Source organism: Martes martes, assembly GCF_963455335.1.
Source record: "Martes martes genome assembly, chromosome: 18".
NCBI lineage: Eukaryota > Metazoa > Chordata > Mammalia > Carnivora > Mustelidae > Martes > Martes martes.
Genome location: NC_137906.1, coordinates 8,878,413 through 8,996,094, shown reverse-complemented (window position 1 = coordinate 8,996,094; position 117,682 = coordinate 8,878,413). Strand labels below are relative to the sequence as shown.

The window sequence follows — 117,682 nt, the reverse complement described above, 5'->3', positions numbered from 1 at the left end:
TTTTAGGCATTCTGACTGGTGTGAGGTGGTATCTCATTGTGGTTTTGATTTTTATTCCCGATGCCAAGGGATGTTGAGCACTTTTTCTTGTATCTTTTGGCCATCTGGATGTCTTAATTCTACAGGTTTTAGAGCACAGGATTTTTTTTTTTTAAATAACACTTGAGTGAGGCACATAGTATTACATGATTAGTTTTTTTTAATTTTTTATTTTTTTAATTTCTTTTCAGTGTACCAGAATTTATTGTTTATACACCACGTCCAGTGCTCCATGCAATATGTGCCCTCCATAATACCCACCACCAGGTTCACCCAACCTTCCACCCCCAGCCCCTTCAAAACCCTCAGATTGTTTTTCAGAATCCTCAGTCTCTCATGGTTCGTCTCCCCCTCCAGTTTCCCTCAATTCCCTTCTCCTCTCCATCACCCCACGTCCTCCGTGTTATTTCTTATGCTCCACAAATAAGTGAAACCATATGATAATTGACTCTCTTTGCTTGACTTATTTCACTCAGTATAATCTCTTCCAGTCCCGTCCATGTTGATACAAAATTAGGGTTTGATTTAATGTTTTCATCTCATCTGCCCTGATGTTCTCGTAGGCAGGGAACATGCTTTCTCTTTGTGTTTCAGCCTCAGCTCCAACTGTCCTGAAAGAATGAACATCAGATCAGAGATGGCTGATTGGCCAGTTCATTGGACAGAACGACTAAAAGCATTTGTCCATTTCAGCTGGTATCAGAAGCTGCATAGGATTCTTCCTATTTCTCTCCTCCCCTCCAGCCCCTTCTACGTCCTCTCCTTGCCTCTTCCTTTGCCTTTTCTTCCCGGATAATTCAGTCCTAGAGCCAGTCGGTGGGGCACAGCCAGGTGGGAAGCCCGACATTGGGGATCAGGAGCTGAGAAGGGAGTCACAGTGACTCTAAGTTGGAGACTGAGTAGGGTGGGGAAGGTGTCCACATGGAGAAGCAGCCTTGGGTGTGGGAACCCAAGCTAGGTGAGAAGGGTGCCCACACAGAGGGTTGGTCTGGTGACAGCCCCCAGAGCCTAACAACAGTATCAACCAAGTATCATGGTGGGGGCATACATGAGTGTTAAGGGATGGAGTGAGGGTTAGTTACATAAAGGGGGATTGATCAAATAGGTAAATCTATTACCACTAAATGGTGTCAGGAGTTTCTCACTGTTGGAGAAGGGAGTCACTGATTTGAAAAGGGAAAAAGCCAAATGAAGCCTGTGTATTCAGAGACTGGAAGTTTGTCAATGTAAAGTCGTGCTTTTCTACAGATAGATGATGAATTGATAGAGAGCAACTGAAATGTGTGTGTTTGTCTCTCTGTGTGTAAAACAAAACAACAACAACAACAACAAAAAACCCCAAAACATTTTCATTACCTCTCTCTACAGACAGTTCTTAGAAACAGTGACATTGTAAGAGCAATGAGAATAACTTGTGACCAGATCTTGGCTTATAAGGGTCATTTCCCTCTCAAAGGAACTATATGAACAGACACTTCTCCAATGAAGACATACAAATGGCTATCAGACACATGAAAAAATGTTCATCATCACTAGCCATTAGGGAGATTCAAATTAAAACCACATTGATAGCCATTTGTATGTCTTCATTGGAGAAGTGTCTGTTCATATCTTCTGCCCATTTTTTAATATGATTGTCTGTTTTGTGTGTGTTGAGTTTGAGGAGTTCTTTAGAGATCCTGGATATCAACCTTTTGTCTGTACTGTCATTTGTAAATATCTTCTCCCATTCCGTGGGTTGCCTCTTTGTTTTGATGACTGTTTCCTTTGCTGTGCAGAAGGTTTTGATCTTGATGAAGTCCCAAAAGTTCATTTTCGCCTTTGTTTCCATCGCCTTTGGAGACATACTGGGTATTTACCCCAAAGATACAGATGTAGTGAAAAGAAGGGCCATCTGTACCCCAATGTTTATAGCAGCAATGGCCATGGTCGCCAAACTGTGGAAAGAACCAAGATGCCCTTCAACAAATGGATAAGGAAGATGTGGTCCATATACACTATGGAGTATTATGCCTCCATCAGAAAGGATGAATACCCAACTTTTGTAGCAAAAAGGAACTAAGGCTTTTCAGAGAAATGGCTGATTCCAGGCTGGGAGAGCACACAATGAGCCTGGAGGTTCTTGTGCTCCACAGTGATGGGGACACATCCACGAGACTCAGAGCCAGCCTGTGGGGCTTCACTGACCCATCAGGCACAATTTCATAACTGACAATATGAAGGAATATGACTCATTGAATGAAATAGGCATACACAAGTATACACAGGTGTAGATAAATACAGGGATATATTCCAATCAATGAGGATACTCACACAGTTTCATAGCACTACCACTCAAACACCCATGAGTTACTGAGGAAAGAGCAGCTCACAGAGCAGAGACTTGGCAAAGGAGTGAAGTCAATCAGGAACAGGAAAAAGTGATGGCCCATCACCCAATGAGACAGGGTAAGAAGAACTCAACATCACCTACCTCTGGCATATTCTTGCCAGGGAGGCAAACCTGCAAGAAATCCTCAAAAAAGTCAGGCAAAACCAAATAAAGGAATATCTACTCTTAATCTGTAACTGGTGTGTTATCTTCAATAAAGTCAAGGTCTTGAAAGTGATAAGAAAAGAAAAAACAAGCCCAGATTGGAGCCACTTGCCCCCCAACCTCACCTCACAGCAAACCAAGACTAATGAGTTTCAACCTATCCCAGGAAAGTGAATTTCTAACAGTCCATCTGAAATTTCCTGATGGGCACTAGTGAGTCATCTTCAGGATAGAAACCCTGCAAGTCCATCCCCCAGAAGGAAGGTGTCTTGACCAGAAACAATCCTTTCTTTTCCCTCTGTGCACTTCTTGCCCCACCCTCCTTCCTAGAAAACCCTGCATTTTGTACACCTCCTGGAAGCTTCTGTCTACTTGCTAGTTGGGATGGTGCTGATTCATGAATCACTTAATAAAGTCAGTTAGATCTTCAACTTGACTTTCTAGAATTCTATTTTTTAATAAAAGCCAGAGACAAACTAAGGAAGCATTCCAGACTGAAGTAAAGTTACTAAAGAGGGGTGACATGTAAAATAAGTGTCCGAGCGGAGTCCTTCTGCTATAAAGGACATTCTGGGGACGATAGAGAAACCAGCTCTGATGATTACATGGCAGCAATGTGTCAGTGGAGATGGAGAATGCCTTTGTAGGAATTACAGGGGATTATGAAATATCAGGTTAGCAATTTACTCTGAGATGGGTCAGGAACATAGTTTTTGAAAGAGACTCTTCTGGAAGCTTGTGATTATTTCTGGGAGAAGTGGGTTACAAAAACACCTTGGGCCTACACAGCTCTCCCCATCCCTTGTCTTAGTCTAACTTGCATAATTTAATACAATGATGCAGCACCATATAGTGATTGAGAAATGGGGAGCTCTGAAGCTGGAGATACTGGGGTTTGAATGCCAGCTCAGTCCAGGGCTGAGTCTAAACCAGTCAGTGGCTTTGGATAAATGAGGAAAAGGTGCTCCCTTTGCATAACTGGGCCCACAGGACTTGGGCCACCCTCCACACAGACATGCGACCTTGAACAAGTTACCTAATACTCAGGACTTGGTGCCTAAGACAGTTAAAATATAGGGATAATGCCAGTGCCTATCCTACCTGATGACAGAACCAGCTAATGTGTGTGAGGCATTTAGGACACAAAACACGGAACATGCAGCGAGCTCATAATGTCAGCTATTACTTTCATAGCATTGTTATCCTCAGTCCTCAGGAGGCCAAGTTGGTTTGGACATTTGAGCTCCAGCCTAGGCAAGTCCAGCTTCAATCTGACATTTGAGAAAGTAATTGCAGACATCTTTCATGGAGGTTTAACTATGAAGGTATTGATGTCTCGGCTGATTTCTTCAGGAATTTCCAAAGAACAATATAAACATCCCTCTTCTAGAAGTGCCTTTGTCAAGAGAGAATAATGTGAAGCTCACTGGGTTGGAGGGGTACCTCCATGCCCCACCACACAGACCCAACAGGAAGAGATGGACTTGGCCTCACAGGGACTTGGACCTTGCTCTGCCTTACTGTCCCAACTGGAGGAAGAAGGGCTCTCCTTGTCACCACAACCCACCACCCCTTCTGCCTCACAAGAGCTCGGGCAATGAGAAGCCTCCACACTTCTAAATCCTGGATTACTCCAATGGACTCCTGTTCGTAACAGCCTTCCCAGCTTCCCCTTTACTCCTGATAGAAGCAAAACTGTAGAGGCCACTTTTTGGCAGACAGGTTTGCGGGATGGAATGTTGAAAGGGCCCACCATGTCCCCCTGGCTGAATACAGACAGGCCCATCGGGAACCCACCTCAAAATATCCACATGCCCTAATTTACTGATGGCCCACTTAGCAAAAAAGGTAAAATGCCAATATGTGGCCTTACTTCCCCACCTTTCCCCTTTAAAAACAACCTCTAGGGGAGCCTGGGTGGCTCAGTGGGTTGGGCCTCTGCCTCCGGCTCAGGTCATGATCTCAGGGTCCTGGGATCGACCCCGCATTGGGCTCTCTGCTCAGCGGGGGACCTGCTTCCCCCTCTCTCTCTGCCTACTTGTGATCTCTCTCTCTCTCTGTGTCAAATAAATAAATTTTTAAAAATCTTAAAAAAAACAAAAACAAAAAACCTCCAGGCACTGCCTCCTTGCAGACAGTCTCTGCTTTGCTATCCCGCCCTCTGCTCTCTTGCAGTGTATCCAATAAAGTTCTTGTTTATTGACTCCTTCCTTCTGCCTCAGGTGCATTCTCTCGCACCTGTGCGCAGGCTTCCACCAGATCGTCGCCCCACATTTGGGGGCCCCCATGATTGGGACAGACACCGCATTCAGTCATCACATTTAGTGGCCCCTGGCGAGGGGAATCCCCACACAAGATCCCTTTATCAGTCCCATGATTCCCCCCGGATTCTGCAGGAATTTATGGGGACTTTCCCTCGGTGGGCCCACTCCAGTACTCCTCAGGGAACTGACCACCTCCGCTGAGGGGACTCCTTGCTGAGGGTCCCCAGCCCCAAGGGGAAACAGCCCAAACGTCCCTGCCCCGAAGGGTGAGGGATTTCCCCGTCGGCCCTTCGGGGAGGTCCTTCCCTCCCCGCGAACCCCGCCTCTTTGCGGCCCTTCCACAGTCTAACCCTAGGACTTCTCAGACAACTGAAGGTCTCCGGCTGGGGCGGCTCTCCCGTGTGGTCTGAAGGTCCGAGGGCGACCTGCTCGGACTGCTTGGGAGGGCGAAGGACCCCTTCCCTCCGCTTCCTCCCCCAGCCCTGGGAGGTGTGTTTCCAGCTTCCTGCGCAATTGGCTGGCCCTGGGCGAATCCGCACTCGGGAGGTTCGGGGCGTGGCTGGGGGGCGGGGCTTGGTGGGGGGCGGGGCGGGGTGTTTCCCGACGCTGGCAACTCGCCGCCGCCCAGTTTCTTCAGCCTCGGCTCCTTTTCCTCTCTCCCCGCGCGTCCCGGCCGCGGTGTGGATCTGCGGGCAACGCCATTCCCGCTGCTGTGAGCGGTGAGTCCTCCCGCTCCTTTTCCCCAGCGGGTCTGGCCAAACTGGCGTGCGGCTCTCCCTGTTGGCAGGGGACGTCCCCACAGGAAGTGCCAGGCCGGTGGCTGTGACCCGCGCCGTGGTGGGACGCCACCCGAACAGTCTGCCGCCTCCTGTGGGTCCTCTCCTTCGGGTCAGCGGGTCGCCCCGGGTGAAATCCCGACCCCCCAGCCGGAGCTCCCGTCCCTCTGGCCGGATGCCTTGGGATACGTAGCGGGTCTTTCTCACTGTGGGATTCCCCTTGGGCTCTATTTATAAAAAGCTGGAAGAAATTTGGGACACCCGGGTGACTCAGTCCTTTGAGCATGCAACTCTTGGTTTCTGTCCGGGTCAAGATCTCAGGGTGTGAGAGGGAGCCTTAGCTCTGTCTCCAGCCTCACCACGAAGATGGCCTGAGATCTCTCCCTCTTCTCCTTTCTCTCTCTCTCTCTGTTCCTCTTTGCATAAATAAATCAGACTTAAAAAAAAAAAAAAAAAAAGCTATAAGGAATCTGATCCCCAAGTCCTAAGGAAAAATGTCTCATCTTTTTATGCTTCCCGGCCTTGGTGCAGACTCCCAGATCAAGACACATGGCCCTTCCACATGATGGGGTTTTGGAATATAGGTGAGGTTCTGAGCGGAAGGCAGAGGCTTAACCCGCTGAGCCACTCAGGCACCCAAAGGTTGACGTTTAAGTGGACCAAGTGGAATGAACTTCGTATTTAAACGGGTTGCCACTTTTATTCTACCAAGGTTTTCTCAAAGTCAAATTGATGAGGGAGCAGAAGGCTAGCTGAGAACAGGCAGAAGCTGACACCCCACCACCCTCTCCTCCCCCTGGGGGTATATGTGACATTCCTCAGGCACTCCTGGGCGCCCCAAAGGAAAAACAAATGCTTAATTTATAAAGATTCCATTCCTGCAAGACAGGAGTCCCCCCCAGTTTAGGAAAGTCTCGGCAATTTACAAGAACAAAGCATTTGTGTCAATGGCCTAGCTTCCAGAAGGGATTGTAGATAGAATTAAATGTCCTTATAATCTGCAGCCCACTGACAGACACTTGAAGTGGGCAAAGTGTAATGTTCCTCCAGGAAGCTCCCAACTATCTCACTGTTAAGGCCTCCTAGAAGGAAAAATAACCTTAACTTGACAATGGCAAGGCCTCTGGTATCCTGGTATCTGGTTTGTTAAAGTCTTCTGTAACATGCAAAAAAAAAAAAAATCCTTTTGAGGTCTCCCCTTTTCTTACCTCCCCCAACTCCCAAGTATATCATTAGCCTCCTCTCAGAAATCCAAGGCAGCAGCTCTTTCGCCCATGGGTCCTGTCCCCGTGTTTTAATAAAACCATCATTTTGCACCAAAGACTCTCAAGAATTCTTTCTGGGTCTGGGTTGTGGGCTCTGGACCTCACCCCACAGAACCTCACCTATTTCCAAAACCACAAAATAACCTCGTGTTATCTCCGTTGTAATTTGTAAAAAGATGACTTAAAATGATGATTAATTTTGTCTGCTTAACGTTTTCAAGGGTCATTGGTACCATAGCTTTCAAGGTCATTGGTGAACTGAAACTTTGAAGTTTTGCTTGCTCAACCAAACTGGATTGAATTCATTGGACCCCTAAGTCTTTTCCAAATGAGATAAAATTCTAAAACACTGATTACCAAACATAGGTTTGTGGTTTTCTTATTGCAGACAAACTAAGGGTCTTTGAATCTGTTGGTAAACATGCTTTGTGTTTAATTGATTGATAAATTTGCCATCTAAAGAATTTTGGTGTAACGATTCATGATTGGTTACTACTGAGTTTTCCTGGAGACTTAAGGTTTCTAAGAGTTAAAATTCTGCTAAATACAGCTAAGCCTGATGGAAGTAAGGGAGGCAACTCTATGTAGGAATAAAGTCAAAGATCTGTAAGAAAGATATAAGGAGTGGAAATACATTTTTGTTGAAGGAGAAAGAATGTAATCTTGCCCAAAAATGAGACTGGTTGTTTGAAAAGAAATGGCTTGGTACAAAATCTGAATACATAAGAAAGTTGTAGAAGGTTTGTGAAGGGAGTCTTTGGAAAGGTAATTTTACATGTGGTCAGGACAGGCGAAGATTAAATGAATGGATTTTTTTTCAATTTCTTTTATTTTAATAAACATATAATGTATTTTTATCCCCAGGGGTACAGGTCTGTGAATCGCCAGGTTTACACATTTCTAAGTGAATGGATTTTAAATTACATTGTATAAGTTTGAAATTCTCTTTCTGTTAAAGTTTTCTTAGATTGTTGGTCTGCTCTTGATAAGAAAATGTAAACATAGCTGTTTTCTCTGTCTGCCTGAAAAACCAGTTTCTGTTTTTTCTGGTCTTTGATTATCTGTAATCCTATTGGGCATACGCTTTAAAATTTTCTAAGGTTTTTAACAAATCCCCCCTAGATTTGAAATTGTAAATGAAGTCTTTTTGACTAATTAGGCTTGTTGATTTGGTATGTTGTGTTCTGGTATAAAGTCATCACTCTGTACTATTATTATTAAAGTGTTATGTGATATGTGTCACAGAAATAACTGAATTTCCTTATCAGCTACATTATAATGAACTCTCTTTTCAGATCATTAACAGTGTTCATTTCAGAGTTTTTTGGTCACTTATGGTTCTGATACTCTTGCAAAACATGTTTCATCTTCAAGGAATTTCATAATGGGCTTTTGACAGATACAGGTATTTGATACCTTTAAGATTAGAAAACTGAAATGGGTAAGAATTTCCAGAACTGACTAAAAATTTCCATTCAAATGGAGTAAGAATTAATAGCATGAAACTAAATGAACTGAAGAAGATGATTATAGTTTCGTGACTCTTGTTTGAAACATTGCTGGTTCTCTAATGTTTGCTCTTGAAGATTAAGGAAACTTTCTCTTAAGATGTCTGTGCCTTACAGTAATGTGATAAAGTATTCATATCTGAACAAGTGGAAGCATTTAGCTTTTCTCTCTATTCACAACTTTTCAGCGAGTACTCCTCCTTTCATGACAATCGTAGTTGTTTGCATAAGTTGACTAAGAATCTGTTCTCCTTGTAATGGGACATCATTGGTTATTTTGCAGAGCTTTGACTGGAAGGTCATAGTTGAGAGACATGCCTAGACTCGGATATAACCAGACAGCTTTAAGGAACTAAGACGGACTTTATGGAGTCAACAAAACCCCTTGGAAGTGTTCCTCTGAAACCTTGCTTCCAGAGTTCCCAGCAGCCTTGCCAGGTGAGTAAAGAATGTTAGTTCCTGGCAGGTGCAGGGAACTCAGGATATTTGGGACCTCCAGAAGAGGAATTTGCATAAATCTACAGGTATTGTAGGCATGTCTGATGGCATCTGTTGGCTTGGATTCTGGCCTGGGGAGGCTACTGAAAGTTCAATTGAGATTCCTTATGAATAGTTCTAGCAGAGCAGATTTTAGATCTAGGGGTCAATCACTATTCTAGCTGAGCTTATGTAAATTATTAGGTCAAGTTTGTTAAAATTGGCCTTGTTTGCAAATGAATTAGTCTTGATTTGGTTATCTCTGGAAATAAGGGTGAATTTAGGGAAGAATAATGTTTCAGTAACACACCTTTGCAGATGTTAAATTCTAGTTCTGATTGTCTTTGAATATTTGTTGTTTGCCTAAGCTAGACAGCTTGAGGTAAAGTTCTGAAACATTGCTGTAGTAGCACATGTATAGATACTCTTCATGTTTGTTATCCTGTGGGGATAATAATAAGACCCCTGGACATATGATCATTTGAACAGCTGGAAAATGGAATGGGCTCTCCAACATCTGTATAAGTCAACAAGCACCTTGACCAGTTCTCTGTGGCTAGAATGGCAAAATTGTTCCTTAAAAGCCACTGTGAACCCCATTCCATGGGGTTAACTGTGGACTTGTGGTGATAATGGATGGCCCCACTTTCCTTATGATTGGATGGATGATACACTTGGGGATGCCCATGTTCCCAAACAAATCTTCTCCCACTTGCCAGTGATTCCTCATAATAAGCATATTGTTGTGATTCTTATGGCTAGCTTCAAACAAAGAAGACTGCTTGATAGTTTTATTCCTTAGCCATATTTTCCCCAGAGGTCACTTCTATTGATAAAAAAGTGCAAGTAGAGGCTTGAACCAAGCACACAGTGACCACCTTTAACTAAACTCAATATGCAGTCACCCACAAATTCAAAAGATGGCCCTCCCAAACTGAATGACCCTTGATGTCCTGATGGGAGCTCAAGGAGGAACCTATGATTTATTAAAACAGAGTGTTATATATATACTTCAGAGTACCACAAAAATAGTCTGGGTTTCTAACTGACATGGGTGCTGGGGGCCAGTGAGAAGGGCCCAGGTCAGCAGGGGCAACTCCCAGTCCTTATAGAGCCATGGACACAGACTACAGACCATCAGGGACCCTCTGTAGAACCAGGGCAGGGAGCAGGTGTCACTCCTAAAACCCAGGGCAGAGAGAGGGTCTGAGGTACGATATCACAGCCTGAAGTCATAGCCCCAAACATCCTGAGCTCTTTCTGGGAGGAGCAGGGAAAGTATAATGGGGCATTAGAGGGAGATATGATCAGAAAGACTGAATTCAGAAAAGCTCCTTACCCAAGTCAGACCAAGAAATAAGTTGTTTTAGGGTTCAATGAAATTCTCCCTGCCCAATCTCACCCCAGGAAGGGTCTCAAGGAGAAGATGATGTCAAAGATGAAAATTTTAAAAGCTACATTTTCTTTGAGCATCTGTGTGTTTTCAAAAGCAGTGTCTATCATTCCTGCATTTGGAACCATAACACGGTTGACTGATGAACAAGGATGAAATGGAAGAATCAGAGAGCTGGAAAGGTCTCAATGTTCAGGTCAAAGGCTTTAATTTTATAGGTTTCTCATTTCGTCCTAACAGGCCTTGGAAGAAACTGAGGCATAGAGCGGTTAACGACTTGCTCAAGGTGAGAGTAGGAACAGTGGAGCCCTCTGACCTATGGCCTCACTCATATGGTAAGCTGCTTCCAGAAAAACTCATTAGTCCCACTGTTGAGATGGACCCCCAGGCCCCCAAAGGATAGGGATACCTTTGAGGCCAATTTTGGCCCCACTGGTGTCTTCTCAGTGCCTAATACACTGCTGAGCACACAGTAGACCTTCATTAAAAACATCCAGATGCTGTTTATGAAACACTATTTGAAATTAGTGTTTCTGCCCTACCAGTACCACTCATGGTTTTGTCCTCTGGGGTTTTCCCAGCACCTGTTATGAGGAGGTTCATCTGAACCTCAAACATGCCTGGAGGGTCAGCAGGAAGGCTCTTGCTCTGGTTTTTGTTTAGATCCACGAACATTTCCTGGGCACCACTCTGGATCAGATCCAAATGTGCCCCATTGGTGGGGAAAAGTCAGACCCATGGATCCATGGATAGACAGATTCAATATGGTAGAAGATCAGCTTGGCTTCTTTACACAGAGAAGGGGTAGGGAGGAGCTTATACGTGGTCTGAGATTTCTTTTTTTTTTTTTAAGATTTTATTTATTTATTTGACGGACAGAGATCACAAGTAGGCAGAGAGGCCGGCAGAGAGAAAGGAGGAAGCAGGCTCTCTGCTGAGCAGATAGCCCAATGTGGGGCTCGATCCCAGGGCCCTGGGATCATGACCTGAGCCGAAGGCAGAAGCTTTTAACCCACTGAGCCACCCAGGCGCCCCTGGTCTGAGTTTTCTAAAAATTTATTTTATTTTAAAAATCAAAAGTATAAATGTGTATACTTTATAAAGTTGAACAGTACTTTAGTGGCTATAAGAAAACTAGCGACACTTTGCTCCACCTGATCTCCATTCCCATTTTCCTCTGAGAGTCCACTTTCAACCAGATCACTAATTTCTTCTCCTGTTTACTGGTGTGTCATGAAATGACATGCTCCTACCGTTATTTCTTGATTACTGGGAAGCTGAGAGTTTAGGTGCTAATATCCTCTTGCCTCATACCCACTTCTCACCCTCCCAAAGCAGGGGTGGGAATTTGATTCCTATTTGGTGAATGACTTAATGACTCGTTATTCACCTTGAACCGTGTACATTTCTATGCTTCCATTTCTGGACAAGTTTTCATATTCCCTGGAATCAAGAGTCCCTTTTTATAATTTTAGAGTTTACTATTTCCTGTCATTTTGGGTTTTTTTAATGTTATTTTATGTTATTTTATTTTATTTTATTTTATTTTATTTTATTTTATACCAGAAGCTAATTCCTCTCTCCATGTGGTCAAGCCCTCCTGAGGCTCTCTCCTTGCTTTGACCTAGTCTCTTTGTCCCTGTTGCTTATGCAGGGCTGTTATACTGGTCACCTCTCTGCTGCACTGAATTACCTGTCTGCAAATACAGAGATATTGACTTTCTCAGTTTTCTCCGACATTTTGGCAGAGGCCACCTCCTTGTAGCTTTCAGAAGAATGATGCAGAGGAGTAAATTTTTTTTAAGAATGTGCATGTCTGGGACGCCTGGGTGGCTCAGTTGGTTGGGCGGCTGCCTTCGGCTCGGGTCGTGATCCCAGCGTCCAGGGATCAAGTCCCACATCGGGCTCCTTGCTCGGCGGGGAGCCTGCTTCTCCCTCAGCCTCTGCCTGCCACTCCGTCTGCCTGTGCTCCGCGCTCGCTCTCTCTCTCTCTCTCTCTGACAAATACATAAAATCTTAAAAAAAATTAAAAAAAAAAAAAAAGAATGTGCATGTCTGAAGACATCTCTGTTCTACCCTCATACTTGTTGGGTGGTTAGTCTGAGCCTAGAATTCTAGGTGGGCTAGAATTTTCTCTGTGAACTGGATGACACAGAGACTTTCTCTAGTATCACTATTGAGAAGGTTAGTGCCCTTTTGTTTTCTGATTCCTTGTATGTGATCTGTGTTTTGCTTTCCTCACTCTTTCTATAAGCATTTGGGATCTTCTTGTTGTCCCTGGTGTTCTGAAAATTCATGATGGTGTACTTCGTGGACCTCTGTCGTCTGTTATTCTGGGCAGAGCTGTCCAACAGTCCTTTCTGCCCTGATGCAAATGTTCTCTGTGTTGTCCAATGTGGTCGCCTCCAGCTACCTGAGCTCTTGTGCACTTGAAATGTGGCCCTTGTGGCTGAGGTACTGCATTTCTGAATCTAACTATTTATTACCAGTAACTGTAACTCACTACATGTGTCCAGGGGCTGTGTATGGACAGCGCTGTGTATTGGGCCTTTCACTCTGGAGACTATTGCTTTTCAGTCCTGTGAAATTTTCTTGGATTATTTCTTTCATTTGTTCTCTTATCTGTTTAGAAACTGCTGTTGGTCAGAGGATGGAATTCCTGGAATTATCCTTTAGTTTTCTTATTTTTTCCTTCTCATTTTTGGAGTGAATTACTTACGTAAATTTATTTAGGTAAGTTAAAATGTCTTCATTTAAAATTTTAATGTTTTACCCCTTATTGATTTCTTTGCATTAATACTGATTTTTAACATAATATGTTCAAATAACATTTGTAGCTTATGTAATTCCTATGATTTTATTTTTTTTTAAAGATTTTATTTATTTATTTGACACAGAGAGAGAGATCACAAGTGACAGAGCAGCAGGTGGGGTGGGGGAGGGGGGGCGGGGCAGGCTCCCTGCTGAGCTGAGAGCCCGATGTGGGACTCGATCCCAGGACCCTGAGATCATGACCTGAGCCGAAGGCAGAGGCTTAACCCACTGAGCCACCCAGGCACCCCAGTTACTGTGATTTTTAAAAAGTTTTTATATAAACTCCAGTTAACATATAGTGTAATCTTGGTTTTGGCTGTGCAATATAGTGATTCAACACTTCCATACAAAAACTGGGACTCATCACATGTGTACTCCTTATATCACCTTTTTAACCTGTCCCACTCACCCCCCATATCCTCTGGTAGCCATCAGTTTGTTCTCTTTAGTAAAGTGTCTCTTTCTTGGTTTAACTCCCTCTTTTTTTCCCCCTTGGCTTGTTTTATTTCTTAAATTCAACATGTGAATGAAATCATATGATATGTGTCTTTCTCTGACTGACTTATTTCAGTTAGCATTATATCCTTTTTCTCCCATTCCGTAAGTTGCCTTTTGGTTCTGTTGTTTGTTTCTTTTGCTGTGTAAAACTTTTTTATTTTGAGAAAGTCCCAGTAGTCTATTTTTGGTTTTGTTTCCCTTGCCTCAGGAGACATATGTAGAACGAAGTCGCTACCACTGATGTCAAAGAGGTTACTTCCTGTGTTCTCCAGTAGGATTTTTATGGTTTCAGGTCTCACATTTAGGTCTTTAATCCATTTTGAATTTATTTTTGTATATGGTATAAGAAAGTGGTCCAGTTTCATACTTTTGCATGTTGCTATCCCATTTGACCAAGCAGCATTTGTGGAAGAAACTGTCTTTTTCCCATTCAATATTCTTTCCTACTTTGTTGAAGATTCATTGACCATATAGTTAATGAGTTCCTTTCCGGGTTTTGTAATCTCTTCCATTCATCTATGTGTCTGTTTTGTGCCAGTACCATACGGTTTTGTTAACTACAACTTTCTAATATGTTTTGATATCTGGAATTGTGATATGCCTCCAGCTTTGCTTTTCTTTTTCGAGGTTGCTTTGGCTGTTCAGGTTCTTTTGGGATTTTAGGATTATCTATTCTACCTCTGTGAAAAATGCTGTTGTTGTTTTGATAGGGTTTGCATTAAATGTATAGGTTGCTTTGGGCAGTACAGACATTTTTAACAATATTCATTCTACCAATCCATGAGCATGGAAGGTCTTTCCATTTCTTTGTGTCCTCTTCAATTTCTTTCATCTCTGTTTTATAATTTTCAGAGTACAGGTCTTTCACCTCTTTCTTTTTTTTATTTCTTTTCAGCGTAACAGTATTCATTGTTTTTTCACCACATCCAGTGCTCCATGCAATCCGTGCCCTCCCTTTCACCTCTTTGATTAGATGTGTTCTTAGAAATCTTATAATTTGGGGTGTGATTATAAATGGGATCGATTTCTTAATTTCTCTCTCTGCTGCTTCATTATTGGTGTGTAGAACTGCATCAGATTTCTAGATGTTGATTTTGTGTCCTATGGCTTTGCTGAATTCATTGATCAGTTCTAGCCATTCTTTGGTGGAGTCTTTTGGATTGTCTGTGTAGAGTTTCATATCTTCTGAAATAGTGAGAGTTTGATTTCTTCCTTGCTGAGTTGGATGCCTTTTATTTCATTGTGTTGTCTGATTTCTGTGGCTAGGACTTCCAGTACCATGTTAAATAACATTGGTGAGAGTGGACATCCCTGTCTTATTCCTGACTGCAGAGGTAAAGTGCTCAGTGCTCAGTCTTTTCCCATGGAGGATAGTAGTTGTGGGCTTTATTATGTTGAGATATGTTCCCTATAAACCTACTTTGTTGAGGGTGTTTATCACGAATGGATGTTATACTTTTTTTTCCATATTTTTATTTTTTTTTATTTATTTTCAGCATAACAGTATTCATTGTTTTTTCACCACACCCAGTGCTCCATGCAATCTGTGCCCTCCCTAGTACACACCACCTGGTTCCCCCAACCTCCCACCCCCCCGTCCCTTCAAAACCTTCAGGTTGTTTTTCAGAGTCTGTAGTCTCTCATGGTTCACCTCCCCCTCCAATTTCCCTCAACTCTCTTCTCCTCTCCATCTCCCCTTGTCCTCTATATTATTTGTTATGCTCCACAAATAAGTGAAACCATATGATACTTGACTCTCTCTGCTTGACTTATTTCACTCAGCATAATCTCTTCCAGTCCTGTCCATGTTGCTACAAAAGTTGGGTATTCATCCTTTCTGATGGAGGCATAATACTCCGTAGTGTATATGGACCACATCTTCCTTATGCATTCATCCGTTGAAGGGCATCTTGGTTCTTTCCACAGTTTGGCGACCGTGGCCATTGCTGCTATAAACATTGGGGTACAGATGGCCCTTCTTTTCACTACATCTTTATCTTTCGGGTCAATACCCAGTAGTGCAATTGCAGGGTCATAGGGAAGCTCTATTTTTAGTTTCCTGGGGAATCTCCACACTGTTCTCCAAAGTGGCTGCACCAGTTTGCATTCCCACCAACAGTGTAAGAGGGTTCCCCTTTCTCCACATCCTCTCCAACACACGTTGTTTCCTGTCTTGCTAATTTTGGCCATTCTAACTGGTGTAAGGTGATATCTCAATGTGGTTTGGATTTGAATCTCCCTGATGGCTAGTGATGATGAACATTTTTTCATGTGTCTGGTAGCCATTTGTATGTCTTCATTGAAGAAGTGTCTGTTCATATCTTCTGCCCATTTTTTAATATGATTGTCTGTTTTGTGTGTGTTGAGTTTGAGGAGTTCTTTATAGATCCTGGATATCAACCTTTTGTCTGTACTGTCATTTGCAAATATCTTCTCCCATTCCGTGGGTTGCCTCATTGTTTTGTTGACTGTTTCCTTTGCTGTGCAGAAGCTTTTGATCTTGATGAAGTCCCAAAAGTTCATTTTCGCTTTTGTTTCCTTCGCCTTTGGAGACATATCTTGAAAGAAGTTGCTGTGGCTGATATCAAAGAGGTTACTGCCTATGTTCTCCTCGAGGATTCTGATGGATTCCTGTCTCACGTTGAGGTCTTTTATCCATTTCGAGTTTATCTTTGTGTACGGTGTAAGAGAATGGTCGAGTTTCATTCTTCTACATATGGCTGTCCAGTTTTCCCAGCACCATTTATTGAAGAGACTGTCTTTTTTCCACTGGATATTTTTTCCTGTTTTGTCAAAGATGATTTGACCATAGAGTTGAGGGTCCATATCTGGGCTCTCTACTCTGTTCCACTGGTCCATGTGTCTGTTTTTATGCCAGTACCATGCTGTCTTGGTGATCACAGCTTTGTAGTAAAGCTTGAAATCAGGTAACGTGATGCCGCCAGTTTTATTTTTGTTTTTCAACATTTCCTTAGCAATTCGGGGTCTCTTCTGATTCCATACAAATTTTAGGATTATTTGCTCCAGCTCTTTGAAAAATACTGGTGGAATTTTGATCGGAATGGCATTAAAAGTATAGATTGCTCTGGGCAGTATAGACATTTTAATGATGTTTATTCTTCCGATCCAAGAGCATGGAATGGTCTTCCATCTTTTTGTGTCTTCTTCAATTTCTTTTAGGAGTGTTCTGTAGTTCCTCGAGTACAGATCTTTAACCTCTTTGGTTAGGTTTATTCCGAGGTATCTTATGGTTCTTGGTGCTATACTAAATGGAATCGATTCTCTAATTTGCCTTTCTGTATTTTCATTATTAGTGTATAAGAAAGCCACTGATTTCTGGACATTGACTTTGTATCCTGCCACATTACTGAATTGCTGTATGAGTTCTAGTAGTTTGGGGGTGGAGTCTTTCGGGTTTTCCATATAAAGAATCATGTCATCTGCGAAGAGAGAGAGTTTGACTTCTTCCTTGCTAATTTGGATACCAGCGCGCCCGAGAACAAGTGGAGTCTGGCTCCCGTGAGGGGCTGGGGGCCACACCAGATGGCAGAAAGTGCACCTTGCCTGAGATACAGGCGTGCGCGTGCGCGCCTCACCCTCCCCTGTGGTTTTGCATAGAAGCAGGAGATCCTGCCTCCCCAGGGACCGAGACTCAGAACGTGCTCTGCCAGCCGCCCAGCGGCTGCAACACCTGCAGGGGAGTGGACTGAGGCTTCTCTCTGAGAGGGAGGTCGGGGTGCAGTTTGTTTTCCTCTAAACCTCCAAAAACCATCAAAAGCTGTCAAGACGGGGGAAAAGAAGTGAACAAACATAAAAACCTCCAGAGAACAAAAGCCTGAAAAAACTGTTTTCCTCAGAGCCCACCCCCTTGAGGGGGGCTGGAGGACTTAACTCAGGGAACATCACTGACTGAAAACCCACGTGGCAGTCCCCTCCCCCAGAAAACAAATCAGGAAAGAAAAAAAAAGAAAGACTACAAGAGAACAACCACCACTACTTCATAGATACAACTCTTATTTTTAATTCTTTCCCACTATTCTGGTTCATTTTTTTTTCTTTTTTTTATATAGATAATTTTTTTTACCTATTTACCATCACAGTGAGATGTCCAGTACATCAAATTCCGTAACAAACTTCTAACCTGAATTTTTTGATAACATACACGTGTTTTTCTTTTGCTTTTTTATTTTTTTAATTTTTTTAAAAAAATTTTAGTTTAGTTTAGTCCAGTTTATTCCTTTTTTATTTTTATTTTCTAATATTCATATAGAGTTAAACTTCAAGGTAACCCCCTTTCTCCAATCAATGCTACCCCTATAGGTAAACCAATTTTTAATCCCCCTTTTATCTTAGGAAAGTTGAGTCCTTTAACAAAGATATCAAGATAACATACAGGAAGAATCAAAATAACCTTCCTCGCCCACACTGAGAATCTATAACCATGCTCCCATCTTTTTCTTCTGCCAGTGTCTATGTGTATTTATGTTTGTCCTGATAGTATATAAATATTATACTTGGGGTTCTTTTTGATGAGGTTCTTACTTTTTTTGCCTATATATATATATTTTTTTCTCTCATCATATACTTTTATCAGTCTTTTTGTTTGTCTGTTTTTGTTTGTATACGTCATAAATCTTACCCTGGGGCCCATTTGGGCTGAACCTTCTCTTTTATCTTCCCTTTTTTTCCTGTCTCTCTCTCTCCCTCTTTTTTCTTTTTCTTTTCTTTTCTTTTTTCTCTCATTTGGGTGGGGAATCCTGAGTGCTCAGAAGCGTTCCAGGGTGCACCTTGACTGCACCACGGTCGATACATCCAGCTACATCTGTCCAGTCATCTCTCACCAAAATGACTAGGAGGAGGAATCCCCAACAGAAGAAAAATACAGAGGATGGGCCTTCCGCAACAGAGCTAACGGCTATCAACATAGACAATATGTTGGAAAGAGAATTCAGGCTAACAATTATCCAGGCAATGGCTAGGCTGGAGAAAGCCATGGATGACCAAACGGAATTGATTAAGGCAGAATTGAAAGCGACCAGGGATGATGTTATACTTTTTTTTAAAGATGTTATTTATTTATTTGTCAGAGAGAGAGCACAAGCAGGGGATGCAGCAGGCAGAGGGGAAGCAGGCTCCTTGCTGAACAAGGAGCCCGATGTGGAACTCAATCCCAGGACCCTGGGATCAGGACCTGAGCCGAAGGCAGACACTTAACTGACTGAGCCACGCAGGTGTCCTAGATGTTATACTTTTCAAATGCTTGCCTCCATCTATAGAAATGATGATATAGTTCTTATCCTTCCTTTTACTGATGTGATGTATCACATTGCAACCCAGGAATAAATCCCACTTGATCGTGGTGAGTGATTTTTTTTTTAATGTGTTGCTGGATTTGGTTTGCTAGTATTTTAGTGAGAATTTTTGCACCCACATTCATTAGAGATATTGGCCTGTATCTCTGTTTTTTAGTAGAGTCTTTATCTGGTGCTGGTATCAGGGAATGCTGACCTCACAGAATGAGTTTGGAAGTTTTTCTTCTTTTTCTATTCTTTGGAAGAGTTTGAGAAGAATAGGCATTAACTCTTCTTTAAATTTTGGTAGAATTTGCCTGTGAAACCATCGGCCCTGGATTTTCATTTGTTGGGAGTTTGTTGATTACTTATTCAATTTCTTTGCTGGTTATGGGTCTGTTCAAGTTTTCTATTTATTCCTCTTTCAGTTTCAGTAGTTTAGATGCTGCTTGGAATTTATCCATTTCTTCCAGGTTGTCCAATTTGTTGGCATGTAGGTTTTCATAATATTCTCCTGCTTAAAATTTGAATTCAGGGGCACCTGGGTGGCACAGTCATTAAGTGTCTGCCTTTGGCCCAGGTCATGATCCCAGGGTCCTAGGATTGAGCCCTGCCTGCATTGGGCTCCCTGCCCAGCGGGAAGCCTGCTTCTCCCTCTCCCACTTACTTCCCCAGCTTGTGTTCCCTCTCTCTCTGTGTCTCCCTCTGTCAAATAAATAAATAAAATCTTTAAAAAATATTAAATTCAATTAATTAACATATAGCATATTGTTAGTTTCAGAGGTAGAGTTTAGTGATTCATCAGTTGCATATAACACCCAATGCTCATTACATCAAATGCCCTCCTTAATGCCCATCACCTGCCTACACCATTCTCCCAACCACCTCCCCTCCAGAAACCCTCGTTTGCTTCCTATAGTTAAGAGTCTCTTATGGTTTATCTCCCTCTCTGATTTTGTCTTACTTTATTTTTCCGTCCCTTCCCCTATGATCCTCTGTTTTGTTTCTTAAATTCCACATATGAATGAAATCATATAATTGTCTTTCTCTGGTTGACTTACTCCGCTTAGCATAATACCCTCTAGTTCCATCTATGTCATTGCAAATGGTGAGATTTCATTTTCTGATGGCTGAGTAGTATCCCATTGTATATATATACCACATCTTCTTTATCCATTCATCTGTTGATGGACATCAGGAACAGGATGGAGGTTCCTCAAAAAGTAGAGCTACCCTATGACTCAGCAATGGCACTACTAGGTATTTACCCAAAGAATACAAACATAGTGACCCAAAGAGACACCTGTGCCCCAAAGTTTATAGCAGCAATGTCCACAATAGCCAAATATGGAAAGAGCCCAGATGTTCATAATATTCTCTTATAATTGCTTGTGTTGCTGTGGTATTCGTTGTTATTTCCTCTCTCTCATTTGTGATTTTATTTATTTGGTCCTTCCTTTTTTCTTTTTGATATATCTGTCTGTCTAGAGGTTTATCAATATTATTAATTTTTTCAAAGAACCAGCTCCTGGTTTCACTGTACTATTGGCTTTTATAATTTCTATATCATGTATTCCTGCTCTAATCTTTATTGTTTCCTTCCTTCTGCTGGCTTTAAGCTTCATTTGTCATTCTTTTTCTAGCTCCTTTCAGTATGAGTTTAGGTTGTTTATTTGAGATTTTTTCTTGATTCTTGAACTAGGTCTATATGTCTATATACTTCCCTCTTAGGACTGCTATTGCTGCATGCCCAATTACTGAGATTTTTGGCAATTTTGTGGTCAAGTGGAACTTCTCACTCTTCTCTTGTCCCAGCCCTATCTAGAAGTCTCAACTGAATTCTATAGAGTCACTGTGTTGATAAGGAGAGAATGAACCATCCTTACTCCTGTATTTTGGTTTTTTTAGGGTATGACATTTCTTGGCCTACAAGGCACTTTACTTAGTAAATTGTTCAGAGATAAATTCTGCACACTAGGAGAAGGTGAACAAGGGTTGTAGCAACCTAGTGGGGCTTTAGATCCTACAGGGGTAGGGAAAAGTGAGGTGTGGTTGTCCTGCTGCCCACCCTGTGTTTACACAGCTGGACAGACCCTGCAGGCTCCAGTTAGAATCCAGGAAATGAAGTTTCTAAATGTTTACGAGCTCAAGGACTCCTCACAGACCAGGAGATAAAAAGAGCCAGTTAAATACACTCAAGAAGAAGGAAAAAGTAAACAATCCATACCCAGCAAACTCCCCGTCTTTTAATTATGTTTCTTTCTTTTTCAAATTCTTATTTAAATTCCAGTTAGTTAACATACACTATAATATTAGTTTCAGGAGGAGAATTTAGTGATTCATCACTTACATGTAACCCCCAGTGCTCATCACAAGTACCCTCCCTTTAATACCCATCACCCATTTATTTAACCCATCCCTGCCCACCTCCCCTCCAGCAACTGTCAATTTGTTCTCTATAGTTAAGAGTCTAGTTTGTGGTTTGCCTCTGTCTTTCCCCCCATGTTCATCTATTTTGTTTCTTAAATTCCACGTATGAGTAAAATCATAATGGTATTTGTCTTTCTCTCATTGACTTATTTCAGTTAGCATAATAAGTTCTTTATAGATTTTGGATACTAACCCTTTATCAGACATGTGATTTGCAAATATCTTCTCCCATTCTGAAGGGTACCTTCATCAAAATGGATGAAAGACCTAAATATGAGACAGGAAATCATCAAAATCCTAGATGAGAACACAGGCAGCAACCTCTTTGACATAGGCCATAGCAACTTCTTACTAGACATGTCTCTGGAGGCAAGGGAAACAAAAACAAAAATGAACTATTGGAATTTCATCAAGATGAAAACCTTCTGCACATCAAAGCAAATAGTCAAAAAAAACTAAAAGAAGACCTTCAGAATTATGTTTCTTTTTTTTAAGATCTTATTTATTTATTTGACAGAGAGAGAGATCACAAGTAGGCAGAGAGGCAGGCAGAGAAGGGGGGGAAGCAGGCTCCCTACTGAACAAAGAGCCTGATGCGGGACTGGATCCCAGGACCCTGAGATCATGACCTGAGCTGAAGGTAGAGGCCTAACCCACTGAGCCATCCAGACACCCCAGAATTATGTCTCAGTTAATCTTGAACTCATGTCTCCTCTTCCTGCTAAAGAAAATACATTGCATAATTTGGGGTTACTCTTTAACTCTTATCCTCTCTTAGACACAAATTGAACTGTTTACATATTGAGTGAACATTTCTAAAGGGCCTGCCAAGAGTCAGCTATCTGGGTGAGCAAAGTCACCAGATATACCAATACCATTATTTTATAGCAGGTATTTTGATTTATAGCTCAATATTTCAGTGGTTGTTTAGTGTCTCTCCCCTTTAGAGTGTTGGGTTCATAAAGGAAGGATTTTTACTATTTATATATATATATATATATGTGTGTGTGTGTGTGTGTGTGTGTGTGTGTGTGTATTTTTTTAAGATTATTTATTTGACAGAGATCACAAGTAGGCAGAGAGGCAGGCAGAGAGGGAGGAAGGGAAGCAGGCTCCCTGCTGAGCAGGGAACCCGATGCGGGGCTCGATCCCAGGACCCTGGAACCATGACCTGAGTCGAAGGCAGAGGCTTTAACCCACTGAGCCACCCAGGCGCCCCTACTATTTTATATTTAATGCTTAATCAGTGCACGGACTGAAAACAGCAGGTGTAGAGCCCAACCAACATTGAATGACAATGGGAGAAGCGCCCATCTCCTCCAATGCCAAGAATGTCCATGGACCCTTCACTTTCTTCACCACTCCCACACCAACCATAGGGTCCACCCACCAAAACGTAGATACCACCTAGAAATTGGCAACATCAACTGTGGTCTTACTGAGAAGAATGGGGACCTGAGACAGGAAAAACAGACACTTAACTTTTCTTTCATTTTTGCACACTCGAGATAGTGACCTGTGAAATTTGGATGTAATGTACAAATCATTCCAGAGAAATACTGGTTCTGTTACTGTGAGCAGTTCTCTTGGCCAGTAGAAATCGGGCGCAACTTCTGAAAGAGGTGTCACGTTCCTGATGGAAAGGGACAGGAATATTAAATTTTTTTTAATTTATTTATTTGTTAGAGAGAGAGCGAGTGAGCACAGGCAGACAGAGTGGTAGGCAGAGGCAGAGGGAGAAGCAGGCTCCCCGCGGAGCAAGGAGCCCGATGTGGGACTCGATCCCAGGACGCTGGGATCATGACCTGAGCCGAAGGCAGAGGCTTAACCAACTGAGCCACCCAGGCGTCCCTAGGGGGATGGGAATATTAACCAGAGCTCCTGTATCATCGGTTTCTCCCAACCTGTCCACCTACACTGATACCTGAGCCTAAGGCTTCCCTGAATGGTATTTGAGATTCCGTTTTGGCCAATATCTAGGGAGAACTGAGAGAACAGATAAATCCTTCACTGTTGAGGAGGATGGACGCATAGGTACTTTCACTTGGCTCTACAATAATTATCTGTTGGTTTCTCTATCTTCAACCTGAATGATGTCTGTATCTTAGATAAGTTTTTACCCCATGAATTTAGAGCAGAGTTTGGAGACTTCATGATGAGCGTAGTACAGGAAGGAGTAGATGAGAGCCACGGGGTGTGTGGGGTGTTCTTCTGACACACATGTCTTCCTTCACACCTTCTGTACAACTCTGAGGATGTGAGTCTCTTCATGTCAGGTGTTCCCTTCTGGGGAAGGATGGGGCACAAAGCTCACACTTCTATAGTGTCCTTTTGCAGACAGGTCATCTGCATTGGCTGCATTTTGGTCCTCAGGAGCAACTAGCCTGTCTCTAGATTGCAACCAGCTGGAGCAGGCCCTGAGGTGACTAGAGCTACAGATGCTCATATTAGGCTTACTTATGAAATCATCATAGATAGCTTTGCCTTTTGGAGAAGGATGAAAGCATATGAGTTGCCACAGAGACTTAGTTTCCAGTAAAATAAGAAAGGCTTTGTGTTTAGGTGACAGAATTGTCTATCATGAGACTGCCTGGGTGGCTCAGTGGGTTGAGCAACTGACTTTTGGTCTTGGCTCAGGTCTAGCCACACATTGGGCTCTGAAGTCAGCAGGGAGTCTGCTTCAAGAATCTGTCCCTCTGCCTCTCCCCCAACTCATGCTCATTCTCTCTCTCTCTCTCTCTCTCTCTCTCTCAAAAAAAAAAAAAAAAGCAAAGAAAAAATTATCAGATGACACACATCTTTCCTTGTTTGCATATATTCTCTGTAGCTCTCTTCTGGGGAACGTAGGGAGGGAGATCCTACGTGACAATATCCTTAGTATCATCTTGATCAACATATGTCTTCCCTGCTAAGATGAGGTGGACCTTTGATGCAGAAGACCCATGATAAGGCTGCTGTGTAGGTTGCCACGTAGATAGGAACAGAATTTTAACCAGTTTGCTGTGAAACCTGGGGCTCACTATTTCCCATAGCGACCCTTCTCAGGGAAGGGCAAACATTGAATATCAGTATTGCAGAATGCAGAAGACTTTTCAATCTCACTTCCTGTTTGCTTATTCACAACCTGTTCTTGTTGTGATCAATGGCAGTTGGAAAGCCCAGTGCAGTCACTGAGTCTCAGTCTCCACTTCTGTAAACAGGGATGATAGCACGACCCTATTGAACGGTGCCCTGGGAAATAGTTCAGAATTCCTGGGACTCTCTCTTCTCCTTTACCTGGGGATCATCTTCCAGCTTCTTAATGTCTTTCCACTGGTGGTATGCAAGCATAGAGCTACTTCTCTCTTAATACCTCCATAGTCCCAGAGATTCCAGAGGTCTGCTGGATAAACCACAGATCCTCAGGCCACGCAGACACAGATCATGGGTCAGAGTGATGATATTGAACAGGCGTAATTTCCAGATCCTCTGTCCCTGGATCTTTCTTAGCAGGTATGTGGCATGGTCCAAAAAATTCCATGGAAAGGACACACAAGAAGCCCAACAATTTCACTTCAAAAATTCAAATCCAGTAACCTTTCTGGGTGCCCACTGAGTATACAGAGCATTGCTAGGGACTAGGGACATAATGTTGACGATACTAAGACTCACCCTTGAGAAGCTCTCTATCTAAGACCAAGAGGTGTGGAGACCAATAATGGGGCTAGAGGGTGGAGAGGACAATAACAGAACTGGGGCTGGGGTAAGGCACGGGGTGGGGGGGGTGGAGGGAGGAGGAGCAGAAATTTCCCAGAGGAGGAAGTGGTTGGTTTATGTATTAAAGGAGGCATGTGAGGAAAGACCCTAACACAGGGGATCCTGTCAGAGCTGGGTTTGAAGGATAAGTAGTTCCTTGTAAGGGCCATGGTGGCATTTCCAAGCAGAGGAACCTTCATGGGTAAAGACGTCCAGACCAAGCTTGTTTGAATGATTTCATGTATTTAAAGGTAGAGGCAGCCATGTGACAAGGGCAAGTTAGAGATTTAAGGACAGTGACTACCTGAGTTTCTGTAACCTTTGAAATTACCAACAACACTGAGTTGTTTACTGATTTTGGACGGAATATGAACTCAAAGGTCAATCTGGGAGTGTCCACAACGCTTTGCCAACACTCATGGCTTGGGGGGGGGCGGTCAGGGGGGAGCGTGCTAGGGACTGCAGTCCAGCCCCACCCCCTTTTCATTATATATAGTCCAGCCTCACTGAATCACCGCTGGTGGGAAGGGAAGCTCCGCACACACAGGCCGGCAAGGACTAGCACACACTGCTGAACGGAAGCAGAGAGAATTCACAGAGGAAAAGTGGCCATGGACCTGATCCCAAGCTTTTCCATGGAAACCTGGCTTCTCCTGGCTACCAGCCTGGTCCTCCTCTATCTGTGAGTAACTGTCCAGGCTCATTGCCTCCGGAACCTTTGAGCTGGGTTGCTAATCAGCATCCGCCCCCTTTTCCTTGTCTGTTTGGAGGATCAAGAGTTAACAGAGGGGAAGTTGCATAAGTGTTGGGTGCTTCAGAAATGCTAGGAACACATAGGGGTTATTATTGACCTCCCCCAAACCGGCTGAAGGAGTAACTCCATCCTCCAATCGTTTTTCTGTAGCTAGCAGGATTGAGTGACATTATTTGCTCCTAGGGATGATTTTCTCATTGGCCGCCAGTGCGGACCTAGACCAATCCAGCAGAATTCAGCAGACGTAGACTAAAATCGACAGGCCCGAGTGCTCTGGAGTCCTCACCCACTTCCCAAGCTGTAGGGATTATGGAGGCAGACGTGACTTGGGTCTTTGTCGCACTATCTTCACCTTCTGATCTGTGTCTGCTACAGGAGACATGTAGAAAGACTGGGCCTGTGTCACTCGGGTGGTCCTGATCCCCTCCCTCCACCACCAGGCCCCATGTACTCAAGGCACCTGTGCACCCAGACTTCCAAGGGGACTGGAGATGCCTCATCTCCCTCTTCTGTCTGGGTTCTTCCCTCTTTTCTGTGTCCCTCTCCTAGCCATCCCCCTACCCTATAATATGCAGAACTCCTTACCCCTAAGTGAGCATCTTTAGAGCTGAGGAGACTTGGAAGAAATCTTCGAATTTTATTCATTTCACCTTTTCCTTCCAGTCTCTGGGAGGGTTAGCACCGGTATAGAAATTTCTTCCCCCATCCCCCAATATGAAGTCTGCTAGCAGCCTGCAAAGGCAGGCCCTGAAAGCCAGTGTGGATTTTAGGTATTATTTTTCCCTTTAGTTATAGTACAGGAGGAGGAATTAAAACATCTAGCAGAGGAATTCCTTTCAGTGGTGGGATTCCTGGCATCATGGAGCAGGGTGGGAAAGGATATAGTTTCACAGCAAGGGTAGGGACGGACCCCCCATCACATTTGACCTCTGTCTCAATTTCACTTTCTTAAGAGTAGGAAGTCATGAGGACACGAACATAGAATATGGAAGCCTCATTTTCATTTTTTTCCCCATATCTGGCATTTCCCCAATCTAATGTTGTTTATTTGGATTTAACAATACCCATTTTAAGATTTAGCACCCACCACAACTTTCTCTCCTCTTTCTCTTCTCCTATCATATTAATTAAATTAAATTAATTAAATTAATTAAAGAGGCTTTAAAAAAACACTAACTTATTCTCTTACAGTTCAGAAGGTCAGAAGTCGGAATGCCAGGTATTGTGGCAACATATTTTTTTGTGTGATGACATTTAAGATTAATTGATGTGGTTTAATTTCATTGTATTTAATAATGGATTTTTCTGCTGAGATAAGACTATTTCCAGCATGTTCTTCTGAAGGATAAAAGAGGGCTGGTGGTTCAGCCTTTCTGACAATAAAGATACATAGATAACCTCAGCCTTCTAGAATAATGTTGAGAATATGAATTTAGTGGACCCATATATACTTCTATTATATAAGCTGTGTATATTTTTAAATACATGTGTCCAGCAAGTTATTTTAACCTCTCTGCACAGGTGAGTAGTGAGACTGTGAGCCAGTACTTACGTGAGAAGCATCCAGGTGGTACTCAGTAGGGAGCGGGAGAATATTCTCCCTCAGAGCAGACCTCTGAGAGATACTCCTTGATCCTGGTCCTACAGAAGGTTGTCACGGGACCACAGGGTTAGCATGTCATCTCTTTGAAGCCAGGGGACAGGACCACCATGTAAGCTACACTGTGTGTTATCTGTATGGCAATGGGGTGGTCACTGGATCCTGTCACCACCAGGCAATCATGCTGCGTGCGGGCTTAGAATTCTGACGCTGGGGTAGCCAGGAGTCAGTAGCTGTAGACAGCGCCCTCTGCAGGCAATGCTATGTAATGGCAATAAAAAGGAATGGCTTCATTGTTAGCCCCTTCATTTGTGCCAGCAGCAACGTGACTCTACCAAGAAGAGGGAAGCTGGAAAGAATCAGAAAAATTCACCCAGCCCACCCTCTGACTTCTTACGGATCCATGTGAGTTTAGACTCTAAACCAAATCTTTCCTTGGAACCGGTATTTCTGACACATTCACTCATTTGCTTGGCCTCACTTGGGAGTTCATGGAGCAGGTTGAATGTTCAGAAGCAGAAATCCATGTGTTGGGTCATGATGGCAAGAAGAAATGGAAGTGGGACTAACCGAGGTCACCCTACTTCTGGCATTTGGTGCTCATGCATCTGTGAACTGCTCTGGAGGAAGTACTAAACATCCAGCTGAGCCCAGCTGTGGTCCCTCTCTGCTGGTCCCTCAAGCACATGTCCTTTTAGGCAATTTTGTGGGTTTATTTGGTTATACAATATAAGATTTGCTGGGTTTCTACAGAATATTTGGAACTGTACTGTCTTAAAGGCTACACTCCAGAGATGAAGAGACAAGGTCTTCATTCTACTCTATGGAACATTTTATCATTACTCATTTTATGTTTTGTAACACATAATCTGCCATAAATTGGAGGTATCTGAACTTTGGAAGGTCCCTTATATGTTAGCGAAAAGCACCTACAGGGCTTGTTGAACCATTTCTACCTAGCATTCTTTCCCACCATACTTTCCTAATTTGCCACTATGGGATTAGCCATTTAGGCCTGGCAAGTTCATGGTTGAAATTGTTTTGGGCAGCATTTCCCCTCAGCCTCTCCTCTTCCTCCACTCTGTCATCTCTCACCAACACCTAAGAAGAAGGCTTGCAAAGACCCAGAACACCGAGTTATGAAATTCCTCATCAGTCTAATGAAAGATGAATTATAAGCAGTTGTGTCATAGGGGGCACCATCTGTAATGGGTTTCTGAGATAGGTGATGCACAGAGTCAATAAACTGACAGCTTTGTGAGTGACCACCTTGAAAAAAGTGAGTGTGTCTGGCAGTGTGCTGAACACATGAGTATTACAGGTTGGAAGACCAGACGTCCCACAGGGAAGAATGGTCCGAACATGGATTGTTTAGTCACTGATTCCTTAATACTGTATCATTAAGAGGACATATGGGTCAGTCCCCCTTCTCTGCAGCTCAAGAGAACCAGAGTGCCTGAAAACAGACGGACAGAGCTGAAAGCATCTCACTTTTTTTTTATGAGCCAGTGGAGCCTTGGACACAGTTTTCGTTGTATAGAATAAGAATACTGTGGCTGCTCAGAGCCTCTCTATGATGATAGATTTAAGACGGACCAGATCCCAAAGAGCGGCAGGGCCTACAAGGAAGGAAAGCCTCTGAGGAAACTATAAGAACATTTTCATGGTAGGCTTTCAGTAACCCTCAGCTCTTGAGTGGATACAATTAAGCAAAATCTCATCATTGAGGAGAGAAACAATTTTTCCCTTTTCCACCTGGAAGGAGAATCTCCAAAATTAGGGAAGAGTCATTTACTAAATAGGCCTGAGTGAATTTCCTGAAAGAAATTGGCTCTTTCCACAGTTTGGCGACCGTGGCCATTGCTGCTATAAACATTGGGGTACAGATGGCCCTTCTTTTCACTACATCTGTATCTTTGGGGTAAATACCCAGCAGTGCAATTGCAGGGTCATAGGGAAGCTCTATTTTTAATTTCCTGAGGAATCTCCACACTGTTCTCCAAAGTGGCTGCATCAGTTTGCATTCCCACCAACAGTGGAAGAGGGTTCCCCTTTCTCCACATCCTCTCCAACACACGTTGTTTCCTGTCTTGCTAATTTTGGCCATTCTAACTGGTGTAAGGTGGTATCTCAATGTGGTTTTGATTTGAATCTCCCTGATGGCTAGTGATGATGAAAGGACGAATACCCAACTTTTGTAGCAACATGGACAGGACTGGAAGAGATTATGCTTAGTGAAATAAGTCAAACAGAGAGAGTCAAGTATCATATGGTTTCACTTATTTGTGGAGCATAACAAATAATATAGAGGACAAGGGTGGATGGAGAGGAGAAGGGAGTTGAGGGAAATTTGAAGGGGAGGTGAACCATGAGAGACTATGGACTCTGAAAAACAACCTGAGGGCTTTGAAGGGGTGGGGGGTGGGAGGGTGGGGGAACCAGGTGGTGGGTATTGGGGAGGGCACAGATTGCATGGAGCACTGGGTGTGGTGAAAAAACAATGAATACTGTTACGCTGAAAATAAATAAAAAATTAAAAAAAAAAAGAAATTGGCATGAAACTTTCAGGAGCTCTCAAGGGTGGACACATTGCTCAAGTATTCATTCTAGGATTGAGACCATGTGGTATTTTGCTGCTCTTAGCTAATCATCCTTATTTTTTGTGCATCTCACTGTGGAGGTGGGGAAGGAGATGATGAGTGAATGTAATTTTTGCCGTTGGAATTGCTGTTATTATTTATTGCCTACATGTTACCTCCCTCCCTCACCTGTTCCAGTTCTGCATCAGTGACTGGCCAGACCCAGCACCTATTACATCATCCGTGTGACCTGGCTTTCTCTTTCACTTTATAGATATGGGACATCCACACATGGACTTTTTAAGAAGCTAGGAATTCCTGGACCAAAACCTTTGCCTTTTGTGGGAAATATTCTGGACTACAATGAGGTGCGTGTTGTTTGAGCTCCCTCTTTGCATCTTGTATTTGCAAATCCCAGCTTAATTCCACAGTGAATACTCTCCTCCTTGGGAGGAAGTGCTTAGGTTTCAGAATTTGGAGAAATGGTGTCTTAGGCCCTATCCAGCACATGACCAGGTCTACCCCAGGGCTCTGTTATCTGCTGCTTGGAGCCTCAGGGCTTCCCTCAGTAGGCTGCCCAGCTCTCTGACTGATTCAGCACAGGACTTGATATTCTAGCTTGTGAGCCTCATGAAGAGGTTGTTTCTGGCAGGTACAGATTCCCAGGAAGGCATTATTATATTTGGAATTAGGAGAAGAGCATCAAGGGGGTCCACACTAGTGGTCCATTAAGCTGCGTACCCTAGAGTCAGACTTAAGTTTATAGTACGATCTCTGGATAGCCTTTTCATTTTCCTGGGTAGCTCTGGAACTTCAGGTTATTGGGAATCCTAGGATTCATTTTTGGGGAATTTTCACATACTTGGATTCCCTCAAGAACTGCCAACCCCTGCAGTTATTTCCATGGCTCTAATTCTCCCTTTGTCACCCGTGATATCTCTTGGGATTTGTGAAGTTGAACCAGAGCTGTCTGCTTTATTTCTCTATCTTCAAAGGAGGCACCTTCTGGGTGAGTTGAGGGGGGGAGAGTATAACTGAGAGTAGATGGTGCTTGTCCATTGACTGCAGATTTTAACTTTTGAACAAGTTTCCATGTGGATTATTCTGCACACAATGGTAGAACCACTCATATAAAATCATTAGAAAAGAGACACTTTGGGCGCCTGGGTGGCTCAGTGGGTTAAAGCCTCTGCCTTCGGCTCAGGTCATGATCCCAGGGTCCTGGGATCGAGCCCCGCATCGGGCTCTCTGCTCAGCAGGGAGCCTGCTTCCTCCTCTCTCTCTGCCTGCCTCTCTGCCTACTTGTGATCTCTGTCTGTCAAATAAATAAATAAAATCTTAAAAAAAAAAAAAGAAAAAGAAAAGAGACACTTTGAGAAAATTATTAAGAAATTAATGTAACTCAATGGAATGTGCTATCTGACATACACACTGAATGTTGGTGGAGCCACTGTGGCTAATCTAGGTCTGAATGCCTCACCTGAGGGTGGGCCTCTGGCCAGAAGTTTAGGAGCTCATGTCCAAGGCCAACAGGTAGTCTCACGTGCAGGTTGCTGTCTGCTATAGAGTTCCTGTCCCACAGACCTGAGGCTTGTTTCTCAAATCCCACTCCTCCCCTCTGAGGCTCACAGTGTCCAAAACTGCCTAAGAACTCCTGGACTTTTCCTCTCCAAAACAGTAATTTCCTTTCCACTTTTCCCAGATCAACTACTTAGTAGATACACCGAAGACCCACATTTCTGAGACCTTCCTTTGTGTAGTTAAAACATCAAATATCACAACAAAACTTAGCAACAGGAAGTATTGTTTTTCTTTTCAGGGACAAAAGTGAAAACACATAGCAAGTGTCTTATTTTTTAATTAATCTTTTTAATTTTTTTTATTATGTTCAGTTAGTCAACATATAGTACATCATTAGTTTTTGATGTAGTGTTCAACAATTCCTTAGTTGCATATAATACCCAGTGCTCGTCATGACACGTGCCCTCCTCAGTACCCATCACCTGGTTACCCCATCCTCCCCCCCGCCTCCCTTCTGTAACCTTCAGTTTGTTTCCTCCAGGCCAGGGACTCTCATGGTTTGTCTCCTTCTCTGATTTCTTCACATTCAATTTTCCCTCCCTTCCCCTCCACCTCCACCCTATTCCTTAAGTTCCACATATGAGTGAAACCATGTGATAATCGTCTTTCTCTCCTTGACTTATTTCACTTAGCATAATCCCCTCCAGTTCCATCCATGCCAATGCAGATGGTAGGTATTCATCCTTTCTGATGGCTGAGTAATATTCCATTGTATATATGAACCACATCTTCTTCATCCATTAATCTGTTGATAGACATCTTGGCTCCTTCCACAGTTTCACTACTGTGGACACAAGCAAGTGTTTTAACATGCTCTATCCTTTGTGAAGTAGTGGGACTATCCCCTCTTCCCCCTGTTGAGGTAGATGACTGGAAGGTGAGTCCACCTTTCATTCATTCATTCATCACTCACTTTCTCACTCAACATACGTGTCTCAGACTTCTGTAAATCTGCTAGACTGAAAGAGATCTCTGGTGTCTTAATTTTCTAAATCCCTTGGAATTCTAGTAGGGCTCATGAGATCAGTGAACAGAGTGGTAACTGGGGATTTAGAGGATGCAGGCCCCTTTCCCTCAGTTCCAGTTTTCCCACATGGCCCTGGAGATGATAATTCAGAGGGTTCTGAGTTTTAGAGAAAACTCATGCACAAGCCAAACATGTCAGAAAGATAGGGGTTACACAGTCCTCACAGGCAGGGTACGATGTTCAGTATTTACAATACTTAGAGAGGATTTAAGAGGGACTTGAAATTCTCTGTTTCAATATCTCCTCGACTTTCTCTCCTTTCTGGTAAGATGCCTGTGAGCAAGAACTTCTCTCTAACTGCCGGTGAGATGTAGCAAGCCTTACATTTCATGAGATCTGAGTTATTTTTGTCCCCATTAGAGGTAGGGCTCAGAACATTTAGGTTAGTAATATGTTTTGTTTCTTCTTGCAGGGCTTTTGGAATGTGGACAAGAAATGTTTTAAGAAATATGGAAGATTCTGGGGGTGAGTATTCTGGAAACTTCCATTGGGTAGGCTTGTTATGATGAGGCTCCCAGCCACATAGACAGTCTCAGTTGAGAGCCTCTTGGGATGAAGCCTGCTGTAGCTGTAGTAAAGCTTCTGGAGTCTTTCCTTCCTGGGATCCCATGTATCACCAGAGTACAGATCTAAATGTGATTGGACCTGGAGAGCTGCAGGTCATCACTGATCTCCGGACATTGCTGCCCAGGGACTCCTAACATCGCTCTCTACTCTGTCTTGTGATTACCCTCTTCCCCATTTTCCCTCCTTATGTCCCCTTTAATCGCAAAAATGCATTATTTCAAACCTTTCTAATATGTGCCCATCAGTGCCTCTCAGTACCTCTTTCCCACATGATTCACTTTTCATTAAGAGCCAAAGGTCCCATACCTAAATTTTGTATTAAATATGTCCTTTTGAAAGGTGGCTGTGGGAGTGTCGGTGGACAGAATGAGAAGCCATTTCTTTTTTTTTTTTAAGATGTTATTTATTTATTTGACCGAGAGAGAGATCACAGGTAGGCAGAGCAGCAGATATAGAGATAGCAGAGATAGAGGGAGAAGTAGGCTCCCCGCCCGATGTGGAGCTCGATCCCAGGACCCTGAGATCATGACCTGAGCTGAAGGCAGAGGCTTAACCCACTGAGCCACCCAGGCGCCCCAATGGGAAGCCATTTCTGCTCAGTTTTCTCTTTCTCTGCAACTGTGGAGTTTGTTTGTTTTGTTTTGTTTTGTTTTGTTTTGTTTTGTTTTTAATGGGGCCAAGTCTTTTCTTTCAGTGCAGATATATATATGTTTCTCTTGATTCTACAGACTTGAAGAGATGTAGAATATTTCTAAACCAGTGTCCTTGGTGCACTGATGGACTTGTGATTATGTAGAGTGTTCTCTGCTGCTTGCAGTGGCTGCTACCTTTCAAAGCGGCTGGAGGTTTGGTGAAGGGAGAGGTACCCTGTGGTGCTGGGATGCTCACAGCCAGCATTGTACCTTCTCGCACCTCTTTATCTTCTCTCATCAAGTCCTCAGACACCGTAGGGTCCTGCTGAGTTGGTGTGGCCCATAAGCAACATGGTAGACTAGAAAGAATACAGATCGCTGGGTCACTGCTAGTTGCATTCCTCTGCCACTTCCCATAATCGATACTGGTCAGCTCTGGATGGAGTCAGTCTTACGTCATTGGCCCCAGTTCTGTCCTTAGTACGTGGTTCTTGTGCTTAGCGATAGAAAAGAACCACCTGGGAGATCTGGCTAAAAATGGATATTCTTGGGGCGCCTGAGTGGCTCAGTGGGTTAAAGCCTCTGCCTTCAGCTCAGGTCATGATCCCACGGTCCTGGGATCGAGCCCCGCATCGGGCTCTCTGCTGAGCAGGGAGCCTGCTTCCCCCTCTCTCTCTGCCTGCCTCTCTGCCTACTTGTGATGTCTGTCAAATAAATAAATAAAATCTTAAAACCCTTTTAAATAAATTAATTAATTAAATAAAAATAAAAATGGATATTCTTGGTTTCCATCCCTCAGCAACACCAAATCTAGAGGATGTGGGGTGGGACCCGAGAAGCTGAATTTAACTGGCAGTGGAAGCAATATTGGGGCTGGGTGAGACCATGAAGGTAAAGGGTTACACCAAACCACTGTCCCTTGTCCATCCAGGTGTTTTTGAACAAACAGGATGGGATGAGGGGAATCATTCAAGAAATATGACCAGGCTGATGGGAGAGTGAACTTAAGTGCCACTTCAGTAATTTCTATCACTGCTTCAATACTAAATATACTCGACTCCCACTACAGCCTTCTGCGTTTTACTTTTTAGACGTGGGTAACACTTCGTACAGTGGTTCTCAGCCATTTTTAGATGTGATCACAAAACCATTTGAAATTCCTCTGTGACATCAAAGAAAGAGTAGGGGACTTGTGGAAAATCTTCCATTTTGTTCTGGCAAATGATTTATAATGGAAACTAAAATGCCAGAGGGCGGTGTAATTAAGATTAAAGAATTAAGATTAAAATAAACCTCAAGGGGCCAGTTGCCCCTTGCCTTTTACAGACAGTTAGGAGGTCAGGCTGAGTGGGGATGGATCACATACAGAGTCAGCTTTGTGTGTGAGACATGTGCCCAAAGGAGGTATGCCCTGCTGCTCCGGGATGTCACCTACTTGGAGCCAAAGGAACTCACACTTGGGACCCACATACAAGAATAAACACAAGTAATAAAAAGCAAATACTTTGAAAATGAATTATGCATGTTTCTCTTTATTTCTTCATTTTCTTTGTCCTTTTCAAATTTTTCTGACTTTGATCTTACCAAGGACATCTCTTTAATGGTTAAAAAAATATTTTCTTTAATATGTTATAAACTGGGGCACCTGGGTGGGTCAGTCATTAGGCATCTGCTTTGGCTCAGATCATGATCCCAGAGTCCTAGGTTCAAGCCCCGCATTGGGCTCCCTGCTCCATGCCAAGCCCATTTTGCCCTCTCCCCCTCGCCCTGCTTGTGTTCCCTCTCTTGCTGTGTCTCTCTCTGTCAAATAAATTAATTAAATCTTTAAAAAGAAAAGTTATAAACTAGGAAGGAAATTTTAGAAAATAGGGCAAAGAAATCATTCATAATCCTACCATCACTTTTTGAGCATTCTAAGATTTTGTCATTTGCAGATATATCTTTACATGTGTGTGATCAGTGTATCTACAATTTTCATCCAATATTCTAACATATGTCTTCCATGTGTTTGATATTTCTTTAAAATTATAATTTTTCTTTTCCGGTGGGTAGACTCCCTTGTTATTTTTTTCTTCCTAGATAATTCACTTGCCTTCAGTTACTTACTAATCCAACTTTCTTTTTGATAATATAGATAAATTATTTGAAGTGTTTGAAATACTTCTAAGATATTTGAAATATTCTAAACATGCAAAAAATTATGGAGAATGGCCCAGGAAATATCCATGTACACATCACCTAGAGTTAACAAATATTTTAATGTTATTTCTTTTTTTTTAAGATTTTATTTATTTATTTGAGATAGAATGAGAGCAAGTGAGAGAGAGAGGGAGCACAAGCAGGGGGGGCAGCAGAGGTAGAGGGAGAAGCAGAATCGCCGCTGAACAGGGAGCCTGACTCGGGGCTCCATCCCAGAACCCTGGGATCATGACCTGAGCCAAAGACAGACGCTTAACCAACTGAGCCACCCAGGCGCCCCTCTAATGTTATTTCTAATCAGATGTCAGAGTTTGGATTATGTAATGTCAAGATAAGGCCTGGACTTCCAGGCATGGCTACAGCTACAGAAACCGCTATGTTAAGTGTCATCAGCTCTGTTTTCCCGACACAGGTTTTATGATGGACGACAGCCTGTGTTGGCTATCACGGATCTGGACATGATCAAAACAATACTAGTGAAAGAATGTTATTCTGCCTTCACAAACCGGCGGGTAGGCATCAGTTTAGTTTTAATTCGCTGATTGATTGATTAATTTATAAAGCTCTTATTTGGAAATAATTATAGATTCATAGGAAGTTGTCTCAGGAGATCCCATGTCCCGTGGCCTTCAGATTATGTCCCCTTAGGTAATAAAACTAAAAAAAAACAAAACAAAACTAATGATGTGTTTTATGTTGGCTAATTGAACTTAATAAAAAAAATTAATGTCAAAAAAAAACACAAAACTATAATTTGTATGGAAATGGAAATTGACATTGGTTCTAGCCACAGAGTTAGATTAAGATTTCAAGTTTTATGTGCACTCATTTGTGTGTGTGTGTGTGTGTGTGTGTGTGCGTGCCTTTCTGAATATTTATCTTACATGTAGATTTGTGTATCCACCACCCCAGTCACGTTAGAGAGGTTTTCCATCTCCAAAAATCTCCCTCTTACTATTCTTTTATAGGCACGGTGTGTAGCTTGTCTCTTCATTGTCTCAAGGTCTTCTGCAAAGCAAACTTTTTTTTTTTTTTTAATTAGGCCAGTTTATCCTTTTTTCCTTTTATGGGTTGTGAGTTTGGCATCAAGTTTGAAAACTCTTTACCTAGCCCTAGGTCCCCAGACTTTCTCCAAGTATTTAGTTTCATGTTTTATATTTAATATATTATCTTATGTATTCTATGTTTTACATTTATAATGTAAATCTTATATAGTGTTATGTTTTACATGGAAGTCCGTGATATATTTTGTGTTATAATTTTTTTAAGTTGTATTTGTATTTAAATATTCAATGAAGTATTCAGTTAATTAACAGATTGTTATTAATGGAGTGCTTTATTAGTTTGAGAGGTAGAATTTAGTGATTCATGAGTGGCATGTAACATGCAGTGCTCATTACATCAGGTGCCCCCCTTAATGCTCATCACCCACTTACCCCATCCCCCTCCCCCACCTCACCTCCAGCAACCCTCAGTTTGTTTCCTATAGTTAAGAGTCCTGTTATATGTGAGGTGTGAAGTTTAGGTCAACGATCTTTGTTTTTGGCCAATGGATGTCTAATTGCTCCAGCACCATTTGTGAGAAGACTATACTTCCTCCACTGAATTGCTTTTGTACCAGGATCAAAATTGAGTTGGGCCTATGGGCGTGTATCTGTTTCTCATTCTGTGTTCTATTCATTGATCTCTGTATCTCTCCCTCCGCCAATACCAAGCTCTCTTGATTACTGCAGCCATATAGTAAGTCTCAGCATTGTGAACAGTGATCCTCCCTTTTTTTTTCTGTTTGAATTGTGTTAATTATTTTAGCTCCTTTGCCTTTCCATACAAATTTAGAATCAGCTTATCTTTGTTTACAAACAATTTGCCGAGATTTTGATAAGAATTGATTTAAACCCATAGATCAGTTTGGGGGAAATCTATGTCTTTACTAAGTTCTATCTTTCTAGGCATGAACACCATATGCTCATTCATTTATTTAGGTTTTCTTTGATTCTTTTCACCAACATTTAGTTCTTCATGTAGAGACCTCACACGTATTTTGTTTAAATGAGCACCTAAAGTATTTCAACGTCTTTGGGTTGTAGGGGCTTACTTGAGCAGAGGGACCCATGTTGTTGCAGTGAACTTAGATTGACCCTGCCCCTCCCAAAGGAACTTCCTTGCAAAGCCTAGATACAAGGGCGGGTCAGGCCAGGTGAAGACATCCAATCAGAGGGGCATGCGTATATCCACTAGGGTAAATTGAAATTCAATTGGCTGCCCGTGTGTAACCTAGCAGTTTTTTTTTTTATGTGTGGCAGATCTAGCATGACTGTGCAGTTTTCTCTGTGTATTGCAATCTCATTGGCTACCTGTGTATAGCCCAGCTAAAAGTGCCTCTATAAAAGCTGGCTTGTGAGGCTAGTAGTGGCAGTCTCGCCGGAGCAGTTAAGAGCTGTCAGCAGGAAGAATCGTCGGAGAGCGGCCACGTCCAGAGCAGCCTCATCCAGAGCGGCGTCCTCAGGGGAGTGGCCTTGCCAGAGCAGCCTCCCTCTGGGGAATAAGAGCTGTCCCCTGCAGGAGTAGGAGCTGTGAGCCTCGTCGGGAGCAGTCTCACTGGAGAAGCAAGAGCTGTGAGAGCTGTCAGCTGTAGGAGTCATCGAGAGCAGTAAGAGCTGTCCGTAAGAGCTGTAAGAGTCGATGGGAGTGGCCTTGCCAGAGCAGCCTCCCTCTCGGGGGAGTGGCCTTGCCAGAGCAGCCTCCCTCCGGGGAGTGGCCTCGTCTGGGAAGCAGCCTCGTCTGGAGCAGTCTCCTCCAGAGCGGCCTCGCAGGGAGCAGCGTCATGGGGAGCAGAGTCTGCATCATCGGGGCTGTCGTCCTCATAGTCATCATTGCCTCTTCATCGTCGGGAGCAGCCTTGTCCAGGGAGCGGCCTCGTCCGGAGTGGCCTCGTCTGGAGAGCGGCCTCGTCCAGAGTGGCCTCGTCTGGGGAGCGGCCTCATCGGGGAAGCGGTCTCGTCAGGGAGCAGCCTCGTCCAGAGCGGCTTTGTCCGGAGCGGCCCTGTCGAGGTCATCGTCGGTCATCGTCGTCATCTCTTCGTAAGAGACACCCCTTACCAGTCGGTTCGATTTTCGATGCTTGGCGCGAAATAAAGCCTTGCTTGACTTTCGCTTTGCATCAGTCTCGTTCCTTTGATCACGGACCCTAACAGGGTGATTATAATTGTTCCTGTTTTTTTAATGTGTTTTGACATATTTGTTAGGGTCCGTAATCAAAGGAACAAGACTGATACAAAGCGAAGGTCAAGCAAAGCTTTATTTTGCACCAAGCATCGAGAATCAAACCGACCGGTCGGGGCCATCTCTTACAAAGAGGCGACCTCTCCCAGCCTCACAGACTAACTTTTATAGAGGTGGTTGAGCCTGGCTACACACAGGTGGCCAATGAAATTACAATACACAGAGAAAACTGCACAGTGATGCTAGGTCACACACGGGCGGCCAATTGAATTACAATTTACCCTAGTAGATACTTGAACTAGCCTATCACCTTGGTCAGAACTGGAAAAGGCAGGGCCCACTCTCCTTGGTAGCTAGGGAGACAGTATGCTGCCCCACTGATTGGATGTCTCCACCTGGCCTGACCCGCCCTTGTATCTGGGCTTTGCAAGTAAGTTCCTCTGGGAGGGGCAGGGTCAATCTAAGTTTACTGCATAAACAACAAAATGGCTCCCTCTGCCTCCCTTACAATATTCATTGTTGTTATATAGAAATGTGGTTGATTTTTTTTCCTTTTTTTTATTAACATATAATGTATTATTTGTTTCAGGGGTACAAGTCTGTGAATCATGTCTTACACAATTCACAGTGCTCACCATAGTGATGAAGTTCTAGAACCTAGGTCAGGTTCGGTGGAGTGAGGTTCGGAGCCGACGGCTAAGAAAGAATTCTTAAGACGTCTCTGGTGCAAAAAGGTGGTTTATTAAAGCACGGGGACAGGACCCGTGGGCAGGCAGAGATGCAGCTGCCCCGGGGATGTGAGGAGTGGTTGGTTATATACACAGGAGTTAGGTAGGTGAGGACAAAGGGGGTGTTCAGAAGGGCTCTCAGGGTAAAGAAGACTGTCAGGATATTGAAGTCCTTGTTACTATCCAGTCAAGGCCGCTTTCCCTCTAATGAGGCACTGACATAAAGACAATTGGGAGTCTCCTGGTGGAATGTTGCATTCCTGCTATCAAGCGTCCTTGTTAGTGAGATTTAGGTTTAGAAGCAATTTAACTTTATTTACTTATCCTTCTATCTCAGCCTCCTTCAGTTTTTATGGAGGGGAGGGTGATGTTAGGGCTTGAGGAACTGAGTTATGTGCTTCTGGAAATTGGGCTATTGATAAGGTAACTTCTTTGTTGTAAATCTCAAGGACATTTGTAAACCAAGGGAGACTCCTGCCTTGCAGGATTGTGATCTCTGCAAGTTAACTATTTGTTTCTCATTTATGGCAGTCAGGGGTGCCTGAGGAATGTCACCTATAGTACCGAGGGGAGGGGAGCGGGTGGAGAGGGGGTGCAAGGTGCCAGCTTTTGCTTTGTCCTCAGCCAGCCTCCTGCTCCCTCATCATTCCCCCCTGAACAATTTTGACCCTTAAATCTTTAAGGTGGTTGAAGGTGGAAGGTCTCATCTTCTGTAACTTCTTCCTGCTGAATAGGGGCGTAGAGCTGTCCCTACCTACTCGGGTCAATATTGATCTGTGGAGGAACGTATAAGGGAGTTACGAAAGGTGGAGGCAGCTGAATCCAGCGCTGACAGTGAAGAGGTGTCTTTATGCGTGGTAAGGATCATCTGTCGTGGTGAAGTCATTGCAGCAATGGAGTCTCGGCACCAAGTAGAGAAACATTGAACAAAGCAACACATTAAGATTAATAAGGCGATAAGGATGAGAAGCCCAAAAAGGAGATTTTTAATTGTTGGCCATAGTCCTCCTTCAAACCAGGAACTTAACCAATCACTGAAAGAGAGAGAAGGATCTTGTAGAGCCTTATGCCATCCTCAGTATAGCGATAAGGAGGGTTTTATAACTTAGGCCCATATTTGACTGGGGAGTTATGGCTTGACAGTAATCCCCTTTCCTTCCAAATAGCTCCATGGGCATGTAGTACCAGGAAGGCATATTTGGAGTCAGTGTTAATGTTTATTTTTAAGGCTTTGGCAATTGCAAAGTGCTAGTGAGCCCTGTGGCATACCTAGCTTTTCTTATTCTTTCTATGAAAAGTATTGTCATCAGTAAACCAACTGTCATTTGTTTTTTATAACAGGGGCATCTTAAATCTTGCCAAAGAGAGTAAGCAAGATCAATAACCACTGAACAGTTTCTGCTCTATAGAGAAAGAAGTACAGTGGTCAGGTTCAGGCATATGGGCAACTAGGTTTAAAGTTTGACAAGTTTTAAGTATTATTTTGGGCATATCTGTTAGTGTAGCCCAGTATTTAATAAGTTGACCTCCATTATCCATTGGCTTCTAAGACATATCTGGACCTGATGTGAAGTCATTACAGTCAGGGACTCTCCTTTTTATGAGGAGGGCTGTTCTATGCTTAGCTAAAGCATTTGTTTGCAATTGCACCTCAACAGAGGTGGCTTCTAGGATAAATATGACTAAGGGCTGAAACCATTAAGAAGCCCTTTGAGTAGGCCAGCCTTAACAATATCCTGAATACAGAGGATCACTGGCAAGTGGGAGAAAACTTGTCAAGAGATAAGGGGAGTCCCCCATGCATAATCCAATTTAATCATAGAGAAAGTGGGTTCATCCATTGTCTCCATAAGTCCATAGTTAATCCTATGGAGTGCGGTATGCTGGCTTTTAGGCAATTTCATTATTCCAGCCACACACAAGGTGATAGTTAAGTTATACAATTGTTAGGGAATCAATCCCATTATCTAGTTGTTTAATCATGTGCCATGGGGTCTTGTTATTATCCCCACAGAATAAAAAAACAAGAAGATCATCTAAATGAGCTATTGTGCAACTTTTCTGAAGTTTACCTCAAATTGTCTAGCTTAGGTAAACAAACATTTAAAAACAATCAACTTTAGGATTTAACACCCATAAAGGTGGGTTATTAAAACATAATTTTTCTCTCTAAAATAACCCTCATCTCCAGGGATAGCCAAATCAGGACTAAGTCATTTGAAAAACAAGTCCAGTTTTAACAAACTTGGCCTAATTATTTACATAAGCTCAGCAAGAACAGTGAGTGTGATCATAAAGATCTTTTAGAATCTGCTTTGCTGGAACTCTTATAAGGAATCTCTAGGTTGAACTTTTCGTAGACTCTCCAGGCCAGAAGCCAAGCCACATACTTGTCATCAGACATGCCTGTAATACCTGTTGATTTAGGCGAATGCCTCTTCCTGAGGTTCTGCACCTACCAAGGAGTGACATTCTTTACTCACCTGGTGAGGCTGCTGGGAACTCTGTAAGCAAGGTATCAGGCCAACAGTTCCAAGGGGCTTTACGGCTCCAGGTTTCACAAAGTCAACCTTAGTTCCTTTAAGCTCTCTGGTCATATCTGAGTCTTTTCAAATATGACATTCCAGTCAAAGCCTTGGTAAAATAACCAGTGTTTCCAATTGTGTCCTGTTATAAGGAGAACAGATTCTTACTGAACTTATGCAAATGACTGATTGCCATGGAAGAAAGAATATTTACTGAGACCTTTTGGTTTCAGAGGGTTCAGATAGAGAGAAAAGTTGAATGCCTTGATTCCTTTACAAATGAGTACATTTACATCTCTGTAAGTTACAGATAACTTAAGAAAAAGTTTCCTTAGTCTGGAAAAGCAAACATTAGAGAACCAGCAATGTCTAAAATAAGACAAAACATTAAGAGACACAACACTATAATCTTTTAGTTCATTTAGTCCTGTTATGCCCCAATAATGGGTCCGTGATTAAAGGAGCGAGACTGATATAAAGCGAAGGTCAAGCAAAGCTTTATTTCACGCCAAGCATCAAGAATCTAACCGGGGCCGCACCTCTTACAAGAGAGGGCGACCCTTCTGTTTCACAGTCTAGCTTTTAAGGGCAAAGGCCATGCGGTCGGGCCTGGCTACGCACAGGTGACCAATGAGATTGTAACACACAGGAAACTCCACTGTGATGCTAGGTGACCAATTGAATTATAATTTACCCTAGTAGACATTTGAATCAGCCTATTACACCTTGATTAGGATTGGCGCCAGAAGGGTTCCCAAATGTAACCCAAGGTTTATCATTGGTTTAGCAGTACTTCATGAGTAACTTAGCATACCAAGGAAAAGCCTGAGTTAAAGAGATTTACAACTTAAATCTTGTCAACAATTGCTAAAACCTTAGAAGGTTTTAAAACACATGCCTAAATATAATTAGGGATGTTAAACACCTGATAAAACAAAACATAGAAACTGGGTTTTCTGGACAGGCAAAGAGAAAACCATTTACATTTTCTTAACAGCAGATCAATTAATCTAAGAAAACTTTGTCCTTTTGAACAGAGAGAATTTCAGTCTTACACCAATGTACCTTTAAAACCCATTCATTTCAATCTTAGTCCGTCCTGACCATAGTTAAAATTCCTTTTCTGAAGACTTCCCTTCACAAACCTTTTACAACTTTCCTTTTCATTCAGGTTTTGTCCCAAGTCATTTCCTTCCAAACAACCATCTCATTTAGGACAAAATTACCCTTCTTTTTTTTTTTTTTTTAACCTTCAAAAAAATGCATTTCCATTCCTTAAATCTTTCTTACATACTCTCTACTTTTCCACAGAGTCGTTTTCTTTATCAGTCTTACAGTCAGCAGAATTTTGTACTTTTAGAAATATCTTAACCTCTACTGAAGACTAAGTATTAACCAATTGTGAACTGTTACAACAGAATTCTTCAGATGGCAAATTTATCAATCAGTTAAGCACAAAACATGTTTACCAACAGATTTAAATATTCTTAGTTTCTTTGCAGTAAGAAGTCAAAAGCACAAACCTATGTTCAGTAATCAATGACTTAGCATTTTATCCTGAGTGGTTAAGAACTAGATGTCCATAATTTAATTCCATTTGTCATCCAACCAAAACTTTAAAACTTTCAGGTTACCAAAGACTTTGAAAGCTATCTCAGCAATTACCCATTGAAACTTTGAGACAAACAATTAACCATCAGTTTAGTCATTTCTTTGCTAACAAATTTAAACAAATAACACAAGCTCATTTGATCTTCAGTAAACTTCGAAGTTTCACATTTACTGCTGATAACTTAAAAGACATCTATCTTAATTAAACCAACAAACTTAACTTAGTTCCAATACTGATTTACGTTCCATCTGGGCCCACTCCACTTTGAATGTTTACCTGAGACACGAGTGGGGAGATCTGGAGTGGGGGGTGTTAGGTCCAGGGGATGATCTTCTTGCTCCTTGACAGTGAGGAGAGAAGGAGCCGTGGTGCATGATCTAGAGGCTAGTCATGCAGTCTGCACGCACATTGGTGCAGAAACAGGAGAGAGGCAGAGAAAGGATTCCCGGTTTTAGAGCTCATCAGCCCCAACAGAGGAGCAGACACCATGTTTTCCCACCAGCAGGGGGGAGGGGTTAAGCAGTCCAAGTCAGGCCAGAGAAAACAGGGAATTTCCCCGAAACAAAGGGAGTTTCGGCAGCTGCTTGGGAATATTCCTTAAGGTCTCTGTCTTGAGTTAAGACTAACCCCAGTTGGCTCCAGTTATAGCCATTAACACGGGAAATGAGTGAGGGAGAAGCCCCCACATCTATTAGGAGAAACAGAGAGAGAGAAAGTCAGAGTCCCCTTTGCTAGGGATGACCCAGCAACCTGGGTTTACTAGAAGGAGGCTTATTAACAGAATTATCATCCAATATGTCAGGAGAAGTTTACTAGCTGACTCATTTGGGCAAGCACATTCAGCAAAAGCCCCTTAGTTAGGGGTCCTGGTGCAGAGCAATGAAGGCCTAGGTATGAGCAATGAAGGTGTCCTAGGTCCATTTGCCCTGTTCCCATTGAGGCCATGCAGTGTTACAGGAGCTCAGTCCTTTTCTAAGTTTTGCAATCCAAATTATTTCCAGTGGGTTAAAAGGCACCCCAAGGGAGAGTCCTTGGGCACAGAAGAGGAGGATCCCAGAAAAGTAAAGAAGGTCCATTACCAAATCCCCCCTGACTCCTGGGTGGCGTCCCACACAGAGTATGTCAGAGGTTCCCGTGTGTCAAAAGCGACCAGAGGCGTCCCTCAAGATATCGCTATTGATCACCATCCTGCCTTCCCCGGGAAGGCATTCCTGCCGTTAAAGGCCCTGGAGGGTTGCCGGCGTCCCTCCTCTTCCCCATCGCATCCTAGGCTACAGATGGGTGCCTGGTGAATGAACCAAAATACTGTGCCATGCCATGCCATTGTCTGTACTGAAAACTGCATACTGTTTTGCCATTTTAACCCATGGAATTACTAGAGAAGTTTGGCAAAGGGGAAATTACCCAATTCCGTAGCTTTAAGTAGTTAGCAGAAGACACTGACAAGAAACAGTAAAGACTGAAATCCATCATGGTCTATGCGACATTCCAACACATGTGGTCCTTGCAGCCAACTTCCCAAGGAAACGGTCCCCGGTTGCATTTTAATTCAATCGGGTACTGGTTTCGGCCGGCTCCCAGTGGAGGTCCCGCGGCCAGAAGTGGCTAGACCAGGGATGTGGAGGGGATCACATTAGATCAATCAGGAGGAAACCTCACACGGGAGTCTTAAGATTGGCAGCCGTCCTGGTGACTTAGGTGGCTGTCCCGTGCCCAAGAGAGACAACTTTATATAAGAACAGGAATAAAGAGAGGGCATTAAGTTTCTGGATCTTATTACCATTCCGGCCAAGGTACTAACTTACAGCCAAAAGGCAGACGCTTTCCTCCCCGTAGAGCAGCCACGGGCTAGAGGATTACAGCCTGAGCAATTGACATGCAAGTGTTCCAATAAGACCATACTCCTTGAAAAGCCCCTGAAATGAGAGTAAAGGGAGAAAAGAGAAAGTACTCACCAATTTTGCACCGAAGCTCAGAGTCCAAATGTAAAGACTCACAGTCCCTTCGTGGTCGCCAATATGATGAAGTTCTAGAACCTAGGTCAGGTTCAGTGGAGTGAGGTTCGGAGCCGACGGCTAAGAAAGAATTCTTAAGACGTCTCTGGTGCAAAAAGGTGGTTTATTAAAGCACGGGGACAGGACCCGTGGGCAGACGGAGATGCAGCTGCCCCGGGGATGTGAGGAGTGGCTGGTTATATACACAGGAGTTAGGTAGGTGAGGACAAAGGGGGTGTTCAGAAGGGCTATCAGGGTAAAGAAGACTGTCAGGATATTGAAGTCCTTGTTACTATCCAGTCAAGGCCGCTTTCCCTCTAATGAGGCACTGACATAAAGACAATTGGGAGTCTCCTGGTGGAATGTTGCATTCCTGCTATCAAGCGTCCTTGTTAGTGAGATTTAGGTTTAGAAGCAATTTAACTTTATTTACTTATCCTTCTATCTCAGCCTCCTTCAGTTTTTATGGAGGGGAGGGTGATGTTAGGGCTTGAGGAACTGAGTTATGTGCTTCTGGAAATTGGGCTATTGATAAGGTAACTTCTTTGTTGTAAATCTCAAGGACATTTGTAAACCAAGGGAGACTCCTGCCTTGCAGGATTGTGATCTCTGCAAGTTAACTATTTGTTTCTCATTTATGGCAGTCAGGGGTGCCTGAGGAATGTCACCTATAGTACCGAGGGGAGGGGAGCGGGTGGAGAGGGGGTGCAAGGTGCCAGCTTTTGCTTTGTCCTCAGCCAGCCTCCTGCTCCCTCATCAATAGCACATACCCTCCCCAGTGCCCATCCCCAGACACCCCATCCCTCCCACCCCCACACACCCCCCCCCCAGCAACCGTGAGTTTGTTTCCAGAGATTAAGAGTCTCTTATGGTTTGTTTCCCTCTCTGGTTTCATCTAGTTTCCTTTTTCTCTCCCTTCCCCTATGATCCTGTGTCTTATTTCTCAAATTCCTCTTATCAGTGAGATCATATGATACTTGTCTTTCTCTGATTGACTTATTTCACTTAGCATAATACCCTCTAGTTCCATTCAGGTCGTTGCAAATGGCAAGATATCAGGGGGTTTTGATGGCTGCATAATATTCTGTTGTATATATAGAGAAAGAGAAATGTGGTTGATTTTTGTGTGTTGATCTTATTTTCTACAACTAGCTTAGCTCATTTATTAGATGCAGAAGTGTTCTCTTTTATATTCCTTAAGATTTTCTGCATTGACAATTATGTCACCTAAAATAGGATCACTACGATTTTTATCTTTCCAATCTGTATACCTTTTTTTCTTTGTTTCCCCTCTTGCGCTAGCTAGAATTTCCAATGAGATTTTAAATAAGAGCAGCGAGAATGGACATTTCGTCTTGTTCCTGATCTTAAGGGGAAGCATTCGGTCTTTCAGCAATTAAAAATTTTTTGTTTATTTATTACAACTAAAAGTATATATTTTAAAGGTGCACAGTGGGCTGTTGTAATGTATGTATTTACATTTTGAAATGATAAACACAAATGAATTAACATAACCGTTACCACCCAGAGTTACCTTTATGTAAGATGTAATATATAAGATCTATGTAAGATCTACTTTTTTTTTAGCAAATTCAAGTTTACACTTCAGTGTTTACTATGGTCACCATGCAGTACATTTAGTCTTCAGATATTTTTCTTCTTATAACCAAAAGTTTGTACCATTTGATTAACAACTGCCCTTCACCCCCCTCTCTAGGTTCTCATAACTATCATTCTACCCTCTGTTACTGAGCTTGGTTTTATTTTTAGATTTCACTTATAAGTGAGATCATACAGTATCTATCTGTCCTCTGTGTCTGATTCAGTTGTACTTATTAGCATGTTGTCCTCCAGGTTTATCCATGTTTTTTGGAGAGCACAGGATTTCTTTCTTTTTAAGACAAAGATATTCCATTTTCTTTTCTTTTTTTAATTTAATTTTATTTTTTCAGTGTTCCAAGATTCATTGTTTATGCATCACACCCAGTGCTCCATACAAATTCCATGTTCTCTATGCATTCATCTGTCCGCTTACATTAAGGTATATATTAATGGGTAAGGATTTACTATTGCATTTCATTAGTCCAAGTTTTTCATAGATCACTTGTTCCTTCTTCCTGTCTTCCTTTGTGATTTCATGGGTGTTTTTTATGGGGGAATGCTTTCATTCCTTTATTTTTGCCTTTTCCATATCTGCTCTAGGTTTTTGCTTTGCAGTTACCAAGAGGCTTACATGAAACTTTTTATAGTCTTATAGATATAGCACCCTGTTTTAAGCTCATAAGAACTTAACTTTGGGGACGCCTGGGTGGCTCAGTGGGTTGGGCTACTGCCTTCAGCTCAGGTCATGATCCCGGGGTCCTGGGATCGAGTCCTGTGTCGGGCTCCTTGCTTGGCGGGGAGCCTGCTTCTCTCTCTGCCTCTGCCTGCCACTCTGCCTGCTTGTGCGCACTTGCTCGCTCTCTCTGACAAATAAATAAATAAAATCTTTAAAAAAAAAACTTAAGTTTGTTCTCATTCAAAACCTCAGGGCTTTTACTCCCCCTCTATTTTATGTATTTGAAGTCACAATTTACATATATTTATACTGTGTATCCATAAACAAATTCTTATAGTTATTGGTATTTTTAATTGTTTTATCTTTTATACTTGAGTTATAAGTGATTTGTATGTCACCATTACAATATGACTGTATTCTGAATTTGAGTATATATTTACATTTACCAGTGAGTTTTGTACTTTCATATGATTTCATGTTACTAGTAAGTGTCCTTTCTTTTCACCTCGAAGAACTCCCTTTAGTGTTTCTTGTAAGGCAGCTTTAGTGGTGATGAAATTTTCCACTTGTGTTTGTCTGGAAGGGACTTTCTCTCTCCTTCATTACCTGCTTTTCCAGGTAAATTATTTGTGGTTGCTAATGTTTGATTTTTGGTTTTTTGTTTGCTTGTTTGTTTCTTTTACGACTTTGAATATTTTATTTCACTCTCTTTTGGCTTTCAAGATTTCTGCTGCTAGATCCACTGAGTAGACTTGTAGGTGTTCCCTTGTCTGTGGTGAGCTCCTTTTTTTTTTTTGCTGCTTTCCGGGTTCTCTGTCTTTGATTTTTGACAGTTTTTTATAACATGTCTTGGTGAAGTCTTTTTGGGATTCAATCTGATTGGGGACATTTATTTTTTTTTATTAAGTTATGTTAGTCACCGTACAGTACATCATTAGTTTTTGATGTAGTGTTCCATGATTCATTGTTTGCGTATAAAACCCAGTGTTCCATGCAATACGTGCCCTCCTTAATACCCATCACTGGGCGAACCCATTCCCCCACATCCTCTCCCGTAAAACCCTCAGTTTGTTTCCCGGAGTCCATAGTCTCTCATGGTTCGTCTCCCCCTCTGATTTCCACCCCCCTTCATTTTCCCTTCCTTTTCCTAATGTCCTCCATGCTATTCCCTAAGTTAATTATGCTGAGTGAAATAAGTCAAGCAGAGAAGGACAATTATCATATGGTTTCACTTATATGTGGAACGTAAAGAATAGTGTGGAGGACGTTTGTTGACTGGGGACCTTTAACCTTCATAGTCCAGATTTCTATATATTTCCCTAGATTTGGGAAGTTTCCAGCCATCGTTCCTTTAAGTAAGCATTCTGCCCACTAAATTTTGTCCTAGTAGGACTCCCCTAATGTATTGTTTCACTTGATGGTGTCCTGTAAATCCTGCAGACTTTCTTCCCCCAGTTATTTTCATGTTTTTCCCTGGCTCTGACTGTGTAACTTCAAACGCAGAGAAGTGCGATTGGCTCAGGCAGTTGGGGTCCACAACATCAGCAAGTGCACGGTCCATAGGAGCAAGAGCTGTGGGGGCCCATCGTGGCTATGTTGCTATTTGCCTGTTCAGTAGCACCTCCAGATACAGCGTCAGTGGACTGGGGCAGGCAGAATGGTGGCCAAGGTTGGTGCTGCACACACATTTACCTGTGGGCACTGAATGGAGGCACATGCCCCAGATGCGGGCTAGGCCCAGCAGCAGGGGCCAAGGACAGATGCAGGCACATAGGTAGCACTGAGTGCTGTCTGTCTGCACTCATGTGACTTCAGGGGCTAGCAACTGTTGCATGCATGGCGCTGGGGCTTGTGACCGAAGTTCAGGCTGGCAAAGTACAGGGTTTAGCTGTGGACTCATGTGGCAGTGCGGTCCAGTGACAGGAGTCAGGTCTGGCCTTAGGCACCTGAGAAGCTGCTGGGGCCTGGGCTGGTGTTGTACCTATGTCCAGTCACAGAGGCCAGGGTGGCTTCTGGTGCAATTTCCAGGGCTCAGGGTGCTGATGGTGGTGCTGGCTGAGGCAAGTCCAGTAGGGGCAGAGGGAGCAGAGCTGGAGTCTGTGAATATGAAAACCTGTGAGACCATCAGCAGCAAAATCTTAGAGGCTGCACGGTGCTGTACCTGCTGTTGGTTCCTTAGCAGCTCAGGCTGCTAGGGTCTTCTGCAGAACAGGACACAGAGAAACATGGTCGCTCGTGCCAGGCGGCTAATGCTGGTAGTCCTGTCCCTCTTTGTTCCTAGCTGTGTCTAGATGTGTCAGCCATGCCAGTCTCTGGGTGGGGTGAAACCAAAGTGCATCATTTGTACCATGCCCTGAAGGGGTGGGGCCAATGGCCACTCGCCCTTCTGCCCATTTACCAGGAAAGGGAACTATCTCAGGTCAGAGGTTGTCCTCTTGGTGCTGAGCAGTGCCGGCCTGGGTCATGGGGTGGTGCAGGCAAAATGAAGCTAATGAGTCTAATCTCCCTACTTTTCTTGTAAAGTTCTTCTCAAGAGTTTTGCCCCACTGTGTTGTTGAAACTCCTTCAATGGACCCCTAAGCTCTTAAGCCTGTTTTTGTGGATAGCTGTCTGATTTTTGTCCTTTGTGGGGTGACAGAGGCTGGAGTGTCCTGTTCCATCATCTTCGTGATATCACGTCAGTCTTTCCTCATGGAGGTGATGTTGGATGTAGGGTTTTAGATGCTCTTTATTAAGCAGAGAAAGTTCCTTCTGTTCTTTGTGAGTTTTTATCATGAGCGCATAGAGTTTGGGAAGATGGGGGAAAGATTGGAGATAGTTAGCTTGGTAGGCCAGTCCCAAGCTGAGAAATAGAATTATCTCTTTTTCCTTCTGTCCCTTTGGAGAAATACAGGGGGAAAAGATCTCCATGTAACTGTACCATTTCTTCACAATAACATATAGATTCCTAATGGTTTTAATCTTCAGTGCTATTTTTTTAAAGAATCACCATATCAAGACATCTGTTTTTCCAGACGCACATGCTGTACGTATATGTAAAGACTGAACTGCTCTGAGGCAACATGCATTGCCAGTCTATTTGGTTGCCTTCCATCTTTGCAATTCTACTCTGCATAGCTTAAGAGAATGTACTAGGTGTTAATTGTGTGTGTTCCCCTAGAGATATAGTTTCCCTACCAAATTATTCCATACCATATTTATATTGGAAAGGAAAGTGGGACATAAAAGCTGGGAAGAATATCAGGTGGCTGGATGCCTCCTTCAGCCTTGCAGGAAGCTAGGCATTTCGGATAAATATCTATTAAGCATCTAGCATATGGCCTACTATTAAGTAGGCAGTCACTAGATATTTGGTGAGTAATTCATACCTATTTAACATATTTTCTACAAACTTGGAGATCTTCAAAACTTATGTGGGGTAAAATGTGTTTTTCTTTGACTAGTTTCTTGGTCCAGTGGGATTTATGAAAAATTCTGTCTCTATGTCTGACGATGAAGAATGGAAGAGAATACGAACATTGCTGTCTCCAACCTTCACCAGTGGAAAGATCAAAGAGGTAAGAAAGAAGAGGATTTCAATTAAAAAGTTAAGGAATACATCTGGGGACAGGTAGGAAATAAGAACATATTCCATTTCTAGGGAGTAGTCTGCTATATTTGGGCTTCCTAAAAATGGTCTTTTCTCTTTCTGTCCTAGAAAACACATGATAAGATTTGTCATTAAATGTCTCTTACTCTGGCTGACTTATTTTGCTTAGCATAATACACTCTAGTTCCATCTACATTATTGCAAATGGCAAGATTTCATTCTTTGTGAAGGCTGAATAATATTCCATTATGTATATATACCACATTTTTTTTTAAGGATCTCACTTATATGTGGAATTTAAGAAAGAAAAAAGATAAACATATGGGAATGGGAAAAAAGAAAAAAGGAGAGAGGGAAGCAAGCCATAAGTGACTCTTAAGGAGAGAATAAACTGAGGGTTGATGGAGGGAGGTGGGTGGGCTAGGGGCTAGATGGGTGATAGTTACTAAAGAGGGTACTTGTTGTGATGAGTACTGGGTGTTGTATGAAAGCGATGAGTCATTGAATTCTACTCCAGAAATCAATATTGCACTATATGTTGAGTAACACGATTTAAATTAATTAAACAATTAATTATATTATATTTTATATATTTTATATACTTATATATAATTTTTATATATAACTACTTAAAAATAAAAATAAAACAATTTTTAAAAATTGAGTAAACACGAATTAATTTTTTTAAAAGTCCCTTACTGCTCCATGTTTGTGAAAGCCAGATCATTCTGGGACTAGATTTTCCAATTTAACTTCAGGTGGTAGTATATTTTGTGTGTAGATGTTCCCCATCATTGGCCAGTATGGAGATATGTTGGTGAGAAACCTGAGGAAGGAGGCCGAGAAAGGCAAACCTATCAACTTAAAGAGTAAGTAGGAGTCCAGCTGCTGGGATTCCAACTCTGTCACGACACTTTCCAGCTGCTGCCGTAAAGCCCAGTTCTCACTGTTGAGTTACTCCAGCAAACAAGCTGAAGTAGGCGTGTGGTGTTAAACTCCGATGGGCGAGCCACGAAGAGGTAGCTCACTTAGAAAGGCAGAAGAGAGGGGCGCCTGGGTGGCTCAGTGGGTTAAAGCCTCTGCCTTCAGCTCAGGTCATGATCTCAGGGTCCTGGGATCAAGCCCCACATCGGGCTCTCTGCTCAGCCGGGGGCCTGCTTCCCTTCCTCTCTCTCTGCCTGCCTCACTGCCTACTTGTGATCTCTCTCTGTGTCAAATACATGAATAAAAATCTTTTTTAAAAAAAGGCAGAAGAGAAAGCATTGGCTCCTGCTTTTGAGAGCAAGGATTAAATTATCTACTTAATTGTCACTTTGGTTATTCTGGAAGACCAAAACACATTCTTGAAATGAAGAAACAGAATTGTACCAAAGTTTTGAAAGTAGAATGTGTGCAGTGGTGGGAGGGGAAGGTACATGTTGGCAGGCAGTGGGTGGGGTGGAAAGTTACAAGGGGAATGGGAACAACTTTAAAAAGTTTCATGATTTTTTTTGTGGATATTTGCAAAATGCTAAATATTAACTTTTATTACCACTTTTCCTTCCTTCAACCTCAAAAGAGCTAAAGTCTTATACACAGGGTATGGGTAGTCATTTATCATCTAAATTTGGATATTTTTTAATCATGCAGGAATAACTGGCATACACTGGGTTGTCCTGTGAAAACTAGGAACATAGGATCACTTAGTTATGGGCTTCCATGAACCAGTTTTGGAGTGATCTACTATTTTTCTGGGAACATTCAGAGTTCTTACATTTTCCAGAAGTGAGTGCGTCCTCAGGGCAATCTCAGATCGGTGGAGATGAGACAGAGTGGGTCTTTCAGGAGCCTTAGCAGGGGTGTAGAGAAGAAGGGATGGTGTTCCTGGCAGCACAGAACAGGGTGTTGGTGTTCAATAATGTGCTGAAGAGGAATCCGCTCTGAGCATAGATACTGTGGTGAGAGAAGATCCAGATCAGTTTCACAGTTCAAGACTCCATGAGGAAGAATTTATTATCCCACCATTTGTCCTGCTCAGACATAGTACTTATCCACCTTCTGCTGCCCATACTCAAAACACACTACTGTAATTTGTCTGACTTTGGGTCTCTATCCCTCCATGACTGAGCTCCTTGAACTCAGAGGTGTGTCTAACATGTCACAGTGTCCCCATCACCGCTAGCACAAGGCAGCTGCATCACTGGCACCTCACGAGCACCTCATGAGTGAGTGTGATGGCATCTAGGCTCTTCAGATGATGCAGCAGCTGGTTCTGAATGTGTGGTTTTTGCCTTGTCTGGACATCGGAATCTACGTGCACTTTTTGCTGCATGTGTTGGATTAAGATAGTAAAGAGGTGGTGATTTTAATCACACACGTTTTTTCTTTCTCTCACAGCATCTTTGGGGCCTACAGCATGGATGTGATTACCAGCACATCGTTTGGAGTGAACATTGATTCCCTCAACAACCCAAAGGATCCCTTCGTGGAAAATGCCAAGAAGCTCTTCAGATTTGAGTTCTTTGACCCACTTTTGTTCTTAATATGTATGTGCACTCCTGTTTTTTCTTCTGTCTTTCTCTTCCCTTCCTTTTCTTCCTTGCTTCCTCCCTCTCTTCCTTCACTTTTTCCTTTCTTTCTACAATAGCTTTATTGAGATATAATTCACTTACTATATATGTTACCCATTTAGCATGTAAAATTCATGGTTTTTATGGCCTCAGTATCTATCAATGAATGAATGTAGAAAATGTGTACACACACACACACACGTATATACATACATACACAATGAAATCTATTTAGCCATAACAGGAAGGGGATCCTGTATTTGTGACAACATGGATGGAACTTAAATAAGTTAGAGGAAGACAGGGACACCTGGGTGGCTCAGTTGGTTAAGCTGCTGCCTTCGGCTCGGGTTGTGATCCCAGGGTCCTGGGATCGAGTCCCACATCAGCTCCTTGCTCAGCGGGGACCCTGCTTCCCCCTTCCCCTCTGCCTGCTTCTCTGCCTACTTGTGATCTCTCTCTCTCTCTCTCTGTCAAATAAATAAATAAAATCTAAAATAATAATAATAAGTTAGAGGAAGGCAAATTCTGTATGAGCTTACTTCTGTACGGAATCAAACACCCTCCCAACACCGAAACCAACTTCATAGAAAAACAAGGTGAGATTTGTGGTTATTAGAGGCAGGAGTTCCGGGGGGTGGGAATTGAATGAAGGTGATGAGAAGGTACAAAGTTTCAGTTATAAGATAAAAAAGTACTGGCTTGTAATATACAACAGGATAAGTATAGTTAACACAGCTGTATGAAGTGTTTGAAAGTTGCTACCAGAGTAGATCCCAGAAGTTCTCATCACAAGGATTAAAAAATTTTATTTTGCCTATACCCCTGGGGATAAAAATACATTATATGTTTATTAAAATAAAAAAAAAATAAAAAAAAATTATTTTGTAAATACATGAGATGATGGACATGTTATTGTGGTAATCATCTCTTGATATGTGTATGTCAAAGCCTTATTCAGTATACCTTAACTTGTATAATACTGTATATCTGTAAACTCAAACTGAAAAAAAAAATGGTTTTGGTGCATTCAAAAATATGAGCAACTATTACTATAGTCAATTGTTAGACCATTGTTGTCAACTCAGAAATCTGTATTTTTTACTATCACTACCTACATTCCTTAGTCCTACGCAGCCAGTAATCTACTTTCTGTCTTAATAGATTTGCCTCTCCTGGACTCTTCCCAGAGACGGAACCATAGAACATCTGATGTTTGTGGCTGCCTTCTTTCATTAGTGTAATGTGTTCAAGGTTTATCCATGTGGCACCATGCATCAGTACCTTCTTTCTTTTTATGGCCAAAAATATTCCATTTTGAGGACATACTGCATTTTATTTATCCTTTCATCATTTGATGGACATTTGGGTTGTTTCCAGCTCTTGGCTATTGTGGATAATGGTGCTATCCACATTCACGCACAGGTTTTTGCTTGATTACCTGTTTTCAGGTCTCTTCAGAATGTACTCAGGGGTGGAATTGCTAAGGTATGTAGTTAATTCTGTGTTTAAGTTAATAAGGAACTGCCAAACTATTTTCCATAATAGCTACACCATTGTACATTCCCAGTAGTAAAGTGTGAAGTTTCTGATTTCTCTGTCCTTTCCAACACTTGGCCAACACTTTTCTGTCTTTTTAAATGATGTCTCCTTAATGATCCACCTTAGTGGGTGTGCTCTTGTTTTGCATTTTCTTTTTTTTTTAAGATTTTATTTATTTCAAAAAAAGATTTTATTTATTTATTTGACAGATAGCGATCACAAGTAAGCAGAGAGGCAGGCAGAGTGAGAGCCCAACATGGGGCTTGATCCCAGGACCCTGAGATCATGACCTGAGCCGAAGGCAGAGGCTTAACCCACTGAGCCACTCAGGTGCCCCTGTTTTGCATTTTCTAATGGCTAGTGAGGTTGAACCACTTTTTATATGCTTGTTGGCCAAGTTTTTAAAATTTCTTTTCAGTGTTCCAGAATTCATTGTTTATGCACCACACCCAGTGCTCCATGCAATACGTGCCCTCCATAATACCCACCGCCTTGGTGTCATATCTAAGAATTCATTGCAAAATCTGAGGTCATGAACACGCCTGAGTTTTCTTCTAAGAATTTTGTAGTTTTAGCTCTCATGTTTGGGTCTTTGATTCCTTTTGGGTTCATTTTTGTATAAGGTAAGAATTCAACTTCATTCTTTTGCATGTGACTATCCTCTTGTCTCAGCACCATTTTTTGTAAAGACTGTCTTTCTCCATTGAATGGTCTCAGAAACCTTCTCAAAATTCCACTGACCAAAAACACATAGGTAAATTTTTGGAGTCTAAATTCAGGTCCACTGATCTGTATTCCTATCTCTGTGCCAGTACCACATTACCGTGATTATCATAGCTTTGTGGTAAGTTCTGAAATGAGAACCTGGAGTTCTACAACATTATTCTTCTCATTTTTCAAGGCTGTTTTTGGCTATTCTGGGTCACTTACAATTCCCTATGAATTTTAAATTTAGAATGCCGATTTCTACAAAGTACCCTGCTAGGATTCTGACAACAGAATGCATTAATCTGTAGATCAATTCAGGAAATCTTGCCATCTCGACAATGTTACGGTTTCGGATCCGTGAACATGTGATGTTTCTCCATTTACATATCTTCTGTAATTTTTCTCAACAATTTTTGTAGTTTCCAGAACATAAGTTTTGCACTTCTTTTGTGAAAGTTATCCTTAAGTATTTTATTGTTCTCGATGTTACTCTAAATGGAGTTTTATTCTTAATTTCACTTTTGGATTGTTCATTGCAGCATATAGACATACAATTGATTTTGTATGCGGATCTTGTATCCTGAAACCCTGCTAAACTTTATCAGTTCTAAAGATTTTTAGTTCATTCCTCCAGATTTTCTGTATACAACATCATGTTATCTGATAATACAGATGGTTTTAGTTCTTATTTCTTTTTTTTTTTAAGATTTTATTTATTTATTTATTTGACAGACAGAGATCACAAGCAGGCAGAGAGGCAGGCAGAGAGAGAGGGAAGCAGGCTCCCCACTGAGCAGAGAGCCCGATGCGGGGCTCGATCCCAGGACCCTGAGATCATGACCTGAGCTGAAGGCAGAGGCTTAACCCACTGAGCCACCCAGGTGCCCCTACTTCTTTATTTCCTATACAAATGTCTTTTATTCTTTTTCTTGCCTACTTCCCCAGCTAGCACCTTTAGTACAGTGTTGAATAGAAGTAGCAATAGGCACTAAAACAAGGCAAATCCTTGTTTTGTTTTTAATCTTAGGGGGAAATGCCCAGTCTTTCACTGTTAAGTATGGTGTTAGCTATGAGCTTTTCATGGATGCCCTTTAATAGACTGAGAATATTCCTTTCTATTCCTAGTTTGATGAGTGTAATTATTGCAAAAGGGTATTGCGTTTCTGTCAAATACTTTTCCACACTTATAGAGATGATTATGTTGTTTTTGTGTTTTATTCTGTTTATTCTGTTGATATAGTGTATTACACAAACTGACATTGCTGGGATAAACCCCTCTTGGTTATGGTATATCCTTCCTTTGTTTGGTGTGTTGCTGGGTTCAGTTTGCTAGCGTTTTGCTGAGGGTTTGTGCATCCGTGTCATAAGATACATTGGTCCATAGTTCTCTTTTGCCATGATACCTTTGTCTGTTTTTAGTATCAGGGTAATGCCTCTCTCATAGAGTATGTCTGGAAATACTATGTCCTCCTCTCTTTGGGGAAGGATTTGTTCAGAATTGGTGTTGATTCTACTTTCAATATTTGGTAGTAGAGTTTCTTCACTACTAACTCAATGTTTTACTTGTCTTTAAGATTGTCTACTTTTTTATGTCTGTTTCCTGTGTGTATCTCCCTGGGAATTTTTTTGTTTCATCTAAGCTACCTAATCTATTAGCATGCTCTTGTTCGTAGTAGTACAAGATACCACCATATGATTGTGAGATACCACCTCACACCAGTCGGAATGGCTAAAATTAACAAATCAGGAAACAACAGATGTTGGCGAGGCTGTGGAGAAAGGGGAATCCTCTTACAATGCTGATGGGAATGCAAAATGGTGCAGACACTCTAGAAAACAGTATGGAGGTTCCTCAAAAAGTTGAAAATAGAGCTACCCTATGACCCAACAATTGTACTACTAGGTACTTACCCAAAGGATACAAAAAGGGGCACCTGCACCCCAATGTTCATAGCAGCAATGTCCACAATAACCAAACTGTGGAGAGAGCCAAGATGTCCATCGATAAGTGAATGGATAAAGAAGGTGTGGTATATATATACAATGGAATATTACTCAGTCATCAGAAAGGATGAATAATTACCACTTACATCGACATGGGTGGACCTGGAGGGTATTATGCTGAACAAAATAAGTCAATCACAGAAAGACAATTATCATATGGTTTCACTGATATGTGGAATATAATATGGATCATAGGGGATCCTATGGATTCTATGGATCAAAGAGGATCATAGGGGAAGGGAGGGAACACTGAATGGGAAATCATCAGAGAGGGAGGAGAAAAACCATGAGAGACTTTTATCTACAGGAAACAAACTGAGGGTTGCTGGAGGGGAAGTAGGTGGTGGGATGGGGTAATTGGGTAAAGGGCATTAAGGGGAAGGCATGTGATGTGATAAGCACTGGGTATTACATGCAATTGATGAATCATTGATCTCTGCTTCTGAAACTAATAATATACTATATGTTAGTTAATTGAATTTAAATAAAATAAAAAATTTTTAATGAAAAATAAAACCTTTTTGGACGCCTGGGTGGCTCAGTTGGTTAAGCGGCTGCCTTCGGCTCAGGTCATGATCCCAGCGTCCTGGGATCGAGTCCCACATCGGGCTCCTTGCTCGGCAGGGAGCCTGCTTCTCCCTCTGCCTCTGCCTACCACTCTGTCTGCCTGTGCTCGCTCTCTCTCTCTCTCTAACAAATAAATAAATTAAAAAAAAAAATTTTAAAAAAAAAAAAAAGAAAAATAAAACCTTTTTAATGTTAGTACAAATCTCCCCTTTCATTTCAGATGATAGAATTTGAATCTTTTCTCCTTTTCTCTTGATCATCTAGCTAAAGGTCTTTTGATAGAAATCAGCCTTGGTTTCCTTGATTTTTTTTTCCTATTGTTTTTTATTCTTCATTTCATGAGTTTCTCCTCTTGTCTCTATTATTTGCTTCCATCTTCTTGCTTAATATGCAGTTTGGTCTTATTATTTCAGCATGTTTAAGATGGAAAGTTAGGTTGTTGATTTTATATCTTTGTTCATTTTGAATGTAGACATATAGCAATTTTTCTCTCTGGTAACTGCTTTTGCTACATCCCTTGAGTTTTGGTATATCATACACATTTTATCAGTATCCAAGGAATTCCTAAGTGCCCTTTTGATTTCTTCTTTGAAGCATTGTTATATAGGAGTGTCTTGTTTAATTTCCACATACTTGTGAATTTCCTAATGTTCTTTCCATTCTTGATTTCTAATTTTATTCTATTGTGGTTGAAGGGCATACTCTGCATTATTTGCATTCTTACAACAATTTCTTAAATGGTACAATTAATTGAAGTAGCATATCATGGTCTGGTTTATCCCAAGAGGCTCTAGTCCAAAAGATAAAAGGCTAAGAGATCCAGGAATGTTCTCCTGTTCCTTTAGTCATTCCAGAGATATCCAAGAGGCTGCTGATCTCACTACTGTAGTGGTGGCCCTTACGTATGATTTGCACCGGTTTAGTCCTTGGCTTGAAAGTTGGAGGAAAGGTCATAGAGGGAATGACTCCTAGTTTCAGTAACTCATTGTGTCTTTTGCTTTTCTAATTGATAGACCAAATTATAATTGCTCTGGGTAAATTTTCCATTTTCATTGTGCTTTCCGTTGTTCTTTTTCCTTACAGTACTCTTTCCATTCCTTACCCCGGTTTTTGAAATATTCAATATCTCTGTGTTTCCGAAGAGTGTTACTGATTTTTTTACAAAATCTGTAAAAAGGATGAAAGAAACTCGTGTCAAAGATGAACAAAAGGTAAATCTGTTGATCGTTAACATGCAGTATTTTACTTTTTGATAATTGAGCTGTGTGCATCTGATGTGTGCTCTTCTATGTGTTTTTTAAGGTGGATAGAGAACTGCAGTATTCAGATCAGAAGAGTTCTATCATTTTGGGCAGAATGAAGAAGGTGGAGGTTGAGGGAAGGAAATAAGCAAATGAGCCAAAGAGACAACAATTAAAATTAGTAATAAGCATGGCAATTAGTATGTCACTGCATAAAATTTGTTGAGAGAAAAACTACCACTTCCCCTCAATAAATTGTCAAAGGATAAAAATCACCATGTAAAAATCATTTTCTGGGTAGTATAATTTTGCCATATCTTATATTGGCAGAAATCCCTTCAATTTCAAGCCTTTACTTCAGACATTCTCCAGTGAAGTTCCTATCAGACACTTGGTGTCTGTGTTAAATTTGAACCTGTGATAGTCTGGAAGGGGCAGGAGACTGCAAGATGGCTGAGCCCGCTTTGCCTTCCTGAGACCTGACAGCCAGAACAAGGATGTATGTAGGACAGGGGTACAGGGCTGGGTGCCTCAGGATGTCACTGAAGATTCTAGAGTTCTGGAAGTGTGGGGCACTGGAAGATGCTGACACAGAGGCTGCTGGTGGACTGAGCAGAGGTCAGGGGATTGATCTATGTGGCCATTCATTAAGAATTGAAGCTGGAGAAAAAAAGAACTGAAGTCAGGGACTTTCTCCTGAGGAACCAGGCATGACAGGAGAGGGAGCAGACAACTCTTTGGCCAGAAAGCTGTGTTCAAAAACCAGACGAGCTGAAGATCAGAGAGGGCAAGGACCAAAAATCAGTTGGACGTGATGGCTGGATTCCTATCAGAGAAACATTCTGCTCTGCAAGTTTCATAACTGGATTTTTTTTTCACTGATGATTCAGACAACACTATTCAGACTTCTGGCCATAAAGGGGCAATATTCTCAGGAAAGAAGTTAGATACCGCACCCCTGATTTATTTCTGACTTCATAAGTGACATTTTATCATTGAAACTTCTCTTTCTACTTCCAGCACCGAGTGGATTTTCTCCAACTGATGATTGACTCCCAGAATTCTAAAGAAACAGACACCCATAAAGGTGAGCAAGGAGAGCTTCCGAGGGCCAGCAATGGGGAGGTTCAGAGGCAAGGGGTGGTTCTGAGATGTGGAGGAAGATTTTAGCAGATGGAATTTCTGCAAATTGAAGAAAGACAAATGTTCAGATACAAATGGTAGCCAGAACCACTTTCCAGAAGCATGCAGCCGCAACTCTGTTCGGTACTTGAAGGGCAGCCATAAACACGGCAAACAGTGGTCTGGTCTACATCAGAGCTTTTGGGGAGCTTCCTTCCAATGTCAATTATCTGGTCAAATCAGACCCTCTGAATAGGAACCTCTACCTGGAAATTTGCATCAAGTCTTTTATCACATCAGGAGGCACTTGGGCCCAGTGTTGGTGACCTTCACCTGGAACACTTGGTTGAACTTGTGTTCACTACCTTAATGTACTATAAAGTTTTATTTTTCATTTTGTAATTAAGAAGTGACTGGTGCAAGATGCCTTTGAGACTGTGTAAATACTGTGTTTTTCTTCAAACATTCATCTACTACTTTTATCATCCATGGATGGTATTTAACTGAAACCATTATTCCTATAATGGCTTCAAAATGGTGACTTTCTAATTCCATCATTTCTTCTACATTTATGGGTGATAGTCCATTATAAGGGAGTTTCACGTTCGCTCTCATTAATTTATTTATGTCAGTATGATCTCATATATTGCTAACTTAGTTTCTTAAATCATTCTTTATTAGGATCCTCAAATTCGCTCAGGTTTGTCCATTGGAAGCCCTTGCAAGTGAGATCCTGTGTGCTTTCTTCTCTTTTTTCATTTCTTTTTTCTCTTTTTCTTTTCTTTTCTTTCTTTTTTGGGGTTTTTGTTTTGTTTTGTTTTGTTTTGAGTAGATTTTTAATAACAGTTTTAGATTCAAGCAATATTGAGTGAAAGGCACAGAGATTTCCAATATTTTCCACCTGCACACAGCCACCCCCACTTTCAAAATCTCTCCGCATGTGGTAATTTTGTCACAATCAGTATACGTACAATGACACATTATTACCATTTAAGTCCATAGTTTAAATTAGGATTTATTGTTGATGTGGTATTTCTGTGAGTTTTGACAAATTTGTAATGGTGCATATCTACCATTATAGTACATAGAGTCCCCTGTGTCCTTTTCACAGATTACTTTATGAGCACTTCTTGCTTCTGACATAAGACATTCCAGGTCTCCCTTTTACTTCCCCTGATGAGCCTTGAAATCAGCCATTACTTCAAGGAGCTCTGTTTCCTTTTAGTGAGAATGGTATTTAGAAAACAAACTCTGGGATGCATGGGTGGCACAGTCAGTTGAGCATCTGACTCTTGGTTTAAACTCAGGTCACGATCTCATGGATCATAGGATCAAGCTCCGCATCTGGCTTTGGCTCGTCGGGGAATCTGCTTGGAGATTCTCTCCCTCTGTCCCTAGCACACATGTGTGTGCTTTCTCTTTCTGTAAAATAAATGAATGAATTTTAACGTTAAAAAAAAAAAAGAAGAAACCAAAACCTGGGATCTAGCCGCGCTCATTGCTGTTAGGGTTGCTTTTTTTTTCTAGATCCTCTCAGTGAACCAGGCTAATCACATCAAATATATATTAGACAGGAATGATAAACCTAAATATTTCTTTATATCTCCATAACCAGTGATTGTAGACATGCTCTCTGTCTCCCAAATAAAAGCCTTGATTTATCATTTCTTTCAATGACAGAAACATTCCCATCATAGTTAACTTCAAGCTATCAAGGTTTCACAACCGTCTCACAAAATTCCTATATATTTAACAATTGATTCTGGAGAAAAAGGACAGCCTTACTCTATCACATCACTAAAATATATCTATACCTATGTATACATCTACCTCTATCTATCTATGTGTTTGGTTCAAGAAATTTTTGTGATGAAGGAAATACTCTATATCTGCCCTGTTCAGTACAGTGACCGTGGCACACATGTGGCTACTGAGCACTTGACCTGTAGTTAGTGCCTCTGAAGAGCTGAATCTTATATTGTGTTTAATGTAATCAATTAAAATTTATATTTAGATAGCCACATCTGGCAAATGGCCACCACATTGAGCAGTATAGATCTAAACTTTGAATGTCACTGGGTCCATGCTAAAGGAGGAAAGGTTGAGGAGGTTAGGATAGTTGAATTTATCCACAGTGACATCACAGAAAGTATCACTGAAAATCTGAAATCTGTAGATCTTTCTTACAATTCTGCTGTGTTGTTTCTAGTTGTGAATTTCATGTTTGTTGCAGGTGCTTTGTTCATTTCACTGCTCTAAGTATCTAAAGGTCCTAATCCAGTTCCAATCAAATAGGTTAGAGCCTGGGCAGTTTAGTTTCTACCAGGAGAAAATTAGATAGGCCAACTTACATATAGGGTGGAGCCATTCACTAAGGAAGGTGACATTCAGGCCTGACTGAATGAGCATTGCTCTATCTACTCACTGAATTCTGTTTCTCTGTATTTCATGCTGGCCAGTACCCTTCTATTGACTCATTCTTTCTTATGCTTTTTTTTCTAATTAACATAGAGTGTATTATTTGCCCCAGGGTACAGGTCTGTGAATCATCAGTCTTACAATGTACAGGACTCACCATAGCTCATACCCTCCCCAATGTCCATAACCCAGCCACCCTGTCCCCCCACCCAAAACCCCCCAGCAACCCCCAGGTTCTTTCCTGAGGTTAAGAGTCTCTTATGGTTTGTCTCCCTCCCTGGTCCCTTCTTATGCTCTTTTAATGGCATTAGTTACCCGGCATCAGTCTCCCCTCTTCTAGCTTCTAGTCTGTGTTACAGTTTCTGTACATAATCTGAGATCATCCACTTGAAGAGTAGTGGGCCCCAGGTCTTCTATTACCAGATTCCTCCCGAAGATATAATCCATGCATCTCATCACATTTTGTGAAAGCTCGGATTTTGGTTCCATTGTGCTAGGATGAGGTTTGAAATTCTGCATTTCCAATAAGCTCCCGGATGCTGTTGATGCTGCTGGTCCATGGAGCACACATTGGACAAAAGTTTTTCTGTAGCCCAATATTGTTCTAAGTTCCTGCCAAAATGTTTAGATAAAAGTTCATTGAATTTTCCTGACAATTAGGCCTTAGCATTGCATACTCTCTCAAAATAATAATAATAATAATAATAATAATAATAATAACAAGCTGTAGAAGAATGTAAATTTTTCCCAGGGAAGAATACTAGCCTGTGTTATGGCTAAGGTACTTTTAGGACTCTTCAGAGATAGATGGATAACACTACGTATGTGAGACAGAAATGCCATCTCCTGAAATTAGCCACCTGTGTTGGTGGAGAAGGTGGCATAAGCAGGAGCAGATGGCCAAAAATAGTTATAATCCTGGGGAATAAGCAGATCAAAACAACTTTTGCCTCTTTCTGGCTCTGTAGCATAGATATCAGAGTGCAAACCACTCCTAGTCTGATTCCGAATTGCTTTTACATATTTTCCCCCAAGGGATCTGGGAGTTTCATTTGGGTTTCTTGTCATCTGAACTGTGATGTTTTTCATTCACCAGCTTTAGCTAAAATGTCTTTCTTCTCCTCTTAGCTCTGTCTGATCTGGAGCTCGTGGCCCAGTCTATGACCTTTCTTTTTGCTGGCTACGACACCACTAGCACTGCTCTTTCCTTCTTGGCATATGAATTGGCCACTCACCCTGATGTCCAGCAGAAACTACAGGAGGAGATTGATGCGACTTTCCCCAGTAAGGTGAGCAGGTCATACCTGAGGAGGGAGGTCAGGATGAGCTCTGTGATGCCTTAGTAACAGAAGAACCCTCAAATCTTGTGGGTTTACATAGCAAAAGTTTACTTTTGACTCATATTCCCATGTTCACGATCGTATTAGTTGAGGATGGGAGTATTCAGTGATACAGGGTAAAGAGGCTCTGCTTTCTTATACCAGCATTATCTAGAACATGAAGACTTTATGTTGGCCGGAGAACAAAAAACTAGAGTTTTGCTCACTTGCTTTTCCAGTATTTGGCCCCAAACTGACATACAGATCCTCAGATCACAGCCCATTTGCAAAGTGGTTTCCCCTAAGGTCAGGTGGGCTGGGAACTATGGGGGCCTACATGGATCTTGGGTGAGCAGTAAGTGTCTATGCCCCGCACCCTCTGAAGGGTGAACTCTAATTAGCTCAACGTAACAAGTCAGAAACTGAGCTACAGAGACATAACATAACTTTCTTTCACATCACATACCTAGTGGTGAAAAACCCAAGCTCTACAAACCAGGTTGCCTGTATCCTGATGGAACTCATAACTCCTACAGTATTGGCTCTTAAATATAACACCAAGCAATAGACACAATTGCCCACAGTTTTCAGACCTCTGCGCAAACTGAAATTCTCTGCTTATGAAGACACCTGGCCTCTGGGACTGGAGCGGCTTACTTGGTTATTGTCAACCTTGACGCAACAACTATGAGACTCTTCCAGCAACAGAGGGTGGGGCTGAGGGTAGGGTTCTTGTTCCTTTACATCTTTCCCTAGAACTGAAATTGTGTACCGTGGTACCGTCTAATCTTATTCTTCTTTTCTCATATTTGTGTTAGAGAAGAACTCATTACTCCCCAGATTATGTATAGACCTTTTACATAATATAGTGCTTCTCTCCAAACTTTATATAGATAATCAAAAACTAGGAAGCAGGATATTTCAACTAGAAGACTTTATGTGGAATAGGGGATTTTTTCTGTTGTCCGTTCTCTTTCCTTGGTACAGATGTGTGGGCCCTCTTTTAAAAGCAAACAGTGACTTCAGCATATTCCAAGTAAGAGTAAGGGTTATAGGCTTTTAATCACTTTTGTTTACATGAGGAAGAATAACTACTACATGGTGGTGAGAGGGACTTTAGGCCCTGTTTGGGGGGTTGTCCCAGCGGTCTCCCCTTGTGACTTGTGTCCCTACTCTACACATGTCAGTGAGCCACTGAACAGGTCAAAGAACATGGTAGATATGAAAATGTCCATAAATTCCCTTTACCAAAATTCATGATTCTTAGGTGTCCCTAACACTTCAGTAGTGTATAGAGTGAGTTGAATGTTGATTCCAAATCTCAGTGTATCAAAATCTGTTTGTTTCCTTCCAGGCACCACCCACTTACGATGGCCTCGTACAGATGGAGTATCTGGACATGGTGTTGAATGAAACTCTGAGATTACATCCAATTGGTGGTAGACTTGAGAGGGTCTGTGAGAAAGATGTGGAGATCAGTGGTGTGTTCATTCCCAAAGGGACAGTGGTGATGGTGCCAGTCTTTACTCTTCACCGAGACGAGGATCTCTGGCCAGAGCCTGAGGAGTTCCGTCCTGAAAGGTACAGGGAACCCTGGAATGGGGATCCCACCCTCACACTGGAGAATATTCTGATATTTCCTTCATATAGATGACAAGCATGTGGTTGTACAATTATTCATTTGGACATCTTTGTGCTCCTCGAAGTTTTTTTCTTATTACAAAATGATCATTCTTTGCTGTCAATATTTTATAAGCTATAGACTTAGAAACTATAGAAACGATAGAAACGAAGAAAATTGTAGTCATCTACAGACCGAGTATATTAAAATTATCAATAATATCATGTATCTCCTTATGGACATTTTTCTGTGTACTATAGATTACTAAAAATTAGGATGATATTATAATTTTTGGTTTTGAACTGCTTAATGTAACATTAGACTACAAACAACATGCTATATTTCTGTGTGTGATTATATGTATATGACTTATTTTTTTTAACCACTATCATCTTTCAGGAAATAGGCCTTTTTTCCCTTTAAGTTTTTCTGTCCTCTCTAGCTCTCTGAATTCACCCTCCAGCCCCCACATTCCATGTTTATTAACCTTGGCCCCTGTTCCTACTGGCCTTAGTGGGAGAGCAGATGCTGTGGATCTGAGTCCTCAACCCTGACAGGAGGAGCAGCCTCATGGCTGCTCATCTCTGATTCTTTTTGAACTCTTTTATTTCTGTTTAGGATATCACTGATGTCTTCTCTTCTTTTCTCAAGCCCAGTGAGTGTTCTTATGATTGTTGCTTTAAATTCTCCATTAGGTCTATTACTTGTATCTGTTTTACATAAATCTCTGGCTGTGGTCCAGGGTTCTACAGAGCCTCAGTTCTAGTGGAGTCGGTGTCAGGTCTCATTTCACAAGCAGATCAGAGCACACCTATTTAAAACTCACCACTTTCAGGCCAGGGACCAAACATTGCCCACAGCAAGCAAAGAGAGCCTCTACAGATAGCCGGCCTGAAGGATAGAGCTGCCAAAACACAACAGCAGAGCACAGGCACCACGCACCAGTGACACTCTGTGAAGCTCCAGGCCCTGAGTGCTACATGACCTCTTATTCATAAGGCCATTACTTTCAGGAGCGCACACAGGTCCCATGCTATGTGTGGCTGCAGTCCTGTGCTAGCTCTTGGTATCTGGGCTTCATTAAAAGCAAACTCATCTGTTCTCCATCTGTCTGAGACATCTTCCTTAGAGGGGTCTTGAGCTTTCTCTTCTGGGAATTCAAAGCAGAGTCTGGTTTTGGGCAAAGCTTGAATCTTTAAAAGAGTTGGTGCCCTCCTGTTCATTGTTATCGGTGAACAAAATTTGGAGTGAACTTTTTAGAGATCTAGACTTTAAGCCCCTGACTCTAAGCCCTTATGGCAGAGGCCTTATCTTGTTGTGGGGTGTCCCTACTGCTAGCATCACGTTTACACACGGTACTTGCTGAAAGAAGTCAGAATTGACCAAGTTGTCTGTTCTTTAGACCAGGAACCCTGGTGGTTCCCACAAGATCAGCAGTCCCCACTCCTGTCGCTTTTCAAACAGAAACCAGAGAGCACTCCAGGTACTTCTCTGTAATTCATTCAACCATGAAAAGAAGTGCTTACCTATGTGTTTCAGGGACTGGGCCAGAGAGTAAGAAATCCACATATTAAAAAAGGCTACTACGGAGCATTTTTGACACATACACAGGCATATCCTAGAGACACACGTCTATGAAATACTTTTAATGCATCATGTGTGCCTGTCACCTGCCCAACAACCACTAACCCATCCACATGCCGTTGTAATCCTTCATCTGATTCCCATATGACATGTACATCATCTGCGATCATTCTAGAATGCTCTACATAACATAAGGACTTTAAAAAATAACCTCACCACAATGCCATTATCACTTTTCCAAAATCCACATTTTCCCTTAATATAATCAAATATTCAGGAATCAGTTTTAAATAAAATATAGGATTAACCTTCAAGGAATTTATACTCTCATGAAACCGATAGACAGGGATTATACTGATTATACCTGTCGGAGAGTTTGACGACCCTAGAGTAGCATCATATGCCCGTGTGAATCTTCTGACTTGTTTTTGAAAGTGAGAGGAGGTGCAAGTGGAGACGATAGGGATGAAAAGAGAAAAATAGAACTTTAAATCATGGGGGGTGGGGTGCCTGGGTGGCTCAGTTGGTTAAGTGTCAGGTCATGGTCCTAGGGTCTGTGGGGAGCCTGCTTCTCCCTCACCCTCTGCCTGCCACTACCCCCTGCTTGTATGCTCTCCCTCTCTCTGTCAAATCAATCAGTCAGTCAATCAATCAGTCATGGGAGGCATTTTCTCTACTTTCTTTTTCCATGAGCATGTGACCAATGTAAGTGGGAGTGGAGGCAGGAAGCTGCCTTTCCTTCAGTCAGGCTCATTTCCTGCTTGCCTTTCAGGGTGTGAACATCTCACCATCCCAAATGTAATTCTAGTGTTTAAGACAAATCTTTTCAACAGCATTCATCTCATCTCAGCGAGACTAAATGGTCCCGTAGGGTATGGGAAATGCATAGGATCTATAGTTTACTATTGTCACCACAGAATCAGCACAGCAAGATTTGCGTCACCAACCCCCAAAAGTGTGTCCCGTATAGTCCTGGTAAGAATCCCAAATCCCAAACGTATAGCTCTTATGGTTTCTGTGTTTCACTAATGTGTTCCCTACTTGTATTGTGGAACCAGGTTCAGTAAGAAGAACAAGGACAGCATAAATCCTTATACATACCTGCCTTTTGGAGCTGGACCCCGAAACTGCATTGGGATGAGGTTTGCGACCACGAGCATGAAACTGGCCCTTGTCAAAGTCCTGCAGAACTTCTCCTTCAAACCTTGTAAAGAAACACAGGTCAGAGAGATTACTTTCTACATAAATAGTATTTTTTTTCAAAGTAAGAGATAAGTAATGGATATGTGTGTGTCAGGGGGGAGGGGTCATTTATCCTTAATAATTTTTTCTATCAGCCAAGAGAATCTATTTGGAGTCATGTGTGACCGTTATTCAGCTCATGAGTGCCATGTCTGTGGTTTGTGACCACTCAACCATAAGGGTCATCTAGTGAGTTACATAGCTTGACATGCTTATGCACAGACCTTTGAACTTGAGCAATGTTTTAAATTTCTCTCAAGTCCACTGAAAGGAAGAAAACATGTTGTGCATAGTCTTGACATGCAGTGATTATCATGACATGACTTTTTTGTTGTTGTTTTGGTTCTTTTTAAGATTTTGTTTATTTATTGACAGATAGAGAGCACAGGTAGGCAGAGAGGCAGAGAGAGAGGAGGAAGCAGGCTCCCCGCTGAGCAAAGAGCCTGATGTGGGGCTCAATCCCAGGACCCTGGGATCACGACCAAAGGCAGAGGCTTCAACCCACTGAGCCACCCAGGCGCCCCCATGACATGACTTTTGAAGGATGATCTTCTCCACCACAACTTACAGACACTCTCATGACTGTGGTTCTCAACCCTTGTTTGTACATTGGAATCAGTGACACTCTAGATCAGAGGGACTTAATAGATATATTGAGAGCATTCCATCCCAAAGCAGCAGAATACACATTTTATTCAAGTGCACATGGAACATTCTCCAGAATAGATCACATATTAGGTCACAAAACAAGCCTCAAGAAATACAATAAGAATGAAATCATACCATGCACCTTTGCTGACCACAACACTATGAAGAGACATCAAACACAATAACAAATTTGGACAGACCACAAATACATGGAGACTAAACAATGTTACTAACAATGATGGGTCAGCCAGGAAATCAAAGAAGACCTTAAAAAAATACATGGATACAAATGAAAATGAAAACACAATGACCCCAAACCTTAGGGATACAGCAAAAGCGGTCCTAAGAGGGAAGTATATAGCATACAGGTGTATCTCAAGAACAAGAAAAATCTCATATAAACAACTTAACCTTAAGGAGCTAGAACCTAAACGAGCTAGAAAAAGAACAGCAAATGAAGCCTAAAACCAGCAGGAGGAAGGAAATAATAAAGATTAGAACAGGAATAAATGATATAGAAACTATAAAAACAATAGAACAGATCAATGAAACCAGGAGCTGGTTCTTTGAAAAAAAAAAAAAATTGGTGAAATTGACAAACCTCCAGCCAGGCTTATCAAAAAGAAAAGAGAAAGGACCCCATAAATAAAATCACAAACAAGAGATGGGAAATAACAACCAATACCACAGAAATTTTTTAAAAAATTATAAGAGAATATTATGAAAACCCGTATGCGAACAAATGGGACAACCTGGAAGAAATGGATAAATTCCCAGCGATATATAAACTACTGAAACTGAAACAGGAAGAGATAGAAAACTTGAACAGATCAATAATCAGCAAAGAAATTGAATCAGTAATCAAACTCCTAACAAACCAGAGTCCAGGGCCAGATGGTTTTACAGGCAAATTCTGCCAAATGTTTAAAGAGATCATGCCTATTCTTCTCACAAATCTCTTCTATGAGACCAGCATTGCCCTGATACCAGCACCAGATAAAAAAAAACTCCACTAAAGGAAACTAAAGGGGCGCCTGGGTGGCTCAGTGGGTTAAGCCTCTGCCTTCGGCCCAGGTCATGATCTCAGGGTCCTGGGATCAAGACCCGAGTCGGGCTCTCTGCTCGGCAGGGAGCCTGCTTCTCCCTCTCTCTCTGCCTGCCTCTCTGCCTACTTGTGATCTCTCTCTCTGTCAAATAAATAAATAAAATCTTTTTTTAAAAAAAAGAGAGAAAGAGAGAACTACAGGCCAATATCCCTGATGAACATGGTGTAAAAATTCCCAATGAATACTAGCAAACTGAATCCAACAGTACATTAAAAAAAAAAAAATCATTCACCACAATCAAGTGGGATTTATTCCTGGCTTGCAAGGGCGATTCAGTATTTGAAAATCAATCAATGTGATATACCACATTAATAAAAGAAAGGATAGGAAATATATCATTTCAAGTATTTGACAAAGTACAACAACCATTTATGATAAAAGTCCTCAGCAAGACACATTTTGAGGGAACATACCTCAGCATAAAGAGGCCACATATGAAAAACCCACAGCTGATATCATCCTCAATAGGGAAAAATGGAGAATTTTCCCTCTATGGTCAGGAACAAGACAGATGTCCACAGATATCACTGTTATTTAACATAATACGGGAAGTCCTAGCCACAGCAGTCAGACAACACAAATAAAATGCATCCAAGGCAGCAAAGAAGAAGTTGAACTCTCACTACATGCAGATGACGTGATACTCTATATAGAAAACCCAAAGCCTCCACTAAAAAGCTGCTAGCACTGATCAATGAATTCAGTAAAATTGCAGGATACAAAATCAATGCCAGGAATTTGTTGCATTTCTATACACCAGGAAGGTAGCAACAGAAAGAGAAATCAAGGAATCAATCCCATTTAAACCTGCACCAAAAATTAAGATGTCTAGGAATAAGCCTAACCAAAGAGGTGAGAGACCTGTACTCTGAAAACTATAAAAACAGAGATGAAAGAAATTGAAGAGGACACAAAGAAATGGGAAGAACTTCCACGCTCTCGGATTGGAAGAACAAATATTGTTAAAATGTCCATACTACCCAAAGCAATGTACATGTTTAATGCAATGTGTTTCAAATACCAACGGCATTTTTCACGAATCTGGAACAAATAATCCTAACATTTGAAAGGAACCGCAAAAGAATCCAAACAGCCAAAGCAACCTTGAAAAGAAGAGCAAAGCTGGAGGCATCACAATTCCAGACATCAGGTTATATTACAAAGCTATAATGATCAAAACAAAATGACAGTAGCACAAAAATAGACACACAGGTGAGTGAAATAGATTCGAAAGCCCAGAAATGACTGCACAACTCTATGGTCAAAGGATCTTTGACAAAGCAGGGAAGAATAGCAATGGGAAAAAGACAATGTGTTCCACACAGGCTGTTTATAAAATGCTGTTTTTTGCAACATGAAAAAGAATGAAACTGGGCTGCATTCTTACATGATACACAAAAATAAACTCAAAATGGATAAAGATCTAAATGTGAGACCTGACACCAAAAAAGTCCTACAGGAGAATATGGTCAGAAATCTCTTTGACATCATCCACAGCAACTTCTTTCTACATACGTCTCCTGAGGCAGGGGGTACAATAGCAAAAACAAAAATAAAAAACAAGAAAACAAACAAAAATACTACTGGACATCATCAAAATCAAAAGCTTCTGAACAATGAAGGAAATAACGGAACTAAAGGCAATCTACAGAATGGGAGAAGACATTTGCAAATCATGTATCTGATAAAGGGCTAATATCAGAAGATATAAGAACTTATAAAAGTGAACATGAAAATAATTAAGGGGGGCACGTGTGGTGATGAGCACTGGTTATCATACGCAACTAATGAATCATTGAATACTACATCAAACACTAATAATGTACTTCACTCTATGTTGGCTAATTGAACATAATAAAAAACAAAACAGAAATAATCCAGGTTAAAAAAATGGGCAGAAGACAGGAATAGACATTTTCCCAAAGAAGGCGCACAGATGGTGAACATACACAGGAAAAGATACTCAACATCACTCATCTTCAGGGAAATACAAATCAAAACTACAATGAGATGTCACCTCACACCTGTCAGAATGGCTGAAATCAACAATGTAAGAAGCAACAGGTGTTGGCGAGGGTGCAGAGAAAGGAGAACCCTCTTGCACTGGTCGTGAGAATGCAGACGGGTGCAGCCACTCTGGAAAACAGTATCAAGGTTCCTCAAAAAGTTAAAAATATGACTACCATGATAGGTATGAAGGAGGGGACTTCTTGTGATGAGCTCTGGATATTATATGTAAGTGAGTAATCACTAAATTCTACTCCAGAAACCAGTATTCCACTATATGTTAATTAACTACAATGTAAATTAAAAATTAATACCAAAAACAATAGTACTACCCTACAATTGTACTACTAGGTATTTACCGAAAGAATACAAAAATACAAATTCAAAGGGAGACATACACTCTGGTGTTACTTGCAACATTATCTACAATAGCCAAATTGTGGAAAGAACCCAAATGTCCACTGACTGATGAATGGACAAGGAAGATGTAGCATATATATACAATGGAATGTTACTCGGCCTTAAAAAAGAATGAAATCTTGCCATTTGCAACAACATGGATGGAGCTAGAGAGTATTACACTAAATAAAATAAGTCAGAGGAGGCACCTGGGTGGCTCAGTGGGTTAAGGCCTCTGCCTTTAGCTCAGGTCATGATCTCGGTCCTGGGATCGAGCCCCGCATCGGGCTCTCTGCTCGGCGGGGAGCCTGCTTGCTCCTCTCTCTCTCTCTCTCTCTCTCTCTCTGCCTGCCTCTTTGCCTACTTGTGATCTATCTGTCAAATAAATAATAAATAAAATCTTAAAAAAAATAAGTCAGAGAAAGACAAACAGATGATTTCACTTGTATGGAATTTAAGACACAAAACAAAGGGGAAGAAAGAGAGAGGGTGGCAAACCAAGAAACAGACTCTTGATGATAGAGAACAATCTGATGATTACCAGAGGGGAGGGGGTGGGAGGAAGGGTGAAATGGGTGATGGAGATTAAGGAGTACACTTGTGATGAGCACAGGGAGATGTATGGAAGTGTTGCATCACTATGTTGTATACCTGAATCTCATATTATACTACATTAACTAACTGGAATTTAAATAAGAGAAATTGTTAAAAATCAATAAAAATCCTGATGCCCTGGTCATCTGAGATTTTCTAACATAGCTCACCCAGAGTGTGGCTTTAAAAGTGCCTCCATGGATTCTCAACAAGGTTGAGAATCCGTGGTGTGAAGCGTGTCTGCCAGATGTGACGGACTCCCATGATCCAGGCTATCCTGGGTGCTTGGCCCCACCTTCTGCAAGCTGGGCTCCAGTCAGGCTGTGTTCCCTTTCCATCCCAGTCCGAGTTCTGTGAAGGCTCAGCACGCTCTCCTCCCATCTGTTCTTATCCTTCCAGGCCTGGTCAGTCTCCAAGCCCCTCCCTGGAGCCTCCCCATGCACCAGATCCCGTTCCCTCCTCTGCTCTGTTATAGGATACTACAGGCCACTGTCATCAGCGGAGTCCCCAAGCTGAACACTTTGTCATTAATCCAGCCACTCCATTCTATGTTTTCTTTGAACCTAAGAGCATCTTTAACTCTAGCATCTCATTTAATTCCTTTCTTAAATTCCCACCAGTGGGTTATAGTCATCCAGTAAAGTTCACAAGTGATTTGAAGTTGATTGAGAGCCCTGGGGTGCAAATTGTAAAGAATTTTAATTTTAATAATTTAACAAATGACATTTGTGTATAGGCTTGGTGTGGGGGTGTGTGTCTCGTCTGTCTTTCTGCAGGGGAAATACAAGCATGCCATTTAAAATTTGAAAATAACAAGTTACATTTTTAGAAGGATCTGGAAAACATAAAGAATTGTTGCCTCTGAATCATCTCAAGCAGGGCTGTACAATACGGCCTACTTTTAGGACTTGTGCATTTATTATACAACTCTTCCCTTTATTAGACTTCCTCAGAGAAGAGGAGGAAGACGGAATTGGTCTCCATTTTATTTGTGGCTTTGGGGCAGCTGCATAGCAGTAACTGACTACAAACGAGGGTCTAAGCCCTGAGAGAAAGCGGGGCTCTGGCACACCCGAGCTGGGGCAGACACTCCCTGAAAGCTCCTGTTCACCCACAGGGTGGCAGTTCTCACCTTCCAAGGCATTTGCATACCCTTCAGTCAACCGACATTAGAAGGTGACTCTGCTTATGGCTCCTCCACACTTTAGGATAGTCACTGGGAGAGAATAGGGCTAAAGGTTCACTCAGAGCACTGTAGGGTCTTCAGCAGCTCACCATTTGCCTTATATTCTGGAGCCAGGAGATGGTAGAAAACAACCATCATGCTTCACGAAGAACTCCTGCCATCAAGAATGGATGGTGCTACTGGGAGACGTGACAGGATCTTTAGCAGGGACGATGGCCACATATTAAAGTGTGTAAGACCCACTCGGGTTTACTTTGCAAGCTTGAACATACACAAAATATACTCTGTATTGCTTTTTTTTTTAAGATTTTATTTACTTATTTGACAGATGGAGATCACAGAGAGGCAGGCAGAGAGAGAGGAGGAAGCAGGCTCCCTGCTGAGCAGAGAGCCCGATGCAGGGCTCAATCCCAGGACCCTGGGATCATGACCTGAGCCGAAGGCAGAGGCTTAACCCACTGAGCCACCCAGGCGCCCCTACTCTGTATTGCTTTTGAAAATGCTTTGACATGATGCCTAAGAATCTGGTTTAAAATGTAAACGTTTGTTCCTTTTACTTAAAATTAAAGTGAAAGGACCACAAGCCCAACAAAATTTTATCCCCAGCCTGGTAGGGAGTAGGTGCTCAGTAGATATTTGCTGAATGAGTGACATATGCATCCTCCCACCTTCCAGTCTCGACAGCTTACAAAGTAGGAGTAAGATCCCAGATATATGAGTCTAATAGTAGTATTTACGTGTTTGAAAAGCATTATTGTCCCTCATGTTTCTTGTCTCCTTTGGTTTTGTTGTCAGTAGGGCTTCATTCCTGGTTCTCATATGCTTGTCTAACTGTTGTAGATTCACCTGGAAAGGAGCACTCAAGGGGCTGTTAAACTGGAAAAACCCATTGTTCTCAAGGTAGAGCCAAGAGATTGGAGTGTAAACAAAGCCTGACTTTCCCTAAGGACTTCCCCTTTGTTCTTCAAGATCCCGGATCACCAGAGACTTCAACTTACTTTGGGAGTAAAACCCAGAAATGAAGATGGCCTTCACGTACTGCCCGTGACGGATGACTAGGGATTCTGTACCTTCGTTTAGCTTTCTCCAGTGTCTGTGTGGCGCATTTATTGTGGAGAGTAAAGGAAGTCGCTAAAAAGTGCCAGAGATGTAGACTCAGCCTGTCCGGTTCACACAGACTACCCCCAGTTAGTGCCATCTGTTCCCCTGACCGTTGATCAAGAATAAAACTTCCTCAACAATTTTATCAACAAACATTAATGGAGATAAGAACTACTGTGGTGACTCCACGTGGTAGTGACATTTATATCACATGTCTTATTTTGAATATTGTACATTAAATATTACACTGAGCCAGTCAGTCAACAACTCTTTACAAAAATACCACCCAATGCCTTTGTGTACGTTAAGGGGAAATCCGTAGAACTGAGGAGTGAGAGCCAGTGACTGAATGTTTTGACCATCACAGTCGCTGGGTGGGTGGAGCTCGTTCAGAACTCCGATGTGATATATTAAGATAAGTGAGAGTTAATCCACTGTGACTTTGCCCATGGTTCAGAAAGCATATTCACAATTTAATTCTACAGGTTGTGGAGCACGTGTTTTTTATAACTTTCGATTGAGGCACTTAGTATTATATGATTCCTTTTGATTTCATGTTTTCATCTCATCTGCCCTGTTGTTCTGATAGGCAGGGAACATGCTTTTCACTTTGTGTTCCAGCCTCAGCTCCCAACTGCCCTGACACAATGAACATCAAATCAGGGACGGTTGATTGGCCAGTGCATTGGACAGAAAGGCTAAAAGCATTTGTCCATTTCAGCTGGTATCAGGAGCTACACAGGTGTCTTCTGTTTCCTTCCCCATCCCATCCCTTCTCTCTCTTCTCCTCTCTTCTCTTCCTTTGCCTCCCTTCCTAGCTAATTCAGCCCTAAAGCCATAGGTGGGGCACAGCCCCAGGTGGGCAGCCCCATATTTGGGGTCAGGGGCTGAGAAGGGAGTCACACTGACTCCAAATCAGAAAAATCAGAAACTAAGTAGGGTGCAAAGGGTATTCACATGAAGAAGCAGCCTGGCATGGGTGTGAGAACCCGAGCTAGGTAAGAAAGATGTCCACACATAGGGGTGGTCTGTCAAGAGTCCACAATGGGACGGGGTAAGAAGATCTCAACATCACCTCTGGGATAGTCTTACCAGGGAGGCAAACCTGCAAGAAATTCTCAAAAGAAATCAGACAAAACCAAATAAAAGAATATCTACTCTTAATCTGTAACGAGTGTATAATCTTCAATAAAATCAAGGTCCTGAAAGTGATTTTAAAAAAAGAAAAAACAAGCCCAGATCGGAGGCACTTGCCCCCCCAGCCCCACCTCAAAGCAAACCAAGACTAATGAGTTTCAACCTATCCCAGGAAGGTGACGTTTTATCAGTCCATCTGAAATTTCCTGGTGGCCACTGGTGAGTCATCTTCGGGATAGAAACCCTGGAAGTCCATCCGCCAGAAGGAAGGTGTCTTGACCAGAAACAATCCTTTCTTTTCCCTCTGTGCACTTCTTGCCCCACCCTCCTTCCTAGAAAACCCTGCATTTTGTACACTCCTGGAAGCAACTACCTGCCTGCCAGGTGGGATGGTGCCAATTCATGAATCCCTTAATAAAGCCAATTAGGGTTTCAACTTGATTGCTGGAATTCTGTTCTTTAACAAAAGCCTTAACTTAGACGAAGTAAGTGTCCCAGACTGAAGTAGAAAGACTAAAGATAGGTGAAATGTAAAATCGGTGACCAAGTGAAGTCCTTCTGCTATAAAGGACATTGTGGGGACACTGGGGAAACAGGCTGTGATGGTTACTCAGCAGTAATGTGTCAACGTCCACTTCCTAACTTTGAGGGAGAATGTCTTTGTAGGAATGACAGGGGATTCTGAAACATTAGGTCAGCAATTTACTCTGAGGTGGGTCAGGAGCAGAGTTCTCGGAAGAGATTCTTCTGGAAGCTTGTGATTGTTCTCAGGAGAAGAGGGTCGCAGAAGCAGCTTGAGCCTACACAGCTCTCCACTTCCCTACCTTAGTCTGACTCGTATTATTTAATGCAACAAGACAGGACCACACAGTGATGAGAGATGGGGAGCTCTGAGGCTGGAGCTCCTGGGGTTTGAATCCCAGCTCAGTCCAGGACTGAGTTTAGACCAATCAGTGGCTTTGGGTAAAAGAGGTAAAGGTTCCCCTTTTGCATGGCTGGGCCCACAGGGCTTGGGCCACCCTCCAGTACAGGGACCTTGAACAAATGACCGAATACCTCACCGCTCAGGACTTAGTGCTTCAGATTCTTAAAATAAGGGGATGATGCCAGTGCCTATCTGACATGACGATGAAGCCAGATGATGTGTGTGAAGTGTTTAGGACACAGGCCACGGAGCACGCGGTGAGCACATAATCAATGTCAGCTATTACTTTCATAGCATTATTATCCTCAGTCCTCAGGAGGCCATGTTCATTTGGACATTTGGGCTCCAGCCTAAGGCAAGTCCAGCTTCAATCTGACATTTGAGAAAGTAATTGCAGACATCTTTCATGGAGGTTGAACTATGAAGGTATTGATGTCTCAGCTGATGTTCTTCGGGAATTTTCCAAAGAACAATATAAACATCCCCCTTCTAGAAGTGCCTTTGTCAAGAGAGAATAATGTGAACCTCACTGAGTTGGAGTGGGGAGGTGTCAGCAGGGGGCGCCCTCGCACCCTACCATGCAGACCCATTAGGAGGAGATGGACCTGACCTCACAGGGACTTGGTTGGACCTTGCTCTACCTTACTATCCCAACTGGAGGAAGAAGGGCTCTCCTTGTCACCACAACCCACCACCCCTTCTGCCTCACAAGAGCTCCGCTGATGAGAAGCCTCCATACTTCTAATTCCCAGATTCCTCCAATGGACTCCAGTTCATAACAGCCTGCCCAGCTTCTCCTTTTCTCCTGGAAAGAACATAACATAGAAGTCACTTTTAGGCAAACAGGCTTGAGTGATGGATTGTAGAAAGGGCCCCTCGTGTCCCCCTGGCTGAATACAGACAGGCCCATCAGGTGACCCATCTCAAAATATCCATAGACCCAGGTGCCTGGGTGGCTCAGTGCGTTAAGCCTCTGCCTTCAGCTCTGGTCATGATCTCAGGGTCCTGGGATCAAGTCCCGCATTGGGCTCTCTGCTCGGCAGGGAGCCTGCTTCCTCCTCTCTCTCTCTCTGCCTGCCTCTCTGCCTACTTGTGATCTCTCTCTGTCAAATAAATAAATAAAATCTTAAAAAAAAAAAATCCATAGACCCGAACTTACCAGTGGGCTACTTACAACTGTGCACAGTTACCAAAAAAGAGAAAATGCCCTTTGTCACCATGCCTCATCTTCCCCAAACAGTCCCCAGCCACTGTGTCCTTGCAGTGTAACCAATAAACTTCTATCTCCTTTGTTCTGTCTCAGGTGAATTCTTTCACAGATTGTGCCACCAGCTTCTTCCCAATCATTGCCCCACATTTGGGGGGCCCCATCCGAATGGGACAGGCACCCCATTTAGACACCACATTTGGTGGCCCCATGGGGAGCCTGCCCCCCCCACACACACACACATTTGGTGGCCACTGATGAAGAGCCTTTGCCAGTCCGGACTCTTCCCGGGTTCTCCAGGAATTTCTCAGGACTTTCCCTCAGTGGACTCACTCTAAGCTGACCCAAGTGGAACGTAATTTGGTATTTAAACTAGTTGAAACTTTTATTCTAACAAGGTTTACTCAAGTTCAAATAAGCTTGCAGTTTGTTCATAAAAAGATAACTTTACAAGATGGTTAGTTTTGTCCATCTTAACGTTTTCCAGGTTAATTTTTACCATACTTTTCAAAGTGTTTGGTAACCTGAAACTTTAAAGTTTTGCTGGAGTGATAAGTTGGATGAGTTCATTGGCCATCTAAATCTTTTCCAAATAAGGTAAGATATTAAAGCATTGATTACCGAACTTAGGTTTGTGCTTTTGGCTTCTTACTGCACACAAACCAAGGATATTTGAGTCTATCGGTAAACATGCTTTGTGTTTAATTGATTCATAAATCTGTCATCTAAAGAATTCTAGTGTACAGTCAGAATGGCTAAAATTAACAAGTCAGGAAACAACAGATGTTGGCAATGGTGTGGAGAAAAGGGAACCCTCTTATACTGCTGGTGGAAATGTAAGATAGTACAGACACTCTGGAAGACAGTATGGAGGTTCCTCAAGTTGAAAATAGACCTACCCTATGACCCAGCAATTGCACTACTAGGTATTTACCCCAAAGATATAAATGTAGTGATCTGAAGGGACACCTGCACCCCAGTGTTCATAGCAGCAATGTCCACAATAGCCAGACTGGAAAGAACTGAGATGTCCATCAACAGATGAATGGATAAAGAAGATGTGTATATATACAATGGAATATTACCTAGCCACTAGAAAGGAGGTATACTTACTATTTACATCGACAAGGGTGGGACTGGAGGGTATTATGCTGAGGGAAATTAGTCAGTCACAGAAAGACAATTATCATATGGTTTCATTCATTTGTGGAATATAAGAAACAGCACAGAGGATCATAGGGGAAGGGAGGGAAAACTGAATGGGGAAGTCATCAGAGGGGAGAAAAACCATGAGAGACTTTTTTTTTTTAAGATTTTATTTATTTGGGGAACCTGGGTGGCTCAGTGGGTTAAAGCCTCTGCTTTCGGCCCGGGTCATGATCTCAGGGTCCTGGGATCAAGTCCCGCATTGGGCTCTCTGCTCGGCAGGGAGCCTGCTTCCTCCTCTCTCTCTGCCCGCCTCTCTGCCTACTTGTGATCTCTGTCTGTCAAATAAATAAATAAAATCTTTAAAAAAAAAAAGATGTGTGCCTCGATCCCAGGACCCTGAGCCAAAGGCAGAGGCTTTAACCCACTGAGCCACCCAGGCGCCCCAAGACTTTTATCTGTAGGAAACAAACTGAGCGTTACTGGAGGGGAGGTGGTAAGGTGATGGGGTAACTGCGTGATGGCTATTAAAGAGGGCACTTGATGTAATGACCACTGGATGTTTTACATAACTGATGAATTACTGAACACTACATCTGAAACTAATGCTGTACTATATGTTGGCTAATTGAATTTTAATTTAAAAAATTAAGAATTCCAATGTAAAAATTGACATTTGGTTGCTACTGAGTTTTCACTGGAAGAATAAGGTTTCTAAGGGTTAAAATTCTGCTAAATGTAATTAAGACTGATGGAAGTAAGGGAAACAACTCTGTATGTAGGGAAATAGGAGATGTATAAGAAAGGTATGAGGAATGGGAATATATTTTTGTTGAAGGGAAAAGAAAGTAACTTTGTCCTAAAATGAGAGCAGTTGTTTGGAGAGAAACAGTTTGGACAAAATATGAATGCAAAAGAAAATTGTAGAAGGTTGTGAAGGGAAATCTTTGGAAAGGAATATTTTGTGTGGTCAGGGTGGACTGGACTAAAATTGAAATGAATGGGTAAAATATGTTGTTATAAGATTGAAATTCTGCTTTCTGTCTGCTAAGGAGACAAGATTTTCTTGGATTATTAGTTGAGAGACATGCATAGACTCACTTGTGCCCAGACAACTTTAAGGAACTAAGGTTGGCTTTATGGAGCCAATAAAGCCCCTTAGAAGTTTGCCCTGATTCCTTGTTTCCAGAGTTCCTGGCAGCCTTACCAGGTAAGTAAAGAATGTCAGTTCCCGGCAGGTGCAGGAGCCTCCAGATATGTTGGGAACCTCCAGAAGAGGAATTTGCCCAAATCTACAGGTATTGTAGGCATATCTGATGGCAAGTATTTGGCTTGGCTTCTGACCTAGAGAGGCTATTAAAAGTTCAATCAAGATACCTTATGAAAAGTTCCATTAGAGCAGATTTTATATCTGTATGATCAATCACTATTCTTGCTGAGCTTATGAAAATAATTCAGTCAAGTTTGTATAATGCAAATTGATTTAAATGTGAAATGCAAATGAATTAGTCTTGATTTGGCTATCTCTGGAAATAAGGGTGCATATAGAGAAAGGTTATGTTTCAATAGTACAACTTTGTGGGTGTTAAATTCTAGTTCTGATTGTCTTTGAACATTTGTTGTTTAGCAAAGCTAGGCAGCTTGAGGTAAAGTTCTGGAAAATTGCCACAATGGCTCATATACAGATACTCTTCATGCTTGTTATCGTATGGGGATAATAACGGGAGCCTTAGATGTATGATTATTTTTTTTAAAGATTTTATTTATTTATTTGACAGAGGGAGATCACAAGTAGGCAGAGAAGCAGGCAGAGAGAGAGGAGGAAGCGGGCTCCCCACCGAGCAGAGAACCCGATCCGGAGCTAAATCCCAGGACCCTGGGATCATGACCCGAGCGGAAAGCAGAGGCCTCAACCCACTGAGCCACCCAGGCGCCCCGGATGTATGATTATTTGACCAGCTTGAAAATGGAACGGACTGGGATGCCTGGGTGGCTCAGTGGGTTAAGCCGCTGCCTTCGGCTCAGGTCATGATACTGGGGTCCTGGGATCGAGTCCCGCATTGGGTTCTCTGCTCCATGGGGAGCCTGCTTCCTCCTTCTCTCTCTCTGCCTGCCTCTCTGCCTACTTGTGACCTCTGTCTGTCAGATAAATAAATAAAATATTTTTAAAAAATAGAATGGATTCCCCAACAATAATTTAACCACAACCTTGACCAATTCTCTGTGGCTAGGATGACAAAAGTGTTCCTTAAAAGCTAGAATGTACCCCCACTCCATGGGGTTAGCTATGGACTCGTGGAGAAAATGGATAACCCCACTTTCCTTATGATTGGACTGGATGATACACTTGGGGATGCCCATATTCCCAGACAAATCTTCTCCCACTTGCCGGTGATTCCTTATAATTAGCATATTATTAACGCTAGACATCAAACAAAGAGGGCTTCTTGGTGGTATTATCCCATAGACATGTTTACCCCAGGAGCCACCTCTATTGATATAAAATTGCAAATGGAGGCTTGAGCCAAGCATACAGTGACCGCCTTTAACTGAACTGGATATGCAGCCATCCACAAATTCAAAAGGTGGTCCTCCGAAACAAAACGACCTTTGATATCCTGATTGCAGCTCAAGGAAGAACCTGCGGTTTAGTAAAACAGAGTGTTAGGTATATACTCCAGAGTACCATAAAAATAGTCTGGGTTTCTAACTGACGTGGGTGCTGGGGGCCAATGAGAAGGGCCCAGGTCAGCAGGGCCAAGTCCCAGGCCTTATGGAGGCATGGACACAGCTACAGACCATCAAGGACCCTCTGTAGCACCAGGGCAGGTAATCAGTGTCACCTCAAAGGCCCAGGGCACACTTTGCCCACTCAGAAGTCACACCCCCAAATATCCTGAGCTCATTCTGAGAGGAACAGAGAAAGGGCAATGGGGACAGGGGCTATGACCAGAAAGACTGAACTCAAAACAAGCCCCTTACCCAAGTCAGACCAAGAAGTTGTGTTAGGGTAACATGAAATTCTCCCTGCCCAGTCTCACCCCAGGAAGGGTCTCAAGGGGATGATGATGTCAAAGATGAAAATCTTAAAAGCTATCATTTTGAGCATCTGTGTGTTTTCAAAAGCGGTGTGCCTCATTCCTGCAGTTGGAACTGTGACACAGTTGACTAATTAACAAAGACGAAGTGGAAAAATCGGAGAGCTGGAAAGGTCTCACTGTTCGAGGGAAAGGCTTTAATTTTACAGATTTCTCATTTAATCCTAACAGGCATTGGAAGAAACTGAGGCAGAGAGAGGTTAAGACTTGCTCAAGGTGAGAGAATGGGAATGGTGGAGTCCTCCAACCTATGGCCTCGCTCACTAAGCTGAGCTGCTTCCAGACAAGCTCATTAGTTCCACTGTTAAAATGGACCCCAGAGTCCCCCAAGGGAGAGGGATGGACGGCTTTGAGGCCAATTTCAGCCCCACTGGCTTCTTCTCAGGGCCCAGCACACTGCTGAGCACGCAGCAGGCCTTCAGTGAAAACATCTTGGGGCTGTTTGTGAAACACATATTGGAAAAACACCCGGACTTCCACCAGGATCACACATCCTTTTGTCATTTGGAGATTTCCCAACACCTGCTATCAGGAGGTTCATCTGAACCTCAACTATGCCTGGAAGGTCAGCAGGAAGGTTCTTGTTCTGACTTTTGCTTATCTCCACAAACATGTCCTTGGTACCACTCTGGATCAGCTCCAAGTGTCCCCCCATTCATGGCAAAAAGTCATTTTCCCTGAATAGACAGATTCAGCATGGTAGAAGGTCAGCTTCAGGAGGAAGAGAGCACTCAGGAGGAACACTTGTCCACAAAGGTGGTTGGGAGGGGCTCACACCTGGTCTGAGGCTTCTAGAACTTAATTTTATCTTAAAAATCAAAAGTGTAAATGTATATGCTTTGTAAAGTTGAACAGTACTACAATGGCTATAAGAAAACTAGTGGCGCCTTGTTCCACCTGACCTCCTTCCCATTTTCCCCTCCAGAGTCCAGTTTCAACCAGTTCAGTAGTTTCTTCTCATGTTTACTGCTGTGTCATTAAATGGCATGCTCCTACTGTAACTTGTTGATTACTTAGAAGCTCAAAGTTTAGGTTGCAAATATCCTCTTGCCTCCCACCCACTTTCCACCCTCCATGGGATGGGTATTGAGTTCTCTTTGGGGAATGACAAACCTCATCATTCACAGTTGAGCCCTGTTCAAGTCTATGCTTCCATTTCTAGACAAGTTTTCATTTTTCTTGGAATCAAGAGTTCCTTTTTATGATTTGATGAGTTTTCTGTGGCCCGTTAGTCTATTTCCACCAGAAGCATCACTCCCTTCTGCATGGTCAAGCCCTCCTGAGGCTCTCTCCTTGCCATGGTCTAGTCTGTTTTCTTCCTGTAGCTTGTATAGGACTGTCATCCTGGACATTCCCCTTGCCTCTCTGCTGCCCTGAGTTACCTGTTTGAAGATTCTGGTTTCTTGTTTTTCTCCCTCATTTTGGCAGAGGCCATCCTGTAGCTTTCAGAAGAATGATCCAGAGTAAATTTTTTTTAAAGAATGTCATGTCTGAGTATATTTCTGCCCTACCTGTGAATGATTTGAGCATAGACTTCTAGGTGGGTTAGAATTTTCTCTGTGACCTTGAAGACCTAGAGACTTGTCTTTAGTATCACTGTTGAGAAGATTAGTGCCCTTCTGATTTCTGATTCCTCGTATGCGAACTGTGTCTAGATCCCCTCACTCTCTCTGCAAGAATTTGGGTTCTTCTTGTTGTCCCTGGTGTTCTGAAAGTTCATGGCAGTTTGCCTTCACAGATCTGCTTTCCTCCATCATTCTGAGCAGAGCTGTCCAAGAGACCTTTCTGCAGTGATGCAAATGTTCTCTGTCTGTGTTGTCCAGTATGGTTGCCTCCAGCCACATGAGGCTATTGCACACTTGAAATGTGGCCAGTGTGGCTGAGGAACTGCATTTCTGATTTTACCTATTTTAATGAATTTACATTTAGCATAACTAGTCACATGTGTCCAGGGGCTATGTATTGGACTGTGCACTCTAAGGCCTTTCACTCTGGAGCCTGTTGGGGAAATTTTTGTTATTTCTTCAGTGTTTCCAGTTATTTGGAAACCCCTGTGGTCAGATGATTGAACTCTTGCAATTATTCCCTAGTTTTCTTATTTTTCCCTTTTCTTTCTTTCTTTTTTTTTTTTTTTGGAGTGAATGACTTACATTAAGTTAATCTAGTGAACATCTCTTTATTTAAAATTTTAATATTTTGTCTGTTATTGCACCTTGTCTACCTTCCCATTCCTTTCTAGGTATTTGTCTAGTATTTCTTTCATTCTATGACCCTCTCGTGGGCTTGGTTTTCCTGTTTTTCTCTCCTTAATTTTTCAAAATGTGGTTAATTCCTACTTTGTAGACATTTGACTTTCATACTTATTTTACAATTGCCAACAAATTGCTCTCACCTTTTCATTATTTTTTTTCCGCACCATCAATCTCGTTACCAATTCCATTGTCCTTGTAGTTACTATTTCTCATGCTTCTCAAATGCCTAATATTTCACATAAGCATGAGAATCCCCTTTGATCATTTTACCATCACACTTTGTCACTGATTGAAGGTTTAACAGTTGGATCTCCAACTTGTGCCAGATGTGATCTATGTTCACCACTAACGATGGGGTCTTCTTTGCCACCTGAAAGTAGAGAATGATCCCATCTTGAAACCCCATATTAATGGCTGTGTTCATTTTTTTTAAAAGATTTTATTTATTTATTTGACAGACAGATCACAAGTAGGCAAAGAGGCAGGCAGAGAGAGAAGGGAGGAAGCAGGCTCCCTGCGGAGCAGAGAGCCCGATGCGGGGATCGATCCCAGGACGCTGGGATCATGACCTGAGCCGAAGGCAGCAGCTTTAACCCACTGAGCCACCCAGGCGCCCTGGCTGTGTTCAATTTTTATTTGTCTTTGTTTGGGCATTTTGTTTGTTTTTCGATTACCCCCTAATGCCAAACATTACATATTCAGTTTCCTGGAAAGCCAACTCCCAAGACAGGGTTTATCATGCAAATGTTTACTTAAAGAAGTACATTAGTTGAGCTTATATGGCCAGGCTTTTATAGTCTTACTTCAATCTTTCATGAACATGGTCCACCCCAGGAAGGGGCACAACCTTGGATAAGGAGGACACATGACACAATGAGCACTGGGTATTATAGAAGACTGAGGAATCACTGAATTCTACCTCTGAAACTAATAATACATTATATGTTAATGTATTGAATTTAAATTTTAAAAAGGAAGAATGTTAAAGCTTAAAGTGTACCCCTGGATAACTTACCACCAAGCCCTCTGACCTCTGTGTTCATTGGAATAGAAACTCCTGACCACACTTAGTAACAGATCATCAGAGCGTGGTTCTCCCACCCAAAAGAACACCTCACTCTGGGTTTGGTTCTGACCTGCTAATTAGCTGTCCTCACTCGTTAGGATGTGGCAGCTCCTCATTTTTAATTAGAATTAGCAGAGTCAGGTTGGCTTTACGTGGCCCATTTGCTCCTAAGACTCTTCAGAAACATCCTGTCCTCCAGAAACTCCAGAGTGGAGATGTTCAAACCTAAGAATTTGACTTAAAAGTCTGGATTAAAGAAATTCCACTGGGATAAAAAATTAAATTAAATTAAAAAAATAAAACTTGCTGATTTTCCCTGAAGTGCCCTGGTTACACAGTACTAGATCATATTTGCAGATTTTAACAAGATTTTCCTCTGATTTCTTCAGACTACTCACTCTGTGTGCCCCAAGCCAGAGCTGTTGCCATGAATCCAGGCAATTCCACAATGGGGAAAGGTTGCCCACGGCTTTGACTGAGAAGGAGATTGCCAATGACATAGGTACAGACCTGGAGGGATTTCCCTTCTTGTCCTTTCATTTATATCCCCACGTGTCCCCCAAAACTGGAAGGATCTAGAATAGGAGTGGAATCTCAGAGTTGTTCTTTTCATTTATTCAGTAATTTCACTATTGAAGTTAGTAATCCTCCTGAGGAAAAGATGTTTTTCTCTTTGACCCGATTTATTCCTACTCATCTTTTTGACCATTAGCATTACCTCCCCCAGGAGATACTTTTATGGACCATCCCAAAATGTTCTGTTTGTTTCTTCCATGGAACTCGATACATGGTATTGTGAGTATGCTGGTTTAATCATACGTGTTTCTTTCAACCAAACCCTGACCACAGTGAAGGTTGCATAAGCTTGATTTCCCAAGTGCCTAGCACCATTCATGACACAAAGTACGTGTTCAGAGATAAATTTCATGATTAAAAGTATCCTTTATCACTGCTATGAACCAGCCACTGTGCATTGTGCATGTTTGCCATGTCTGTGCTCTACGGGTTCAGAGGCAGGGACAGGAGATGATCATGATGAATGAGCAGTAAGTACAGAGATGTGGGGAGTAGGGGGTAATCTAACCTTACTTGGGAATGTCAGGGAATTTTCCACAAAGGATGCAGTTTTGTTTTGTTTGAGTTCTGAAAGATGAATAGGATTATATCAGCTGAATAAAGGGAGAAAAAGAATTCCTTGTCAGAAATAATTAGAATGGCACATTCCCGCCCCACCCCCTAATATTCAAGGACCTGAAAAAAAAAAATCTAGAAAAAGTGGCTAGAAAACAGCAAGTCTAGGATGGGATGGTGAAAAGTGACAATAGACTGGCTGGTAATGAAGACTTTTCACACCATTGCTAACATTTGGAATTGCCAACAGACAATGGAAAACTAGAAACACCCTCTAGCAATTAAATTTGTAGACAAAACAAGATGTCCACTTTCATTCCTGTTATTTAACGTTGCTGTGAAGTTTTGAGCAGTACAGGAATTCACAAAGCAAAAAGGATCATCTTAATGGAAAAGGAAGACACAAGAGATTAAAATATACCATTTTATACCAAAAATGCTCCAAAAAATCAATTGAAACAGTATAAATTACACAGTAAATCATAGGGGAAGGGAATCAAAAAATAAGATAAAAACATAAAGGGAGACTCTTTAATCATAGGACTCTTAATCATAGGAAACAAACTGAGGGTTGTTAGAGGGAAGGTGAGTGGAAGGATGGGGTAACTGGGTGATGGGCATTAAGGAAGGCACCTAATATAATAAGCCCTGGGTGTTATATGCAACTGATGAATCACTAAATTTTACCCCTGAAATGAATAATCCACTATATGTTAACTAAATTGAATTTAAATAAAAATTTTTATAAAGATTTTATTTATTCATTTGACAGACAAGAGATCACAAGTAGGTAGAGAGGCAGGCAGAGAGAGGGGGGAAGCAGGCTCCCTGCTGAGCAGAGAGCCCAATGTGGGGCTCGATCCCAGGACCCTGGGATCACGACCGGAGCTGAAGGCAGAGGTCTTAACCCACTGAGCCACCCAGGCGCCCCTAAAATTTTTTAAAATAAAGTAAAATCTCCTAGATATGAGATATGTATATAAAAATACTATTTTTCTTTTTATAATAATAACCAAGTAGATAAAATAATAAAATATTACATTCAGATAGTAACAATTGTTATATAATTCTGGGTAACTTTTAGGGTGAGTACATGGTGATTACATAATCAAAATACAAATTTACAAATAGATATAATATATACCAAGATTAAATGAAAGAACATATTGTTCTTGACTTCTTTACTCTGCTAAGTACTCACATTTGGACCCATGGTGAAAGGTTGGAGACTAATTCATTAAATCTTCTGAGACCAAATTTCAGCAACACTATCAACCACATTTTTCTGTTTTTTCTTCCATAGTCAAATTTTCATTTTTTCCAGGGCTCAGTTGGTTAAGCATCTGACTCATGGTCTCAGATCAGGTCATAATCTCACGTTCGTGAGGCTGGCCCCCATGTGGGGCTCCCGCAGGGTGTGGAGTCTGCTTGGGGTTCTCTTTCTGCCCCTCCCTTCCTGCTCTCTCTCTCTCTCAAAAAGAAAAAATATATATCTCAAGGAACAGGATTACTTAAGAGGTTAGTGGAAACAAAAAATGAAACACAGTGGATTTTCCTGAGGTTTGTCATGCTCAAAATGGATGTAAACCTTCGTTAGCGGACTTCCACCTCTGGGAAGATGGAATAAACATACTTTTCCCTCTAAGTACAACTAAACAGCAGGGAATATGGATACAACCAACTTAAGAGGACTCAGGAAGGTGGGGAGAAGAAGGCAGACGTGCAGAACTACATAATGTGGTGGGTTTTCTGGGTTTTCTTTTGCTTCGTATGTCCTAGACTTGAACCCGAAGGAACCAACAACCTGGAGAGGCCAAGGGGTATTTACAACGTTAAAACACCCCAACAAAAGCCTGCTCTGTCTAGCCAAAGGAGCAGGAAAAGGACACCCTAGAAAGACAGAAATTTATAAGAGAGTAACTACTCTACTCCAGCCAAACATCACAGAAAAAAATACTATGACCCATTCCCACCAGGAAGGGCCAAGTGGGAAGTCTACACTTGCACTTTCTTCAGGTTACAAGGCACCCCACTCTCCACCCCACATTTCTAGCCAGGGTGGTATCAGAAAAGGTCAAGTGGGAAGGCAGGATATTCATCACCACTGACCAGTAACCAGGCCCCCTCCTACAAAGTGCAATGCCTAGACTTCCACCCCGCGTGGCCATGATGACGTGGCCCTGCTGCTCCCTACTGGTGTAGTCTTAAAGGAGGCCAGGTGGAGAATCAGGGCTTTCATCATGGCCCATAGGATGCCACCCCCTCCCCCACAGGATGGTGGGGACCACATGGGAAGAAGTAGGGAGGCACTCCTATTCCTCCCAACAAAGAGTAATCAGTGGAGGCCTTGTGGGGAATCAGAACACCTACTCCTACCCAGAAGTGAGGAGATCTCTCCTTATCATGTGTCAACAGAGGCTAAGTGGAAAACTTGGACTTCTGCCCACCCTGGCGGTAACAAGACAGTCTCCCCCAGCCCTTCCCAGCCACAGCCATGTCAGAGGAAGCCAGATAAAACAGAAGGTCGAAAAAAAATCCAGAGCCTCATATCACAATACTCAGAATGTTCTAGTTTCCGTCAAAAAGTATTCATCACAACAAGCGCCAGGAAGATCTCAAACTGAATGAAAAAAGAGAGTTAACTTGTGAAATCACAGAGATGTCAGAATTATCGTAAAAATGCCCCAACGGGGGGAAAAAAAGTGCTTCAATGAGCAATTATGAACACATTTGAATACACTATGGAGTATGATGCCTCCATCAGAAAGGATGAATACCCAACTTTTGTAGCAACGTGGACGGGACTGGAAGAGATTATGCTGAGTGAAATAAATCAAGCAGAGAGAGTCAAGTATCATATGGTTTCACTTATTTGTGGAGCATAACCAATAACATGGAGGACAAGGGTAGATGGAGAGGAGAAGGGAGTTGAGGGAAATTGGAAGGGGAGGTGAACCATGAGAGACTATGGACTCTGAAAAACAGCCTGAGGGTTTTGAAGGGGCGGGGGGTGGGAGGTTGGGGGGACCAGGTGGTGGGTATTAGGGAGGGCACGGATTGCATGGAGCACTGGGTGTGGTGAAAAAACAATGAAAACTGTTATGCTGAAAAGAAATTAAAAAATAAACTAAAGCAAAAAAAAAACAGAAAAATGTAAAAAATTTGCATTACGTAGATTGTGAAAAAGACACTTGTTTATAGTAGAAGAGCTGAAACAAGAAGGCACCACCTCAGCTGGGAATGTGCCGGCTTGACAACTGAAATTTTTTGCCTGCACATGTCTGCAAATGGCCAGGGACAAATTTCTAGAGAAATGGTGAATGCATGATTATTGGAATCCACAAATAATAATGATTGACTGTATCAACTTTAAAGTCTTAATAAAACTGTTTCATTTGTCAAATTTAAACTAAAAAAAAAAAACACATTTGAGACAAGCAAAAAAATAGAAAGCCTTAGCAAAGAAATAGAAAGCCTCAGAAGTGAATGAATATCAGTACCAATATTCCAATTGTGATATTGTGCTATGGTTTTGCTCAATGTTATCATTGGAGGAAACTAGGTAAAGGGCCAAGTGACCCAAGATCACACGGAATTATTTCTCACAGCTGCTTGTGACTCTACAGTTATCTCAAAATTTGAAAATTAATTTAAAACTACACAGCTCAGATTTAGGAAGGCAGACAGAAATAGCATTTTAGTGTCAATTAACACCTAAAATTTCTGCTTATTAAAGATGAATGTGTCGCTATTTTGTCTCATCTCATTGTCATCCATCCAGCAAATAACTGTATTTGTGCTCAACAATGTATGGATCCAACAGATACATATTGAGTGCCTGTTAGGTGTGATATGCCTATATAATATATACATATGTAATATAAAATATACCTATACGGGAGGAAGTAGTGTTAACTACAAATACCAGTTATTGAGAGACTGTTACAGGTACATACACCCCTACTCATTTTTTTTTTTTTTTCATAAAAAACCTATGAGGTTGGGGTGCCTGGGTGGCTCAGTGGGTTAAAGCCTCTGCCTTCGGCTTGGGTCATTTTCCCAGGGTCCTGGGATCGAGCCCCACATCGGTCTCTCTGCTCAGCAGGGAGCCTGCTTCCTCCTCTCTCTCTGCCTACTTGTGATCTCTGTCAAATGAATACATAAAATCTTAAAAAAAAAAAAAAAAGACCTTTGAGGTTTGGTGTTATCAGCATTACCATTTTACCCTGAGCTGAGTTTACTGTGAGTATGGGTTTTTAAAAGTTAAGCCCATGACTTTCAAACATACCATGTATCAGAGATTTTATTCAGCCGTTAAGATATATGGAGGGGCGCCTGGGTGGCTCAGTGGATTAAGCCTCTGCCTGCAGCTCGGGTCATTATCTCTGGGTCGTGGAATCGAGTCCCGTACCAGGTTCTCTGCTCGGCGGGAAGCCTGCTTCCCCTCTCTCTCTGCCTACTTGTGATATCTCTCTCTCCCTCTGTCAAATAAATAAAAATCTTTTTAAAAAAAAAGAAATAAATATGGAGATCAATAAGAGAAAATTGCTTCCAAGGGCTTTTGTAAAACCAAGGTTTATAGCATTCATTAGTAAAGGCATTTTTGACAACACATCCACAAAGAATGTGAGAATAAGATTTCTAGGTCAGATAGAAAAATGGATAATGTCCTACAGGGCAATAAAACCATAATCTTTGGGTTTGTGTTTCTCCCAGACAGAAATCAAGCTAACAGGTGATTGTACAATGGGGTCTAGTCAAATAATCACAAAGTCAAACAGATACTTTCTGCTAGATAAATAAATAAATAAGCCACAGGTTGACTTGTTAAACAAAGCTGCAGTATGCCATTGAAAGGGTATTAAACCATCCTCTTAGGTTATTTCCAAGTTTTGAATATTTTTTTTAAAGCAAGAGAGATCACAGAGGGAGAGGGAGAGGCAGACTCCCGGCCAAGCAGAGAGCCCGACATGGGGCTCGAGCCTAGGACCCCAGCCATGATCATAACCTGAGCTGAAGGCAGACGCTTGACTAACTGAGCCACCCAGGGGCCCCTTGAATAATTTTTAATTAAGAAAATTGATTAGTAGGATCAGACTCCTAGTAAACAGACAAGCCCAAGTTGGAATACTGTTTTAACTCCAAATCTTGTTCTCTTCCACATAAGCCACGCTGCCAGTGAACATCTCCACTTTAGTGATATAAGCAAGAAAAAGTGCAACAGAGTGTAAAAAGGAATTCTAGAAATATAAACAGGAAGGGTGCCTGGCTGGCTCAGCTGGAGGAGCATGAGACCCTCGATCCTGTGAGTTAAAGCCCCATGGTGGGTATAGATTTTATTGAAATAAATAAATAATTGCCCATTTATTTTTTTAATTAAATTTTTTATTTATTTTCAGCGTAACAGTATTCATTGTTTTTTCACCACACCCAGTGCTCCATGCAATCCGTGCCCTCCCTAATACCCACCACCTGGTTCCCCCACCCTCCCACCCCCGCCCCTTCAAAACCCTCAGGTTGTTTTTCAGAGTCCATAGTCTCTCATGGTTCACCTCCCCTTCCAATTTCCCTCAACTCCCTTCTCCTCTCCATCTACCCTTGTCCTCTATATTATTTGTTATGCTCCACAAATAAGTGAAACCATATGATACTTGACTCTCTCTGTTTGACTTATTTCACTCAGCATAATCTCTTCCAGTCCTGTCCATGTTGCTACAAAAGTTGGGTATTCGTCCTTTCTGATGGAGGCATAATACTCCATAGTGTATATGGACCACATCTTCCTTATCCATTCATCCGTTGAAGGGCATCTTGGTTCTTTCCACAGTTTGGCGACCGTGGCCATTGCTGCTATAAACATTGGGGTACAGATGGCCCTTCTTTTCACTCCATCTGTATCTTTGGGGTAAATACCCAGCAGTGCAATTGCAGGGTCAATGTAGAAAGAAGAAAGAAAGAAAGAAAGAAAGAAAGAAAGAAAGAAAGAAAGAAAGAAAGAAAGAAAGAAAGAAAGAAAGAAAGAAAGAAAGGAGGAAGGAAAGAAGGAAGGAAGGAAGGAAGGAAGGAAGGAAGGAAGGAAGGAAGGAAGGAAGGAAGGAACATTTTTTTAAAAGAAAAAGATATAAACAGGATGTGTTGGGGAAATAAGGAGTCAATAATCCTTAACTGGGCAAGGCATGCTTCCCAGGTGAAATAATTCAAGCTCAGTTAGAGACAGGTGTTCGTAGTTAGGTACGCAAGGGAAGAAATGATGTCCCAGGAAGAAGGGAAAGCTTGTGTTATATGCATAGATATGAGGATATTGGAGCAATTTGAGATTTAAAGATAGATTTCTCTTAAGATTTTCACATAGCTTTGAAAGAAACAGACTCTTAACTATAGAGAACAAACTGATGGCTCCCAGAGGGGTGGAGATGAGGAGATGGGGGAAATGGGTGATTGGGGTTAAGGCGTGCACTCGTGATGAGCACTGGGTGATGAATGGAAGTGTTGAGTCACTACGTCGTACACTTGAATCTAACACTGAAGTTAACACTGCATGTTAACTATACTGGAATCAAAATTAAAAACTCAGGAGAGATATTGAGGGGCTACCCACCCCAAAATGCATTAGGTCCAGACATTTCACATGGGAATTCCATCAAAACCCCAAAAAACAGAATTTTCACTCAATTTGAACAGTATCATAAAATTGAAAAGAAAGCTTTAGGAATTTTATTGTTTTTTTTAAAGATTTTATTTATTTATTTGACAGAGATCACAAGCAGGCAGAGAGGCAGGCAGAGAGAGGGGGGGAACAGGCTCCCCACTGAACAGAGAGCCCGATGCAGGGCTCAATCCCAGGACCCTGAGATCATGACCTGAGCCGAAGGCAGAGGCTTTAACCCTCTGAGCCACCCAGGTGCCCCTTTATTGTTTTTATGTATAATAATTCAATATAAAATTGATGCTGGGCCACCTGGCTGGCTCAGTTGATAGAGCATGTGACTCTTGATCTTGGAGTCATGAGTTCAAGCCCCATGTTGTGCATAGAGATTAGTAAAAAAATTAATAAATAAACTTTTAAAACCCCTCTGTTTTAAAAATAAGAAATAAAATTGATGCCAATATTTGAACTACATTGAACTCTCTTCTTCCTGACTCTAAGTTAAACGTTATTTCAAGTTCTGGGATTTGAAAACATTTTTTTAAAAAAACCCAGTTGACTGCGGTGTGCTATTTCTTTAATGTACTTTAATGAGATTTTTCTAATAGTTTATTTAATAATTAATTTATAGCATTTTAGAGTTTTCCTTTTAAATGATCAATCTATGAAATTAAATCTTGAGAAACCTCTTGAGGACAAAAAAATACAGAGACTTCTCTAAGCTCTCTAAGAGGGCTTTTTAAGAGAAAGTAAGCTTTTTCTTTCTAAAAGAGAAAGGGTTTTTCTACAAAGCTTCCTAAACTTTTTAAGAGAAAGTACTGCTGTGAATATTAAAATTAACAAAAGGTGTGCAATGGAAAAATGACAAGCTTTGGAGTCAGATAGTCCTGAATAGGGCCAGGATGAGGGTAAGGTGAGGTGCTGGGGATGCAGAATTTAAGGAGGCGCTCACTCTCTGGGTCCTGCAAGACCACAGGTGGCACCTGAAGGTGAGTCCTTCCTTAAATCCCCCAACCCCCCCCCCCCCCCGCCCCCGGCGTCTCATTTGCTTCACCCAATCCTGCCCCCTTGAGTCAGCCTGGATCTTAGCCCTGCCTTCCAGAACTCCAAGATCTTAGGTGAGTTACTTGACCTCTTCAAGCCTCATTTATGTCCTTCTGCAAAATGGATTGGTACTACCTGCCTCACAAGATTGTGTGAGAAGTGAGATATAAGCTGTATCAAGAAGAGGCAGCCTGGGGCACTTGGGTGGCTCAGTGGGTTAAATGGCTCGGGTCATGATCTCAGGGTCCTGGGATCCAGCCCCACATCGGGTTCCTTGCTCTGCAGGGAGCCTGCTTCTCTCTATCCCTCTTCCCTCCCCCTACTCATGCTCTCTCTCATATAAATAAATACAATCTTTAATAAGAAAAAGAAATGTAAATTTCAAGTTTCTGAATCAGAAACTCTGGTGGTAAGTTCTAGCAAACTGCTTTAATGAGCCCTCCAGATGATTCCAATGCTCACTTAATGCCTGAGAGTCGCTGCGCTAGCCGAGGAGGAATGATTGTGGAATTTTAAGCAAAAAAGTAATATGAAAGAAACATTAATGGGTGTGATTGAATGGATGAGAGATGAGAAATATTCAAGACAGAAAACAGGGTGGCTCGTTAGGGAGTTATTTTGTTAAAATAGAAGTTACTCAAATCTTAACAAGTTAGTGGAAGTTAGGATCAATAGGAGGTAGGTTTGCAATTACTTAGATAACAGAAATAATGTAAATTTGAAACTTAAGTGAAAGGTTTTTTTTAAGATTTTATTTATTTATTTGACAGACAGAGATCACAAGTAGGCAGAGAGGCAGGCAGAGAGAGGGGGGGGGAAGCCCGCTCCGTGCCGAGCAGAGAGCCCCCTCTACCTATATTTAAGTGATACAGTTGGGTGTAATTTTTGTTTATAGGGAAAAAAAAACTTGTTTCCTTGCATATGGAGGATGAACAAAAGAGGTGATCCTGGCTGCTTGGCCCTTGATATGCTAAGAAAAAAAATAGACATCATTAGCTTGAAATTTTACTCTCTGTAACATTCCTTTTTTTGGTATCTATAGTGATTTGGCCAAAGATGAGTATTTGGGGAGCTCATGAGATCAACTGAATTCAAGATAATGGCCCTTTGTTTTTATTGCCAGATATGAAGCAATGTATGAAGTATCCAAAATACACAAATAGTGGTCGAGATCATTGCCTCTCAAAGGCTGCGACTTTCTTGGGCGATGAGGATCTTTGGGGACAGTGTTTGCCTGTGTAGCCCTTAATCTGTCTGTCCTTACAGCTGTGGTTCTTGAGATTTTTGTGAAATATAGGGAAACTCCCATGTCAAAACTAATAACCAAGCTCTCAGCTATATCCTGTTCATCTCCCCCACCCTGTGCTTTCTTTGTTCCTGACTCTTCATTGGTCATCCCAACACTCCCAGCTGCATCCTCCAACAAATGACATTTGGAGTCCTATTCACTGTGGCTGTTTCCACCATTTTGGCCAAAAACCATCACTTGGAAGCTCTGGCTTCCAAGATCACAACACCAGGGAGAAAGCTGAGACAGTGGTTATCAGGGGCACCTAATTCTGTCATCCCTACCTGCTCACTGATTCAAGTGACTTTCTGTGTAGTCTGGTTGGGAACCTCTCCAGCATTAGTGGACATAGATGCACTTTCGGAGCCTATCTTCCTTAACATTATGTACAGTGAGAGCTTGGTCATTATGGTCTACCTTTCCTTAGGATATTTGGGTTCCTTGGCCCTTGCAAGCTTCACCTTGGATTTCTTGGCCAAGAGCCTATCTGACACTTTCACTGTAGCCAAGTTCCTGACTGTTAGTGTTCTCTAGTGCCTGGATCAATTCCTCCCTGTGTATAATAGCACCTAAGGGAAGGTAATGGCAGCTGTCGAGATCTTTTCTATCTCGGCTTCCAGTGCTGGGTTACTGGAATCCATCTTTGCATCAAAGTCCTGGAATATTCTCCCAAAGCCAGGTAAGAATATCTTGCCAGGATTAAGCAGTAAAACCAACTCCAGGGGAGGGGCCCCTAGGTAGCTCAGTCAGTTAAGCAGCTGACCCTTGATTTTGGCTCACATCATGATCTTGGGGTTGTGAGATCGAGCCCCACATGCGGGCTCTGCACTCAGCATGAAGTCCACTTGAGATTCTCCCTCTCCTTCTGCCCCCCCCAGTTGCACTCACACTCTCTCTAAAATAAGTAAATGAATAAAATCTTAAAAACTCTAGGGGGAACATAAATATTCTATGGCTCTACATCATGGATTTCATAAAATATTTAGAAAGACTGAAAATTAAACAGTACTTGAACATTCTCTCCCCATACCTTGCCATGGACACGTAAATGTTCTAATATCATTTTCCCCCTGATTTGAAATGTCATGGTTATTATAAACTAAATTCCTATATATAAATCTGTGTTCTGGACTCACTATTCATTCATTGATTCTTTCTTTGAATGAATGCCACTCTATGTTAATTTTCTGAATTTCATAGCATATTCTGACAGCTGATACCACCTGCTTGTCATTGTTACTCTTTTTCATTTATTTTGTACTTATTCTTACAGATTTTCTCTTTGATTTGACTTTTTGAATTGTCTTGGAAAACTCCTTGATACATACTAAGAGATTTGGATCACAATCATTTTGAATTTAAAGATTAAGTTGTGGAAGAACTGACCCCTTTGCAATAAAGTTTCCCACTTGGGTATACACTTTATCTCCATTTTCATTTTCATCTTATTTATTAATGCTTTGTTATATTTTCTGACTGGGTTATTTGGGTTGTTAAGTAATGTATTGCTTCTATATATTTCTTGAGCTTACTTGTTCCAGTTAATTGTAAGTTGATTCTCTTGGACACGTAAGGTATAAAAATTAATATAATATGTGCAAACAATGAATCATGGAACACTACATAAAAAACAATGATGCACCATATGTGACTAACATAATTTTAAAAATCAAAAAAAAATTTAATATAAATGAAATGTTTCTGCTTAAGTTTTATCCTTCTAATTGTATTGAGAAGATTATATAATGCTTAATAGTAGTAGTATAGTAGTAGTAATTGTGGGCTGTGTATTGTTCTTGGCTTTAGTGGGAATGTTTCTGGTATTTTTTTCCGTTAAAATTTATGTCATGGTAGGTTTGGGGATCATACCTTTTTAAAATCCAAGTGAGTATTTCATTAATGATGAAAGTGTTCTCTATTCAATCCAACTTAATTTCTTACATAATTTTTAAAAATTACAATGAAATACACATAACAAAATTTATTATCTTAAGTATTTTTAAGTGTCAATTCAGTAGTGTTAAGTATCTTCACACCAATCTCCATAATGAATAGACCTCCAGGTCCATCCATATTGCTGCAAATGGCAGGATTTCCTTCTTTTTATGGCTGAATAATATTTCATTGTGTGTGTGCATGTGTAGGTACATTTTCTTTATCCATTAATCAATCTGTAGGTGAACATTTAGGTCATTTCCATGTCTTGGCAATTATAAATAATGCTGCAATGAACATGGAGGACATCTATCTCTTTGTGATAGTGATTTTACTTCCTTTGGATATATACCCAGAACTGGAATTGCTTGGCCATATTGTAGTTCTATTTTTAATTTTTTGAGAAACCTCCATACTGTTTTCAGTAGCAGCCGTACCACTTTCAGTAGCAGCCGTACCACTTTACACTCCCACCAACAGCACATAGCTGTTCCCCGTGCTCCTTTTCTCCACATCCTTGCAAGCACTTATCTCCTGTCTTTTGGCAGTTGCCATTCAAACAGGTGTGATGGAGTATCTCATTGTAGTTTTGATTTGCATTTCCCTGATGCTTAAGGATGGTGAGCACCTTTTCATTTACCTTTTGGTCATTTGCATGTCTTCTTTGGAAGCTATTTGGTTCCTCTGCCCATTTTTAAATCAGATTTTTTTTTTTTTTTTTTTTTTTTTTTTTTTTTTTTGCTATTGAGTTGGAGGAGTTCCTTATACATTTTGGATACTAACCCCTTATCAGATGTATGATTTCCAAATATTTTCTCCCATTCTGTAGGTTGCCTTTTCATTTTGTTAATAATTTTCTTTGTCAAAAGTTTTATGGTTTGATATAGTCTCACTTGTTGTTTGTCTTTGTTTTTATTGTCTTGGCTTTGGTATCAAATCCAAAAACTCTTTGCCAAGACTGACATCAAGGAAACCACCCCCTACATTTTCTTCTAGTAACTTTATGGTTTCAGGTCTTACTTTCAAGTCTTTAATCCAGCTTGGGTTGATTTTTTTCCTAATCATATCCCTAATGATTAGTGATGGTGAGCATCTTTTCACGTGCTTTTTGGTCACTTGTATAACTTGTTTGGAGAAATTTCTATTCAAGTCCTTTGCTTATTTTTAAATATGCTTATTTTATTGTTGTTGTGTTGTTATCATTCTTTATATGCCCTGGATATTAACCCCTTATCATATGTATGGCTTATAAATACCTTCTCTCGTTCCATAGGTTGTCTTTTCAGCATACAAATCTTTCACTTTCTTGTTTCATTCCTAGGTATTCTTAGGCACACAACTGGTGGCTCATTTTATAGAATCCCCCCAAAAAAACTATTTCTCAAAAATAAAATACTTTCTTGTGAAAAAGAGTGTAACTTTCAGACTTAAACTCTTATTCTTCTGAAGATGGTCCTAGGGATTTATGACTTTTTTTTTAACTAATAGGGAAGCAAGATATAGAAATCTGTCCTCACTTTGGAATCCCTCAGAACATTAGACCCCAGAAAAGTTCACTGAGATGTCAGGCCTCTCTGTATTTATGTGGAATTAATATCTGGCTGTCTGAGACCAAGGATGTTAGCCAAAGCCATCTACTGTATTATTCATTTTTATAATTTCTTCCCTTTCTGAGTTAAATATCATTAATGTCATGTGGGATAGTTATCAGTCTAGGTTCCTTTTGTTTATTGATCTGTGCAAGAAATAGCTGCTGAATACCTATTTCTTATCAGGCTCTTTTCTTGGGTCTGGCGAGACAAAAGTAAGCAAAGTAAAGTCCTTGACCTTGGGAGCTCACATTCTAGTAAGACCATCAATATGGGGCACATGGGTGGCTCAGTCATTAAGCATCTGCCCTTGGCTCAAGTCATGATCCCAGGGTCCTGGAATCAAGGGTCCTAGGATAGAGCCTCTCGTTGGGCTCCTTGCTCAGCAGGGAGCCTGCTTTTCCCTCTCCCTCTGCTTTTCCCCCTGCTTCTGCTCTCTCTCTCTCTGTCTTAGATAAATAAATAAAATCTTTAAAAAATAAATTAATGTAATACACAACATCATGCAAAGTAGTATTATGAAATAGAAGCAGGGGACAGAAGATGCAGAGTGCTATTTTTTTTCCTTTTTCCCAATTTTTTATTTAAATTATAGTTAACATATAGTGCAATATTGGTTTCAGGAGTAGAATTCAGAGATACATTACTTACATACAGCATCCAGTGCTCATCACAAGTGCGCCCCTTAATCCTCATCACCCATCTAGCCCATCCCCCACCCACCTCCATCAACCCTGAGTTTGTTCTCTATCATTAAGAGTGGGTTATGATTTGTTTCCTTCTCTTTATTTCCCCCCTACCATATGTCCATCTGTTTTGTTTCTTAAATTCCACATATGAGTGAAATCATATGGTATTTGTCTTTCTCTATCTGACTTATTTCCCTTAGGGAAGCATGTTTTGGCAAGGTTACATTTTTAAAGAAATCAAAAGTAAATGAGTGTCTAACAATTTTAAACGTTGATCTTGGACTTCTCAGCTTCCAGAACTGTGAGAAAATAAAATGTTTTGTTGTTGAAGCCACCTAGTCTATGGTATTTTTGTGATAGTAGCCCAAATGGGCAAAGACAATATTCTACAGTACTTAGATGCCTGAGAGCAAGTTAGAATACTGGAATTATGTGTTAACCACTTTATTTTTGCAGTAGTCATCAGGGATCTGAACTCTTGAAGAGCTTAGAGGTTTATTCAGATCAACTTAGGGAGCTTACCCCGTTCCACTCTTATATTCAGGGCAATGTCAATTACTGTCTCTGAGTGAGAATATCTCTTCCCAGCACCCTTCTCAGAGCCTTAGCTACATCCTTATTCCGGAGAGTATAAATCAAAGGATTCAGTGTGGGAGTAATAATGCTATAGAACACAGAACCAACTTTGTTTTGCAATGGAGTGTGCTGGGACCTGGGCCTCATGTATGAGAATATGCAGGCACCAAACCAGAAGGAAACCACAATGAAGTGAGAACTACAAGTAGCAAAGGCATTTCTCTTACTCCCAGCTGAACGCATCTGAATGACACTGTGAAGGATAAAGGCGTAGGATGTAGAAACCAGGAAAATGGGGAAGAGGAGAAGTATGATGCTGCTGATGTACACTGTGGTCTCATAAACAGTGATGTCTCCACACACCAGCTTCACAACAGCTGGAAACTCACAGTAGAAGTGGTGGATTTTTCGAGACCCACAGAAAGGGAAGTGCATCAAGATCGTTGTGTGAATTAGAGAGTTTATAGACGCTCCCAACCATGACATGACAGCCATCATCAGTCCCACCCTTCTGTTCATGAGAACAGTATAACGAAGTGGATGACAAATGGCAACATAGCGGTCATAGGACATGAGAGCCAAGAGAATACACTCAGCACCACCCAGAGACAAATAGAGGAAGTGCTGGGTAGCGCAGCCCACAAAGGAGATGGTCTTCTTGCCAGAGAGGTAGTTGGCAGCCATCTTCGGGATGGTTGTGGAGACATGCATCAGATCCATGAGAGAGAGCTGGCTGAGCAGGAAGTACATGGGCGTATGAAGCTGGGCATCAGCACAGATGAGGAGAATAGTGAGCGTGTTGCCACTCACTGCAATAAGGAAGACCACTATGGTTAAGGAGAAAAGGAAAAGGTGGGTAAGAGAGTCATCAAAGAGGCCTTCAAGGATGAAGTCTGCCAGAGAGGTCCGATTCCTCTGCCACATCTCCCCTCTCTCAGTCTCTGGGGAAAGAGGAAGCAGAGATGAAGCATGATATCAGAAATACACCCCTGACAATAAGCACCTTTTGATCTACCAGAGCATTTGTGAAGAGAATTTTTTTCTATTTCTGATTCTTCAACAGCTCTAATTATTAAAATAACTTTTAAAAAAAACTTTAAATAGTTCTACACAAACATGATGACTCTGAAATTCCAGAATATCTAGATTCTATTAAGTATCAAACTTCAAAACAAGAGTCTCTCCTCATTAAGGAAGTAATATATATATACACTAAATTCTATAGATATTAGATATATACTATTTTATAAGTATGTATGTATATAGTTTTTATAAGTATAAATGTATATACATGTACAACTTAATGGATTGTTCAGAAATTTGGCCTTACACAATTGTGAAAGCTGGTTAAGCCGTCTATATAAGGCTCTCATCTTTGCGTCTGATAGTGGAACTTGGAGTCCATAGGACAAGTGGTAAGGAAGGGAAAATGGATATAAAGTGTGTTAGATCAAGGGCAGGCTGGAACCCACAAGCATGAACTATCATAACTCCACAAAGGCAGACTGAAACCCATGTTCTTGTTGCCTCTGGAATTGATGGTGTGGTTATTTTGCAGAAGCTGGGGCTCTTCCTAGTGAAGCTAACCAGGCACGCCTGGCCCAAAAGTCAGAGAAGCTGAAGGAGGATCCAGGGGGAGGTAGAGCAACCGCATGTCCAGTTACTGCTTCACACCAATGAGGTAAGTCAGTAGATCAGCAACAACATACGTCAACTACAAAATGGCTGCTTCTGTTCCACCCTCTAAATCTCCCTCGGAATCTCTCCTATGGTCTGCTTTCTCCAGAAATGCACAAAAATGGGAATTCTGAGGAATGTAGTTCCCCCTAGCCACACTGACACATTACAAGACCACCCAGAGCCAATCCCCTGTTGGTTTGTCATTCATCCATATCTCCTTAAGCCAATGAACACAACAAAGTCATCCTACTGCCTAACATAACTATCCTGCATACAACCAAAAATGTGCAAGATATTCATATACTATTCATATACAATATAATATTCATATAAGTATTTGTATAAAATATAATATTCATATAAAACCATACCCATTACACAAAAGTCATCCTATCTAAGTGCCAACCCATTCTGTGGACATCAGTTAGCACTCTTTCAGTCACTCCTGTTCCTGCCAATGGACTCACAAGCAATGGACTCACAAGAACAGCAGGGATGGAGGCTACACATGAGCTCAGCAACATGGACCTCCACTCACCAAGACCAGTCTAGCTACAGCCCCCGCTGGGTGCCCAGTTGATCAACAGCAGACCAACACAGAGTCCCTGATATGGCAACATTCCCCAGGGGAATCAGCCAACTCATTGTTGGCAGACTGATTATGTTAGACTGCTTCTGTTGTGGGAGGGACAGTACTTTGTTCTTACTGGAATAGACACTTCAGATATGGTTTTGCCTTCCTTGCCTACAGTACTACTGTCACAGCTACCATCTGTGGACTGAGAGAACACTTTGTTCAGCATAATGGTATTCCAAGAAGCATTGCTTCTGATTAAGGAACTCATTTCGCCACAAATGAAGTGTGGGATTGGGCCCTTGCTCACGGGATCTAATAGTCTTACCACATGCTCTGTTATCCTGAAACAACTGACGTGATAAAACAGTAGAGCAGTAGAACAGCCTTTTGAAGACTCAGTTACAGCAACAGCTAGTTGGCAACACTTCCCATTGCTGGTATCTTCCAGGATGTGCTATATGCTTTAAATCTGCATCCAGCTTATGGTGCTGTTTCTCCCATCACAAGAGTTCGCAGGACCAGGAATCAAGCAGTGGAAATGGGAGTGAGTCTTCTCACTATAATGCCTATGACTATGATCCACCAGCAAAATTTTTGCTTCCTGTCCCTGCACTTTTAGCCATTGCTGGGTTAGAGGTCTTATTTCCAAAGGGAGAGATTCTCCCACCAGGTAACACAACAATGATTCCCCTTCCTGAGTGTTGAGATTGTCACCCTGTCACTTTGGGCTCCTCGTATCACTGAATCAACAAGCAAAGGAGGTTATTCTACTGGTTGGGTGTGATTGCTCCTGACTAGTAAGGAGAAACTGAGTTGTTCCTACACCATGGGTATAAGGAGGAGCACGTCAGGAACGTAGGATATTTTCTAGGGTGCCTCTCTGGGCTCAAATATCCTGTGATAAAAGTCAACGGAAAACTATAACAACCCAATTCTGCTAATGGCCCAGATCCTTCAGGAATGAAGGTTTGGGTCACTCCACATACAAGGAAGCATGACCAACTGTGGACAAAGGGAATATAGAGTGGGAAGTAAAAGAAGATAGTTATAAACACCTACCATGACCAGGAGAGCAGCTGCAGAAACAAAATGTATCATAGGCATTTCTTCCTTATTTTGATATGAACATTTTGCATATGTATATTACCCATATGTTTTGGGTCTTTTTCCCTTGGTCATCCCTTTTCCTAACATCAGATATATTTATAGTTAACTTCATATCTCAGTATTTTTTAATATTTTATATTTTTTTAATTTTTACTAATTTTATTTTAATTTAATATTTAATTTTATTAATATTTATATTAACATATAGTGTATTATTAGCCCCAGGAGTACAGGTCTGTGAATTGTCAGGCTTACACACTTCACAGCACTCACCATAGCACATACCCTTCCCAATGTCCATAACCCAGCCACCCTTTCCCTACTCCCTTACCCGCAGCAACCCTCAGTTTCAGTATTTAAATTATAGGCTAGAAGAGGGAGTATAAATGAGATAGTAGAGTGAATTTCATATAAAGATAAAAAGGAGATTTCCTATCCTCTTATGGGTAAATACTTGGTGTGTTTTATATCCTCTTCTTAGGAAAACGTTAATATGTTTTGGGTTGTACATGGGATAGGTGTATCATGTTAGTTGGAAGAGTAACTTGGTATTGTCTTTATCTGGAGATCAAGTATGGTTTAAAGAGTTGTGTATACAAGTGCCAAGTAGACACATAACAAAGCCACCATATGTATGCACCTGAACACAAATAGGAGATATGTCCTAGGTAGACCTGAGAGCCTTCAAATCAGGCTGATAAAACTAGGATTATAACATTAAATCCACCAGATTTTCCAGTTAGTCCTTTATCTAATTCTTATGTGAATACCAATCATAATGATAGCTTGGTCTCCATGATGAAGCACAACTCAAATGAATAATAGTCCAAATTGACCCCCAAAATATATCCACACCACCCCTCTTTGTGTTCTTCCCTCCTGAACATTTCCCTAGATTTTCATGCATTCCAGATTATCTACTTAAATTTTAAAACAGATTAACTCAGAACTCAATGTATTCTTCAGAGTATAATTTGACCAGTAAGAAAGAGGTCCAATTTATTACTCTTTCTCTCCATATTAATGCAGCCTAGAATTCTCTTTTTGGCCACCACCTCATATTGTTATTTCAGATTTAGCCTCTTGGGGACTAAGAGCCCAACTTTCTCCAGGCTTCCCCCCATCACTCCAACCCAGTCAAAAGATCACATACTTTGCTTTTACTTCGGTATCCATACTCTCCCCTATCTCCTTCCTCCTCCGTTTCCATCTTTCTCTGTAAGGCTCCATAGGGTAAGCTTTTCCATCATCTGATTCATGCTCTCTTAGACAAATTTCCTGATCATTTCCCATTCTGTTTTGTTGCCCTTGCATGACTTTTTCTTCTGCCTTCTCTGGCAACCTTCTTCATGGACTGACTGAATATCACCCAGTGACTAAAGAGATGAGGAAATAAGCTGACAATGCCAGAGGATGCCCTAGCGTCTAATAAAAGTTTCCTTGACACCTCAAGCCCCAGCATTACCTTACCTGGAATTCCCTCTGCAGTGACTTGTGGGCACAACAAGTACAGAAGTGGGATGGAGAGGGCTATTAATAGGTCCACAGTGACTCACACACTGGCTACTGATCACTCAAACAGGTCTTTCCTGAGATGCTCATCAGATTTCTTGTCTACTTCCGAAAATCTCCATTTACTGGTGGAATGACATGGAAGACATTTTTCTACACAGTCACCATTGTTGTCACTAATTACCCTAGTGACAGAGTATCACCAGGAACAAGAGTAACTGTAATTCTGTAATCTTGCAATCCGTGCTCAGATTTTGAACTCTAGTAGTACACATCAGGACAGACTGAGTAACTAAACTTCTTTAACCTCTACCACTTGGGGCTTTGAAACATGCATATGCTTCCCTTTGCCTCTAAACATATATCTCATCCCAAAATGACAGTGCAAGCTTGGGCAATAAGAATTTTTGCATTAATGTGACCTGATTAAGAAGCTACATTGAATACTAGTTTAATCATCAGGGAGTCCAGAGTCAAAAGAAAATCTGTTTTGGGTTTTCTCCTATTTTTAATCACCCAAGGCACTCTCTTCTTAGCTTTATACCTTGTTTCCTGATTAATAAAATAAGAATGTTTCTAACAGAGGCATTTTTAGAATAATCCCCTTCTTAACTGCATGAATGATTCCTCAGCAAGAATCATAGGGGTTACAATAAGGATAAAGTGAACCTGACATGAACCAGTCTTGAGGACAGAGGAGCATCATCTGTGAGAAATAGAACATCCCCCTAACCCAGAGGACCTATGATGTCAGCTGAGGCCAACTGAGGACACTAAACATATGGCATCAGGGATCCCAACCCAGAGGACACACCATGAATCTCTTGTGGAAACCATTACTCAGGATGCCAATTAGCCTTGCCCTAATCATCAAGATAAGCATTCCCAAAGGGCTTTGCTTGAAGTTAACTTGTAGGAGCCAGGGGAATGACCCTTGCTTTGTTTGAAGTTTACTTGTAGGGATCAGGGGAATAAGCTATTTTGAGGAGTGTAAGTCTGAAGATAACATGGGAATATCTTCTCCAAGGACCAATTAACCATGGAGTCAAATAATCCTTAGAGTCCTGGCTTGTTTTTTATCTTAGAACCCAGATCCCTCTAGCCCCTTTCCACCCAACCCTTTTGAGAGCCCAGTCAGAAAAATCTAGTTCCTATTTTCTCACAACACATCTTAGAGGATTTCCCCCCATATGCCATATCCCAGAAAAGAAGTCAAGGAATGGAGGCAGGCAGTTACCACGAGTCTTTCCCACCCTGAGTGTGGGCCAAACCACAATTTCACAGACTACATAAATATGTGAAGAGATTTCATATACAGCAGTTAAAAAAGAAAATGACACATCTGTACATCTTCTTTTTATTTACTACCATCTCATTCTCACACCGGGCTCTTCCTCTTTGTTAAGGGATATATTGAGCTATTATTTGTTTCTCTATCTCAACTCAGACTTTTTTTTAAAAGACTTTATTTATTTGACAGACAGAGATCACAAGTAGGCAGAGAGAGAGGAGGAAGTAGGCTCCCCGCTGAGCAGAGAGCCCAATTTGGAGCTCAATCCGAGGACCCTGGGATCATGACCTGAGTTGAAGGCAGAGGCTTTAACCCGCTGAGCCACTCAGGTGCCCCTCAACTCAGACATTTTTGTCTGAGCTTAGCTTGTTGTTTATTCTTTGAGTAGATTTAGTGTATAATTACTTTCTTCAAAACCTACCATTGGAGCACCTGGCTGGCTCAGTCAGTAGAACATGCAACTCTTGATCTCAGGGTTCTAAGTTTGAGCCCCACATTGGGTGGAGAGATTACTTAAAAATAAAAGTTTTTTTTTAAAAACCTACTCTCTAATACCTTTACCTGGTGCTCTCACTCACCAGAATATAATCTCTCACTAATTAAGGCAGCCATGCTATTTATCTAATTCATCAATTTATTTGAAAAACATTTGAGGAGCATCTGTTGTGTCCCAAACACTGTATTGGGTAGATTAACATGCAAGCATAGTCCATTCCCCCATGGGACTTACAGATAAAGCAAATAAATAAACAGATATTTCATGTTGGACTAAGAGTTTGTGCTAATTGATATCATTGTGACAATACTCAAGTGACATAAAACAAAACTTATACTATAGTAAAGAAAGGGCACGGTATCATAGCAATGAAAGGGCTAGAACTGATCTCAGAATCAGTTAGATTCAGTAACATGAATAATGTGTCTACTTTTCCCATTGTTCATCTTGGCTTGAGTCTCTGTGTTGATACTCGTTCAGGCATTTTTATTTAGAGGGTATATATGCAGCTGGAAGCTCTGATGACATACTTTTGGCTTCCCATCTAATGTTCTACCACCTTCAATTCAGAAAACTCCAGGGGAAAGTATGTTCAATGGTTCCGCCTGGTGGCCACTCCTTGGAGTAATCACTGTGTGCCAGAGCCCGAAGTAAAATAATGCATTTGCCTGGGACAGGTGCCCATCTCTTGCAGGGGCTAGAGAAGTAGGGTGGTAATGGAACCACCAAAATCACATGGATCTGGAGCAAAGTGATATCACAAAGTCACCTTCTGTGACTTCACAGTGTGACTTCAACAGAAGTAGGGAAAGAGTCCATAAAAGACAAAACAGTGCATGCCCCCTACTAAAGTGTGATAGAGAAGAATTCACTATGCTAGAGTAAACCAGGGAGGCTCCTATATTAGACTGGGTCATATGGGAAAGCCTCTTTAAAGAAGTGGCATCGGGTTACCTAGGTGGCTCATTCGGTTAAGTGTCTAACTTGTGATTTTGACTATAGGTCATGAGATCCAGCCCCATGTGGGGCTCACACTCAGTAGGGAGTCTGCTTGAGATTCCTTCTCTCCCTCTGCCCTTCCCCTCACACATGTGCACTCACTCTCTCTCTCTCTCTCTCTCTCTCTCTTTCTCAAATACATAAATCTTTTGAAAAAATAAAGACGCGGCCCCTAAGTTAAGATCTCGGAATCAGGGTAAGGGTTGACCAGGTAATGAAAAGCAAAAAGAGGTCCAGATAAAAGCCAAGACTTGTAAAATCCATGAGTTGAGACAATTCATGGCTTCCTTGAGAAGCGGAAAGGAAGCTAAAGTGACAGGAGCTACAGTGAGGAGAGAGAGGAAATGACATCAGAGAAGTAAGCATGAGTCCAATGAGAAAAAGCAAGACCTTGACGATTTTATTCAGAGTTTTTAAAAAGCTTCTAAACATAGGAGTAGCAAGATAAAACTTACATGTTTTAAAGTTCACACTAGATGATACATAAGGGATAAGGACAGAAGCAGGGCAGCCACATATGAGGCTGTTGTTCTATTTCAAGGAGAGACAATAGTGCTTTGGACTAAAATTGTCGCAGGGAATAATTTCGTGGTATTTTAGGAGGGTGCCATTAACATAACCGTTATTTAACATAACATAACATTTAACATAACATAACATTTATTTAATGTGGGAGTTGAGCATAAGGGACTCTCATGACAGAAGACTAAAAAAACTGCCTTTTAAAACAGAGTTTTAAGGGTATCATGTAAAATTATATTTTTTAAGATTATTTATTTATTTATTTATTTATTTGACAGAGAGAGATCACAAGCAGGCAGAGAGGCAGGCAGAGAGAGAGAAGGAAGCAGGCTCCCCGCTGAGCAGAGAGCCCGATGAGGGGCTCAATCCCAGGACCCTGGGATCACAACCCGAGCCAAACGCAGAGTCTTTAACCCACTGAGCCACCCAGGCGCCCCTATCATGTAAAATTATTAATGAGAGAAACTACTGGGACAAAAATATACAACTTCCTTAAATTTCAGAACTAAAACAAAAAAAATGTAGATATATATGTAAAGATTTAAAAAAATAAGAGCAAAAAAATAAAATAAAATAAAAAAATAAGAGCAGAAAACATATAAATACAATGTGACAGAATTCAGGACAGAGATAGCTGGGCTGTGAATAAATGTAAACCAACTTCCCCAGTTATTCACACAAAAGGATTTTCAAATTAGGTCATAAAGCAAAATTGAACTCTACACAACTTTTTTTAAAGTTTACGTAGCTCTAAAAAAAAGTAGTTCATAAAGCTAAAAATAAAAGGAGGGGCTGAGCTAAATGAGAAGTTTAAAAACTAAGGATTCTGGTCTTACCATCTGAAAAATTAGAATTCAACTCCAAAGGCATGTAACACTGTAATGTTAAAGGGTGTTCTCTGAAGTGTATATAACATCAAAATTTTAATCTGTAAGAGACTGTAAAAATGGGGGCAATCTGTAATGAAAATACAGTAGTTAGGGGCGCCTGGGTGGCTCAGTGGGTTAAAGCCTCTGCCTTCGGCTCAGGTCATGACCCCAGGGTCCTGGGATCGAGCCTCGCATCAGGCTCTCTGCTCAGCGGGGCGTCTGCTTCCCTTCCTCTCTCTCTCTGCCTGCCTCTCTGCCTACTTGTGATCTCTCTCTGTCAAATAAATAAATAAAATCTTTAAAAATAAAAAGAAAATACAGCAGTTACAGCACGTAAGCAACAACACTTAATAAAGAAAATTATAGGAAATACAAGGAGATATAGAGAGTTGCTGGAGCAGGAAAACTTTAATCCTCCTCTCTAAGAAAGATTAGGGGGACAAAAACATAAATCAAGACTAAAGAAAAGAGAAATACTTAACCAACACAAGAAGATCTCACTCATCAGTCTCCTGAGAGAACCTGTGTGGTGCAGTGATTAAGCAGAGGATTATAGGGCCAGAGACCCTGAGTTCAAATCCCAGTTCTACCACTTACTGGCTATTTCTCAGGCAAGTTTCTTCAGCAGCTGTCCTTATTCCCTCTTGAAAAATGATGGTGAAAATAATCTATACTTCACAGAGTTTTATGAGAATTCAGTAAGTTAAACGTCTAAAATACATCGAATAGTGTCATGGTGCCTGTTGCGTGATGAGTGCTATGCAACCGTAAGCTCTTATTATCCATGAGAATAATGTGTGTAAGCTCTATGAGGACAGTGACTTGTCTGTTTCCTTCACTGATGTATTCTCAGCACCTAAAATGGGATTTGAGTTTTATGACCACAAATAATTTTAAATAACCACATTACCAAGAGTGGTTAGGAAAAAAGCCAGAAATTTTACGTATCTGTTTGAATTTCTCTGCTCATACAGCTGCATTACTTTGTGATAATGTACATTACACATTCAAGTTACAAAATTTAATTAGAATATGACAAGTATTAAGGTCCTCAAAAAATCCAATTGTGTAAAACCTGTTGTCTAGTGAAAACAGAATCAGAAGAGGAAAAGAGATGGTTCAAGCATAAGAAAAATCCTTTTCTAATTGATTAAAATATACTTGTAGGGACTTCTGCTTCTGAAGATGGATTGACATGCGAGAGATTTTCCCTTCTGCCTGAAATAACTAAAAAAAAAAAAACTGCACAAAATGTATGAAACCACAATTTAGGACAATGGAGATCAGGTTTTTTAAAAAAGGACAGTGAGGGCACCTGGGTGGCTCAGTCAGTTAAGCGTCTGCCTTTGGCTCGAGTCATGATCCCAGGATTCTGGGATCAAGTCCCACATTGGGTTCGTTGCTCAATGGAGAGTCTGCTTCTCCCTCTGTCCCTCCCTCCCCCGCTCGTGCTCACTCTCTCAAAAACAAATAAAATCTTTTTTAAAAAATTAAAAAGGACAGTGATCCCTTCCTTGAGAGTTTCAGGCTTCAGTGCTGGAAGAAACCAGTGCAACCAAGCCAACCCCCTGAGTTGAGAAGATAAGAGTCAATAATCTGAAAATTCCAAGCTTATTGGAATTTTAGAGCAGAGTATGCTAAAGAGAGAAAAACTGCACAGAGAGTGAAACCCAGGGATGTGCAGGAGCTTTCCCTTGGGTATTTAGCAGAATATTGACCAGCATTTGTGTTTAATGCAACTTCCTAAAGTTTGGAACAGTACTTGGACATGGGCCAGGCCAGGAGTAGTGCCTGTTCCCACCGCCAAACCAGAAAACCAGTTTCAAAGTATTGGTGTAATATGCCGAAGGCTCTTGAGGAATAATTAGGCATAGACTACACCCTGCTATGGTTCTGCCTAGAAAATCCTAAACAGCAAGACCCAAAAGGATTAAATTCCCAATACCCTAACTTCATTCCAGAATAAAGCTCAAAAGTATTTGTAGGAATACAGAAAAATCCAGGATACAACAAGGTAAAATTCACAATGTCTAGCACCCAATGAAAAATTAGAAAGCATGCAAAGAAACAGGAAAATATTACCCATAATAAATAGAAAAATCTGTGACGTGAAACCAACCCAGAACTGATACTCAATACACCAATTTGAAGTATCTTATTGACTATGTTGTTTAGATCAGACGGAACTAGCAAAGACCTTGCACTTACTACAACTGTATTCTGTTAAAAATGCTAAAGGAAAGATTAGGCATGTTAGTAGAGACAAGAAAGATAAAACACAAACACACACACACACGCGCGCGCGTTTCTAGTAATGAAAGCTATAATGTCTATAATGAAAAATAAGTCAGAATAATTAGCAGCAAATTGGACATTGCAAAAGAAAATACTGGTGTATGAAGACATAGCAATAAAAGCTATCCAAAATGAAATGAGACAGAAAAAAGTCTAAACTAAAAAATCAATGAGCAGAGCATCTCTGAGCTTAACAACCTTAAACAGCCTAGTATACATATAACTGGAGACCTGAAAGAGCAGAGAGAGAAGGGATAGAAAAAGTAGTTGAGGAAATAATAAAAACACTATGATCTAAATAGACCTGACTGACCCTTGTAGAACACCCCACTCAACAAATAATAATACACCTCTTCCAAGTGCACACAGAACATTCATCAAGACAGATGATATTCTGGTCCATAATAAAAGCATCAGTAAATTTTTAAAGAATTTAAGTCATACGAAGTATTTTTTCAGATCACAATTAGAAATCAAACATTTCCAGAAAAACCTCAAATATTAACTAAAAAGCACAACTCTCATGCATATCAAAGGAGAAATCAGAAGAGAAATAAGTAGATATTTTGTTGTGTTCAAACCACTTTATTGAGGTTTGACTGACATACAAAGAGGTGTATGTATTTAATGAATAAAGCTTGATGAGTTTGGAGATAAATGCAGGTACATGAAGCCATAAACATACCCATCACCTCCAAAATTTCCTCCTGCCTACCTTATTATTTTTTTGTGATAAGAACACAGCATAAGATCTCACTCTTAGCAAATTATTAAGTATACAATAGAGTATTTTTAACCATAGGACCTATGCTATACAGCATAACTCTTATGACTTATTCTTTTTCTTTCTTTTTAAAGATTTTATTTATTTATTTGACAGACAGAGATCACAAGTAGGCAGAGAGGCAGGCAGAGAGAGTGAGGAAGGGAAGCAGGCTCCCTGCTGAGCAGAGAGCCTGATGCAAGACTCGATCCCAGGACCCCGGGATCATAACCTGAGCCAAAGGCAGAGGCTTTAACCCACTGAGCCACCCAGGTGCCCCTTATTCTCCTTTTATAACTGAAACTTTATGCCCTTTAACTAATACTTCCCCATTTCTCCCCCTACTCTGTTCATTGCAACCACCACTCTAATCTGTGCTTCTATGAGTTTGATTAGCTTCGTTTCTTTAAATGTGTGTGATATCATGTAACATTTGTCCTTTTGTGTCTGACTTCTTTTACTTAGCTAAGTCCTCCAGATTCATCCATGTTGTCAAAAATGGCAGGACCATGGGGCACCTGGGTGGCTCAGTCAGTTAGGTGTCCAACTCTTGATTTTGACTGAGGTCATGACCTCAGGGTCATGGGATCAAGTCCCATGTCAGGTTCTGCACTGGGCATGGAGCCTGCTTAGGATTCTCTCTCTCCCTCTCTTAAAAAAAAACTTTTTTTAAAGACGAATAATATTCCATTGTATATGCATATCACAGTTTCTTTATCCACTCATCGTGCTATCCATGATCTGATGGACATTAGCTTTGCTTCCATGATTTGGTTGTTGTTGATTAATGCTGCAATGGGAATGCGGATATCTAAGATGCTGATTTCAAGTCTTTGGGGTATATAGTTAGAAGTGGGATTTCTAGCTCATATGGTAGTTCTATTTTTAATTTTTTCAGGAACCTCCATACTGTTTCCTATAATCTTTTGCTTTCTTGATAATAGCCATCTAAATAAACGTGAGGCAATATCTCATTGCAGTTTTGATTTGCATTTTCCTGATGATTAGTCTTGATTAGTCATTGGAGCACTTTTCCCATGTACCTGTTGGCCATTTGTATGTCTTCTTTGGGAAAATGTCTAGACCCAGACCCTTTGCCCTTTTTTAATAGGGTTATTTCATTTTTGGTATTGAGTGGTAGAAATTCCTTATATATTTTTGTTACTAACCATTTAGCAGGTCATGGTTTGCAAGCATTTTTTCCCATTCCATAGGTTGCCTTTTCATTTTTTGATTATTTGCTTTGCTGTGCAACATTTTAGTTCTACATAATCCCATTTGTTGTTTTATGGGGGGGTTGTTTTGTTGTTTTTGGTTTTGTTTTTGTTTTTGTTTTGCTTTTGCTGCCTGTGCTTTTGGTGTCATAACTAAGAAATCACTGCCAAGGCCAATATCAAGATTTTTCCTCTATGTTTTCTTCTAGGTGTTTTACAGCTTCAGATCTTACATTTAATTCTTTAAACCATTTTAAGTTTTTTTGTGTAAGAGGCTAATTTCCCAAAAACCACTTATTGAAGAGCCTATAATTTCCTTATTCTGTATTCTTGCCACCCTTGTTGAAGAACAATTGACCAAAGCATCAAATTTAAAGCCTTTTATTTTTTTAATAGAAGTATAGCTCTAAGGAGACCCAAAAGATAAAACAAAAATTTTTAATATTTTATTAGCTCAAAAGAAAGCACAGAAAGAGTACTAGAGAAAAACCAAAAGGGGGAAATTTAAAACAAGCAAGTTGATAGATTTAAACTCAACTATATTAATAACTTCATTAAGTGGGTATTAAGGAGGGCATGTATTGCATGGAGCACTGGGTGTGGTGCATAAACAATGAATCTTGGAACACTGAAAAAAAATACAATTACCAAAAAAAATCAAAAAAATAAACAAACACCAATTTTATACAGTGCAAGTATAGTTTGAAAGATGGCCAAGATCATGTGGAGAAAGTGTAGGATAGTCGTTGCCAAATTGTCTTCTGGAAAGTCTCAGTTGCTGCTGCCTGAGCTAGCATGGTGAGTAAGCTTGAGAAATCCTGTGTAAGTCATAACGTATTAACATGGTAAAGACTCAGAAAAATCCCTAGGTAACGTTGAAAACTACTATGAGTTCATTCTCAATCCTGTTTGTACATCAGAAGCATCGTAAGAGTTTATTCTACTTTTAGTAAATATGATACCTGTCTCCCATCCCATACCTGAGAGGGGCCAATATCTTAGGTGTCTAAGAAGAGAAAAAAATTTTTTATTAAATCGGTAGAGAAAGAGAGTATTTTTCTCAGTAAAAGATGCAACTCCTTTAATAATAATGAAGGAAACCAGAATGTGTCCACCCAAAATGGGTCTCTCTGGCATAAAAATCATTTTGAGCCAAAGGCAATTAAGAGCAACAAACCCAGGAAAAGCTCCTCCTTTCCTGCCAAACGGCAGGATATCAATTCCTTTACTGGAGACCACACCAACAAGGAATCTGCAAACATTTAGTCCATTTGTTTTCTTTTTTTTTTTTTTTAAGATTTTATTTATTTATTTGACACAGAGAGCGAGATCACAAGCAGGCAGAGAGGCAGGCAGAGAGAGGGAGGGACGCAGGCTCGCTGCTGAGCAGAGAGCCCGACGCGGGGCTCGAGCCCAGGACCCTGAGATCATGACCTGAGCCGAAGGCAGAGGCCCAACCCACTGAGCCACCCAGGTGCCCCATTTTCTTTTTTTTAAAGATTTTATTTATTTACTTGACAGAGAGAGAGATCACAAGTAGGCAGAGAGGCAGGCAGAGAGAGAGGGGGAAGCAGGCTCTCTGCTCAGCAGGGATGCTGAGGCAGATGCGGGGCTCCATCCCAGGACCCTGAGATCATGACCCGAGCCGAAGGCAGCAGCTTAATCCACTGAGCCACCCAGGTGCCCCAGCCCATTTGTTTTCTCACCTGCATTTACCTTGCCACACTCTGCCACCCTTTGCAGGCCTAAGACTGTTC

At 41.5% G+C, this 117,682-nt stretch overlaps 2 protein-coding genes and 1 pseudogene across 9 annotated transcripts; 2 read left to right on the top strand and 1 right to left on the bottom strand.

Moving 5' to 3' along the window:
• Positions 1 to 5,425: 5,425 nt before the first annotated feature.
• LOC308359174 (cytochrome P450 3A12-like) lies at positions 5,426 to 78,448 on the top strand. Of its 7 annotated transcripts, none has more exons than XM_080829946.1 (17): positions 5,426 to 5,558; positions 8,672 to 8,826; positions 10,499 to 10,593; positions 12,889 to 12,991; positions 25,523 to 25,708; positions 30,234 to 30,327; positions 32,980 to 33,032; positions 36,378 to 36,477; positions 51,768 to 51,881; positions 52,695 to 52,786; positions 54,290 to 54,438; positions 60,367 to 60,494; positions 61,545 to 61,611; positions 65,193 to 65,353; positions 66,738 to 66,964; positions 69,647 to 69,809; positions 76,611 to 78,448. In XM_080829946.1, the coding sequence occupies exons 5-17, from the start codon at positions 25,638 to 25,640 to the stop codon at positions 76,704 to 76,706; spliced, it is 1,515 nt and encodes a 504-aa protein (XP_080686072.1). In that variant the 5' UTR covers positions 5,426 to 5,558; positions 8,672 to 8,826; positions 10,499 to 10,593; positions 12,889 to 12,991; positions 25,523 to 25,637; the 3' UTR covers positions 76,707 to 78,448. The 7 variants fall into 7 exon arrangements, with proteins under 7 accessions (XP_080686072.1, XP_080686066.1, XP_080686068.1 ...); XM_080829940.1 differs by having other exon boundaries at positions 52,679 to 52,782; XM_080829942.1 differs by having other exon boundaries at positions 36,359 to 36,477; positions 52,679 to 52,782.
• Positions 78,449 to 79,130: 682 nt separating this feature from the next.
• LOC308359389 (vomeronasal type-2 receptor 116-like) lies at positions 79,131 to 99,110 on the top strand (annotated as a pseudogene). The gene is made up of 4 exons: positions 79,131 to 79,190; positions 82,476 to 82,584; positions 97,766 to 98,490; positions 99,085 to 99,110. The product of its transcript is annotated as a vomeronasal type-2 receptor 116-like (transcript).
• Positions 99,111 to 102,579: 3,469 nt separating this feature from the next.
• OR2AE1 (olfactory receptor family 2 subfamily AE member 1) lies at positions 102,580 to 103,524 on the bottom strand (the record flags this gene model as incomplete). The annotated part of the gene is made up of 1 exon (XM_080830639.1): positions 102,580 to 103,524. One exon carries the CDS (start codon positions 103,522 to 103,524, stop codon positions 102,580 to 102,582), a length of 945 nt encoding a protein of 314 aa, XP_080686765.1.
• Positions 103,525 to 117,682: the final 14,158 nt, after the last annotated feature.

What these genes read in the sequence shown, in the direction of transcription:
- LOC308359174 (XM_080829940.1), top strand. Translation starts at nt 25,638, where the DNA reads ATGGACCTGATCCCAAGCTTTTCCATGGAAACCTGGCTTCTCCTGGCT. An exon ending in AGCCTGGTCCTCCTCTATCT is followed by an intron (nt 25,709 to 30,233) that starts GTGAGTAACTGT and finishes TTCACTTTATAG; the next exon opens with ATATGGGACATCCACACATG. An exon ending in CAAACCTATCAACTTAAAGA is followed by an intron (nt 52,783 to 54,289) that starts GTAAGTAGGAGT and finishes TTTCTCTCACAG; the next exon opens with CATCTTTGGGGCCTACAGCA.